The sequence below is a fragment of the Polyodon spathula genome, chromosome 2 (genome assembly GCF_017654505.1).
Source record: "Polyodon spathula isolate WHYD16114869_AA chromosome 2, ASM1765450v1, whole genome shotgun sequence".
Taxonomy (NCBI): Eukaryota; Metazoa; Chordata; class Actinopteri; order Acipenseriformes; family Polyodontidae; genus Polyodon; species Polyodon spathula.
Window position 1 is genome coordinate 63,371,171 of NC_054535.1, and position 121,238 is coordinate 63,492,408.

The 121,238-nt window shown below is 38.7% G+C and overlaps 1 protein-coding gene across 1 annotated transcript; it reads right to left on the reverse strand.

Moving 5' to 3' along the window:
• Window positions 1-28,152: 28,152 nt before the first annotated feature.
• LOC121299039 (polycomb group RING finger protein 3) lies at window positions 28,153-119,452 on the reverse strand. Its single transcript, XM_041226520.1, has 10 exons — window positions 119,359-119,452; window positions 93,232-93,336; window positions 71,025-71,142; window positions 62,280-62,376; window positions 49,409-49,464; window positions 48,436-48,546; window positions 43,000-43,088; window positions 35,378-35,515; window positions 31,781-31,861; window positions 28,153-28,653 (listed from the first exon to the last, which is right to left on the reverse strand). The coding sequence occupies exons 2-10, from the start codon at window positions 93,244-93,246 to the stop codon at window positions 28,606-28,608; spliced, it is 753 nt and encodes a 250-aa protein (XP_041082454.1). The 5' UTR covers window positions 93,247-93,336; window positions 119,359-119,452; the 3' UTR covers window positions 28,153-28,605.
• Between the last annotated feature and the right edge of the window lie 1,786 nt (window positions 119,453-121,238).

Here is a 121,238-nt window from a genome sequence, read left to right on the forward strand (position 1 = left end):
GAGGTTATCCAGTCACCAAAAGGTGTCCGGGAGGCAAGGCGCCCCCGCGGACTGGGTTTTTTTTCGGTCTGATAAATGCACGCATCGCCGGCCCCAAGGTCCCCTCCCTTCCTCCTCGTCCCCAGGAGAGGGATGGTGAGGGGTGGGGTAGCAGCGGGGGAAGGTTCAACGCTCGTCGGCATGTATCAACTCTAGGATTACCACAGTTATCCAAGTAACGGTTGGAGCAATCAAAGGAACCATAACTGATTTAATGAGCCTTTCGCAGTTTCACTGCACAAACCCGTTTGTACTTAGACATACATGGCTTAATCTTTGAGAAAAGCATATGCTACTGGCAGGATCAACCAGGGAGCCACGCGTCCTCGCCAAGCCCTCGGCCTCCCTCCCTCCTGAACCACTGTCACACCCAGGCCCTCCCGCCAAGGGGAGAGCTTAGGAGGTGACGGGGAGCGGAGTGGGTGGGGTGGGTGGGAAAAGAGCAGACGAAGGCGGCCGGAGCGCACATTCCGTGGCTCGGCCCTTGCCCGCCCGAGAGCCAACAGAGGGTGCGGACGGAGTAACGCGACGGAGCACGCCCGCCAAGGCGGGTGGGGGCTCGGGCACGGTGGTCAGGCACGTCGGTCCGGGCGCGTCGGTCCGAGCGCGTCAGGCGGGCAGGCACCTCTGCCGGAGCAGCGGGCGCCGCTTACAGACGGCTCGGGGACGGCGGTCCGGGCGCATCAGGGGGGGCTGACGCCGCTCGCAGATGGCTCGGAGACGGCTCGGCTGTCCGGGGGGACCGCCTTGAAGCCACCGAAAGCTTTCACGAGGCCCCGGGGAGGACGCGCCACAAATGGGGACCCAAACCCATCGGGTCATTCCCCGGGGGCTCGAGGTGGAACAACTGAGACTGCCTTGCGGACTTATCAACCTCACCGGGTAGGGACGCTGCGCTGAACAGACAGGTACACCTCATATCAAGCATGTCCGAGAGACCCGAGAGATTGGGACCTGGGGGGAGGAACCACTGTGCCTGAACACAGGCGCGAGGCCGGGCCGCAGGGGCCCTCCTTCGTCAGACTACGACAGCCAATCGTTATTAGACGGAGAAGCGGAGGGACGGGAGGTCCGATCCGAACCACAGGGGAACTAGCCCGGGCAGGAGAACTACAACGCGAGCAAGTGTGAGGCTAGCCAGGACTCCTGGAAATAGCCCCGGCTCCGGGGGAACCGTCAACCCCAGCCACGAACAACCGCAACTAACCGGGGTCCAGCCGCCTGCCTGGACCCTTCCCCTGGGCAGAGAACCACAGCCCGTGCGAGCCCGGGGCTGCCCGAGGCTCCTGGGAGCCATCCAAGGGGGAAGGGGGACGTCCGAACACAGCAGCGAACAAGCGCGCCAAACCCGGCTTCCTTCGGTGCACCCCCCGCTACGAAGTGAAAAAAAGATCCAACTTGAACCGGGGGAAGGTGGTGAGCAGCCATCTCCACCCCGCCAAAGAGGCTCCCAAGCCAGCCTGAGCCTCGGCCACAAGTCCATAGGTGACTTCCGTCTGACTTAGTCATTTCATTTTGATCAAAAAAACGCGTTGGCGAAAATCTCCGCAACCCCCCCCCATTGTCCTGGGTGGGTCGGGAGCCAAAGGGGGTGAGGTGCTGATTCTGGCCGGGAAACCCCCACCGCCGCCCTGCGGGCCACCTCGGCAGCAGCTCCCACGGCCCGGGGTTACCTTCCACGGCCGGGGCAGGACTCCAGGGCCGCGGCAGCAGCTCCCACCTCGGGTCGGTCACTTCCACCGCCCCTTGGAGGGCTCATCAAGCTGGGACAGGGCTCCAGGACCTCAGCAGCAGCTCCCACAGCCCAGGGTTACCTTCCACGGCCGGGGCAGGGCTCCAGGGCTGCGGCAGCAGCTCCCACGGCCCGGGGCTACCTTCCACAGCCGTGTCAGAGCTCCAGGACCTCGGCAGCAGCTCCCACCTCGGGTCGGTCACTTCCACCGCCCCTTGGAGGGCTCAGCAAGCCGGAACAGGGCTCCAGGACCTCGGTAGCAGCTCCCACGGCTCAGGGCTACCTTCCACGGCCGGGGCAGGGCTCCAGGGCCGCGGCAGCAGCTCCCACGGCCCGGGGCTACCTTCCACAGCCGTGTCAGGGCTCCAGGACCTCGGCAGCAGCTCTCACAGCCCAGGGCTACCTTACACGGCCAGGGCAGGGCTCCAGGGCCGCGGCAGCAGCTCCCACGGCCCGGGGCTACCTTCCACAGCCATGTCAGGGCTCCAGGAACTCGGCAGCAGCTCCCACCTCGGGTCGGTCGCTTCCACCGCCCCTTTCCCCCCCGGGAGAACTGTCAACCCCAGCTGCGAACAACCGCACCTAACCGGTGTCCAGCCGTCTGCCTGGACCCTTCTCCTCTGCAGCAGCTCCCACCTCAGGTCGCTCAGTAGCATTCCACGCCTTCTGCAACTAGGTGAACCAAAACCGGCATGGGGGGGGGGGGGGGGTTGAAAAAAAATGCAAAGTGCCGGCCAGGGTCATGGTGACATCACATCAGGGTCCAGACGGGACAGACCGGGCGGGCACCGAACACTGGGGAACGGCGTCCGTCCGGGCCTGATCCTGCCTGGCACAAGACCTCCACGGCCGACCGTCCCCTGACAGATCAGGGGCCGGACGCGGACGAGGAACGCACTCTGGAAGGGACAGACCAGGCGGGCGCCGAACACTTGGGGAACGGCATCCGTCCGGGCCTGAACCTGCCCGGAGCGAGACCTCCAAGGCCGGCCGTCCCCTGACGGATCAGGGGCCGGACACGGACGAGGAACCAGAGCCAATACCATGCACGAACGTAGCCGGAGACCTGGGAAGGTAGCCTGGGACCGGCGGTAACTGGACCTTCATTCTAACCATAACCCCAATCCTAACCCCACCTCCTTCATTCTAACCATAACCCCAACCCCACCTCCTTCATTCTAACCATAACCCCAACCCCACCTCCTTCATTCTAACCATAACCCCCCAACCCCCCCACCTCCTTCATTCTAGCCATAACCCATAACCCCAACCCCACCTCCTTCATTCTAACCATAACCTCGACCCTAACCCCACCTCCTTCATTCTAACCATAACCCTGACCCAAACCCCACCCCCTTCATTCTAGCCATAACCCATAACCCCAACCCCACCTCCTTCTTTCTAACCATAACCACAACCCTAACCTCACCTCCTTCATTCTGACCATAACCCAAACCCTAACCCCACCTCCTTCATTCTAACCATAAGCCCGACCCTAACCCCACCTCCTTCATTCTAACCACAACCTCGACCCTAACCCCACCTCCTTCATTCTAACCATAACCCATAACCCCAACCCCACCTCCTTCTTTCTAACCATAATCACAACCCTAACCCCACCTCCTTCATTCTAATCATAACCCCGACCCAAACCCCACCCCCTTCATTCTAGCCATAACCCATAACGCCAACCCCACCTCCTTCTTTCTAACCATAACCACAACCCTAACCTCACTTCCTTCATTCTAACCATAACCCCAACCCTACCTCCTTCATTCTAACCATAACCACAACCCTAACCTCACCTCCTTCATTCTAACCATAACCCTAACCCCAACCCCACTTCCTTCATTCCAACCATAACCCCGACCCTAGCCCCACCTCCTTCATTCCAACCATAACCCCGACCCTAACCCCACCTCCTTCATTCTAACATTAACCCCACCCCTAACCCCACCTTCTTCATTCTAATTATCAATATATATAATTAGATTATATATAATTATATATATAATTCAAATTAAAAATACCTAAAAACAGAGGAGCTTGTTTACAGACAGATATATAGTGAACTACAAAAGTATGTGGACAGTGACACATTTTTTGGTTGTTTTGGCTTTGTATTCCAGCACTTTGGATTTGAAATAATATAAATAATATAATATCAGATTTGAGGGTATTTTCATCCACATGGGATGAACCGTTTAGAAATTACAGCACGTTTTGTACATAGTTTCCCCATTTTAGGGTTCCAAAAGTATTTGGACAGATTAACATTATGTACAATAAAGTAGTCATGTTTAGTGCTTGGTCACATATCCTTTGCATGCAATGATTGCCTGAAGTCTGCGACTCATAGACATCACTAGACGTTGGGTATCTTCCCTGGTGATGCTCTGCCAGACCTGTACTGCAGCAGTCTTCAGTTCCTACTTGTTTCGGGGGCTTTTTGCTTTCAGTCTCATATTCAGCATGTGAAAAGCATGTTCAATTGGCTTCAGATCGGGTGATTGACTTGGCCTGTCAAGAATTTTACACTTTTTGGCCTTGAAAAACTCCTTGGTTGCTATGGCAATGTATTTGGGGTCATTAACCTGCTGCATGATGAAGCACCGTCCAATGAGTTTGGAGGCATTTGGTTGCATCTGAGCAGACAAAATGTTTCTGTGCACTTCAGAATTCAACCTGCTGCTGCTGCTGTCAAGAGTCATATAATCAAAGAAGACAAGTGAGCCAGTTCCAGTTGCAGCCATAAATGCCCAAGTCAAACACTACCTCTACCATGTTTCACAGATGAGGTGGTATATTTTGGATCATGGGCAGTTCCTTTTTTTTATCCACACCTTCCTCTTTCCATCACTCTGGTTCAGTTTCGGATATTTTTTTATAACCCAACCCTGATCTGTACTTCTCCACAACTTTGTCCTTGACCTGTTTGGAGAGCTCCTTGGTCTTCATGGTGCCGCTTGCTTGGTGGTGCCCCTTGCTTAGTGGTGTTGCAGACTCTGGGGCCTTTCAGAACAGGTGTATATATACTGAGATCATGTGACAGATCATGTGACACTTAGATTGCACACAGGTGGACTTTATTTAACTAATTATGTGACTTCTGAAGGTAATTGGTTGCACCAGATCTTATTTAGAGGCTTAATAGCAAAGGGGGTCAATACATATGCACGCACCACTTTTCCGTTATTTATTTTTTAGAATTTTTTTAAACAAGTTATTTTTTTCATTTCACTTCACCAATTTGGACTATTTTGTGTATGTCCATTACATGAAATCCAAATAAAAATCAATTTTAATCCCAGGTTGTAAGGCAACAAAATACTTTCGCAAGCCACTATATATATATATATATATATATATATATATATATATATATATATATATATATATATATATATATATATATATATATAACTTGTGCACTTATAGGTTTTCTTACCATATCAGCAATTAGTTATTCCAGATCTCTACTTCATTCCTTAACTTTAAAATTGTTTGTTACCTTTCCCTCTACTACTAGTGTGCTTTCCTTAAATTGTTTGTGATTCACTTGTATATAGTTTACTGGTGTGTGTGGTATTAAATTTGTTAATTGAGGTCCCTCGTTTCTTTTTTTGTTTTATTTGCTGTTGGTTGAAGCTGTTTGTTTCAATCCATTACAATATTTCTAATTAAGTCACTGCTAGCTTTGGTGAACACATAGTTGCTCATGGTTGAATTGTCGAGCAATTAACATTGTAATTTACATTTATATTACTACATGCAGTTTTCTTTATGCATGTTGCTGTTACTATGCAATATTGTTTACATTCTAGTTAAAAGGTGCTGTAGCTGTATCAAGGCTATATTTCTTGTGTAATTAATATAAGCAAGGAAATTGAACTTTTGGTGAAATGGCTGGGCAATGAGTCCGCTGACCATGTCGGATATATCAGAGCTGTTAATATAAATGAACCAGAGAAGGGACTAAACATGATATGGCAATGGCTTGAGGAGTGTTCCCCAGAGGTCATTGAGAATGCACTTTTCAAGAGAGTAGATGGCTTCCCAAAGGTTTCTAACAAAGATTATCAGAAGCTTAGAGAGTTGGGTGATCTACTCATGGAATTGCATTCTGCTAAAACCGAGGGAGACCTACCGAGCCCCGCCTTCCTGGACACAGCCCGCAGTGTCAGTCCCATAGTACAGAACTACCATACAGCTTACAAGAGAAGTGGATATCTCAGGGCTCCAGATTCAAGCAGCAAAAGGTCATTTTCCTTCCTTTCTCCTTCTTTGTGAACTTCGTCTGTTAGGAAGCAAAGACTAGAAATGACCCTAGCTTTGACCTCAACATGTTCAGCGCGGCTTCCCTCAGATCAGAACGGCCCATCTTGAAGCACACTAATCAAAGAACGTCCATCTTAGTTCACAAAACTGACATGTTCCCTACAGGTTCCTTTCACAAGCCTGTTCTACCCTCTAACACGGAGAAGAGAGAAGTCAGAAGAGCCTGGTAGGCAATGCTCTTTACACAAGAAGCCTCATCCCCTCCAAAAGTGTCGTGGCTTCAGAGAAAAGCCTTTGGATGTCAGAAAAGCCTTGCTTGAAGAAAACAGCATCTGCTTCAAATTCTGTGGTTCGACATCCCATCTTGCAAAACATTGCAAGGTAAACGTTAAATGTGTGATAGCGATGGCCACAACTCGGCCTTACACCCAGGACCAGCTCTGTGGACCCCAAAGACCACAGACCCTGTGGCACGCCCCTCTCTCTTTCCCCCATGTTCCAATCACTTCCTTGTGAAAGAGAAATACAGCCATGCACAGCCTAGCGATCTCATTGAAAGCTGCTATGCTGAGAAGCTCACCTGCAACGAGGAAGATTACATGGGATGTACAGTCTTCCAGAGGACTAAAGAAGACAACAAAGTGGCTCCCTCCATTTGAAGATAAGACATTCCTGAAAATCATAGATCAAGGGTTCTGTAAAGACGAAGCCAATAGCTGTGTAGCTCCAATCCCATTCAGAGAAGAGAGGCGTCGCCTTCCCAACAACAGAACTTGGGCATTTAATCGTCTCTCTGCACTCAAGCACAACTTTGAGAGAAAGCCAGAGATGAGAGATCACTTCCTGCCATTTGTGGGGAAAATATTCAAGAACGGACATGCAGAGGTCACAAATCCCCTGAAAGAAGAAGATGAATGTTGGTACCTACCAACCTTTGGTGTATACCATCTGAAGAAGCCAGGTCAAATTCGAGTGATATTCGATTCAAGCGCACAGCATGATGAATTTTCTTTGAACGACGTTCTCTTAACGGGACCAGACCTCAATAACACTGTAACAAACTTCTAGTATTCCTACTAGACACATTGATCATATGCATATACTGAATCCATAAACGAGCATTCAAATTTTTTGGAATCAGCAAGTAATAAGTTACAGCATAAAAGAGGATTTTTAAGGGGACCTGAGGAGTATGCTTAGCCCAAAAAACATTTATTGGAAGTAAGTCTAGACCATGAAAGTGACACAAGAAGCATATGAGCATAGAACACATTAAACAGTATAACAGAAAACACTATCAACACTTGCAAAGCAGCAGCACACAATGCATAAAGTGTAAATTGGTTTAACCAGCAATTGCCAATAAAAGGTAAGTAGATAAGGTTAATTAAAATATAATTTAACCATAGTTCAGCTTGTAGCAGAGAATGGTCAATTATAATCTAACCACAGTTCAGTCTCCTTCATGAAAAACAAAACAAATCCAAAAATAAAAGGTTCATGAAATACTCCAAAAATAAAGAATCCAGTGAAAAAACAAAATGGCCATTCAAGAAAAACTGCAAATACAAAAATGAAACAAAAGGTTTGATCTCACTCAGATGTTGTTTGCAATCCACTGTGTAGAGGTCTTTCCTTCAAATTCCTTTAAGCTATGACAAATGGTATTCCTCAGCAAAAAAACAAGGATCCAATGAATAGAAATGCCTTTAAAACACAGACTAACAAGATTAAACTCCTCATCTACCAAAAGTTCTAATAAAAATAAGAATGGCAAGAGTAAGTCGGAGAGAGAAAAAAGTTCTCTCTGTTATCTAGCTGGTTCTTTTTTTGAACTGGACGGCAGAGAGCAAAGGGTAATAAGCCCCGCCCCCAATTGACCCAAAAGGGTCAACAATGAAGACCATACCAGGGAAAAAATGCATAGCAGACCTAGAAAACTTCTACGAACCAGCACACTATAAAAAGAAACAGTTAAGGCACAGTTTCAAAATATTGAATATTTGAATTATTTTATGCATTTAAATCAATGCCTGGAGAGTTTCTTTAAAAAACTAGGCAATCTTAATAAAAATAGCACAGAACAAATTCAAAAACTTTAAATTTGAATATCAGAAATAGAGCTGACCTGGCCAGGCTTACTGCTATTAATTTAAGAATAAAGCAGAGGCTGCGCTTATTGCAGCACATATGGGGCGGTTGTCACAACACACTGCTTGGAGTGCTTATCCGCTTCCACAAGGAGTCCATTGCCATCACAGATATCCAACAAATGTCCCACTGTTTCCTGGCCAGAGAAGAAGACAGAAACTTCTTGATTCCTCTGGTTCAGGGATAATGATCTCACCAACGAAATCATTGAATACCACATGAAAGCCCATGTCTTTGGCAATAGCCCATTTCCAGCAGTTGCCATATACGGCCTCAGACGGTCTGCTCAAGAGGGTGAAGCAGACTTTGGGAAGAAGGTCAGACAGCTTATGGAGAGGGACTTTTATGTAGATGATGGCCTTAAATCGCTGCCCTCAGATAAAGCTGCCATCAGCCTGCTCAAAAGAGCCCAAGACATGCTCGTCTGCTCAAGCCTCAGGTTGCACAAAATAGCCTCGAACTTCAAACAGGTAATGAAGGCCTTCCCCTCCCAAGATTATGCCAATGACTTGAAGGATCTGGATCTAGGGACAGATAAACTGTCTATGCAACAAAGCCTCTGACTCAACTGGGACCTGAAGACGATACCTTTACCTTCCGGGTCACTGATGATGAAAAACCCTTCACAGGTCGATACATTCTATCCACAATGAACAGCCTATATGACCCCCTGGGGTTTGTAGCACCAGTTACCATCCAAGGCAAGACCCTACGCCGAGAACTCACATTAGAGACAAGTGACTGGGACTCTACAGTACCTCAAGAAAAGAAAGAGCTGTGGGCAGCATGGAGAGACTCCCTAAAAGATCTTTGTGATCTTCAAATCCCAAGACCGTATGCACACGTCTCTCCCTCAGAGACCCAAAGTAGAGAGCTCTGCATCTTCTGTGATTGTTCAACCAAAGCCATAGCTGCTGTCACCTATCTCAAAATCATAGACGACAAAAGGGACTTCCACACTGGTTTCATTCAGGGCAAGGCGAAACTGGCACCATGACCTGAACACACTATACCTAGGCTGGAGCTGTGCGCTGCCGTGCTAGCAGTGGAGTTAGCTGAACTCATCACATCAGAAATTGACATGAAGCTCGATGCCACAAACTTCTACACAGACAGCAAGGTGGTACTGGGCTACATTAATAACGAGACTAGAAGATTATATGTCTATGTTAATAATAGAGTTCTACAAATACGCAAGTTTTCACAGCTGGAACAGTGGCACTACGTCCCCACTGATCTCAACCCAGCAGACCATGCTACGAGAGCCATACCTGCAGCTCGTTTGAAATACACCTCTTGACTTACAGTGTCTACGTTTCTGTCCAAGCCTGAAAAGCATCCTTCTGAGTCTAATGTGTTTGAGCTGATGGATCTGGGATCAGATGGAGAAGTCCTCCCCAAGTGTCTGCACTTTTTACCTCAGCTTTGAGCAAGCAGCTTGCATCTCAGCACTTTGAAAGGTTTTCCACCTGGAAGTCACTGACTCGTGCCATCACCTGTTTGGCCCACGTGGCTCGACTCTTAAAGAAAGTGACACCCAAAGAAGCAACCAATTGCAAAGGCTGGCATTTCTGTCAGAAAACATATTCAGTTGAAGAGCTCTCATGGGCCAAGGATGTCATCATTCGCACCGTGCAGCAGGAAACTTATGCCAGAGAGCTTGAGTGCATCAGGAATGGTAAAGAGATTCCCAAAGACAGTTCTCTCAGAAAACTGCACTCATTCATTGACGAAAATGGCTTAATGAGAGTTGGAGGTCAGATCACAGAAGCTAAACTTGTACGTGATGAGAAGAACTCCCTGATTATTCCTGGGCATCATCATCTCGCATTTTTGCTTGTGCGCCACTATCATGAACAGACCAAACACCAAAGATGCCTCTTCACTGAAGGAGCTACTCATACAGCTGACCTATGGATAGTTGGGGTTAAGAGGCGTGTGAGCAGCATCATCTATAAATGTGTCACCTGTCGCAAACTCCGTGACACATTCCAAGCACAAAAAATGGCTGACCTGCCTTCAGACAGACTCAGCACTGAGCCTCCTTTCACCAGTGTTGGTCTTGACGTGTTTGGGCCCTGGTCTGTCATCTTGTGGTGCCCTAGAGGAGGTAATTCCAACAGCAAACGGTGGGCAGTCATATTTACCTGCATGAGTATCAGAGCCGTCCATATCGAAGTCATCGAGTCCTTGGACACCTCAAGCTTTGTAAATGCCCTCAGAGGGTTCATCTCTGTTCGACATCCAATTAAGCAAATCTGCTCTGACCCGGGCACAAACTTTATTGGGGCCTGCAAAGAGCTCAAAATCCCCTCAAACTTTGACAGCGCTTGTGTAGAGAGGTACCTGTCAGAACAAGGCTGCACTTATTATTCTCACATGGGTGGGGCCTGGAAGAAAATGATCGGCATAGCACGAAGAATCCTAGATGCCATGTTCCTGTAGTCAGGACAGTTCAGACTTACTCACGAGGTTCTCACTACTCTCATGGCTGAAGTGGCAGCTATCATAAATGCATGACATTTGGCTCCAGTGTCCACTGACCCGGACCCTCTCATACTTACCTCAGCTACTGTTCTCATTCAGGAAGTCGGCACCTTCTCAGCTCCTCCTGGCGAATTTGATGGCAAGTGACAGTGGTGGCAGGTGCAAACACATTCTGGGGGAAATGGAGAAAGCAGTATCTCTCTACATTGCAAACAAGAAATAAGTGGTTGTCTGAAAAGTCGAACATTGAGCCAGGAAGCATTGTACTCATGAAAGGCTATAAAACCAAGCGGAACCAATGGTCATTGGGGCTCATCACAACAGTATTTCCCAGCAAGGATGGAAAGGTCCACAAGGTGGAGGTCAAGGTCTCCAGGCAGAACGAGGTGAAGCTATTCCTCAGACCAGCAATAGAACTGGTTCTTCTGCTTGCTTAAGAGGAATCCAAGTTCAAATAGAGACTTTAAGTTGCTCTTTAGGAAAGAGTAAAGAAATAGTGATATTTATTGATACCAGATGGGGAGTGTTCTGTTATACATGTTGTTATACTTACCTTTCTGTTGTTTTTGTCTCCACCTGCCGACCATTCTAAATATGCTCATGTGATCTTAGTTGTCATGTGACAAATCTGGAAGTTCATTGAAGGTTACACACGTTTTTCATTGTCTGTACCGTTCAGTACTTCTACCTTCTATATTCTTTTAACGTTTATGCCTTTGGTAGCATCGTCGGTATGTATTCCTTACGTATTTAGCTTGCAGTATCAATGATTATTTTCTAAAAGTATGACTTAATTGATAAGTATTACAGTGTTAATATGTTAGCATTGCTGTAAATACAGTTAAACAATACATGCTAGTATGTTTACTTTGTTATATGTCTAATTAAGTCAGTGCTAGCTTTTGTGAACATTTAGTTGCTCATGGTTGCATTGTTGAGCAATTAGCTTTGTAATTTACATTTATATTACTACATGTGGTTCCCTTTCAATTCGAAAATAACCATCAACGTATGGGACATTGCCTTCAGGCAGCAGGGATTGGCTGAGCTTTATAGCAAAGCTGCCGATAGGCCTCTGCGCGAGCTGCCGTGTAAGCCCGCCCCACTGGGAGCTTACTATACGCAACACGCAGGGACTCTCTTCCTCTTTTGTCTTCAGCATCGGTAGCGGTAGGTGCTTGAGCTAGTGACTGTCTGTACTCACTAAGCTTAGGCTTGAGAAGCTGGTTTTGGCCCCTTCTCCGAGTTTATTTCAGTTATGTTTATTATTGGTGTTTGGGTTATATAATTGTGTATATATATTTTATATATTACTTTATATATCCTTTCACGCTTTTCTTCGGCATCGCGTTTTTGTTTAACCTCGTGGTCTCCGTCTTCTCTTTATTAGATAATTCTAATTTTATTGTGTGTTTTTGGGTTGTATATATATTTTTTCACAGATTATATAATTTCTTTTAACGAGCGCCGTTGGCATTTACCACGCGTGTATTGCAGCCTCGGTCTTGCCTGGCTAGATCGCGTGTGTGTGGAGTCTGCTCTGCAGCCCTCTAGAATCTTCCACTGCTGTGTGTTCCCCACTGTGTGGTAGCTGTACGGTTTACCCTACAGTATCTCTCCACAGTACACCAAGCACTTGCTGCAGCGTCCCAAAAAAAAAAGAAAAATCCCTTTTTCACCATAAGACGACGACCACCAAGCACATACTCCCTTAGCACCAAGGTAAGTATTAACACCAAATAAGACACCGTACCAGCACTAGCGTCTCTGCTCTGCGGGTCAGCTGACGCTTAGGCATCTTGTGCTAGCATCTCGACGCTCGATACTCACGCTGCGAGGTGTCAGCGCTTCCACTCTTGGTGCAGCGCTTCCGCTCTTGGGACTCGGTGCTCGACGCCAGGTGCATCGTTTCTTGACACTTGATGCTTTGACGCTCGCCGCTTCGACGCCATGTGCTTGGCGCTTCAACGCCATACGCTCGACGCCATGCTCTCGACGCTCGGCGCCTCGACACCACGCGCTCTACGCTCAGCACTTCAACGCTCGGCACCTCGGCCGATGTTTGCCGTGCCATGCTCGACTAAGATGTAGGGCTTTCACCACTGCACGTCCTGCCAGGCAATGCCTGCCAGTGACCCTTACGAGGAGTGCGTGGCATGTCTTGGGCCGGAACACGCCGCATCCGCGTTGGCGGATAGGGCTTTTTGCCACCTTTGTGCTGGATTTCAAGCATGCGCCCTTCGGCAAAGGGCTAAGAAGTCAGTACGTGGGCACTCCCCTTTGTCGGGATCCTCCCACACCATTTCAGCCCCATCGTCGTCTACTGCAACGCCGCCCAGCCTCCCAGATTACAGCCAGTCAGAGGTCCCCCACCAAATGCACTAGGGCTCGTAGTCCCTCCCCTCCTAGGGCATGCCCTCTTCGGGAGTCTAGCTTGCCCTCCAGATCGCCTCGACGTAGAGGACGCTCTTGTTCCCCTCATCGCGACAGGCGATACAGAGACAGGTCAGGGGTGGTGGAGTTAACCTCCAAGATGTCGCAGTTCATGGAGGTTATGATGGGACAGCAGTCCCTTCTCATGTCTCTAGCTACTGCAGTGCCTCGAGCCCCAGATCAACCCACTGGGCCCATCACCAGCCAACCAGTGCCCCCCCCCCAGTCTCCCTTGGCCATTTCCCTTCCAATGCAACTGCAGAAGGACTGGGATATCGATGCCGTCTCCAGAGATGCCTCTGACATCCTGGAAGGGGACAGTGTAGAGGCTGAGGTAGCCTCCCACCACTCGGATCAGGACGCTGAGTTCGAGGTGATGGACACTGACGACCCTATGTGGTCTGTGATGGACAGGGCAACCCGCCACTTGGGTATCAATTGGCCCAAGACAGAGCTTCCCTGGCAATCTCTGGTTGAATCGCCTTCAGCCCATTCCCATCAGTCCAGGATGCTTCCAGCATTCCCGGACTTTGTGAAGGAGGTGCAGTCTACCTGGGGGGCCCTGGCCTCTGCTCCTGCGACGTCTTGCAAGGCTTCGGCCTTTACTATGCAGGGAGCCAGTGAGGCTGGTCTAGCATCCTTTCTACCGGTGGACACTGCGTTCGCTTGGTTAAAACGCCGACACTATCTGGGCTTACAAAGGACCCAGCGTGTCCTAATAAGCAGTGCAGGACCACAGAGATACACCTCAAAAAAGGGTACTCTGTGGCCACGGAGGCAGTCAGGCTGTCTAATGTAGCCAGTTTACTGGCAGTTTACCAGGCGGCACTCATTAGAGACCTACCTGAGTGCCCTCCTGCAGCCCTCAGAAGTGAGCTAGGCACAGTCAGCCAGCTGCTGGTGAAGCTAGCCCAGCTCAACGCGCGGGCTCAGGGCAGGAGCATTGCTTTTATAGTTGTGGCTAGAAGACAGCTCTGGCTCTCGCAGGCGAGAGTGCGGGAGCCTGACAAGGCCCCCTTGCTGGACGCTCTAATTACACCCGGACACACATTTGGTCCAGCAGTGGAGGAGATGCTGCAATGCTCTGTCAAGGCACGGGAGGCGTCGCACCAAATGGCCAAGATGTGGCCAAATAAGCAGTTCCAGCCGAAGAGGCCTCAGGAACAGCCATGGCGTAAGACACCGCCACAGCAGCAGGCAAAACCACGGGGTAGTAGGACCTCCCCCGTAGGTCCATCAGCACGCGGCCAGCCTGGCTTTACAAAGCCGCGGCGCGTAGAATGGCACCCTAGAGGAGGTGGCAGGTCACGTCCTCGTGGCTCTGGCCAGGCCCCTCGTGAGCGAGCACAGCCAAAGCAGCCCAGAGACACCCAGGCAGCTATTAGCCCGCCCTTATACTGTTCCACAGCTCCAGTTCTGGCAACAGTGCGCCAACGACATCTGGGTGCACAAGACCATTTCCACCGGGTACACCCTTCAGTTCCAGTTAAAGCCCATAACTGCAGTGAAGGACTCGGTTCAGTTCTCAGCTCTGAATGTGGAGAAACAGGCACTACTCAGGAAGCGTGCCATTCAACAAGTAGACCCTGCTCTGATCGATCAGGGGTTCTATTCCAAATACTTCCTAGTGCCCAAAAAGGATGGCGGGTTCCGCCCTATTTTAGATCTGCGAGTACTGAACAGATACCTATGGCGGTTATCGTTCAGGATGCTTACGCACAGGCACATCATCCAGTCAGTCCGACACAGCGACTGGTTTACCACAGTGGACCTGACAGATGCGTACTTTCACGTTCCCATCTGCCCGGGTCACAGGAAGTATCTGCGTTTCACATTCCAGAGCAGGGTGTACGAGTTTTGTGTTCTCCCATTCGTCTGTCTCTAGCTACTCTAACCTTTTCCAAATGTATGGATGCCATTTTAGCTCCTTTGCGGGCTCAAGGTGTCCGACTGCTGAACTATCTGGATGACTGACTCTTCTGCGCGCAGTCGAAGGAGCAGCTGGCACAGCACACAGTGATGGTTATGAACCATCTTCAGCGGCTGGGTCTGAAGGTCAATTCAGAGAAGAGCCGCCTCATGCCGAGCCAACAGACCAAATTTGTGGGTCTGCATCTGTGACTCAATGTCCATGGAAGCGACCTTGTCGACACAAAGAGTTGCCTCGCTGGAACGGTGTCTCTCCCTGTTCAGGTTGAGCGAAACAATCAGCATGGAGCTGTGCCAGCGCATGCTGGGGCTGATGGCTGCTGCCTCACAAGCCCTTCCCTTGGGCTTATTACACCAGAGACCTCTACAGGCCTGGTTCAATGCCTTCGCGTTACATCCGTGGAGAGACAAACACCGCAGGTTGACTGTATCCCGAACCTGCTGTGAAGCACTACGCTGGTGGAAAGTTCCAAGGATCATTGGTAAGGCTGTGAATCTGAAGGAAAATGAAGACCAAAGAGCATTCTAAGGAACTTAGAGATAAAGTAATACAAATGCATAGATTAGGGAAAGGGTACAAAATTATATCCAAGTGTTTGGATATCCCAGTAAGCACAGCTGGATCAATAATCAAGAAGTGGAAGCTGCATCACACCACCCAGGCACTGCCAAGAAAAGGCCGTCCCTCAAAACTCAGCGCTCAGACAAGAAGGAGACTTGTGAGAGAAGCCACAGAGAGGCCAACAATCACTTTGAAGGAGCTACAGAGTTCAGTGGCTGGGAGTGGAGTAATGGTGCACTAATCAACCATATAAAGAGCTCTGCATAACACTGACCTGTATGTAGCAAGAAAGAAGCCGTTACTCAAAAAGTACCATCTGAAAGCACATCAGGAGTTTACCAGAAAGCATGAGAGTGACCCAGCTGCAATGCGGGAAAAGGTTTTGTGGTCAGATGAGACCAAGATAGAGCTTTTTGGCCAAAACTCAACCCTAACCCTGACCCTGATCTGAATCTCATTGAGAATCTGTGGCACTATTTGAAAATTGCAGTCCACAAGCGTCGTCCAACCAACCTGAACAACCTGGAGCAAATCTGCCAAGCTGGTACCTACTTACCCCAAAAGACTTAAAGCTGTTATTGCAGCGAAAGGTGGCTGTACCAAATATTAATGTGTGGGGGTTGAATACTTATGCAAACAGGATATTTCAGTTTTTTATTTTTCTTAAACATTTTTTTCTTAACATAAAACCAATGTCACCTTACAATAATTGATTTTGAGTTTAAGTGTTTTAAAATAAAATATCTAACAGAATGACATTTCAATGTACCATTTGTAATTCAGTAATATGAGAGAATTGGTAGGGGGTCTGAATACTTTTGCAAGGCACCGTATGTGTGTGTGTGTATGTATATATATATACACACACAGACATGTAAACAACACTAACATTCATCATAATTAAGTTAAAACAAAACAAAGCAGCAATACTCCCAGCACATGTCCTTTATTATTACCATTGTATGTTTTTGTATGTAACTACCTACTCCAAGTGTCTCTTCCCAGTCTAACCTCCCCTGTATAGAACTCTCAAGTTGTTTTTAAGTGGAACCCACTACCCCTTACGCTGGGATTCCAAATCCTGACAACCTGTGAAGAAGACCTGCTATACAACTGAGAAATGTATTAATGCACTAAACACCTTAAATACGACTTTTAAGATCATCATCTGCTGACAAAATTATTCTGGTTAAAGGTTAAGACCTCAGCCATAAAACAAAAAAAATTAATAAAATTTCAGACTTAATGTTGTATAAGCCTGAGTCACCTACTGGACATCAAGACAAATCTATCCCTTCAAACTGCTGAGCATGTGTTTAGAAGTATAATTGCTTGAATTTAGTTTTTCAGAATTTCACCATCTATACCATAGGCCTACAAGGCGATTCAGGTTTGACAACTTTATTACATAAATTATTTTAATTTATTTTAATTATGTCCACCTTAGGCCAGGCAGATGGTAATTTGTACAAAAATGACTTGGCTTTGGCCCATCTTGATATTTATCATGGGAGGCCTGTGGCTTCATGGATGAATTAAATACATTTGCGCATATTCATGAACATTGTACTGAATGTCTTCCCGTGTACTTGTAATCCTGCTGTGTGTGGTCTTGAAAGCCTGTAATATTATTTAAGAACAGTTAGTCAATATACCAGCTTGCACTACTGAATTGCTGTTGTAATGTTTTCCTCAATTTGTGTTATTCTGTCTGCTTTCACAGAGCACACATTTGTATGTTTTCCCCAGATGGACAAATATTTAATTACAGTTAAAATACAAATTCAATAAAGCGTTTTTACTTTTGTAATAAATGAACAAAACAAAAGCAAGGAAAATCAAGTCTCCAAGGTTACAATATATGTATATATCTATATATATAATATATATATATATATATATATATATATATATATATATATATATAGTAATATAGTATTTTAAGCAATACAAAAACATTCAAATTACATAATACAAGAGAGTCATATAAAACAGAAATGCAAGATTGAACAGTTTGCTGTACACTGATGGTTTCATGTTCTGGGCTGTGGTGAGGTGTATGTGCAGTTTGTTGTACACTGGTAGTTTCATGTGCTGGTTTGGGGTGAGGTGTATGTGCACAGTTGTCTCCAGAGTAAAACCTGAGTGGATGTTTGAAATGTTGTTCAGGCCATTAAAAAGCCACTTAGATGTAAACTAACCTCCTCTAGCAACGCTGTGAACTACACATTTGTCATACAAAATGTCTTTTATTGTCAAAAGGTGTAACTCATAATGCTAATTTGACTTTTGATGGGCAGAACATCCTGAAAATTAAATTTTTTATTATGTGATAGACTATCAAGACTGTTGCCGTTGCTATTGTAAGTGTGATCGAGGCAAAACAGAGTTTAGGCGAGAAAGAAATGGCTTTTTTTTTTTATCTAAGCAAAAACACATTCCATTTCCTATTCTGTACATCAATCATTTTAAATGTTTACAAATATGACTGCCTACAAAAACACAATGGCTCCTTTTGTTTTGCTTTTTATACAATTGTAAATACATTTAAAAATATCTTGAGATGCCCGCCTGCTCCCAATGCTTGAGACAAAGATGACCTAGGACCTCAAGTTGTATTGGCCAGTATGTTTTTTCCTACATTTCCCTATAAACAAAGACAATATTAGCATCTATTCTGGAATGTTTAATCCACATATTGTAAGGCTTATTTTCTTATATTAAATCAAGAATGCAAAAGGCTTGAAAAACACAATAAAGCACCATTTGAACAACACTACTCATTTGTCTGTGTGCTATAAATACAAAGCTCCACTTGGACACAACATATTGCAGACTTTGAGAATGCATCAAATGCTGAACTGTATGGTTGTTGGCAACCATTTTGTTAGAATCTGTTAACCAAGCAAGAGTCAACACATTTTTGAGTTCCAGTATATATGATTAGGTTTATATCTTTGTGAGCAATTATATTTCTTGCAGGATATCACAGGGTAACCTCTAGAAGGATAGTTAAGAACTCTTGTTGCATAAAATAATGACAAGAATAAAAATAACTTGTATGTTATGCTTGTACTTCCACCAGAGCTGAGTCAGACTTACTGGTGGAGGCCAATTTTTTTAACAGTTGCTGGTCAAAGTAACAGGCTACACTGAGGAGCTCCCATGTTGCTGTTTATATCTTAGCATAATTCTGTCAACCTGGAACCATAAAATATTCACAACAAGGGGAAATACCTAATTAGAGTATTAAGATCCTGGGATAATTGTCTTGATATAATGAAACAAATTATTTATTTGTCTGTGTTGGTAATGATCCAGTACAGTGTTCCTAGAGACATGGTTTGTATTGTTCATTTTTAATGCAGCCAATAACTAATAGACAAATCATAAGTTGTTTGAAAGTTGAAACTCTTTACGGCACAACTGTAAAGTTTATCATTAAAGTTTTCAAACAATGTACAGTATGTTGTTTCTATTAGTACATTAAGTCATTCTAGGTATTTACTGCTGCTTTCTTGCATTACAAGACCTTCAAAAACAGGGTTGATTATGCTGAAGTGGTAAGTCACAAGTAGATTTCAATACTGGATGGTCCTTCACAATCTTTTCCCATGTTCAGGTTTGTTGTGCAATCAGTTACATAAAATAATGACAGATTCTCATTACTGCAATGTTGTTGTTTTTTTTTTTCAGTTCTGCTTCAAAAATGCAGTAGTCAAATAGCTTGGAGTTCTGTGGTTGCTTTTTTTTTTGAGCTCACAATCACATTCCAGTTCTCTTCACTGTAATTTGCATTACTGTAAATCAACATATAAACATTGCAGTAATAACGTTTGAAACAAATTGCCGACTATACCAATGTTGCAGCAGTACTTACACAGTTATAGGTTTGTGTTACAAATGAGGTACAGTCGTATTCACGGTCTTTGCAATTCAATAGTCAATGATGGGAGATAAAATACAAAAACAGGTACATGAACACAAGTATAAGGTCGACACTGCATAAATGCTACACACAAACAGTATGACAATATTGCATAATGCAATGGTGGAAACAAGCATGAATGCAGCAGCTATTTGCTATTTACAAAAATGACTGGACTGAAGGTGATGTAATAAAACAGGTGTAGATGATCAGCTCATTTGTATTTATGCAGCACACACAAGTAGAAACGGCACCTTTTGCTAATGATAAAAATATACATCACCATAACACATGCCTGCTGCAAAAGAGCAGTTTGACCTGAAGTTGGATATTAAAAAACAATGTGTACAGTTTAACAAAATCGTTTGTTGCATCAAAGCCCCAAAATGTTACAGATGTTTCACTATAATGCTATATAAAACCGATGTGCTGTAAACAAACAGTTGTTGTAGTAATAATTAAAGCTAAAATTGTTCCACTAAAACCCCAAATGTGCCTGACTGAGGTGAGCTGATGCCTGGGGGAGTTCCTTAGAGCTCAAGCTATAGGCTTTGCCTGAGAGTATATTGTACAATGACCGTGCAGAAATAGATTCGTTAAGAGCAGTAAAGGTTGCTGAAACAACCTACCCCACGCTAGGTCCTCTGGACAACTGCAAAGACTGGCAGTTCATCCAGTTTTTATTTTTAATAATGTCCTTGTTCCTTACTCACCATAAAAACACAATAAGGGACAGAACTAAATGGTTCGTACAGCTGTCAGTCAACTCCAAACTCACTCAAACCAATACAATGTGTATGCCACATTTTCATTGTGTCAACAGCAAAAGTTCTATAATATGTTTAATTCTAGACACTTAGTCCAAATTGTAGCTAAAATGTAGTTTTTAAAGAAGTCAGAAAAGGACAGCAACCCCCCCCCCCCCCCCCCCTTTTTTAAGTCACCACTAATTGGGTATATGGCTAAATTCAACCTGCGTAAGTGTGTCTATGAAGCTCCAATTTAGAAATTCATATTTGAGCAACAGAATTAAAGGAGTAACTTTTCTTACCTCTTCTTTGACCATAAACATTATCACTTGCTGCCTTCTGTTGTGCTGACTGACAATTTTTTTGAACGACAGATTTGTATTTTAATACAGACCTTTAGAATCAAAGTTTAAGCTGCTGCTTCATGGTTCCCTAACTACTTCCTGTGTCGTAGGTCTATTGATTTAAGTAAGGAGCCGAGACTGAGGACAATAATGTGCTTGTCTAATGTGGGGCAATCTATTATAAACCATTGGTTATCACTCCTTTAATTGAATGAATTAAAGCGGCAAAAATTATTCATTTCAAAGGTCTTTTAGAGTATTTGTCATCACAAGACAGATAGAGGGAAAACATTACATTAGGAGTGACTTAAATGCATTTAATAATGAATATACTCTTAATTATTCAACACAATGATTCAACAAAGTAATAATGTGTGGCAAAAAATGCTCCAAGTTACTGAATTTAGATGAACTTCAGCTCCAAAACCTTTTTTTCAATATACTGAACAGAAATATTCTTCTTGCATGTGCAATAGATAAAACATACTAAAGAAACCACAAGCTAAGAGCCCATGTTCGAAATGAAATACCAACATATGTATTACAAAACATTGAGAACTGAAAAAAGTCCTCAACAATTCCATCACTGTTTGAGTCTCCATTAGTGATAGTTAACTATCTATGACTTGAGAAAAAGAAAACGTAATGTTGCTGCATTAAACCACCTGAGAAGCATATATTGCACATTTATTTAGTATTTCTCTCACCCTTTCAAAGAGTGTAATATATATATATATATATATATATAATATATATATATATATAATATATATATATATATACACACACACACACACATATATATATATCATTGCCACTAATATGCAGTCTTAAAGACGTTGTTCTCAGAATGGGCTCACAATTATGTTGCTGCTGCTGCACATTGGTTGGATAAACAGAACAGTAATGCAAACAATCACATTCCACAACACAAAAGAAAGAAAGTAGCACGTCGGTACAATTCTGGGGGCAAGTGTTAAAAGACATATACAAGAATAAAATGTTGTTTTAATGGTGCTTTTTAACAATTTAGGACAAACTGACTATAATGTAATTTCTGCTGTTTATACACGCACAATGTTTTCAGTCCTATTAGAGCCCCACACTTTCACATGGAAACAACTCAGATGCAAGAGCACAACAAAATTGTTACAGTAGCTCAACTGTCTTAAATTCTCTATGTATCATTCTATATTATTGTGGTTTACATTTTTTATCAAATTACTGAAATGACCACTAGAGTGTGTAACTAATTTCTGCCCCATCTGCAAGTTAGTAAATGTAAATTTTCTATATAAAATGGCAGAGGGGACAGAAGTTAAAGATGCACACCCTAGTGGTTGTTTAAATAATAATAATAAAAAAAAAATAAAAAAAAAATCAGAAATTCAACTTTTTCCGTGGTTGGAAAGTAGTTAGTAAGCCTGGCATAATGCCTTAAGTAAAAACAGCAGAATGGAATAATACAGAATGCATATCAGATAAGAAACGTAAATAACATTTGATATAAAGTCAATTAAGAACCTTGTTATTTGTTTGTATGATTTTGCATTCCTCTTCTGTACTTTCACTCTAAAAACAGATGAGGTTCTACTACAGACATGAAATCAACATCAACTGGAACATCCAGAATAAAAAAAGGATTTTTTTATGAATCCATATAAGGTGTCACAATCATAAGATTAAAAGAAAAATGAAAAGAACTACAGGCATTTATAATAGCCAGAGTTTTCTAAAGTTTGAAAAGCAAAGAGACATTAGGGCTGCAAATAAGATAAATGCTAACATTTTGGTTTCCTCTCTACTTACTGAACTACATAACCTAAAATAGTTGTTCCTCTTTTTCTCAAAGGCAGAGTTTATTTTAGATTGTGTGAACACACAATAAACCCTGCTAGATTCACTTAATTTACACACTTCCTTACATATGTATATACAGGGATTGGTCAAAATAGAAACAACTGCAACACGTAGCACCCACTTTTACATAAAACAGACCGTCCCTCACAGAGCGGATGCACTTGTTATTTTATTCAGATTCTCGCTGCAAGTCACTTCTGATCACAATGGGAAAGACTACAGATTCAAAGCTTTGATCGAGAGGTCACAGCAGGTGCTGATTTGCTGGCTATTGGCTATTCTATTCAAAACTGAATACATTTGTGTTTTACAAGTAACAGTGTTGTATGTAATAAATCTCTGGCAAATTTTGCCTAACAGCCTGCAGATGCTGAATTAGAGGTGGTAAACATTTAAGAATGATCAAATATCCTCCAGAACAATTTAAATACCTTGCAGACTTTAATCAGACCTAAACCATTAAACTAACACTATTAACCACGTTTTGGCAGATTTCTATTATAATTTTTTTTTTGTCCAAACCTTGTATGCACATAGCAACTATAAGCGTGCCCTGACCACAAGTTGATAGCTGGATATTTTAAAACTGGATTCGCACAGGACTAAATATCACCACATAAACAGGTGACTTTAGACTTTTTACTGACACTCTGAAATGTAGTCCTGTGTTAACTGTCCATTTCTTTTTTATCTCGGATAATTCTCAGGAGGTCCTCCCATTTGTTTTACAGGACATCGAGACCTTCTGTAAAATTTTAAACACATCCTGTGTCTTTGTAGTCCCGTGCAAACAATCCGTGTTAGTGTTACGTTTGAATTGATACAGCATTTCTGGGGTATTCACCTCAAAGCAATACCAGCCTTTACAATAAACCAAAATAAAATAATAAAATTGGTATGATCTGTCCTGAGACTTTACAGCTCAGTAAAATGCAAGAATTGGGCATAACTAGGCTTGCTACTATTCAATTTTAATTTTTTTGCCAAATTCACGATTAATATAGATGGGTTTTTTTGGAAGAATTTACCGCATTTTTTTCGATCTTTATTTTTCAGTTGAAGCAGAGAATGGGTGAAATCGACCTTTATGCTTAAAAAGAAAAAAAACAAAAAAAACACGAATTCTTATGCCATTGAGAAACATCTCATTTAGCAAAACCCCTTTATCATATTCAACATGAAACAAAACCAGTTATACAAATTAAAAAATGATCTCATATAAGCTGTAGAAAACATAATAGAACAGTGTATTATACAGACTTCTATAGCATAGATTTTTAAGTAAAAACAATATGCACAAAACATTAGATAGCTGAACAGAACTAATTTGTACTTATTATCCACAGTGAGCTCCACCCCTCTCCTGCTTCAGCACAACTGGAGTCACTGAAGGCAAGGCAGATGGCCCCGCTTCATCCTGACGTGGAGACTTCAGCCGTCGGCCAGAGTATTGTGCACAATACTCTCAAGTGTTTTCCTCTTAGACACCATTTTCAAATCAAACTAGTAACTGTCTTCGTATATACCTATAGCAAAAGCCTACCTATACAGCTTAACCCGCTCATTTCAAAGTAGATGCTTTGAATGACAGGCATTGTAGCTGGCAAATGAAAATGCAGTCAGTGCAGGTTTGATGATTGATAATCATTTAAACAAATGACAGCATTCTAGCACTGCTTCAATTAATGAGATCTGTCAGAAGAGGATGAAATGACTGACAGTGAAACTACAGCAGCCACTAAGTTGACTGACAGCTATCCCTAGCCATTCAGGGCCGAACGGAGGCAGGACAGACAGCAAGTAATAATACTAATTCTAATTTTGGTAAGAAAAAAGTGTAAGTGTGACGTTTATTTTATATACATTTATTTCAGTCAAACTCATATTTTTGGGGAATTCAACAATTAACGAGCTTTACCGATTAAAATAAAAAAGTAGCAAGCCTAGGCATAACCAATATCTGGTTGGCCAAAAATAGAAAACATAAAATTGGCAACTAACAAAAATGATGCTTTCAACAAAACATTTGGAGATGTGTATGGAAATACATCACACTCAAGGGAGCGGTAATTCGACATAGTCAAAGTGCCGGTAGCCTTTGGAAAAGAAGATACAATTAAACTAAAAGGAGCTCAATTGATGCACTTCGTTCTTCCTCCATCTTGCACAAGTTATTTACATCCTATTCATTGATTACAATTGCTGCACAAAAGCACCCTCTCTGGCCATAACATCACATTTGATTTTGAATTTAACCACTTTCCTTGCTGAAAACTAGTTCACATCTAGGAGGCTACTAGATGTCCTCTGCTTATGACCAACTCCGAAGACACCTGATTTTTAATCTTGTGTGAACCATGCTTAAGAATGCATATTAAAGTGACCAGCTTTTTCCATCAAAATCTGAAAGTATAACTTAAAACTAAGGTAAAAGTCTTTAATCCATAACTATACAAACTTAATGGTAGAATGTGCCAATACAAAATGTCTTCAATGGAAATAAAAAGTGGTAACTGGGTTTTATTTTATCTTATACCTTAATAGGGGGATTGAAAAGTGTTAAGGGTTACCCCTTTTCCCAAAAACAAGATTCAAAACTCCATATACTATTTAATAAACTAAAAATAAATGTGAAATGTTCCCAATAATTCTAATGATATACAACACACTAAAAAGTCACTTTAAAAATACAGCACAACTGAAAATAAATACTATTTAATAGTATTTTTTTTTTCTATTAATTTAACTCTGAACCCGAATATATAATTACAGCCTTTCAGTTTCTCAGATCGGTCAAAAAAAACAAAACACAAACTTTCATTGGTAACTTACTGTACCTTTCCAATAACATTTAAAATTGTGGCATGGTTACTAAAAACAGAATTTCATGTTTGAATGTTATTTAAATGCATTCCATAATAGCCTTGGTGTTTAACTGTAAGAGACAGGATGCTCTCCAAAAGCAAGAAAGAATAATTCAAATTTCCATTCCCAGCACTGGCAAAATCTACATTAAACAACATTACCTCTATGATCTGATTCTTGTAGATAAAAGTCGGAGCTGAGCTTACACTCTTGCATTACTGAACAGTTTTCTCACCACCATAAATCCATCAGTAAATTAAGGCTGTGCAGGAGATGGATATTGATGTTATAGCACCATCCAGTCATGTTGATGTGACCACCTGATCAAATGCTATTTAAAAGCATTTAAAAAATGTTGACTAGTTTATAGAAAACTGAAGGAACTGATCTGAGTCACTCTGTTGCTCTTTAAGAAAAGTAGAACAAAGGAGCCCCAAACTGTCTTGTTTCACATTAGCATTGTTCAAATGTGCACAGCTTGAAAAGAAAAACTGCACAACAGCACCAGGTTTTTAGAGTTGCCAACACTTTCCCAAAATATTGTAGTCTTGTCATTTCCAGGTAGCACATGAAGCAGGAGCCTTGGAAGCTTGATATTAATACATGTCAATTTGAACCACTGCAGCTCAAGAAAACAACCTACTGGTTTGATGTTTTTCTCTGCTATAGTTATTGTCTTAGCTTTACATGTCCCTCAAACAAATTAAGTTCAGAATGAAACGGTAAAATGATTAACCCAAATGAAACGTGGCAGTAAGTAAACAAAGAAAAGCAGATTTGATCACAAAGACATTTACCCTTTTAAGCAGAAAGTTTGTTTGGAGATTTCTAGGGCTGATCACACACCAGTTTTTAATAAAGGCCTATATGTGAATTGTTTAAAGTTAGGTTAGTAGGCCACAAACAGAATCGAAATGATGGCATCAAAAGAACTGTATCACCCTACATCGCACAACAAAATGGAACTCCCATGCAATAGCACTAGCCAGTCCTTAACCTTATACTGAATTAATGACTTGTGAATGGGTATGTTTCAGACTATATTAAATTGCAGTGAAAAGAAGTTTGTTGGGTTTTGGGTTTATTGGTGGTCAGTGGTCTTGCATCTCAAGAAAGATGTGTCAAAACATTGGTTTTGCTGCTGACAACAGCCACACCTAATAACTTAGATAACTGTTTTTAAATATTTTAAAAAGAAACATAATCCTTTACCAGAATTTTCACTCTCAATACTGGGTTTTCTAACTTTTGTTATCAAAAATTGCTCTGTTCAACTACTAGCATTTTAGGATAAACACCACATTACAGCAAATGGTCATCCTTTTTGAGCATGGATGTTTTACCCAGAATCTGTAGTAAAACTGCACTTTCATACAGAACTGACATCTGATAACACAAGTACTTACAATTTTTAAGTGGTAACATAGCATATTTAAACCTGCAAGTGCAGCTTGGATCAGTTATTAGCAACCTGGAATAGTCTCAGTGAACAAATATTAAATACAATGTAGTTGTGAACAGTTATCAAAATGGGGGTGTTTTGCTACTGCAGTCTTTAGGTGATATGCATGGCTGCAGAGTTTAACCAAATCGGTTCTCAATAATTTTGTGTGCTCTTAAGTTTGTTCCGGGTGTAAACAAAGCACACCAAAGACATACCAATTCACAGGATTTCACTATAGTATAATTGAACCCTTCAATACAATTGGAGAACTTTTTAATTATTGAATTGTATTTTTCATTTAAGGGCTGTACTGTTAAAATAGATACTGTTTTGTTAATATTAAATTGACAATATTATACATTTTCATTAGCAGGCAATCATATATTAGAAACTGTGATATATTGCTTGTTTGTTTATACTGGGTCGTAAAGGATTCATATCAAGAACCACCAAGTACATTTTTGATATCTTGATTCAAAGTCGTCTCAAAATGCAGAATTTCATCTGCCAAAAATGCAATTCATGGTATTAAAACTGGAGTCCACATCTTTAGAAATTCAACATATCAAGAACTGAGAGACAGATTCATTTGTTTACATCTCCCAGCTCCTTTCAATAATTTATTCCTTTATAATAAAGTTTTGAATATCAAAATATGTTTTGATAACACACGAGTTTGTTTTTATCATCACCATCAACATCATTAATTCAGTATTAAACATTCAAACAGCTTGCCTCATGAAATAAAGCAGACACCAAGCGGCAGTACAAATGTATAATTGGCAAAAAGAAAATAAAAATTAAAAAAATCCTTATTTAGCTATAGACACATCAGGGGCTTCCACCATTGGATTTGTCTTTAAATATCACACTGAAGAGGGATGGGGGGAGGGGGTACCCCCTCCCCCAAAAGTTAAAAAATCCCCTTTCTGGATGTATTTATTTACATGGGGTCATATCGTGAAAACCCTGGTACGATTTTTTAGAGTTTTGGGAGGATTACTGAAAATATAGTTCTAACCTAATATCTTGTATTTATTGATTGGTGGTATAGAACAAAATGAGTCATAAAGTGTTCAACTGAGTTTCATTCTTTTAATTGGGTTTTAACGGTCTTCTACTATGTGCCAGACTTTTTTACACAAAATCTTTATAAAACTGCTTATAATAATATTATATAATATATATATATATATATATATATATATATATATATATATATATATATATATACACACACACACACACACACACACACACACACACACACATATATATATATATATATATATATATATATATATATATATATATATATATATATATATATATATATATATACACACACACTTTCTGTGCTCCAAGACTTACAAAGTGAAACCTGAAAGAAAATGGATTGGTAAAAACTTTCCACCTCCTCCTTCTTCTTTTCTTCCCTGCATCCAATTTGTTTCACAATTGGTTTGGGTGTAAAAATATAAAGCCTGGTAGTTTTGCAGCAAAGGACGAAGTGATGTCCAAAAGTACAAAACTGTACAGTGTTTTGTTTTTGTAAACAAAGTACCAGTAGTGTCTTGGTGCCTTTTCCACGTTCTCTTCTGTACAAAAGTATAAATATATGCTTTCCTTGAATTTTTCACATATCTAGGACACAGAGGACAAAGTAAGGTTGTTTTTTCCCCACGGTTACAGCATCAGAAGTTCCTGTGTGTGGTTTGCTGGTTTGCGTCGCATGACGTGCTGGATGATAGTCTCTGCATAAGAATAACATTGCACTATCCTGGGCCAAAACAACCACCCTGTCCTACAGCAAGTCCATTTTAGGTCTGTAATGCAGCAGGAGGGGTGCCTTCTGTGAACACAATGGAATGAACAGTGTAAGGTCAAATGCAAAAGGACATCACAATCATCATTTTGATAGCACATATAGGTTACTCAAATACACACACACACAAACACACAATATTATTTCTTCTCACCCAAAGTAGGCTGTACTAATAACAGTCAAAGGTGTATAATAATGGAAAACACTAGTGGAGGCTTTGAGTAAGTTGGGGATGCTCCTAACATCGATATATATTGTAACTCCTGAATGTGTCTAAAACTTTTGCACGGCAGTGTATATATGGGTCATTCTACAGAAATGGGACAAATTGAGTCCCCATTGGAAAGTAAAGTGTATTTAAATATTTTAAAAAATTACAATAATTTTGTTGGATGCAATACATATTTATTTCTTTAGCTGTTTTCATTAACATTTAGCAATATGCATAATTATATTTATGCAATATTAACATTTAAGGGTGGTTTTTAATAAAAGTGCAGTGTCCCCACCTCTAGCTCTTGTTCTCGTCAAAACAAATGTATCCTATAGAATCATTTTAGAACATAACAATATTTTTTAAAAAGGAATGTTGTGTCATAGTATAATTTTGGACTAGTATTTAAAATATTTTTTTCACTTTTGAATAAAAAGCCATTGAAAACATGTCCCCAGTTTTCAATGTCATTACAGTAACAGACAGTGTATTGTAAAAACATGCCTTAGGCCACCACTTTGATGAACAGAGATCAGATAATTTCCAACATGGCCACATGTTGAGTAGATAATTTTCAAACATTTCTTTTGAAAAAAAAAAAAAACACTTCTAGTGTCTGAAAATTATTGATTAGGTTTAGTATATGTCATTACTGTACATGCTATTTTGCTAAGAATAAAAGTTTCACGAAACAAATGACAATAAGTTAGAGAATTATTTCATGACATATGTTTAAAGTTAGGCAAGGTCACAATGTTTAGACCTAAAATAGTCATCACCGTAACAACTTATTTTGTTTTGGTAATGACACTTTTAGAAATGATTTATACAAAATTATTTTTAAAATATAAATTAGTTCATCAGTATTTCACAAAACTATTTTCTTCGAATGCAGAATGACTAGGGGAGGGGCATTAATGCCCTTTAAATCCACTCCCATCTGGATTACTAGAAAATGGATTATATCGTAGCAACCCCGGCACCGTTCTGTGTCTGCCGCCAGTCCTGCGTTTGTGAAACTACTGCCACGTTCTTTTAACAAAACAACACTTGCCAAGCTGTTTGGGTATGCATTCTGGGAGCTGTAGTTCAAATGGGAGTGTGTGTCGATGTGAATGCTTTGTTTACAGGTACACAGTTTTGCTGACCCAATCAGCAAACGGCTCGTGTAACAGGCACACTCCTTCAGGGGCAGGATTCCTTGATTTTAAAAAGTCCCTCTTATCTTTTTATTATTAAACTAAGGAACCTGTTTATATTTTTCCACCGAACCTTCGAAGGGCCCTACCTCAACACAGACCATGTGCACACTACTCGGTTTGGTGCAGAAATTCAGCAGGACAACAAAAACGCAACAACAAAAACATTAAGTTTAGGGGAAAAGGGGAAAAAAAGTGTTTTAATGAAATGTACTGCAGCTTCCTTGATTGCAGTAGAAAAACTGCCATTCACTAAACTGCCTTCAGATTGTGGTAATAAATATCTACACTATCTATATTGGAAATATCTAAAATATGAGATGATATTTACTGTGGTGTATTTATCTAATTAACAGAACAAACTCACTGAAACTTGAATTTGTTTTTTACTGAAACAAATGGTTACACGTGCAGTAATAAAAAATAAGAGCTGGCTGAATTACATGCTCTCAGACCAGGACTCCACTAACACTGTGCATGTGTGTGAGTTGCATGTTATTTGGATGCAAACAATAATCAGCTCCATTTAGTGGTGGAGACTACTTCTCATATGTCTCTAGAACTGTGTAAAGTTTGAAGAGTTTCAATGCAACGGTGTTCTTGTTATGGAATACGCAAAATGTGGGCGAAACGTAAAAATGGCCGCCAACCATGTGATCAATCAGCTTTATTATTTTACTGACATTACTTCTCGTAGTCCTCTACTGTTATACAAAGTTTCATAAGTCTACTGCATTGTACCACTGACACACACTGCAATCTGTGCACAAAAGATCAATGCTGAAATCTCATTGGCCCACAGTAGCCATGTTTTTTTTTTTACTGTAGCAACTTCCCTTGAATAAGAGTAAAAGATAATCATACTAAGATCATGTATGCTCATTTTTGCTTCAATTGGATAAGTGGATTCTAAGAAGATGTTTGTTATTGATGTTACGCAACATTGCTAATTAAAAAAGATAATAATAAAAAAACTTTATTGCTGTAATAAATATTTTGCAGGCTCCCTCCTTTAAAATTCATTTTAAAGTCTTATTATTGACATATAAAGCACTGAATTACCCAAGAGAGATTCTGTCCCTGTGCAAACCTCTGCTAACACTGGCCTTTTATGCCTCCCAAAAGTAAAACTGACAAGGAGAGGAGAATACGCATTTAATTATAATGCCCCCAGACTGGAACTCATTGCCCTTTTCTATGATGCTTTGTCAATATTTTTAAATCACGAATCAACACTTACTTTTATAGTTTAGCCTTTTTAACCTGGCTATTTTATTTCCTCATTTTTGTAATTCTGTGTCATTCTTTTTCATTTCGAATTTTCTTAAATAGTTTTTCTATTGTTATTATTTATTGATTTTATTATTACTATTATTTTGTAATTTGTATTACTTCTTGATGTTGCACACTTCCTGTTTTAACTGACATGTAAAACTTTGAGATACTGTGGTACGAAAGGTGCTACATAAATTAAATAAAGTACAATTTACTTGAGACATGTTTAGTCTAGTTCTGCAGATGACCAGAAAACATACCTTTGAAACTTAGACCCAAAAACGTTGCTGCAATGCTTCAGATTTGTCATCACAGCACTTGATAGCTACAGCTCCTACTGTTGCCAATAACTTTGCCACTAAAAAAACATCCTGTTAATGTGGTTCGACAAAAAGCGGGTAGCATCCCCAATGCAAAACCATGACTGGTACTCCCTATATTCAACAAACAATACCTGATACCATACCTTAAATCTCCATCTCGTTACGACTACGAATTTCAAAGTGTGGTCCTTCCCCAAGATTTCTTCATTGCATAAAATATCCAACTAAGAAAGGAAGTAAATAAGTTTAATTATTTATTAAAGTCAAACATTTAGGATTAAAACAGATGACACCAATATTAAGTATTTTAACACTTCTAAGAAAGATTTAATAGCAAATTGTACCATGCCACGGCAATGTAGAAAAGAAAACTGCAGGCAGACTCATCTTGTGTATGCCCATATCTTGTTGTAGTTATTAATGCTGAAAGAGTTAAGACAGCACCCCGTGTACTTTCAACACAATATGTCAATCACCCTTTCATCAGACCATCAATAACAAGAAACTCCTGTATGAAGCTTTATTTTTTATTTTTTTTATTTTTTTAAAGTATAACTAGAAAAAAAAAACATGTACACTAATAATATCTCAAAAGTATCTTTTACAAATAAACAAATGAAACCGTGTTCTTCTCAGGTCTGACAGGTAACTGCTAATTCACTACTGTTTCACTACTTGCAAGGAAAAAATATATATTTGACATTGCATAGATCACCTCTTGTTAGAACAGGACTTCTCTGACTGAATCTTATCCACGCCTTAACAAAGGACATGCCAATGCACGCTGATCCAATCCCCTGGGCTTGTGGCAGATCAATGCCCTTTGCTTTTCTAGAACACTATCAGCAGATTCTTTCGATAGAGTAATATAGCCTATGGATGTTAATGACTGTTCTAATATGGTTTAATTTAGTTTAGTTTAATTAACCTCACTCTCTCATTCTGTCGACAATATAGACTGTGTTTATTCTGGACAGCTGAGTGTTTTTTTCACCATACTGTGCGTATTTCAGCTCCAGTATAAAGTACAGCATTTTAAAATCTGCTATGCTGCCTTCCAACACAGAACTCAGAATGTGACACTTGAGTCAGTGTTTATAAAAGTAAAATGTATTGTAGGATAAAAGTTATTATTGAAGTACATGAACATTTACAGAATTTGCTTAAAAGGCTAACCCTAAAGTGTAAAGGTAGGAGCAAACATACAAAAGATGAGACACAGAATACTGATTTCCGATAAACAACAGTTCGAGAGAACGGCTCCCTGAGAGTTTAAAAGGTCAGTAGTCACAGTGTAGCAACTCAGAAACTAGAATCATAATAAAAGTAATTTAACTTTTAACAATTAATGACGAAAGACTACATGTTGGTGTCTTATTTAGTGGGTTTGCTATCTAAATTAAGATGAATATCAATGATACATTGCCCACTTTGGTTGCATTACTCATAAGTAGAGCCCTGTGAATTTTTTCAATTTTTTTTAGAATTGTTCATTTATTTTTCACAAATTTCATTTTCTTTTGTTTTATTACAGATACACATTAATTAAAACAAATCAATACATGTATATCAATAATAGTATAGTATACGTCATGTTTTAACTACATACATAATTTTTATTAAATATTTTCAGCTTTAAAATATTATGACAAACTGACCTTGCACAGAAAAATTTAGATACTATAATTTTTCATTAGCAGCAGAAATGGTAAGGTACAGTTACCCCACTCTTTTAAATTGCCTATTTAAAGTAAATACTGCCCATGCCCTGTAAAAATACAAGATGATAAAAAAAAAAAAAAACATATATATATACATACACACATATATATATATATATATATATATATATATATATATATATATATATATATATATATATATATATATTTTTTTTTTTTTAAGGCTGTCAGTTAGGGTTTAAAATAGCAATAAGTTATATTTAGCAAATAATATCCCATCGTATAAATATTGACTGTTTTCTTTATCAATATATAGTAATATGTTAATAATTATCCCGATAGAACAAAATTGCCAAAAAAATAATTAACATAAAAAAGTCACGAATAAAAAATCAATAAACTTTCAAAAATTACAATGTAATTTTTTTAAATTTTTTTTTGGGGGGGTGTCTTTCATTTTTGTTTTACTGTATGAAATTTGTGTTTTCGGTTCATTTCCAAAATGCTTGAGCATTTTCTTTTCTGTCAAAATATATATAGTAGTAAATTGACAGTACTTGCACACTTAAGTTGTACCTTCTTTCCTTTGCTGTTTTCCACAAAGAAATCCTTATGGTCACGGGCACATTTTCTGCTCGGGTTTTTGTGTGTAGTCATTTTTACATTTCGCCACAATTCTGTTTTAAATCCTCCGTATCTTAACTGTAATACAGCTTTAAATCCCACTAACAAGCCTTCACTCCTGATAGTAATCTCGTTTTAAATCTCTGGACTGAAGATGCCGCGCGTTTTCTTTCTTTTTTTGTTTGTTTATACAGTCAATATACAGAGGGGCAAAGCATTTTCAAAACTGATTTGCTAGTAGGATGGGACCAGCAAATCAGATGCTAGTTAACACAAGCAGGAGAAGAACACCATGCATACTGCTTGTCTGTGGCAGAAATACCGTCAATAGCAAGGGTTCGGTGCAGTTTTTCTGATAAACTTAAATGATGTTATAAACTATGCAGGTTACAAAAATGTAATTATTGAATTGATTATCCGGCATTTATATTGATGTATATAATGAGTGGAATCAATCAAAAAATAGATTTTTGACTTAATTGTAGCAGCCCTAATACATTTACACTGTCCTACTATTGTGGGGTTGTCATAATAATTGCACATACAGCAACCTACCAATTAATCCTTAGATATGCCCTTTTTTTGGCTTCTTATTTCTTGTATAAACCTCCCAATTTAAACATTTTATTCTATTGTAGTGATCCGTGCAGCTGTGTTTGTGTACTTTAACTTCTGCTGTAATTGTGTTCACCCTCCCGCTCTGTATCTCCTGCCACTGATTTGTTGACCTCTGTCTGTGTCTGTGCATTGGCTTATGTCTGTCTGTCCTCATTGGTCCTAGTGTGCGGCTGAAGGCCAATAAGGTGGCAGGGTTAATAAAAAGAAGGCACTTCGATGCAGTTTTGTGCTGTTGGTCTTGTAACCTGAATAGCTGACAGAGAAGTGGTCTATGTGAGAGAAAGGTATGGTGAATAAAAGCCCTTTGGAAAGAAACAAGTGTCTCTCTTGTTTTCTGCCTCCTGCTAAAACACTACATTACATTTGCTTTATAATGAATTTGTTATTTTTTTTTCATTGTTTTACTTGTTTTACTTTCATACGTTTTATAGGTTGTATTTCGTTTTATTTCGTTTTTTTTTTTTTTTAAAAAAACAAAAAAAACATGTGCTCTGCTCAAGACAAAATAAAAACTAGATTTTGACAGTGTACAGATCAGCTCTTGCTAGAAAATGAGACACATGAAAGCAATCAGTGAGGTTATCTTGTGGGTAGGTTTCAACTGGGGGAAATCATTTATTCTTTGTATTTCAAAGCTTTAAAAAAAAATAGTATTCATGATTCTTTACATTTTTAAATACTCAATTAAAAACAACAACATGTTACACAAAACCTTTTAAAAAGGATATATATATCACTATCTTCCCAGGAACCGCAGCCTGCAAGACCTATTAAAACCCCAGGTGGTCTGCACCAGCCCTGGCAATGCTCAATTACCTCATTAAATGATGCCAAGTTGAGCTTTTTGGCTATGAACTTCTTCAAGTGTAGGACTGTGGCCTGTGCTGAGCAACGGATCCATTTTCGTTTCAATCCCCGCAGCTTGCTGCTATTGCATTCCAAGCAGATGCTTACCTTCAGGAGAAAACAAACACACAGGCAGGGAAAGTTAATCAGAATTCGCAGTCCTCACTGGTCATTCCACAGGCAGCCTTTATTAACACTAGTGTCGCCATAGCCGCTTTTTGAAAGGCTTTTGCAATTCAAATTCAAATATCTCAGTGTATGTGAATATCTTGTGCATGTCCATTCTTAAGTGCTACTAAATATTTGAATGAAATGCCCATATAGTGTTTCAGCTGCAGAATCGTAAACATGAATAAGTTATAAGCACTTGCTTCTGCAACCACCAGACCTGCAGTTTATGCGGCATATTGAAATCAATACAGTATAGCTGACAATTTAGTCTGGGCTTTGTAATAAAATCTAACTAATTGTGAAAGAACTTATTATAATACTGTTGAGTACTTGAAACACTGATGAAAGTCATTCTACACATCATATATATTATTATTATTATTATTATTATTATTATTATTATTATTATAAGCTCTCTGCACAGATCAGTGACCATCGGGACTGATGCTATACGAAAGCCAGAGACTTGCATTTTACAACACATCGAAGTATGGTGTAGATGTATTTGTGAAACGGCACAGCAGAATTCTGTCAAAGGCGGTACTCGCAGGTCGCCTTGGCTTTTTTTTTTTAACAATTTGGACCTGGCAGCCACCAACTCTTTGGTTTTGTACAAGGAGTGCACCAGCAACACAAATCACTCGGAGGGACTTCATTTTGCAGCTAGCCCTGGAGCTACGGCTGGCAAATGCCCCTCAGCCTTCAGCCAGTGCTGCGCCCATTGGCACACAGAATAAAAGACAATGCCAGGTTGCTAAATGCAATAAAAACAGAACTTTTGATGTCTGCGGCCATTCTGAAAAGACAATCTGTGGCAAATGCACTGGTACAGTTGAAAAGTGCGTTTTCTACATAGATTGTACTTACAAAGCTTTAATAGAACTTTGAATAGACAGAGCAAGCCTTTGAACTTCAAGAAAAGCGCTTTCACGTTGCATACGTTATGTTATATTTTTGTTTTATGCTATTTTTATAACTAGTTATTTATGTTTTATAATTCTATATGTGCACACAGCTTTCTACACCTGTTTACACAGAAGTGTATTGCATGAAGTTTATTTTATTACAGTTTTTCATGTTTATGTATATGTGCTCTATTTGGGAAAAAAAAAAAAAAAAATTTAATTTTCAATATAAAGTCAGAGTCTTTATGCTCTGAAAATGTTATGTATGATGTTCATAAATAAAAAATATTAAGTGGTGTCTGATTGATTATTTTTTATTTTCATATGGAAACCATTTTAAAATGCACATTTTGCATGTGCGGTGGTTGTATGTAGTCCAAAATCTCGGCAGTTCTAGTGTTAATCTTGCAAGATGAGGCAGCGTCATCAAAGCATCCTGGCATTACCTCTTTCCGTTTTCTCATTCTCGCACTTAATTCAAGCTGTTAGATGCACACTTACTCACAAACTCTCCCAAACATGCATTCATAACTTTCTGAAAATAGCCAGCCTCACACACATACTTTAAGCTGCAGTTTCCAACAATCACTTTTTAAATTCTATATAAAAATTATTTTGTATTGTCAGTTTACAACATTCTTCAATATTTAGCAGTCAGTGCAGACAACATTTGAAGAAGCCTGACCACAGATTGTACATAAATCAATGTTAACCTTTAAATATTGCTTGCCATAACACTGCAAAGGGTTATTAATGTCATCTTCAAGCTCTCTCTCTCTGTTTATTACACACAAAGCAAATTACTGCAAGATATAAGCCACGCCATGGAGCATCCTGCTAGCAGATAAGCTTGCCAGACACTACATAATGAGCTGTTGCAGAACAAGAGGAACAGATATACAGTGGCTTGCGAAAGTATTGACCCCCCCTTGGCATTTTTCCTATTTTGTTGCCTTACAACCTGGAATTAAAATGGATTTTTTGGGGGTTTGTATCATTTGATTTACACAATATGCCTACCACTTTAAAGATGCAAAATATTTTGTATTGTGAAACAAACAAGAAATAAGACAAAAAAACTGAAAACTTGAGCGTGCATAAGTATTCACCCCCCCCCCCCCCCCCCCCCAAAGTCAATACTTTGTAGAGCCACCTTTTGCAGCAATTACAGCTGCAAGTCTCTTGGGGTAGGTATCTATAAGTTTGGCACATCTAGCCACTGGGATTTTTGCCCATTCTTCAAGGCAAAACTGCTCCAGCTCCTTCAAGTTGGATGGGTTCCACTGGTGTACAGCAATCTTTAAGTCATACCACAGATTCTCAATTGGATTGAGGTCTGGGCTTTGACTAGGCCATTCCAAGACATTTAAATGTTTCCCCTTAAACCACCCGAGTGTTGCTTTAGCAGTATGCTTAGGGTCATTGTCCTGCTGGAAGGTGAACCTCCGTCCCAGTCTCAAATCTCTGGAAGACTGAAATAGGTTTCCCTCAAGAATTTCCCTGTATTTAGCACCATCCATCATTCCTTCAATTCTGACCAGTTTCCCAGTCCCTGTCGATGAAAAACATCCCCACAGCATGATGCTGCCACTACCATGCTTCACTGTGGGGATGGTGTTCTCGGGGTGATGACAGGTGTTGGGTTTGCGCCAGACACAGCATTTTCCTTGATGGCCAAAAAGCTCAATTTTAGTCTCATCTGACCAGAGTACCTTCTTCCATATGTTTGGGGAGTCTCCCACATGCCTTTTGGCGAACACCAAATGTGTTTGCTTATTTTTTTTCTTTAAGCAATGGCTTTTCTCTGGCCACTCTTCCATAAAGCCCAGCTCTGTGGAGTGTACAGCTTAAAGTGGTACTATGGACAGATCCTCCAATCTCCGCTGTGGAGCTTTGCAGCTCCTTCAGGGTTATCTTTGGTCTCTTTGTTGCCTCTCTGATTAATGCCCTCCTTGCCTGGTCTGTGAGTTTTGGTGGGCGGCCCTCTCTTGCCAGGTTTGTTGTGGTGCCATATTCTTTCCATTTTTTAATAATGGCTTTAAAGGTGCTCCGTGGGATGTTCAAAGTTTCGGATATTTTTTTATAACCAAACCCTGATCTGTACTTCTCCACAACTTTGTCCCTGACCTGTTTGGAGGGCTCCTTGGTCTTCATGGTGCCGCTTGCTTGGTGGTGCCCCTTGCTTAGTGGTGTTGAAGACTCTGGGGCCTTTCAGAACAGGTGTATATATACTGAGATCATGTGACAGATCATGTGACACTTAGATTGCACACAGGTGGACTTTATTTAACTAATTATGTGACTTCTGAAGGTAACTGGTTGCACCAGATCTTATTTAGAGGCTTAATAGCAAAGGGGGTGAATACATATGCACGCACCACTTTTCCGTTATTTATTTTTTAGAATTTTTTTAAACAAGTTATTTTTTTCATTTCACTTCACCAATTTGGACTATTTTGTGTATGTCCATTACATGAAATCCAAATAGAATTCCATTTTAATTCCAGGTTGTAAGGCAACAAAATAGGAAAAATGCCAAGGGGGGTCAATACTTTCGCAAGCCACTGTATATGACCCACAGTGAAACCGTGATGAGCCAGACCTCATCTTCTGGATAAAATTAATAAGCCTTTCAACTTGCCTATATGATTTTTCAATCTGATCTCTTTGTATACATGCCTGTCAGGAGGTGAGTGGTGTTGGTGACAAAGGGACTGTCCAAATCGTCTTAATTAACAAAATAATCATTTTTTTTAATTTCCAATAATCATTACTGTGTTAGTATTTTGTGAAACTGTTTTGCTTGGGACTGAAAACCCACCCTTTTACCCCTATACCAGCAACGGTATGGGGGTAAAACAGAGTTTTACCCCCAGAGTTCAATTGCATTCCATAGGGAGGTAGTGCTTCATCTTGACAAAATAATTTAAAAAGCAAATGCAAATGGCAGAATACATTTCTTCCAAATTAAAACATATACTGTAATGTACATGGGGTGTTAAAATAAATGTCTAACCCAATTTGCCTTATTATTTTTATTTACCAGTCTGCAATGGTGTTTAGCTGTAATCAGACTAGTCTCTACTCTCTGTCTGAGTGAATGACTGACAGTCTATAGTTTTCAATCAGCCTTCTGAAGGCTGGCGCCTGCTTGCCAGCTGCGTTGCTTTGGTCAGTTGATTAGCACCGGGACTAGTGAAAATAAATACCAGACAGTGGAGTTTTAATACTCAACAAAATATGGAGTTCACGTTTTGGATCCAGCATGGAAGTATTCCGTGAAAGCTGGCTCCAGACAGTGGTCTGTTCAGGTGTTTTACAATATATTGGACCTTGCAGCCATCAGCTCCTGTGTACTTCACACAGAATGCACGGAGAAGAATTTACCAAGGACAGAATATATTTTACAGTTAGCACAGGAACTTTGCAAGAAGCATTTGGAACAGAGGGAGGCTGCCAAGCGTGTACCCACAGCTGAAGCTGGCAACCCCGCTGAGAGCCGCAAGAGACGCCAATGCCAGGTTGGCAAGTGCAGTAAAAATAAAACTCTGGACAGCTGTGCCCTATGCAGAAAGGCAGCATGGAGAAGTGCATTATCTGTGTTGATTGTAAACAGCCTTAGACTCACTTCTTGTGCTGTACGCTTCTGTAAAATATATTTTCTAAGTTTATTTACGTTGTTTAGTTGCTTTTGCTCACCTGATAAACCGATTGCTGTTGAAAAGTAAAAGTAGTACTGCTATCGTTTGTTTTATAAATATGTACAGTATGTTGTAAACCGATGTCTGTTCAGATGTTTTTTTATTTATATATATATATATATATATATATATATATATATATATATATATATATATATATATATATATATATATATATGCATTTTGGTTGTTCAGATGTTTGTGGCATAATCAATAATAAATAAAAACCTATTGCTTCTCCTTTTGTTATACTATTTACAGCATTTTGAATACAGCCGTCAGAAAGACTGCTGCAGGGCTTCTAGGTAAGAGTATATCTCGGGTCCTTCTAGTGTTAAACAGGCACTGTAAAACAACATTAGGGTACAAAACAGGATACGATGCAACCAGTAGATTTTCACCGGCTAAGCTGATATTCAGCGAATCTGTTCATAGCAAATCTGTATTTCGTTGTAAACAGTACAACGTTTTTGGTAAACCTTTAGAGTCACCCAATTAACACCATGTGATACTTTGTCACAAAACCTCAATTTGAAGTTCGAGCAAACTCAAATATACAATATTTATATAAAAAAGAATTTCAAATGGTTTAGAAGGTAATTTAATTGGACAAGATGTCTTGTTAAATAAAAAAATACTCAACTGCAAAATGAAGAAAATAAAGCAGTTTCTTGTCAAGACTTAGAAGACAATCCAGGGCTTATTTGTTGGAAAGCTTCTATTTCAGGTGTGATCTGAGGAATGTTATACACTGTGACAGATATACATAAAATACATGTCAGAACCACAACAACTCAAACAGATATGAGGAGCAACAGTAACTAGCTTTCCTTACTATCTTTCAAATCTATGTTTTCACCTCTTGTAGGCATTATCAACATTATCACTACCCCAGTTTTATTGTGTTGAATGTTTTTATTTTTATTTTAGCACTTTAGTTTTATTTTAACTTTAATTTGGGATATACACTACAGATTCCTCTTGGAAAGTTATCAGCAAAGCGCAAGAACTGCCAGACTCTCTATACAGCAAGGATAGTTTGTGTTTTCAAGGTATTGGCGCAGCAAAAGTAAATCAGCCAAAAGCACCATTTCACTTTTAATTTGTAGTTCCCAGCACTCTTAGGTGAAATGTAGAAAAAAGTCAATACCTGTCATAAGGTAAGAAAAATAAGTTGCCAAAGTAAGGTAAAAATGTCCTTCCCTTCCTCCTCCTTTTTCTTCCAATGTATTTTTTTTTTTTTTTGCAGACCCCAGGCACTTTTATCTACTCATATGTATATTACAAGACATCCGAGTTTAATGATAATTAACTTATTTTGTCAACATGGAAATATATTAGGGAACGCACTTATTGTGACGTCTATATTAATAACATTTATATGAAATTATTTATTTCCGTTTTAAAATGGAACATTTGCCTGCAAAAAATATACATATTTTTTTATATAAAACAAAAGGTCTGGCACGCGTGAGATTTGATGACACTGTTACCTTCAGTTTGCAAGCATGTTGTGTTACTGACAGTGCTACATGATTAGTTGAGACAAGCAGTATTTTGAAAGATGAAGTCAGCCAGCTGAGCATTCTCAGGACTTCTAGGTATGACAACTTTTTAGATTGATTCTGATCTTGATCTCTGAAAAATGTTGGATTCCTGTCAGTGTAACGCTCATTGTGGTCCCTCTCGATACTGATTAATGAGAGTAATGCTATTTGTGGTCCCCACTGGACAAAAAGCATTGGCTATATGAGAAGGATATGCTAAAGGATAGCCTATACATTTGGTAAAAGTAAAACAAATAAATAAATACATTAATAAATATTGCATAAATAAATTAATACACAGACATGTATTTATCTTGATATCTAATTATTTACTTTTTAATATTGGATATAAATACGGTATGAATGTACTATATATCATTTTAACAACAGTTAAAAATGAACTAAGAGTAACATACAGTAGAATCCCGTTCATCCGAACAGCTGGGGCAGATAGCAATGGTTCACATTAATGAGCGTTCAGATGGCAAACTTGACCCCCACCGCTTTTACAGTTGCCAAAGTTGCCCCAACCTGGCTTGTGTGATTCTGAAATCTCCACTTTAAATGGCTGGGCACTTTTGATTGACGTTTTTTCACATTTCCAATGTATTTTTGTTTCAGATATATTATACAACAACAGGACACTGCTCTCCCATTGATTTCTATGGACATTAGTTGTTCTATTACTCAATAACAGAACCACATATAAAGCAAGGCTAACATGACACTAAATTAATGAAACAACTTGCTAAGAATGCTCAAGCCTTGCTCTGAAAATGTTCTCTCTTTCAGTAAGCTACAAACAAACTTAAATACATAAATAACAAAGTTAGTATCATAGTGATGTAGTTGTAGTTCCTCTGTAATAATGGAACATCATGATTGACTGGAAACTTGCATAAATTACCTGGTACCCATTTACATCACCTGTTTAAAAATAACTTACCTGAGGAAGCTCTCGGACTTCCCTTTTACTGTAAAGTACACACAAAATAGCCGCAATAAAATCGGCAACCTATTTGTGATTTAAATATTCCTGCTTTCGTCATATGTATCATGCTAGCTACAACACTGGAAGTATATACATATCTTTGGATACTTGTGTACATTTATCTTTGATTTATAACTGGTGTGTTCTGCTAACAGATCAATTAGGACATACCCTTAATAAAAGTAAATGTATCCAGAAACAGTTAGTGACACAAACAGTAAAGGCCCAAGAAATGTGTGTGTGTGTGTGTGTGTGTGTGTGTATGGGAGGGGGTTACCTGCTCGTCACTTCTGTGGTAATCATTATCTTCCTCCTGCTTCTCTTCTGTTGTCTCTTTGTTTGATGTGTCTTCTGGTTTTGTTTCACCTTTTGCATGGAAAAGAAAAACCATTTGGGTCACAAAACACAGATGATACACCACTATTTGGAAAACACTGAAGCCAAAATTCAATCAAGTTTTACAACATTTATTAGTCAAAAAATAAACAAAAATAAACTAGCAAGGAGCAGGAACACCTGTTGAGTTATTTGTTGGAAGCTCTGTAACTAACATCAACATAGCACAGGGGTAAATGCTTTGTGAATAGGGCAGTTAACATTCTTCCAAGTTATAATGAGGCTAATATGGTTGTCATTTACTTTATTTACACTAAAATGTTGGTAATTAGTGAGCATATTGCATATATTTTTTCAGTATATCTGTAAATGCGGATTTTCAAATTAAAATATTTCTATTCTAAAACCCCAGATAAGTGAAATATACTAATAAATTGAATAACAATGTATAACCATTCATAATACAATGGGATTCAGCTAAATAAATCCATTTGAATTCTAAAATAAATGCATAGATTACAAAGAACTGCAAAACAGAGCTTTATAAATGCATAAATTAGGATACATATCTTTTTGGTGCGAATGTAACTTTAAGGCACTGTCCGATTTTCATTTGTCAGGGACTGCTCATCCAGTTAATTTACATCCTTAATCAAACTCTAAATAGAAAACTCAATGTGAAGCCTTGACTAAACCACTAACAATTACCCTCTCCATCTTTCTGAAATGGTACTTACTTTTAAAATGGCTTAATTCAAAGTCAGGACACACCTAGCACAACCTCAATCTATTAACAACATGTGCTTTTCTCTTGACTATGGAGTGTATTTATCTCCTCCAGCAAAAGAAAAAAAAGCTGTGACTTAAAACTTAACACTTGTGATTAATGAAAGAGGATTTACTTTCCCATTTGCATTAGATATTAGATAGAAATGTGCCATTTACTAATTCATTTAAAAAATGTAATTTAGTCTGATGAGTTGAGCAAGAAATTTTTGCCATTTAAAGCCTAAGATCTGTTTTTTTATTATTGAAGGACAAGACTGTTTATCTTCTAATACTATATTTGATTTAAGACTGCAATCTACTGCAGTATGAAATAATGAACATTCAGCTATGGATTTGCGACACTGAAATTCTAATGCAGCGGGCGTTCTGAAAGACACAAATTTAATGGAATGTCTTTCAAAAAAAATAACCACCCCCTCCTGAAAGCTCACTGTAAAATATGTACAAGGACTGTCTCCAGCTGAGTTTGAATATTTATACAGAAAAGTAAATGCAGAAAGGTGTCCAAATAGATTATTTGTCTACATAGCTAATCTCAATGCATCCGGAGGTCCAAACGGGTGACTGGGTGTGTACAAATCATAATCCCAATGCAGTGAGCTCTTCAAATGCTGTGGGGGACATGAACAAGTTATTCCCACCAACATCTTATTTTTAACATAGATTAAGCTGTAGTATAAAAAGGTGGCATTTACAATCAAGCAAGCCTGATTTTTACTTTAGTGAAAAAGTTGGCTACAACAGTTTTTTTTTTTCGTTTTTTTTAATAAAAAACGTGTTAGTTGTTCTTTGCTGATATTAACTCTTTGAGGTCTACTCTGCACCTGTCAGGCACATCAGGTCCAATTTATTTTCACATGTGCTGTTTATTTTACATGTGCCGTTTAAAAGTAATTTTAATTAATAGTAACAGGTTTAAAAGGCACTGCATATCAACAGGACACTCAGTACTACATCTCTAACCCTGCCCAACTCCTTGTTCGCTGTATTTATCACATACAGTACCAGTCAAAAGTTTGAGTACACTTGCTGGAAACTAGGTTTTTTTTCATAATTGACAATGTTTTACGTCATATACGTTTCTGTAAATACTTAAAAATGAAAACACATGTTACAATATACAAAACAAAACATGAGTATCAAAGCAATGTTCAAGAAAATTGAAAAGTGTCTCTAAATCTTAGATTCCTCAAAATAGCCACCTTTTACCTTAATAACAGTCTCACAAACACGAGGCATTCGGTTAACAAGTTTCAGCAGGAAATCACCCGACATGTCTTCCAAGCTCTTCTGCTGCAATTCCCAGAGATGTAGGGCACTTGTAGGTAGCTTTGCTTTGACTCTTCTGTCCAGTTTGTCCCATACAAGTTCTATGGGATTGAGGTCTGGAGACTGGGAAGGCCAGGTCATTAGATTGAGTTTTCCTTCACTTTCGTTCTTCGCCAAATAGTTCTTGCACAACTTTGAGGTGTGTTTTGGGTCATTATCTTGCTGAAGAATGAAGGACTGCACAACTAGCCGTAATCCTGATGGAATGGCATGCCTCTGAAGTATGCTACGATAGCCATGCTGGTTGAGCTTGCCATGGATTTGGTAAAGATCACCAACTCTGTCACCAGCAAAGCAACCCCAGACCATGACACTACCTACTCTATGCTTAACAGTGGGAACCACACATGCAGAACTCATGCGCTCACCCTCTCTGCGTCTTACAAATACTGGGCGGTTGGACCCAAATATTTCAAATTTTGACACATCAGTCCATAAGACCGACTTCCACTCCTCAAACGTTCAGTTTCTGTGTTTTTTGGCAAGTCTCTTCCTCTTATTCTGCACTCTTAACAATGGTTTCTTTGCAGCAATTCTTCCAGTTAGGCCAGCTTCACACAATCTCCTCTGAACAGTTGATGTTGAAACATCTGTACTTATAGTAGTATTTAGCTGAGCTTGTATTTCAGGGGCAGTTAATCGCCGGTTTCGCAGACTTGTGACTCGAATTAACTTGTTCTCTGATTCTGAGGTCACCCTTGGCCTGCCTGACCTTTTTTTTTTTTTTTTTTTTTTTCCGGCTTCCAACTGTCTCACTCGGCCATTGAAAGGTTCCCTCAGCTTTTTCTGGAGAAAAAAAACTACAGACATGTGCTTGATGGACCAGAAAGGAAAAATTGTAATGTCGATCCTGGTCCGACATAGGACCGCAAAAGGGTTAATGTTCAGCTTTCATATCGAAATGTGTGTGCTTACTAATAATCAGTTAGATTTCAGAATATCATCGACTCCATTGGCCTGGGGCAGGTACACTTCACATAGTTCACAATTTTTTATTTATTTTGGTGCTTAAGAATGCGGGAAGTGGCAGTGCTGTCGGTGCGGCCGAACACAACTGTACTCTTCTTAAAGTATTCTGTATGGTTGATCTGCACTGCCCATTGTCACGAATCAGCTGTGTGAGGGCTGGCATTTAATGTTCCTAAAGTCAATGTCTGATGACAAAACATGAATGTCAATATATCTATCAATAAGCAAGCCATATTATAACATGTTGTACATGTTATTGTTTGGGTTTGTTTAGTGCTTCTCTTTGGTAAGCTGCATGTTCGTATTATAGGTTCTGTACAGCATTGTGCATAAATGCCACTGGAACTGGCCCTGCCATTTAGTGCTTAGTGCTTGTGTTTGTACTTAATAAATGCTCAGTTAGTAGATATTCTATATTTTATGCTGAAACACATGTCCAATTTTGTGGGTTTACTATTACAAAAACCATAACTTGAAAAAGATTGAACAGTAAAAATGAGATTTACCTGCTTAGCAAAAAAAAAAAAAAAAGTTTGCCTTTACAACCCCATTCCCCCCCAACCCCACCCCACTATTATTAAACAAAGTTAGGCACCCCTGATCCTACCATTATTTAAATGAGTTTCAACATGATAGACGCTTGCAAAAAATACTGGTAATGTACAGCTCCCTGTATTTAACAATGAAGATGGAGAGCAAGCTTCCCTAATTTAGACATATTACTATACAGGCCCAGAACCATTGGAGATTAATTTGCCTCCCACACACTCTTAATTTTGTGTCTGTGCTTAATGCTTAAATGGAAAATGTTGAGTGTGCTTTTAAGGTCTTTTAGAATATATATTGTTGTCCATTTTCATTTTAGTTATACTGCAGTATAACCAAAATGTATATTTAGTATATATATGCAGTAAATGGTATTTTGTTTTCAGAGCCTCTTCATAAGTGGTTTGCCTGATTCGTTAACAGGTACATAGACTTCATGGGGACCTGTATCAAGATCGATCGACGGAGCGCTAAACTGGCGGAGTGTGAAATAGCGCTCTGCCGAGGCATACATCTGACTCCATCACAAATGTAGTAACTGGCCTAAAATTAATGAGGCACGGCGCAAGCTGCCACATTTAAATGAGATTTCCGCTGCACCAGTATCCTGAAACCCTCAAAATGGGCTACAGTAGCACAGATTAACAGACTAATCTGAAAAACAGCACCTTCCCTCCAAATGGGCTACCTCAATTGAACAAAAGGTAATTTAGAGAGGCAATGACCCATGTTGACCAAGGGTCTTTATATTATATTATTGTTATTATACGACAGATAAAACCAAATATGCATAAGGAAAAGGATATAATGAACTAAGTTTATTATACAACCAATACAAACAATTGTACATAATAAAATAGCCGGTATTGAGTTATAACTTCATCCTCATGAAGATCAGAAAGGGTAATGCACACCCAAATACTCTCCCTTCTCAGTCTCTCCCTCTGTTCCTAGGTTCTTCAGGAAAGTTAGAAACCTGCAGTCTCCATTGTAAGAAATGCCCCTACAAATTCACAATGACGAATTTCACGGAAATCGTGTATTTGATGCCTACCGTGAAAAACATTAATTTTATTTTCCTCACAGTATTTTACATTAGTGTACTCCACCTCCCTTGTTGATTTCACACTTTTATCAAGTAGAAGTAGCGCTACAGTAGCTGTACAGAGTCCAGCTCAATGCCATGCATCTGGTTACTACGGCAGCAAAATAGGCTATGGGAATTGTGTAACATAAGTTTTAAAGGTTTACAAAACTTGAAAATTGCTGAATTTGTCATTCAATGTTGTTTTTAAAAAAATATTTTGTCTGCTTGTTACTTTTTTTTTGCAGCCAAGAAAGAGCAATTGGTCAATGCATATAATTAAGGCTTGACATGCTTTGAAAAGCATGGCTAATGAGCAGCAGAGCGCATTGCACGGCAGAGCCCATTTTAGCGAAGCTAACACGGCCTTAACTAGCCCAAAGTGTCATGATACATACGGGCCAATTTTAAGGCCGACGTAAACTCAGCACTATGGTCTTAATGCCGTTGCAAACACTTGATACATGACCCCCCATAACTTTAAATAAACAACTATTACACTTCAAGCCTGCAATTGTTGATAGTATAGCTTAATTGTGATTGAATGGTAACCTGGAATAAGTCAACTAATATCTCAGTTCTTAGCATGCATGACTTATCGGTCTATGTGATTTGTTTTCTTTTTTATAAGTGGAATTAGCAAACAAAAAATAGACTAACCATTTCGTTGTGGGTCTAAGTGTGGCTTTGTCGAGCACATTTCACCTTTGACATCTCCAGGCACTTCCATACCAAGTTTCTGATAAAAGTCTCTCTGTTTTTTCAACTCCGCTTTAGAATTGGAAAAAAAAATAAATACATAAAATATAATATAATAATAAAAAAAAAAACACATTGCAAGGTTTTAAGCATAAGGGTTAAAAATATACCAAATAATGATGAATTTATGATGTTGGCCCGAATAAGATCCTAAAATTAGTCTCACTCCCTCTCCCAGAGTGATAAATGCCAGAGGCAGAAATACCCTGCCAACATTCTGGCATGGTTTCTTTTATTGTTGGTACTCTTGATGATATGTTATGAATAGCAATGCCTGGGGATAAGAAACAACTTTGTAGGTTAAACCCTGACCATGGCTCACTTGGAGTAAACATAAGTCTAAAATTAGAACAAAGCTTGCTTGTCCATGGTAGGTAAACCAACCTGGTTCAAGCATTAGCAAAATCATTGTTATTTTTATATTCACCTGCCCTAGGTTAATAACACTGGGAGCAAAGGGGTGTTGCTTCTATCACTGGCCTCACTTAAATTGTCCCTGTAGAACACCTCCATTTTGTCTTCTGAATGTCACTGATATGCAGTTCTGTGTAACAAAGTCCCTCTCAACAACATTGCTTTTTTATGTCAGTGTTTCAATAAGAGACTTTAATTTACACAGAAGCAGGGGACAATGTGACATTCAGAAGACAAAATTGATGTGCACTCTGCAGACAGCTTAAGTGGTGTGCTTTGGAATTGCTTTGGGAGGAACATGGCAGTTGATTAATGACTCAGTGTGGATAAAAATATCAAAACAATTGTGATTGGGTTTAAAAGTACACCCTACCAAAATTTAGTACACAGGCAGCAGTAGTTTGTGGGTGTTCAACAATGATTTCAATAGGTTTATAAGTTTTCCTATGTAGAGACCTACCATCTTGAAGTCCAGGCACCAGTTTGTAGACGATATCTTGCATTGTTCGGTCATGGCTACCACAAAAAAGAAATAATAAATACAGTTAGGAAAAGGACAACAATAAGACATAGTTTTACTTCAACTGCAAACCACCTGCAAGGACCATACATTTCAGACTAATTACACTATGTAACACAATTTTTGTTCCTGGGTAGTAAGTGTTATTTCCTAATTGTTTATGCCTCAAAAGTATAGAAAATGGCTATTATTCAGAACAAACTTTGCTTTTGAGACCAGAACAGTGATATTTCAAAATATAAATATAGTATAATTGTAAATCTCGAAAAACTACTCACTTCTAAATCTTTTGTAGTCATCTTTGTATTACGTTAGTATAAATACATGTTAATTTGGATTCATATGTTGTTTTTTTCTGACTTTATATGAACGAAAAGACACACATTTGCCCATTTTCCCATTGGAAATACTGATATTTTGAAATATCACTGTCCTGGTCACAAAAGCAAAGTTTGTTCTGGATAATAGCCATTTTCTATACTTCTGAGGCATAAGCAATTAGGAAATAACACTTACTACCCAGGAACAAAAAAAAAAAAAAAAATTATGTTACACAGTGTTATGAAGTCTAGATGACCTTCATACAGTCAGCTTCAATAGTTAAAATACATACTTTTTTGGTTAAGGACTAGGTGCAGCCCAAGCGTCACTCCCAATCCCATATCATTACTGCATAATTTAATTGACTCTGCTTACAAAGCACACTACTGGGCATATACATATTTATTTCTAACACCAATGTTTCCAGTTGAGTGGTTTTGAGTCTGGAGCTTGATTTTTTGATGGAGCAAAAATGTGTTTAAAATTTGAAATAAGGAGCCTGTCCACTTTCTTTTGAGAACTTATTACAGTCAGCACAGTATACGGAAAGGCTTTGTTTCAAACAACAAAACCTTGGCCGATTTGCGTCACTGACTTAATCTCTATATAAAATGCAACACTTAACACTGGAACTACCAGGCACACATATATACCTAGAACTACTGAAGCTGTCTTTTTAACCACTATATTGAAATGTGTATACAACTATTGTTGCATCGCACACTACAAAACTGTTCTGTGTAATTGTTTGTTTCCCTTCAGGATGATGCTTGTGACACTGGTTTTGCAGCCTGTTGGTACACGAGGGACACTCGTTACAGCACGAGCCAGGTACACAAGACTTGGGGCTGGTGTTGGAAGAGGAGTTATGATTGGTTGCATTGTTTAAAATGTTGCAAGTTTATACAAATGCTGGGCTACAAAATAAGAGACAACTTTTGGGATGCAGTGGGAGTTTATGACACTGTGGAGCAGTAGAGAATTACAGTGCTCCAGATTTGTTTGTTTGACTGTTTTATTTTATATGTTTTCTGTTTACCTGTCTTATTTTGTGCCTCAGTTCGACTCTGTTAGCTATTCAACAGTAATTTCCATCTCCAGTCTTGCAATAGCTGGTTTGTTACGTTGTTATTCTATAACTTTATTTTTGTTTTTCAATATAATCATGCACAACAGGACTACATTAAAATGGTTTATTAACCGTTCAAAAGCTCAAAGGATGGAACTGGATTGTTCAACTGTTCAAAAGATGGAATGTAGCTGTTAAAAATGCAGATTATTCAAATATTCAAAAGATGGAATGTACAACTGTCCAAAAGATGGAAAAGTATAACTATTCAAACTGTGGAATGTAAAACAAAAACCTTGCGGGGTCTAGTCTGTGCAATCAACATGCCTCTTCTGCACATGTGCAGCGCACCTGCCACAGCTGTGGTTGTGTTTGTCTCTGTCCCAGAATACCTGCAACTTCATTATCACTTTCACTATTAGCACTAACCTCACTTTGATTAGAGTAAGTTTCATCACTGTCTTGGTCTGGCTCATTTTCGTGTGCAGATTTGCTGTGCAGTCCTACGTTGTGTTGGTCTATTCATTTTCACTAGACAATCAATATTTGTACAGTTGTTGATAAATACATCCCATCTGAAAAAGTCTTCTGTTGTAGCTATTCAAAATAAACGTGAAGTTCAGCAGCTCAATCGTGTGATCGATCTCATGTGCACTAAGCCAGTGTTTCCCAAACTTTTTGATCGGTGACCCAAATGAACTAATGAACCCATTACCCAAAATTATTCACAATTTGGTATTTTAACTTAAATACTTAACCAATCAAAAAACAATGTTTCATTTATTCGTTTTTACTTGCTTTTATAAAATTATTAGTACAAAATTGTATAAAACTAACATATCAACTTGAAATTGTGTTGCAACACACAGAATACCAATTTAAATTTTCAATTCAACATGAAGCATTGCAAACATACTGACAGCCTGTCAAAGATTAGGCCAGTCAGCCACTACTGACACTTACACGTTGCCTACATGCAGCCTGCTTCTGTATTCATTCATACACATATATATATATATATATATATATATATATATATATATATATATATATATATATATATATATATATATATATATACACATACACACACACACACACACACACACACACACACACAGTGCCTTGCAAAAGTATTCAGACCCCTGACCAATTCTCTCATATTACCGAATTACAAATGGTATATTGAAATTTTGTTCTGTTTGATATTTTATTTTTAAACACTGAAACTCAGAATCAATTATTGTAAGGTGACATTGGTTTTATGTTGGGGAAATATTTTTAAGAAAAATAAAAAACTGAAATATCTTGCTTGCTTTTTATTGAGAGGTCACATTGATGCGCTATGACTCCAGTTGGATGGCAAAGAGAGATTTGCTACATCCATGGCAAAAGGATCAGCAACCCAGCAATACTCATCATGTGGATTTCTAGGAAAGTAATCCTCAAACTTATCGTGAAGGGCTTTTAAAAGCTCAATTTACCTGTCTGGTAATGGAGAAATCAAACTCCTTGTTCTTTTCTATAAATTCAGACAGAAGTGGGAACATTTCAGAACAGCATTCTGTCATTCGTTTCTGCCAAAGTTGCAGCTTTACTTTGAACGCATCAATTGGGCAGTGCTGCTCAAAAATATTACCACTTTTTCCCTGCACTGCTAAATGTAATTTGTTTAGGTAAGTGAACAAATCTGCAAGGTATGCCAGTGAAAGAAGCAAATTATCATCAATAAAATCAGCAAAGGGGTGCTTTTTTCAGTGAGGAAGGAGCGTACCTCTTCTTGATGCTCAAATAGGCGCTGCAGCATCTTCCCACAGGAAAGCCAATGTATCTGTGTGCATTAACAGCTGTTCATGATCAGCTCCTAATTCACAGTACAAAGCCTAAAAGCAACGTGCATTTAAAGCACCGGTCTCATATAGTTCACAACCTAAACTGCTGCATTTAAAACATCAAAGTTCAGACATGTTCTTACAGGCCAGAGCTCCATGGTGTAGATCAGTGGTTCTCAACCCTGGTCCTGGGGGAACACTGCCCTGCTGGTTTTTGTTCTAACTAAGTGCTCAATTACTTAATTGAATCCTTAATTGAACTAGTAATTAGATTCATCAGACTTTTTAAATAATGTAGCTTAAAAAAAGTTGGATAATTTAAGTTCCTTATACAATTTTATACCTAAAGTGAAATCTCCATATGTTTAAAATAATTAAAAAGCTCAGATTAAGCAAATTATTAGTTCAATTATGTAATTGAGTACATGGTTGGAACAAAAACCAGCAAGGCAGTGTTCCCCCAGGACCAGGGTTGAGAACAACTGGTGTAGAAAGCAGTGGAATTACTTTTAACTTTTCTGCAGCACGGACGTCCAGGATGTCAATTCCAGCTGGTAATATTAGTTCCTCAGCAATTGTTTTAAGAACGTCTTGCTGTTTTGCTAATTGATCCGCTTTCTTCTAGAAAAAACTTGTATCCTTTCCCAACGCAATCTGGATGCAGTGTCTCAAAAGCCACTTCAATTTGGATGGCTTAAGGCTTTCGTGAGCCAATACTACACAACAAATGACAAACTGAGTACGCACATCATAATTGTTTACAATGTAAGAAAAACCAAAGCTAATATAAGGAGGTAGGTATTTGCCAGATCTTTTTGTTTCTTTCAGCTGCAAGTAGGATTAAACATTTTTGTTTTCAAAGTAACCACAAATAAAGTGTCTTCATATGCTTTATTTTCTGGTTCATATTTAAAGCATAAGATACATTGTTTACATAATTACTGCTAATGATCTGTAAGCAAGTCACACTTATATTTGGTAAAATACCAGTAAAATAAAATCTTAATAGTGTGCACTGAACGTCATATTCTGTAGATTGTTTGGTGATCCATATTTGTGTCGCGACCACCACTTTGGGAAAAGTTGCACTAAGCCAAACCTACTGTTTTTACTATCATGGTCAAAATGACAGCGCAGGTAGTTCTAGGTATAACTTATTATCTCCATAAGTTTCTGCAACCCTGGGTTTAATAATGCTTTGAGGTGTTTATTTATATATATATATATATATATATATATATATATATATATATATATATATATATATATATATATATATAAAAAAGTCAAAAAAAATCACAGGCCACTTCAGCTCGGTGTTTCTTCCAATGCATTTGACAAGACAGGTTCACGGCCAGTGGGACCTTTAAACACCCCCTGAATTCTTCACTAGGGCTAAAAGCTGATCTGTCAATACAAGTGGTTGGTATCACAGTGTTTCAAACTGTTATCACTTAAAGATGCAGTGTGACACAATTCCATTCAAAAAAATTAAAAACCAAATGTATTTCATTGGTCTGTTGACTAAATTATTCTATGCAATCTAAATTTATCAGAACTGTGAATGGGAAAGAATGAATTTGAACTGTAAATTTACCTCCCGACCTGGAAGGGCCCAAGTAAGGTTGGTGGTACATCTTCACAGGGATGGGCCGACGAGATGGTAAGACGTAACTGGAAGTTGGCCATCTTGGTGAAATGGTGTAGCTGTAAGACTGATGAACAGCTCTATTGTGATCTGCTGTGTTGCGTGTCGTGATTGGATAGAGCGTGGCGCCGCACTGATCATGGTGAGGAGTTTAGCCATACAAAGGAGATGCATCTACCTGAGTGCAGGCCCCTACTACGCTGACATGCTAACAAGCCAGAGCGCTGCTGTTTGTTATTGTTGTTGTATTGACATACCGATACTGATTTGGGAGCTGAAGCCAAAGAGCCAGCACTACCACCTGACATGATAGTGGCGATGCTGGAAGCCCTGGACCAGTGAGGGGCATGGAGGAGAGAAGCTAGGAAAGTGCAGCGGCAGGAGGAGACGGCACAGCGGTATACCACCCTCAACGAGAGGATGGGGGTGCTGTGCGTGCCTGGCCCACTGGGGGACTGTGACAAAGTGCCCTCCCCTGTGTATATTAAATGTTATGTGTTGCGTGTGGTCTGTTTAAATGTTATATATAAACGGGTCTGTGTAACACGAGTGTTTAAAATGTATATGTGTATTTAGGCACGAGGATTGCACAGCACTTCACGTGCAAGTAAAATGTAATAATATGTGAGCACGGGGAATTGCACTTTATTAAGTCACGTGCTGGGATTCAAGTGAATAATTAATTAGTAATTGAATCCCAGCACAACAGTATATATAGATGCACGTTTTCACATACTGGCGGGTGGGTGTTCGGTGAGTGGAGAACGGGATAGGAGACGGAGGTAAAAGTAATCATAGGAATAATAATAATAGTAGTTAAAGTATCTGCTCACCGTGTTTGTCTGTCTAGTCCGTTTTGTTTGTCTTTTTGTTTTGGCGACGTGTGCCGTGTCCTGTGTTTGTTTGTACAACCTTTTTATTTTCTGTTCTGTTTATTAAATGCTGAGCGAAACATTTGTTCAGCTCCACCAAACCACACCTCTCTGTCATTCATTCCTTTTCCTGGTTCTGATGCCGCCCACTTCGGCTGTCTTTGTGACAGGGACCCAATGACGCTGGAGGATGATCTCGAAGCCTATCTCATCACGTTTAGTGGCAAGATGGCTTCAGGAATGGTAGGCCACCCAACTTGCCCCTGCTTGATCTGGGAGGCACATGCAGCCTACCGAGCCATGGTGGATGAGGCTGCCTTGGACTACGACCTGGTCAAGCAGGCGATTCTCCAACGTCTGAACATCACAGGAGAGACATTTCGCTGCTGGTTCAGGAAGTACCAGCGCCCAACGGGAGTCAGGCCCTGCGTAGAGGGGCAACATCTCCAGAACCAGCTGACTCGGTCGCTCTGCCCCACCCAACAAACTGTCAATGAGGTGGCTGAACTGGTGGCCATTCAACAGTTCAGCCACGTGGTGGGAGCAGAGATGCAAGCCTGGGTCAGCCATCACAACCCCACCATGCTGGAACAAGCCATCCATCTGCCATTTCAGTTACTGCCATGTATATTTACACTATTCTTTATGAAATGGGAATTTTCACAAGGAACTATATATTACACAGCAATGGGTACATTTCACAAAAACTGGGAAATAAATGATAATCACATTGCAGTTCTCCGACAGCACAGAGACATTTGTAAAAGCTGTCCCATTATTTTGATTTCCCTGTATGGGCTGTAGGGCTACAGACCCCTCAACACTCCCTTCAACCATTGTTGTCAACCTACTATCTATAGTTGGAACAACAAATCAATTTACTTATTGGTTTTTAGATTCATTACAGTTGGCAAAAGCCATCTCTTCCGAACTGCATTTGGAATGATAGTAACATGAATGGCTGTGCGCAATTCTATGGAAACAAGGGGGTTGGTTCCACCAGTTCAAAATGATTGGCTTTGCAAGATCAAAAAGGAGTGTTGCAGATTCTGCCAGTTTTGAAGCAGAAAGCATTTTAGTTCTGGTGTATGTACAGTAAATGCTGAGGGTCGCCAAACCGGAGGTGCACTAGTACTTAATGGATTCTGAACTATGAGTTTTACTTTTATACCAGTTCGCAAGATATTCTACTTTTGATGATCATGAAATTGTTAAAGGTGAACCAAACTGACCTGGATAATACATTGAGAGCTATATCCAAAACCCTTCTGTCAAATATCCTTTTAAATTAAAACTTACATTTTTAAGCAAGAACTCACAGCAAGCTGTGCAAAGTAATAGGATAAAAATAGAGTTTTAATATATTAATATTTCTCTATGGGAACGATTTAATTAACTCAGAAATCAATGCAATTAGCATACGCAATAACCCAGCATGTTTTGGTGCAGGATAGAACCGAGAAGAAGAACATGCTCTGTGCTTTGAAAAGGCAACACAGAGTTGAACTTTAAAAATTACAGGAGGAACTATTTCTCTTTACTGGTATCCAATTCCTAAAAAAATGAATTGGTTTTACCTTTGAATGAGAAAATACTCAGATGCATTTTGAATTTCTTTTTTTAACATTACACGTTAACATTTTACAATGCTTACTTACATTCTGAGTGGTTCACATTTCTGTTGTTCCAATATAGTCAGTCATTTTTATCTAAATTTCCTTTGCTTTGAACCATCTGGAGAATCTGATGTGCCTGGACTGAGCAGACTTCAAAGTGACTCCAGAATGCTTCTGTGTACCAGATTTTGGCAATAGGACCTGTTCCATTAGTTATTAAGTGCTGGTTTAATTAAATTAACAGTGCCAATTAACCAGCACAATGGTTATTTTTTAAATTGCATGATTTCAATTAAAAAACCAAGATGACTGTAGTAGAATACTGCTTTTGATTGAATTTCAAATCAATATTTTCAATCTGTCGTGTTTACCTGGAAATGGCGAAAAATGACAGAACAGCAAATATGGCAGCTACATTATAGAAGACGACTAGTTTAAAGTAACTTGCATATTTTGCTTTATGTAGTTATTTCAATGTAAACAAATAATGAAATCTGAATCAAATTGTTTCTGAGATAAGGCAGAATCACAGAATAGCACCATGTACCAAACATCAAGACACACCCCAAAGTGTCGCTGATATGCCACTGAGGCAGTTAAATTTATAAGTTATTTATAAGATATTTAAAAGAATAATAACTGCAAAACAGCATCCATCTACCTGTAATTTTAGGCAACTTAAAAACTGAAGAGAAATCGTTTTGCACGTACCTTATAAATTGTTCATGTTGTGCTCCTTTTTACACAACAGTCCTTTTAGTAGTCTCCTTAGCTTAACTGTTTAGCTGTCACTCACTCAAGCTGATTTTACAGGAAATCTACGCACTCTAGTTACTGACAAATTATGATACTCTTATACCAAATAGGTCATATACGTAAAAAAGTAGGAGAGTCTGTAAAATCTGAAATGTCTCTAACTGTCCCAGCTGTAACTCTCTCGACAAAACCACATTGGTGTAACTACTACAACAGCCTAACTAACTAATATATATATATATATATATATATATATATATATATATATATATATATATATATATATATATATATACACACACAAAAAAATGGAAACACCAATGTAAGGTCACTTAATAGGGCGTTGGGCCATTACAGCCTGTATGCGCCGTGGCGTAGTCTCTACCAGCCTCAGGAATTCTGCAGGAGGGATGCGGTTCCATTTTTCCACGAGAAAGTCTATCAACTCACTCTGGTTCACGGAGGTGGAAAACTGTGTCTCAGGCGTCGTTCCAGAAAATCCCATAAATTCTCGATTGGGTTCAGATCTGGTCACTGAGAAGGCCATGACAAATGGATAACATCAGTGTCATGCTCATCAAACCACTGGGTGACCACACATGCTCTGTGGATGGGGGCATTGTCATCCTGGAAGACACCCCCCCACCCCGGCAGGAAAGAAATGCTGCAATATGGGGTGAAGATGATCTTTCCGCACCATGAAGTAGTAATTAGCATTTACCTTGCCTTCTAAAGGAATGAGTGCACCCAAATCATACAAGAAAATGTGCCTCACAACATTACGGAACCACCAGAACCCTTCACTGTTGGAACCAAACTCAGGGATATAGGGTTTTTTAGGTTGGCGCCACACGTGCACTCGTCCATTTGTCGAGAACATGGTGAAGGAGGATTCACCTGACCATATCACATTTCTCCACAGCTCGGTAGTCCATTGCCTGTGCTATTTGCACAACTGGACTCTCAAACGTGTATTGCCAGGTGTGATGAGTGGTTTGTCACTGAGGTCTCCTCTTGCAGCTATGTTAGCCATAATTATAGGCAACCAGGCCTCTCTAGCATTTTTGTACATGACCCTAAGCGTGCTGGGATGTTATTTGCTTAACGCATGAGCCACACCTGTGTGGAAGCCCTTGCTTTCAATATACTTGGTGCCCCTCACTTACCTAGGTGTTTCCATTTATTTGTCCACTAACTCTCTCTCTATCTGTCTGTCTATATATATATATATATATATATATATATATATATATATATATATATATATATAACTTTGCTGTGCTTATGAAAAGAGGGGATTGGTAAACACTAGTAGACAGATAGAAACACAAAACCCAACATCAATGTTTCTCAAACTTTTTCTAGCTAGGACCCCCCTATTTATAAACTGTAGCTGTATCGAAATCAATTTTTATTTAATTTGACTGAAATATGTATGAGTCTAAAACCAAAAGCTACGCTGTAAATCATAAAAAAAAAAAACTTGAGTAAAAAAAGGAATTATTCTTCATTTTTACGTTATGTATCACTTGAATTCGTGCGCAGGCGTTATTGCTAGGGTGACCAGGCCTCACGGTTTAGCACGTCACACTCAAAATACCTTTTGCAAAAATAACAGAAGCAACCGCTTCCTATATAATTTAGTTTATGGCATCTGCAGTGAAATACAAAATAAATGAATATAAGGTACAGTAAATCAATAATATTATTTTTATAAAGTGATTAATACAGACACACATTCGTATACCTCAGTGCACCATGTGTTTTCATTTAGTTTAGATTCAATATGAATCTACAGTTGTGTAATTCTGTCATTTTGTAGCTGTTCATTTCTGCCAGGATTTAGTTCAGACACTAGGCAAAGCAGAGAGGCTGCAAGCATCTGAATCCACCAGGTTAAACCACGTCAACACCATTCATATATAGAGCCAGCCTGATGCAGTGAGTAAAAATAAAAAAAAAAAAGAAATGCCAAAATATAAATGTGTAGACAATCTACAGAATGAATTATTTTTATTAGTAGTAGTAGTAAATAAAGTAGCAATACGTATATAACACAATATTGCAAGTTAAACTAATTAGCCACAAATTATACACCCAGGAGTGTACTGAAATTAGCTAGCTGCTTAAAAAAATATAATACTATTACTCTCTTCAGCAAAAGCATTACTTAACTACTTGATATACTGCAGGCTTCTGCATATTTGAGATGTTACCGCAATCATACAGTACAGTAAGCACTTGGATATACGACATTTGTATTAAGAAACAAATCGATTCCCATTATGTAAGTGTGAAAAGTAATGCACCCATCACACACGATTTCCGACTCACCAGTTTTCTGATATAAAGCCCATCTCTTCAATGTTATAATTTATTTGATTATCCGTCACAGCTTGCATTTTTTTCTCACATGCCAAATCAGTCTGTTTTTATTGTGCAGTTACACAGCGCTTCCTCCAATTTCCCTGACGAAAATGCAACAAAAACAAAGCGAACGAGACGAGATATGGTAATGTAAAACAGTTCATCATTAAAACAGACTTAAATACTGTCATGTCTTTTGTTTAAATATGTGATCTTTAGTGAATTTTAATTTGCAAGGTGAACTGTGACATTAGAGCCTTACCAAGCACTATATACTGCAATTTTGAAAACTGACTTTGGATACTCTTAAGTCTAGAAACTTTTTTTTTTTTTTTTTTTTTTTTTTTTTTAAATCTTTTGCTAAATTGCATTGGGGAGGGATACGTGACCATCCCTCAACAAATGTCAAATCTACAATCGGGGGGGGAATAAAAAGTCTCCTTAATGGCTGACAGACTTATTAGTTTGGTACCTGTTCCATTTGTAATTTAATTTGGTTAGGCCTGCTGCATATTGTGACAAACAGACTTGCAAAGAGAGATGCAGCTTATATATGTTACAGAGTAAAAAACAGATGACTAGGGCTGTATGAAGGGTATATTTTGACCTTCGAAGGTTCCAAACACATTACTGGACGAAGGTTTTTACCTTCAATAGTACTAAATTTACTGGTGATCGTCACCATAGCTACTAGTTTATATTTCACTGAAAATCCTTCATAAATAGTGCTTGCTCTTTTTTTTTTTTAACCCAAAAAATAGGATTGCAACAAAATAATGATTAATTAATACTTACACTTATTTACTTGCAAATTTTTTGCACAATGCAGGGTACCGCAATGTGTCTTTATAACATTTATTCCCCTGGTCCCACCCTAGTCTGCTGAAAACAAATGCTCATTTTTTACAAAACAAAACACAGCTCAACGACTTCAGGCTGAATGAACATCTTTTTGCAAACTATAGATAAATGTTTGTCTTTTTCTCCTATCTTTCTGAACCCCACTTATTGGACACAGTAGAGGTGCCTGCCTCCATGCTGTGACATTTCAACTCTGGTTTGCTTATTTTTTTTGAAAGGTGGAGTGCTTTAGTATACTCAGTGCTCAGTTTTAGGTTTCACACTTATTCTACCATAACACCTATCTTGCGTCTTGTACGCTAGGTATTCAGTAGATATTTTTTTTAAACAATACTGCCACTAAAGGTACTCCCCCAGTGCTTTTGCATAATGCCCTGCTCCAATCCACGGCACTGATAAAGTCACTGATAAAGTGGTGCTACGTATAACGATTTGGTACTGGATTTTAACTCTTTGCGATCCTATGTCGGATAAGGTCCAACATTACAATTTTCCCTTTCCAGTCCGATGTCGGACCCTGTCCAACATCATCAAAAAGACGTAAAGCACAGGTCTCTAGTCGTTTTTTCTCCGGAAAATGATGAGAAAACATTTCAATGGCCGAGTGAGACGGATAGGAGCTTAATGAAACCGAAAGAAAGGGCCTATCTCATAGCCCCATGCACTACAGACATAACACGGACATAACAAAGCTTTTTGAGATGTTATAGTAATAAAATAATGACTTGGATCGCATTATTGAGGAGTTTGGTGATAAAACCAGTGATCAGGAGAGGATTTATCAGTATGCACGTCTATAAAAAGGTATGTGAAAAATACAGCGAATGAGGGGTGGGGCTTGGCTGGAGATACAGTACTGAGTGCCCTTTTGTGATTCAGTGCCTTTTAAACCTGTTTTACACTGAAAAAAATATTTTAAAACAGCACATGTAAAATAAACAGTGTGTGTGAAAATAAATTGGACCTGACAAGCGCTTAATAAATGGACTGCAAAGGGTTAATACAACAACTTTTGTCTAAGTAATAGGAATTATACAAATTGAAAGATCGAATTTTGCATGAGTGACATTTAATGTGTCATTCATAGTATTCACACATTGTCAAATAGTTTTTGTTAACAGAAAAATAAGAAAAAACTTCTGGACTATGTGAATGCCACCTGAAGAACCTTTTAACATTCGAACACATCCCTTGAGATGACATTTGCATAACCACATTTTAGGTTTTTTTACAAAAAATTGTGTGTGCTACACATACAAGGTATCCCTAATTTCATACTCAATCCCACTACATTGTATAGCCTTAACAAAAAAATCAACCTACTACCACAACTGCATGCCTCTTTCAAATAAAGATGTTAACATTTTGGAAGTGTGCGTTTGTAATAAGCATTTTGTATTTATTTGGTTGTGTGGGACAACCCAGGATGGGTACGTTTCAGTTACACTGAAATTTGCAGTGTTACTTACCCAATATACTGTAGAGGATGGCTCTGATGAATCACAATTCTGCATGTTGGACAAGTGTTGTTCTCTTCCAGGTACTTCACCAGGCAGCTCCTGCAGACTACAAAACACATCACAAGTAAAATCATCCCATCACCTTTAGGCTGAAGAGATGGAAGTTGAAAAATAAAAATAGAAACCTGCCTTTCAACTGCACAGGGTGACCCAGAAAAAGAGAGACAATAAATATACCCTACAACATTTAGATTTTGGTACAGTTCTTGAACCATTACAAGCATTCACATTAAATTGACTTATTGGGGTATCCTGTCATGTATTGATTTAACAATGTACCAGATTACAGTTACTGAATAACAACGTTGTGTAAAAGGACAGAGGTTGGGACCAACCCGGCATATTAAACACTGTGATAATAAAAACAGCCAGTTTATTAATTTAATACATACCATACTGTACATTAAGTATCCAATAACTCTGTTTCAGGAAGATTTTAGTATCCTACAACTTAGCATACAAGCCTCCAAAAAACGTACAGGTTATTCCAGGAGCCAGCGACACCAGCACAATAACGGAGGGTATTTCACTCTAATTAGACAGTACTCTGGAAGATGAGGCCATATCGTGTTAGCATAATATGTCCCACACGTACAATTATACATTCTTTACCATTTTTGGCAGCAATATCACATAACTAGTGCTCTCTTTACAAACTGTTCCATATTTATTTTCAGCTAAAGTGTGCCCTCTAGCGCCACTCTGGAACATAACTTTGGAAAAACATTCTCATTATACTGTAATGTATATGAATAGGGTGCTCAAACACTGGCAGCAACAGTGTTTATTGTAAATTTGAAATGCAATATTAAGGTATACGGTACACTGAAAATAAAAACAAATCTATGGGGGTAATAAAAAGACGGTCTATGTTAAAAACAAAACAAAAACAAACAGAGAAAATGGGCAGTCAAGGATGGGATAGAAATCTAAGCTGGTCAGAACAGATCAGAAATGGGTGCAATTTATGTTGAAATGACAGATGTTAATTTCCATCTGCCACTGGGATCAAGCTGAAAGCAATTTAAAATAATACCATTCGTTTCGATTGGTAACAAGCTACATAACAAACACTCATGTGCAAATAACACACAGTGTGGTTAAATTTTGAACCAAACTGACCATTTGGAACACAAACAATTGTGACACAGTACCTTTCTGCGATTTGGCACTCAGAGCTCAAATTAGAGTGCGAAAACTTAACAGATTGAATTAGTCCCTGCTGATGGAAACAGGGAGTTCAACTGGCAGATTCAAACAAGCAGAGGCATTGTCAGAAAAAAAAAAAAAAATGTAATACTGTCAAATCAAGCTATGATTCTGTCGGCATTGAAATCATACCGTAAACTTAAATAAATAAATTAAATTAAAAAATTGGTTCTAGCTGAACGGTGATACAGGTTGTGCCAAACAGGTTTACTGCAGCGTGCGCGCTTGTGACAGACCTCATGTATGGTTGTGACGTGCTAGCAATACTGTTAACAGCTTTTTAAAAGAGATATCATCTTAAATCTGGCTCCCCAAAGCAGAAAGAGAACAAAAAGGGAATCAGGACTGAGAAACAAGCAGCCTATTCAATTATTTCTTTACTGCTGCAAATTAGGCCTAAAACAACATCCTTCCACAAGAAGAATTTAGCAGCAGGCCTAACAGAGTGGACGAAGACGCAGTTTTAAAATCGGACAATTATATGAAAAACTTCCAGAGCATGAGAGGAGTAGACAGCATCAACACTGTTACTGGCAGAGGAGAAACCTAAAGCAGTCTTTACTGCTTTACGAGACAAAGTAAAGGGATCGATAGCAAACTCAGAAACAAATCCAATCAGAAGCAGAAAAGACTAACGCATTAAATCGAGAGATGGTTCTAGCATCAAGAAATTTGGCATTTCAAGGTAACAGTTCTAAAATTTGAGATGCTCACAATTAGGGGTGTTGCGATATGACAATAAAAACATAAATAATTGCAAAATTGTCAACAGTTTTAATTAATTATCGCTGTAATTTATTTATTTATATTTATGATTTTGTCCACTCAGAGACACATCAATCGGACAGAATGCAGAAAATCAGACACAATCAGTTATCTGGGCTCATCTTGGTTTTAAAACAAAATGATGATGGTCAGGTTATTGAAGAGACAGGGCCAATCTATAAATTGTCGCGCTGTTCTTTTAAAGAGCAACAACACGACAAATATGTTCACGCATTTACAGCACCAGCAAGCACTTTATAAAGAAGCAACATCGATAAGGAAGTCCTGATAGTAAAACCAATTGCGTGTATAATAATAATCCCAATCCGTTTAAGTATTACCGTTTAATGATTAAGAACCAAAATTAATGTATTTTTTTAGCTACACAGGTTAAGGAGGACAAACATTTTAACACTGCAATGGAAATTTTAGCACTACAGTTCTGTGCATGGATAATATTTAGATTTCATTTTGCTATTTGCTTAGTGTTTTACTCTTTTTTTGGGGCAATGTGTTTATATGATGGAGCGCACGCTTGTAGATATTGGCATTGTGTTGTTGTAGCTTTTAAATGCATTTGAATTAAACAAAGCAAGCTTCAAAAATGCAATGTTTACTGGCCGGTTGTTTAAAATATCCAAAGCAATTTTCAAACCGAGCTGCTTATTGGCTATTGGCAATATCAAGAATGAGTGCGAAGTGCCGTGACAGAGATATTAAGAAAGCTGAACCAGGGAGGCAGGGACTTCTAGAGTTAAGACAGAAGCCACAGTTGCAGGTTACTGTATATGTAAAGGTTTTTTTTTTTTTTTTGCTTTTTTATTTTTCAAGCTTTGCATGGAAATGGCTTAAGGTAAACCGCATAGCAACTCTGTCTATCTGTAGCCTAATTACGTTTACATTTGCTTATTTTTAAAGCAGAACATTTCCCCATGTTTAAAGCAGTTTACGTGTTGTTTTTGCTCATTAATCTATTTATGACTGTGTAAATGCTATTTCTATAGATGTTCGCAAATTTTTCACATATCCGCCTATATCCCTGTCCACAGGGGGTTGGATATGCGACGTTGTACTGTGTTTAAATCAAACACATAGACATAGTGAGTATGGTGTGTACTGGAACAGAAACGTCAATATATTTGACTACTCTCTAAATGCTCAGCACACACTATATCCTTGCAGCTGCTTTCTAATTATTTATTTTCAACAATATATTAGCATTTTCAAACATTAATTTAATTAACGTATTCAAGTTTTGATGATGTACAAGTCAGCAGTAAACAGTTTGCATTTTAAAAACCCCTGGGTTCTGACTCCTAGTGTCGTTAACGTGGTCCTAAAATCTGTTGTCTTAAAGTTATTTAGCCTATTATTAGGCTTCCAAGCAGAATGACTGGAAGCTCACTGTTCGTCAAAAGATTATTATTATTATTATTTATTATTATTATTATTATTATTATTTTCTTTCCTTCCGCCGCAATGGTAAATCTTTAACGGTCCATAAAATGAAAACCGTTGAGGGTAGAGACTCGCCATTTGGAATGTTGGTAGATACCTACGGGAAGCTGACCCTGATGCAAAATGGAGCGAACAGGTCACATGGTTTGGCAGCCATATTGTATTTGTAGTAACTCATTTTGAAGACACTAAAACAACAAAAACCATTGCTGCTATTGCCCTCAAACTTCTCACATATGTTGAGGAGGGGTGTGCAATTACACATATCACGTGACGTGACGTAGCCACCATTTTTGGATTCTACATTTTAGCTTTAAAATGCAACTCCTCCAGAACTACTGGACCGGTTGAGCAGAAACCTTTCCAGGGATCTTGTTAAACATGACAGCATCAAAAGTTATTCAGTTATCTGTTCTATTATATTTTTTCTATTTGGTTTATAATGTTGTAAAACATGTTTAGTTAAGTTAATATTTTAAATCTGTAAAAAAAAATTGTAGTTTTATAAAATATCGTGTTGTACGGCAATTATCGTGATAATACCCCACAGAATAATTGTATGAGAGAATTTTTATATCATGACACCCCGTACTTGAAATTGTCTCGCACTACCACCCCCTTCTCCGTGATCAAGCTATCCTTAAAAAAGGTAAAACAAAGTCTCAAAAAGGGAGCGCAATTACAAGCTCATTCTCTATCCCTGGAAAGCCAAAACTAATTCACTGAGTTAAGAACATAAGAACATAAGAAAGTTTACAAACGAGAGGAGGCCATTCGGCCCATCTTGCTCGTTTGGTTGTTAGTAGCTTATTGATCCCAAAATCTCATCAAGCAGCTTCTTGAAGGATCCCAGGGTGTCAGCTTCAACAACATTACTGGGGAGTTGATTCCAGACCCTCACAATTCTCTGTGTAAAAAAGTGTCTCCTATTTTCTGTTCTGAATGCCCCTTTTTCTAAACTCCATTTGTGACCCCTGGTCCTTGTTTCTTTTTTCAGGCTGAAAAAGTCCCTTGGGTCGACACTGTCAATACCTTTTAGAATTTTGAATGCTTGAATTAGGTCGCCACGTAGTCTTCTTTGTTCAAGACTGAACAGATTCAATTCTTTTAGCCTGTCTGCATATGACATGCCTTTTAAGCCCGGAATAATTCTGGTCGCTCTTCTTTGCACTCTTTCTAGAGCAGCAATATCTTTTTTATAGCGAGGTGACCAGAACTGCACACAATATTCAAGATGAGGTCTTACAAGTGCATTGTATAGTTTTAACATTACTTTAACATTTAACATTACTTCCCTTGATGTGGTCAACGTGTTTTTAGTAATTTATTGTTTTGCCATTTGTGACGCTACTCCAGACATCTCTCACACAGAACAAAATGTACTTATTCTGATGTATGTACATATGGATAAAGACACCAGAGACTGGAAAAATTGTGGAAGGTTTATTAAGTTCTTTGATTTTGCAGGACATTCCAGAAACGTTGTTACAAAAATTGCAAAATCATAGTATTGGCATCGACAATTGCCGAAGGTTTTGATAGTGGAGCCAATGCCTGGAAAATTCAAGGGTGTACAAGCTTGTATACGTGAAAAAAAAATCCACTTCCCACATATTGTAGACAGCATTATCAAGTACAATAAACTCTCTTAAAGAACCAATGTCTGAAGAAAATCTACAGCACCACTTTTCAGAATAAATTTAATGCCTTTGGACCTACTGAACGCAGATCTACAAAACTGGAGCAATTTGCATTGTCATTAGGATCCTTTGCACACTATAGACTTACAGTACGAGTCCGGGACTTGGATCAGACTCGAACTTGTGTGACTCTGACTCTGACTTTAACATTCGGGCTCCGTGACTGAGATATTAACGACAAGTCCTTCTTTATTTTATATTGCACAAGTAATAACCAGTTGCTAGGAAACTGTGCACAACAAAAACCCACCCAACAAAACATTTTCGAATCATTGGTTGGCCCTGTTGTCTTTGCAGCCAATCATAGTAAGAATAAGAAATTGAAAGCAAGTTAGGTTGTAGCGTAAACACACCCCCGTACACAAACCCAATTGTATCCATCGCATCGCAAGTTCTATAAGGATAAAATAATGTCAGCATGGTAAAAATTATTTGGCCTCGAACAAGCCTTTCTCTTTACTACTTTAAACCGTGTTCTTAGTTTTTTTAAGCACTGTAACAAGGTTTTCACAAATAGCCGGCAACCGGCGCTATCCACCATCTAAAATGACATCTGCTCCGGCTACTTTTATTTAAAAATATTAAGATTATTTTCGGGTATTATCATTCAGTATGCTGTTTGTCCTATTCTCACACTCTAAGATATAACACATAACAGCTATACACATGCAACAAAAAAAATATTATCATATCGTAAAATAATGTACCCATAGGTGCTTGTCATTTTGGGAGTTCATGTACAGAGTTTTTTACAAGTTGTGACGGTGATCAAATGTGCAAGTAGTACTGTTGGGTAAAATAGTTTCAAATGAACAGTTGCATTCAAGAAATTTATAACAAGAAAAGCGAAAAAACAAAACAAAAAAACTACACAATTAACGTTAGGGTGTTGCACACGTCCATTAACAAAATGCAGAGAAAATAAATGAAGTGCTGTAATGCAGCAAAAACCTCTACACATAAACAAAAAAGGAAGTGAAATGGTTACCCTATTAAGCTGAAAAAAAAGTTCTTTGTGAACTCCAACAAACCAATGTTAGCAGACACAACTATTCCAGGTAAGAGAGATTTGGTTACATTGTTTACCGTGCTGTGTATCATTTAGAGTAAAAAACAGATATATGTATTACTTGCAAAAGAAAAATAAAAGGAAGAAAAACAAACAAAAAAGAGTCTTCAGAAAGTACAAGGCAATGGAAAGTTATGCAGAGTCTCTCTGGATAATTTTAGGCTGGCTTTAAAAAAAAAAGTTTATCATTGTTAGTTATTACAGTTTTTCTTGAGGTTGATGTTTTTATGGCACACAATCATGCAGAGATGGGAATTAAATAGTAACGTGACAAACATTTAAAGTGCAAACTATTTTGGATTATTTATAATAAATTTGCAAAATAGAAAGCAAATATTTATGTTTCAGAAGAGATTCCATAATATTCTGTGCATCCTAACATGTAATTATTACCGTTTGATATTCTGTCCTAAACCAGCAGTTTGTCAGTCCCAAACTGTTGTGACATAAATCATATATGAAATAAATGTGGAAAAATCTGATTATTCTCTGATTATTCTTGCATCTGTGGTACCGCTCAGTAGAGTGATAACTGTAAAGAGTACTTGAGCTGAAACCTCCAGACAGTTGTACATTTGTACAGGGTACAGTTGTAACAGAAAGGTTGAAAAACCCTGGTGTACAGTAACTAGTTGAATGGAGGTGAGCATCCAAGTGCCCGTTGTGCATCATGGCCACTAGTTCAGATGGCCCTGGTGAAATGGGCCTCGCACTTGTGGTAGCAAAGCCCTAGGGCTGTTAATTTGGCGGGAGCAGCGACCCTTTTTTCCTTTTTGTGCGCAGAACAGCTTGAGCCACACATTGAGGGGCTGGGAAACAGTTCAAAGACGGTTGTGAAGCAAGTCAACGATTGCATGTCACAGTTTTTACTATGAAAGTCATCAAAAATACACTGTCAGCACTTGCACTCACATTTGCGCTTAGACTTTTAGTTTATAGACAGTAAGAGTTCAAGATATTTGCGTTAATAAAAGGTTTTTAAAACATACTTTGCATGTATTTTCGTTGAGAAACTACATAAAATAGGTATTAAATGAAAAAAATGATCTAAAATCAGCGATTTAAAATCAGCTTGATTTAAATCAGCCAACCCTGTCTTATACTGGAACTTTGCACACTGTTTCAAGCTCTTAATTTGATAAGGAATTAATCTCAAAAGTTCTGAGTGCACTACATATGTTTCTTCATGTGAATGCTTCAATTGTTTTGAAGGACGAAGTCCATATTTAAAGAAATCTCAATTATTTTACAATGTTGGTAAGGGCAAATAAATACATGCGATAAATGTCAGTGCATACTTTGTTAACCTCTTCTCATATTTTCTTAGAGGACACTTCTGCAAAGGCTCTTTTAGAAGAGAAAGTGATATGCACCTATTTTTTTCCACATTAAATAGAAGATTAAAATAATAAATACATCAATCAATAATAGCTCTAGCAGATTTTAATTCAAGAGGAATCTGTTACAGGAATAGAGTAAGGAATAGTAAGTGGTCTGCAAGTTGCTCCAAGACTATAGATTAACAAGTAGGGCCAAAGTAGCTATTAATAAATAAACAAACAAATAAATAAATAAATCATACTCCACTATATTCCTCTCACTGAGGACATATACTCAGCAGGAAAAAAAATGTAAGATATTTATTTTAAAAATAGGTCAAGTGTTTTATAAAAGCACACACTACAGGTCACAAGAAAATCATATTCGTGAAGTTGTAAGCATCAGCCACAAGAGAGCACCAAATTGCAAAATAAGCAAATTACCTTAATTGAACTTGAATTTTATTAGACAAGCAACTTAAAATTTGCAACTGGAGAACTCTGTATTCACATGTGAGGCAAACTAAAAACAAAATACACAGCAAGACTGCAGGTGTAAAACACAGGAGATATGTACAATGCAGATTTCCTCCGCATATGCTACATTTGAAGGCATCTCAAGAGAGAAAGAAAGCACAAATCAAACCCTAAACTTGTGATTGGATACTTTCCACCCAGTGTGATTATTTAAGCAATGTTTAGTTAAAATATAATTACAATATAAAACATACAGGCGGTAATAGTGATTTTGGCAATTTAATTAACTTTATGATTTATCCAACCATTCTTGCCCCACCAGCTATTAAAAAGTAATATTTTGTCTTGACTTGCTGTCTTGCTTTCTTATATTCCTTTTTTGCTTACCTAGTGCTACAGTGGCAAGTAGGTTTCAAAGAAGGTAGAAATGTGTGTCCCCACAACCAAAACTGTAAACCAACTGTCCAGTCCAGAGGGCAATGCACTGATCAGAGTATACTACGGAATCACAGCCAGAGCCTTCTTTTTAGAGACAAAGTGAAAGATAAGTCTTCTACAGTTCTTTCCTTCCGCCCATCTTCTATTTTAAAATTTTGGTTTAGAAGTTAACATGGTAGACAGTCATTTAGTGTGTTGTACTGTTTATCTATACTTGTTTTCACAATAATAGTAAAACGGTCAATTTTGTTTTACTTACACGTATGTAAACATTCTGTTACTGTGGTAGCATCAATTAGGTAACCCTCACACAGACGACAGGTAATGTGGGCATTGATGTCCCACAACTTGATCTTCCTGGTCAGCATCTCGGGGTTCTACAAAATACAACAAAAATCAGAACATTTAGTAGCAATCCACATACACTTTAAAAAGTATCACATACAAGGTCAATCAATCAATCTTTACTTGATATAGGGCCTTTCACAATAAATTGTCAATAAAGAGGAATATTCATAAATTCTAACATACTGAAACCTATTTGAAAGTTAAGATTTAAACAATGACAAGACACTACCCAACATTCCAACAAGATTCTGAAGACATCCAATCAGAATTGAATGGTCCATGATATCAAAAGATGAACATAAATCCAAAAAGAATAAGAACTAAGGGTGAACCCTTGTCGGAAGACATCAGCACATCATTTACCACTCTGGTAACGGCAGCTTCAATAAAATGAGCGGAATGGAAGCCTGACTGAAATTTCATATAAATTATGTATTGCAAGGAATGTGTTCAGTTGTTTAGTCTCTAGAAGTTTGGATAAAAAGGGGAGGTTTGAGAGACCTAAAATTAAGAACATTTGGATCTACGGTTGTTTTTTTTAAAAGGGTATATAAGGACCTTTTTATTTCATATGTGTTACATGTTCCCATGTGTTGCTACAACTGTTGAGGTAAGGTGTGCATTGTTTTAATTATTTATTTATTATTTTTTACCACTTTTTTTTTTTTTTTTTTTTTTTACTTTTAAATTGCATTCCACTGCCTCCAAGATGGCTTCATATGGACCTGCATGGACCACTCAAACTACATTTCCCCATCATCCTTCTGCTCACATATGTAACTGAGGTGGATTTACCAGTGAGCAGGAGGATGATGGAAAATGTTGTTCTGAGAAATACATGCCAAGTCATCTTGGAGGTATAACAGAAACAACCAGAGAGTACTCCAATTTAAAAGTGAAGAAAAGTGGTCAAGATGTAAAAAAAAATATGCCATTAAAACAATATACACACTCCTTACTTAAACAGTTGTAGAAACACCTGGTAACATATAACACAATAAGGTCCTTATATACCCTTTAAGTTATATTTTTATCTATGTTAGAAAATACTTATTTACACAATTTAGTGGGAATAGGATCTAAAGCACATGTAGCTGATTTTTGTCCCATCAACTAAGTCATCAAGCTGGTTAATAGAAGCAAAGGATGCAAAGATTTGATCTGCTTTAGTTTTACCAGTTTTGCAGAATTTGTCATCTAGGTTGAGTGTGCTATATGAAATCTGATTTCTTATATTAATGTTACTGTTAAAGAAAGAATATGCCAGGGGATGTCAATTTTAGACAAGAAAGGAAATTAGATGTCCAATTTAATGTAATAGTTTTAGTAACATTAAGATTATAAACATATTTGCTTTCCAAATATTCACATCATTACCCCCCTGTGGCTCCCCAAGACTTGGACATTGCCTTATCCAGCCCTCCAAGGAATATAATTGAACACCCCTGTAGTATTAATTTCCACTGTTCATTGCGCTGCTAGGAACTGTAACTGAACCAATCTAATAGTGTGTGGGTGCAATAAGTCAGACTAAATATGATACAGTATATTTCAGTGTGGACACTTGAGCTGGATTAGTTAGAACGGCATGGTTCTCAAGATCAGTTATGTAGTGTGGACAGGGCCAAACAAAACAAAAATACATCCTAGCCCAATTAAACAGGATTCCTAACTTCCAGTCAGATGTTAATCTGGTTTACTATATTATTCACAAATCACAGATTTAATATACATTGTTTAACCCCTTGAGTAGTACGAACATACCGGTACGTTTGCTGCTCTGTGGTCCCCAGGGAGTACGAACGCACAGGTACGTTCTGCAAATTTAAACTTGAATTACTGAACCTACAAAACCTCTAATCACATGATATTTTAACACTAGGTTTCTGGAACACCTTTTATTGGTCTCTTGTTCCCTCTGCCACATATTTACTGAGTTACATATAATAAACCCATTCACAAAAATGTCAACAGTGTTTTTAAACCGACAAAAATTGCTCAGTGAGAAAGAAGTATTAGTAATAATACTGAATTCAGATTCCAATTTAAATTCAAATAAATACAATTCTTACACTGAGTCGGATGTCAGCGAGTGAGTGTGTCAGTGAAGACATAAACGAAGAATATTTACCATCAACATCAAGTGACAGTGAAAAGGCGGTGCCAAGCTCTGTGCGTTGCTCCATGCTTCAAGGAGAATCATACGCTGAAGCATTAGACACTCTCACTCCCTCCGCCCCCACAACCTGTTTACCTGGATGTGATTTATTCATCTCTCTCTCTCTCTTTCTTTCTTTTTCTTTTTTTTGTTAGGGCACGTTGTTATGGTTGTTCCACCCCGTTGTTTATTGTTTATTGCCTACATGTTATTTTTTAGTCAAAACCTTTCGCAATGACTAAAAAAAAAATACACTTGTTTTATTTATTTATGGTACAAATGAATTGTCTACATTTCATCAATATTCATTACATACACACCAGTATAAACATATAGCTTTCAGCTTGTTTTTAAGCTGTACTCGTAATAGTCAAGTGCATGCAGAAGACAGAAAAAAAAAACTCACTCCCATAGGACCAGCAGTGTTTTAGAATGCTCTACTCAAAGGGTTAATGTACACCACATTCAGCTCTATAAGCAGTTCCTTACCTTCCAACAGACAGCTTCTGTCTTTGAAACCTGTCCTTTTATACCTGTCTGGCTTGTTAAATTATGAACAGGTGTATTACTGACTGGCAGTGCTCTTGGACAGCATTTCTGGAATGATGTCATTTTTCAGGAAAAGCAATTTCATCATCACTTTGTAAACCTCCATCTATTACATGAATGATCTACTTAAATTCTGCTTTTGCATTTCTTTCCAGGCTTTAACCACTGTCCAAAACAAGCTTACAGCCCACTTGCATACTTCTTGAAAGCTGATCGCTGGCAATGACATTTGGGTCTTCATCTGTTTACTCTCCGTTCCTTTGTTTTTTACATTTTTCTTTCTAATGCCACTTTCACGTTCTACATCTAAAACATAGTCCTCGCTACTATTTACAATTACATTTTTGTATGTGTAAGTGGGATTTCAGACTCAAATTTTAGGAGATGTGCCGAGTTTGTACATCATACAAGAGGTTTAAAAAATAATAAGAATAATTACATTGTTGGTACATCCGTTCTCTCAGCCAACATAATCCGAAATGGAACATTTCATACATTAAATTAGAGAGATGCAGGTAAGAAATCTTTTAAAATGACAAGTGAAAGGTTTGATGATCTGTTAAACGGGTTGGGACCATTGCTTCGACGCAAAAATCTTAAGGTTATTATCATAACCCTGGTTCCCTGAAATAGAAAACCTTTACCCAATGGGATATATCTCTTATAGCTCTTAGTCAGTACAGCCAGGATGTGGATGTGACAGTGGCTTCTGTTCCTCTTCCTTGGTGAAGGAGAGAGGGATTTAGAAGAGCACGCTCTTAGTCCTGCCCTACAGGATCGCTTTCTAGCTCCCGGTGCTATTGGTGTCAAACAAGACCAAACCAGATCATTGGTACCGACTCTGGTATGAATCAGGTGACTGGTACCTACTTTGATACTGACCTGGTCATTGGTACTAGCTCTGGTTGATTTTTAATTTACCATTATGTTTACACTGGAAATGTGTCTGATTTTACACAAAACAAGGCAAGCCTAGTGACTGCAGGAATATGAAAACTGGAGTGTGCTACATTTAAATGCCAATGGATTTATCAAACGTGTCTTAATCTCTGAACTAGTCTTCTCTGTTCAATAATAAACTAACGTTGCTGAAGAGACTGATTATGGTGGCTAAACGGTTAGGGTGGATACGGGACAGATTACTATATAAAGAGAATCCAGAACTAGGAAACAGGGTTTTTATGCAGGGTTGTTTTTTGGATGATGATGATGATGATGATGATGATGATGATAATAGCGTCAGTAATACATATGTGATTAAAACCAAAGTTAACTGAAATAAAAAAAAATTAATCTCAAGATTAATCCCAATTAATTTTTTTTTTTTTTTTTTTTTTTTTTTTTTTTAATTTCACTCTGCAAATCTGTTGAGCCTAAATCTGACGGACAGTTCGGTCAAGGATCTTTCTGCTTCTCTGTGCACGACTGTCCCATCTGCAAATTACACAACCTCCTACTCTTTGGCCTTGACTTATATTAAGTTTAGTGGTTATATTATATTATATTAAGTTACTTGGTACTCTCTACAAATTTATTAAACTGAAGGCCATTTTGTCCTTGCCCTTTTACCAGTTTAGAGTACTGTATAGTTTGTCACAAGAGTTTAGGACTGACATACTGCTGGTTTAGAACAGAATACCAAACACTAATTCTTCAAACTTCGGAAGCGCACGTATTCACCTTCTATTCTGCAAAGTTATAAATAATCCAAAAGAGTCTGCACTGTAAATATTGATCACATTACCATTTAAGGTTGGTTAAATGTTTCTGGTCGGAGTCGAGGGTCTCCAACACTCTTGCAATGTGCGTCTTTTTTGGAAAGTCCAGCCTTGTCTCATGTGTCTGTGACCTGAAATCGCATGGGGTTGGATGATGTTGAAACATTTCAACATTTGCTGCATGGTCGTACACTGGTAACTATCATGCATACTTGCCAACATTTGGAAACTCACTGTCCAAAAGGAGAAAATAAAAACAAGGTTTGAAAACTACATTAACATTATGGCCTGTTCACATGGAAATAATTTGATCTCTCTCTATTTATTTATTTATTTATTTATTTTTATTTGCTGCTGGTTACAATTTACGAATTGTGTGGCCCCGCTTCTACTTTAATCAAAACTTTACATGACTTTGCATAGCCACTTAGATATACACTATATACAACTATACCGCCATTTTTCCAAACAGTACATTAGAGGTATCCTACCCTTTCCTGCAACGGAGCTTTCCACAGCGACAACTTGGGTAAATAATTGTATTTTGCATCTCCATACTTGAATATGTATAATATCTCTAATACATGCATGTAGATTTATTAATAATCGACTTACTGCACACATCTCAAACAAGATATGTAGAATATCTCTTTCATACATGTATAGGCCTCATCAATGTACATACCACTTCGCAACCAAAAATGCGCCTCACACTGGCGTGCTCAGAAGTGTTTCGCCCACGTGGATTCACTTACACTTACACAGTACATTAATAAGGCCCTACCTATTTCACAGCCGTGAAAAATGTGACACTGACTGTGAAATTAATTCTTCACCATGAAAACTGTCAATTTTGTGTACTTTTACCCTGAACTTAAATCCAATTAAGTTATGTGTATCGGTCCAGGTTCCTGATGTGATTATAAGCTTGTTTCAATTTCAAAAAGAAAACTGGACAGAATTTATTGATTGACACTTTACAGCAGCCAAGAACCACTCTGGGCTCTCCTCACTGATTTGTAGATATGAGCATCAGGGTCAGGTTTATTATCCTAGGAGATCTCAACTGATATTGTTAAGCAAGCGAACATTTTGCGAATGTCCAAAATGAATTAAAGAAAATGTAAAAGTAATTACTGCAGCGATAATTTTGCATTCCACTACGGTGACAAACTATTTTGTAAAACCCATAATGTTTCATTGGATCACATACGTCGAGCTACGATCCAGCGGCACTTAGACTCACAGTATTCAAAAACGAAAAAGGCTGCGGATAGTGCATTGCTTCAAAACGAAAAAGGTAAAAAATATATATATATATTCTTAAACAGCTGCATATGACAATGATAACTATTATTAGTTTCACTCAAGACAGACTGCTACAGTTAGGACTGATTTAAAACAGATTAATATGTATAAAATACATTAACAAAGCAGGTTACTCTTGATCTCTGTATCATCATCCTGTATTTGTTCACAAGACACAGTCTCAGTAACTTTTAGGAGCAACAACAAATTAATGGAATATTCGATTTCATTAAAATATTATCAATTTGTTATTGTGGGGTCTCAATCGATAAATAACACTGTGTAACAATCTTTTATTTATTTTTTTGTTCCTGGGTAGTAAGTGTTATTTCCTAATTGCTTATGCCTCAAAAGTATAGAAAATGGCTATTATTCCCCACAAACTTTGCTTTGTGACCAGGACAGGTAAATTTCAAAATATCACTATTTCCAATGAGAAAACGGGTGAATGTTTGTCTTTTCGTTCACATAAAGTCAGAAACAAACAACATATGAATCCAACTTAACACGTATTTATACTAAAGTAATACAAAAATGACTACAAAAGATTTAGAAGTGGGTAGTTTTTCGAGATTTACGATTATACTGTAAATTTACAGTATAATCGTAAATCTCAAAAAACTACTCGCATACATGTTAAATACATGTTAATTTTTTTGAAAAGAGACTGAGCTGGCTAGAATGACAGCCTGAGGCAGACCCAGCACAACTAATGCTTGTCCAATCATTGGTTAAAATGGCTACAAAAAACATTAAGGTCTTCTTTAAGAGTTAAGAAGCCATGATATATACAGTGCCTATAGTAAGTTTGTTGTGTTACAACCTGAAATCTTGATTCATTTAAATAGGATTTTTTTTCCTTTGATTTACAAAACCAACACTTTGAAAAGGCAAGAGAATTTTTATTGTGAAGCAACAGTTAATGAAAAATAAAAAAACTGAAATGTCTTGGTTAGATAAGTATTCACCTCCCTGAGTCAATACTTGGTAGAACCACCTTTGGCAGCAATTACAGCTGTGAGTCTTTTGGCACAAGTCTCTACCAGCGTTCCACATCTGGATCGTGCAATATTAGCCCATTCTTCTTGGAAAAATTGTTCAAGCTTTGGCAAGTTGAATGAGGATTGTTGGTGGACAACAATCTTCAAGTCTTGCCACAGATTCTCAATCAGATTCAAGTCTGGGCTTTGACTGGGCCACTATACAACATTCACTTTCTTGATTTTAAGCCACTCCAGTGTCGCTTTGGCTGTGTGCTTGGGGTGCCTGCTGAAAGGTGAATCTCCATCCCAGTCTTTTTTCAGCAGGTTTTCCTCAAGGATTTGCCTGTATTTAGCTCCATTCATTTTGCCCTCTACCTTGACAAGCTTCCCAGTCCCTGCAGATGAAAAGCATCCCCATAGCATGATGCTGCCGCCACCATGCTTCACAGTAGGGATGGTGTTACCTGGGTGATGAGTTGTGTTGGGTTTGCGCCAGACATAACGCTTTGTATTTAGGCCAAACAGTTCAATTTTTGTTTCATCAGGACCACAGAAGTCTCCCACATGCCTTTTTGAAAATTCCAAGCAGGATATTACGTGGGCTTTTTTCAGAAATGGCTTCCTTCTTGCCACTCTTCCATATAGGCCAGATTTGTGGAGTACCTCAGCTATTGTTGACACATGGACAGTTTCTTCCATCTTAGCCATGGAATGCTGTAGGTCTTTCAGAGTTGGCATTGGCCTCTTGGTGACTTCTCTGACCAATGCCCTTCTTATCCGGCTGCTCAGTATGGGAGGACAGCCTGCTCTAAGCAGATTCTGGGTGTTGCCATATACCTTCCACTTCTTAATGATCGACTTGACTGTGCTCCAAGGGATATTCAACGCCTTTGAAATCTTTTTATACCCCTCCCCTGATCTGTGCATTTCCACAACTTTATCCAGGAGTTGTTTTGAAAGCTCCTTAGTCTTCATGGTAGTATCTTTGCTTTGAATGCACTACCCAACTGTAGGACCTTACAGAGACAGGTGTATTTAATCTGAAATCATGTGAACCACTTTTATTGCACACAGATGGACTCCATTTAAGTTATCGTGTGAATTCTGAACGCAACTGGTTGCACCTGAGCTTATTTAGGAGTGGCATAGCAAAGAGGTGAATGCTTATCTAATGAAGACTGTTCAGGTTTTTAATTGATTTGTTTTTTTCACCCCCTAATTCTTTCATTGTTAATTTGCCAGCATGGATATAAAACTTAAATGTGTTAAACATGCATTATAAAAATACTCTATTTGGACATACAGTGTGTGTTTCCTATCAGAATTCAAAACAGAATATCTATTTCCTATGATTTAAAATTGAAATCCACCTTCACAGTAGGATCAAAATGATCCTGATTTTGGATAAAAGTAACACTGATCAACTCTTTAAATTCTGAAAGACCCAATGCAACATTTAAATCGTGATTAGACAAAATCCAGATCACAGTAATCCCGATGGCATGCAGACGTTTTGAAAAACCCAATTTCACAATATAAAGCCGATTTCCAATAATTGAAACTACAATGTAATATCCCTCTGAGATACAGTATTTTTATATATCCGTCGGATCCCTGCAATCAAATAAACTGGATGTGACAGGTTCTACTGTACAATGAGGAATTTAGCAGACTTTCAGGTAGGTATGTCCACTTAAACATTTCAGATGCTCATGTGCTATAAGTCATATGGTCTGATGTTATCTACCATTATTAACCAACTAGTAATATATAGATGATGAGAGACAGATGTTTCAATTTTTTGTAAATTTTATTTTTTTTATTTTTTGGTGCAGGGATAGAATAGAAAACAAATGTACTATGTCTTATTGTAAGATAGTTCTTTACTGTTTCTGAATCTCAAGCCACTGTCTTAAAAGTTGTGATATTCATCAAGGTTTAAAGTTAGTATCCTAGATGTAACAGGGTGTGTACTTTTCATATGCACTTCTCTGATTGTAAAACTAGTTTATAATGAGGGCTTGAACTTTCATTTTCCAAATCTCTACCTCCCTTTAAATGTTAATTAGTACTTGTTAAACTGTCTCTACATTCTAATAAAGAGAAAACGATAAATTATAAACTGGGTTTAAGATCTTAATAAAAAAAATTGCTACAAAATCAAGGAGATTTAAAATGCTGGACTTGCTGTCAATGTACTCTGCGTACTGGACATTTTATGCTGAAAAGAAAATCTGTCAGGATAACTCAGTTAAACAAGTGACAATAACAGAAGCACAACAATAAACTAGGCGGCAAGAATGAAATTAGGAACAGCAATGACCAAATAATGTAATTTGTCACGTCTGTTTGAAATAAAAATAAAGCAAAACATAATCAGGCTCAGTCAAGACATGAAGGTAAAAACGAGTGACAGTGTATTTCCCAGTTTAATTAGGAAACAGAATTGGCTCAAAATAAGTTTAAAAGGGATGTCATGTGATCAAAAATAAAACCTGAAAACGTCAAGCCCTATTTATAATGTTTGTAGCCCAAGGCATTCTCAGCATGCATGACAGCTGAAATCGGCTTCAAAGAAAATATTTAACTCCAAGATGGCAGTTGACTATAGTTAAGAAAAGTCAAAAAAAAAAAAAACACCACATATACTTGAAATAAAAATGTGCATGAGATTTGGGAAATAATACACATAAATATAGGTAAAAAAGCCAATAAAATTGAAACCAGTCTCCTGGACAAAGTGATACATAGCACAGCATATTTCATGGAACTATGCTATCATAAACATTTATATTTTCATTTGCCAAGTTAAACACTGATGTTTAAAAAATCATATTTAATCATTTATATGCTCTAACCAACACTAATCATGACAGAAACTTACCTTAGATGCTGTAAAATACAGATTGAGAGAAAAAAAGATGCCAACAGCAAATAATAATGAAGACCAGTTACATGCATTACATGAGCCTGAAGGGAACTAAAATAAACTGTCTGCAGCTAAGAAAATACAAAAGTACTTAAAATAAATCTATTAGGCTACTAATACAATTGCTGATGTGTTGTTTTCTTTCTTTTTTTACAGTACTTTAAAGCGTTACTGTAAATGAAGATTTTTTGTTAATTTAGTTAACGATCATGTTTTTTGCTATCTCACCACATTACTTGGTAAACTCTCAGTAGATGCTACTGACAAAGGGTGCTTATCTACATTTCTACCAGTGGAGGCTTTTCAGAGGAGACAAGGTAGAATGTGCCTCCCTAATTTCAAAGTGAGTTTGTTTTTGTTTTTGTTTTTTTTACTATAAAACAACACAAATTACTGTCTAACATTTAAGGGGGAAAAAAATGCCATTGTGACCTAAACCTCAGAGTCAGCATTCCTATATTAACAAGGCTGGCTGGGAGCCTAGAGAGGTTTTTTCCCCCTCAGAGGAGACAAGCCTCTGTTATAAACTCCTATCTGCTAGTAAACACAGTCCTAGCAGTAACAGATGACATAATCTGAGCACATAAACTCCTATCTGCTCTTAAACACAGTACAATGGCAGTGATGTATTCAAGCATAGTTCAGATCTATTGGACAGTAAACGCTAAGACACAATTGGTCCAAATTTATTTTAGTATCCACCAATACAACCCAATACTTTGCACTGATAAAAGCAATCAATCCTGTAGCTGCAACTGCCAAATTGTACCTGTCGTGAGTTCTTCAGTGCTTGAGTTTGAAAACCCACTAACACAGACAAAAGCGTCTGTTGTAAGAGAAGACAGTAACAAGCACTATGTTTTCACTATGCAGAACATAGTGGCATTAGAAAAATAAAACAAAAAAAAAAACAAAAGGAATGTAGGCCAGGCACAGAGAGTTAAAAGTTATTGATCGCTTTGCCGAAGCTAACAGATGAAGACCTGAATGTCACTGGCAGTGTAGCATCAGAGTGGGGCACAATATCATTGTGTGTGTGTGAAATGAACAGAACTGAAATATACAGAGGGGGATCTTAGGCTATTCTCTGTGTCTACTCACAAACTTCCCCACTGACAAAGAATGCTTTTTAGAAAGAGTTGTGAACTAGCTGCTACTTGAATGAGTCATTTAGGTGCCAGCAGTATTTTGCAGTGACAATTTGAAGAGAGAACAGTACCCCTCATAAATAGCCGACAGGGATCGAAACCAATTGACCAATTGAGAACAACGGGCTGTCTCTGAATGAGAACAACCAATGAGAAACACCCCACGTGGACATGGGGACAGCCCAAAATAACCAATCACAGGGTGGAAGGCAGGACAACAAAACCAGCCGCGCGACTTTCAGAAACGGGAGTTTGTCCCATCAGAGAGCTTCCCCTAGAAGTGGCTTGGAATTCGGAGGAACGAAATGGAAGCTTATCTGCTCTGAAGAAAGTTCCTGAAGTCATGATAGCACAAGTGCTCGAATTTACGGAAGGCAAGGAAGAACCAATGATCTGAAGAGTGGCTAAAATCAGCTTAGAAGAGAGTCATAACCCTTTGTCCTACGAGAGACCGAAACAGTAAATGGAAGCACAGCCAGCAGCTGGACCTAAGGTCATGTACTAGCTATACAGAAGAACTGGAACAAGAACACTTCTACGAACTACATAACTTTTCAATTGCAACGCATTATCTGAACTGAGTTACGTCTGATCAACGGAACTATTTCCAGGATGAAAACTGCCAACAACTATCTATAATGCTGCAAGACTTGGAGATCAACAAGCTGATCTCCATTTGAAAAGAACTACTTGTTAATTGTGAGCCTACGCAATACAATGCGTACTTCAAGCAAGAAGTACCATCTTCTTTCATTGGGACTTCGGATCCAAAGAGCTATAGTGTTCATCAACACAGACTGACTTCTTTACATGGAAATCGATAAGTATTCAGCAAATCTAATATTAAATACTTTATGGCTCGAGAAAGTAACTAAAGAAAATGCTGTCAGTTAAGTGGATAAACTGTTCTAGGAATCGAATATAACTTCCTGTTTTACAGTGTGTAAGAAATGTATGTTGAAATCCGCAACTCAAAGGAGTTGCCTCGTAAATGCAGAGGATTTAATTGCCCTATTTCTGGAGTTAATTTGAATATATAATCAACTGAGGTTGATAACATATTAGTTTGGTAAATCACGTCTAAACTAAATTAACAAGGTAGAACTAACTTGCTAAATCAGGTACTGGAATGTTGGATTCCATTCTGAATGGGAAGTTAATTAATTCTCGGCATACTGACATGATCGATTACAACGAGAAACAGGTATTGAAAATACTAATGCAAAGTAGACACTGTGTGATAAGCCATATTTAATATTAGTATATTAACCATGTATGCTAATGATGTTATGGTAGTTGCAACTGTTTGACTATTAGGTCAGTGAACTGTATAGTATTCATGCATTCTAACCAATAGCCTTTCCTTTCTGTAAAATTAGATTAGTTGTTCTTAAATAAACTATTGTTTTATATTTCTGACACATTGTGTGAATGTCGGTTATTGTCAAGGGAATCAGAGTTCTACATGATTCCACTGAACTATTATGGTATGTCCCAGTTATTAACACTTGGACGTTCTTAAACAGGGCGTCTAGAGACTAATTTATATTTAAATAAATTGTATACCTAATTCACTACACCAGCAACAGGTTTTCGTGAAGGCAAAATTGAAGTGTACTGTATGCTTGTTTGAACAAAGGTTAAATTAAAGAAATGCAGACACTGAATTTACAACTAACACCCGTGTAATTGATGGAGATTTACTAAGTGATCTAAGTGATGAAGCAAATTTGGTGGGATTTTTTATATGGAAGTAAATTTGTAATTAAAAAAAAAAAAAAAGTATTGTGTTACTTTAACAGTATGAAATGCTAAACTGAAATTGTGGAAATGATTGTTGCGTAATAAAGTGGTAATCACTTTTCTGTTGAAATGTTACGACTGTGGTTTTGTTGATGAATCAACAGTTTTGTGTGGATTCGTAGCACAAACTGTGGATTTATTAAATCGACAACATATCTGCCCCACCCTCCCCTGCTCTTCACAGCCACACGGACACTTTCAGTTAGAAGATTAGTACAATTAATAAATCAAAATATCACAGGGTGACATGATACAAATGTGTTTAACAAGCTAAATCTTTGTTATTTATTTAAATGTACGTTAAAAGAAAACCCCAACATCCACATAAATTCATACAGGGTGGGACTAAGGATGCTTGGAAGGTCATGCTTGGAAATCGTTTAGGATACATATACAGTAGTTCACAAGGACAGTGACATCCATTTAAGAGAAACATAAGTAGCTTCCTTGTGTGATGAATGGAGCCTGAGGCACTCCAAAGATGCAGGTGCCTGCCTATACTGCTATGAACCACAGTACGAGTGAGAGACAGACTACACAGACGTATAGGATTTAGAAGATATAACAAAAGACATAACAAGAAAATAGGAAGCTAACATGCTGTTATCAAAAGCAGTTTAACCCTTTGCGGTCCTATGTCTGATCAGGTCCGACATTACTATTTTCCCTTTACAGGCCGATGTTGGACCCTGTCCGACATCATCAAAAAGACGTAAAGCACAGGTCGCTAGTCGTTTTTTCTCTGGAAAAAGCCGAGAAAACCTTTTAATGGCCTAATGAAACTGAAAAAAAAGAAAAAAGGCATATCTCATAGCCCCATGCACTTCAGAGATAACACTGCCATAACATAGGAGAGAGCTGCTTCTGCATCCAGGGCTCAAAGAATATCACCGACATTTACAGAGCCTTTTGAGATGTTATAGTAATAATATAATGACTTGGATCACATTAATGAGGAGTTTGGTGATAAAACAAATGATCAGGAGAGGATTTATCAGTATGTACGTCTACAAAGAGGTATGTGAAAAATACAACAAATAAGGGGTGGGGCTTGGCTGGAGATACAGTACTGAGTGTCCTTTTGTGATTCAATGCCTTTTAAACCTGTTTTACTCTGAAAAAAAGAATTTAAATAGCGCGTGTGAAAATAAATTGGACCTGACACACCTGGTAAGTGCTGAATAAATGGACTGCAAAGAGTTAATAATCATCCTTTAACTCACCGAGAAAGAGAGCAAAAATTTACAGATAATTGGGAATTCTGTCTCTGTGTCCTGTTTTCGCTACACATTACCAGTCACATCAACTGGTGGTAATTGTCCTGCTGTCAGAGGTTTTTTTTTAGCTAATGCAGGAAGTGTGATTTTTTTCTTTGTACTTTTAAATGGGTCCATCTGCACTGTTAAATTAAACAGAGACTTGAGAATGCAACCAATTCAGCTTAATGCTGGCATTTCTCATTACCTTCAGTTGATAAGGTGCAGTCTACAGGTTGAAAAGCATCCCATGTGGTTCTGTAGAGTGAGATTTTCAGACTTGTACTAGCTTGTGGGAAAGAATACAATCAAGTACTTGGATTTAAAACATGAATTCAACTTGTTTTAAAATATAAAATAAATAATATTACTCAAACAGCTAAATCTGTGTTGCTAAGTGTTTTATGAGCATGACTGAAGGAAGCATCATTGTATCATGTCCAAAGCAATAGCTGCCAGATAGACCTTTAATGGAGAGGGAGATTTCCCCTCGTCAAACAGCTCATGCAAAAATTGCAGTATAACTGCCAAGGAACAGGATGTGGAGTCGAACCCACAAGGCCCACTCGTACCCGTACTGGGAATGTGTGGACACTGCTCTGTTATTATGCAAGGTGTCAATAACCCTATTGGACAGACCCAGATGGCTCAATGCAGAAGTCCAGGGGCCAGACCCAGAGATGCAGGCTCTATGGATCAGCATGCCACAAGGTCCCCCATGCCTGACTGAGATGGTTGTGGCGCTTGGGCAGTCACCACCGAGTCTCCTGGGCCAAAAAGGGGCTACTAGGAGCACCTTGGCCTGGTGCTGTCTGATTTTCTCCACACACAGTGGGAGCATGGTGAGTGGTGGGAAGGCCTATAACAGTTGCCTCGGCCACCGGTGTGCCAAGGCATCTATCGCCAGCAGGGCCACGCCACCTTTTATGGAGAACCAAAGGGGGGCAAAGAGATCTCTCCCTGCTTTCCCAAACCTCTCCCAAATGAGGCTCACCACCTTGGAGAGGAGGTCTACCGGCCATTTTGTCACCCCGGCAGGGGTCTCGTGCGTCCAGAGCAAAAGCTCTTGGGCCACACAATGGAGTCTTGGTGACCTAAAGCCACCCTGGTGATTGATGTAAGCCACCGCTGTTGTGTTGTCTGTACGGACAAGCACATGTTTCCCTAGAACCGCCTGCAAGGCCAGATAAACTGCCTGCAGCTCTAAAACATTGATGTGGAGACCCTGCCAAGACGGGTTCCACACACCTTGCGCAACGCTGCCATTCCACACATGCCCCAGCCAAGACTGGACACGTCCATGGTGACAACCTCTCTTCTGGTGACACTACCCAGCACTACGCCAAGGCGTAGATAAGCAGACTGTTTGTATCAAGAGAGTGCCTTTAGGCAGTGACAATGAGCAGTTCTGAACACCACCTCTGGCAGCAGGTGCTGCAGGCTGTGCTGGTCTTCATGGATTTTTCCACTGCAGCATCTTGTCCACCACGTGACCAAACGTATGCCCTGGTGTAATAAGCACATCCAGCAGCGGTGCTTTGTCCTCGTCAGGCACATAGGCAGCTTTGGCTTTCCCAGACACATGTGCAACTGTAAGCACAACCAGATTCTTGCCTACAGACTGACCATTGAGTTTTGATACACAGAACAAGTTCTTATTAACCAGGCACAGCTCATCCAGCTGTTGTCGTGAGAGCCTGCGACTCTCTGAGAGGGACAGCAAATAGGACTGACAGGCTACCAGAGTACTATTATAGTTGGCCAGCCGTGCGGCGAATACACAGGCTGTATAAGTACGCTTGAGAATCACCTCTGAGACCCAGCACTGCTTGTTGAGGCAAATAACATCCTTGAACAGGAGTGCTAAATTAGGCACCTGTACCAAAACTGCCAGGCCCAGCTTCTCCCCGTCAGGCACCTTATACAGGGTGTCCTTCAACCGGGAAACAGCAGGAGCTGTAGCCAGATGATCCCAGGATGATGTGTAGATCAGGGCACTTGCAAGACTGAGGTGGCCCTCTTGATCAGCAGTAGAAGTGCTGCCGAGAGGGAGAGTTGTCCGACTCCACGTCTCTCAGATGGGAATGCCAGCTCCTGTTCGTCCACTTCAGAGACAGCAATGGACAGCCATCTTATTGCCAATCTGCGCTTGTAGCGCCTTGGGGCTCCAAGGGGGCAGGAGGTGCCGAACATTCACACAGCAACTCCTTGGTGGGAAGCAGCTGCCCTGAGCTTTTCCATCTGATCCGACTCCAGCAATCGCTTGGGACAATGACTCTTCGGAGGAGGAGGAGGAGGAGGAGAGGGAGAGAAGGATGAGGAAGACGGCTTCCTGTGTGGGCCGGTAGGTAGCGGGTCGGTGACTTTAACACCGGGTTGATACAGTAAGGTACCAGTTCGGTGACTGTAGCACCAGGCTGGTTCGGTGGTGAAGTAACTTACAAAAACTAGATGGTGAGTAAGTAGATTCAAGAAAATGCACAGAGTCCTTTTCTTCAATCAGCTGCCAGGTTTATTGAAATATGCAGGGAGTCTGGTCCCAGGTACAGGACAAACAATACTCAACATTACAATGTTTGCATGACATTAAATACCCTTCTGTATAGATGGTCCACCTCCCCTTTCTCTGACACTTAACCAACTGCAAAGGTAATTTAATTTATTGTGTGAGTGTTAATGTGTGTGTGTCTGTGTGTGTAGTCTAGTGTGACAACCTCTGAACTCAGTGCATTCTTCACACTCCTGGAGACAAAAGGTCCATACATCTGCCTTTTGTTATCTCCTTGCGACCCCTTTTGATCCTAGTGGCATTATCTCTTTCGGTCTCTCTGAAGCCTTTAGAACCTGTTCCCTTCTAGTCCACAGCATTGTTATCTCATTAGCTTGCAGTCATTGTTGGGCAGTTTGTAGACGCATCGTCTCTATCAGTGGTTAGCAGTACATGCAATTTGAACCAAACAGTCTGCTATCTGCAATATTAGTCTCTTTTCAGAAAAGAACACCAGTATAGCTCTGCCAGTCCACATGTGTAGCAAACTGCTAATCAATTCTCAATCCATGTTTTCCCAGTCCACATGCGTAGCAAACTGCTAATCAATTCTCAATCCATGTTTTCCAACAGGTGGCTGTAGCACCGGGTCAGTAGAGTACCGGGATGGTTCATTAGCCGTGCAGTGACTTTTGCACTGGTCACTGGTTCGGTGACCTTGGTACCAGTCCACTAGTTTGCAGTTACCGTGGGATAGCAATATACAGGTATGCTCACCAGTATAAACCACTGGCAAAATCCCTCAGTAAGTACCACACACAAGGTACTAACAGCCTTAGTAATGGGGATGCAAAATCAATCACCAGAACGGCAGCAAGGTGCTGTGGATAAGACTGCAAGCAATCTCAACTGAAGCACATATTGTCCAGCGCAGTGCTGCGGAGCCCAACAGCTGTGTGTGTACTTCTTTAAAAAAAAAAAAAAAAAAGGGAAAATTATTTCTCCACAGAAAACAGTAACAATTACAGTTCACAAAATAAAACGTCTCAATTAAAAACAAGAATTTAATTTAACTCCAGCTGGAGCTATGCAGCCTGGGGGGAGAGCAAAGTCAGCCAACTTTGCTTGATCCCTGGGAAAGAGCGACTCAAGCCGCTGGTTTCACGTGAGGCACAGGTCGCTGCAGGATGTAACAAGCAACAGGCTGTAGTGCATAATATACACAGAATTAGAAAAATGATTACAGCAATAACATAATATTTAATAAATTAAGTGTAAAACACAATTACTTGTGAAAAATGATAAGCAGCAAGTACTTCTCTGATACTAGGCTCTCCTGTCAGTTCAGTCTTGAAAGAAAAAAGCAGCTTTGATATATCGTATTCAGGTTTCTTGGTCTTTGGGAGCTAAACACCCATTTGGTAATGGTTATATCTTGTACTTGAAAGGGAATAATAATAATAATAATAATAATAATAATAATAATAATAATAATAATAATAAGCTGCACTGTACATTATACCTCATACCTGAAAAACACTAAACGACCAGATCTGTACATAACAGTAGATATACAGCACAGTTGGTTGCACTATTTTTAATATTATTCAAAACTGGAATAATAGTCTATTTACTTTATGTAACATTGTCAAAGCTGCCTTGCACATTTGTCTATTTTTGTTAATTAATAAAAACAAAACACACAACTGGTAAGAAGAAATAATTAAATAAATAAATAAATAAATAAATAAATAAAACACTGTCCACAGCTGTTGAATTCTAATGAAACTCAGAATGGGTATAATTTGTTTTCCCATCATGAATAGCAGTTTGTGTCAGGATTTTTTTCCTGATAATCCCTGTCCCTCAAACAACTGACACAAAACAGCCACTCAGTGGCAGATTTCAGAGCTGTAAATCAAAATGACAGACAGCTCTCATTGTCAGAGGAAAGCAACAGTTTATATTAAAAAGCATGAAGGTAAAGCTTTTCAGGATTGCAGCTAATTGGAGTTATTTACTATTGAGCACAATGCCATAGAGGAAAATAGCTCAGGGATGAGGAAGTCAGGATTTACACTAATGAACCCTTCTGCTTTACAACTGCAGCGAATTAACACAAAACTCAGCCAAACTGGGAAAAGTAGTAGTCAGTCCACAAAGGGACTGCCTTTGCACTACAGTGTGTCTACAAAGCTAACTGAAAGGCTCACATTGTTACAGCACGACGATCCAAATACCAAGAACAGTTTAGCCAAATCAAATAACATCCACACAAATGGTAAACATTTTGTTGTTACATACATATACCACCAGGGGGCAAACCGTATCAGTTCATATTATACAGCTCTGATAAAGCTGTTGAGCTTCTTTGAATTTGAATGATGTCATTCAATCAAATCAAACGGATAAGCTATTCTGTTGGAGTTCATTTGAAACCTGACACTTTACAGGCAGGAAACGGCATGGCCCCCCATACAGATTTCAGCCTTTACAAAGACACACTGTAGATCATCTGAACCTTGTAGTGAATACTCACTTGTATTAAATGTGATGTCCCTTTAACAAATGTGTCGATAGAAAACTTGCTACAGGCTAGAATACACAGCAATGGACAAATGTTTTGCATCACCTAGAATTTTAGGACTGAGACAGCTTAAAAATAAATTTAAAAAAACCTATAGAACATAACTTAATTAGATCTTTTATTTTAATCAAATGAACTACAAAATGATATCGCAAAGGTCTGCCGGAAGCCATAACAGTAGTATAGTATTTAATGTTCGATTTCAAAATGCAGGCAAAACCATGGTTCAAGGATGATCAACATATTGTAGCTAATTCGCAATCTATACTGCGGTGGTAAAAATAATAATAGATGGAGGACTCCGCTAGGTAGCATGTGTTCCTTTGGGACACTTTCCACAAATATACAGCTAATCAGTTCTGGACACTATTTTTAGATGATTTTCTAAATAAATATGATTCACTGGGGACAATGATATAAGGCACATGGCTGCTGTATCTGTTATGTACACAAATAACAAATCATTGTTTTATTTATTTTTTATACTGCTACATTTTAATGAAATAGCTCATGCTAAATGTGCCATGAATAACCACAACCAATAGCCAACACTGCAATGTACTGGACGTACAATACATTCAGGACAGGACCACTGCAAAGTACTCCAGTACTAGAATTACCTTGCTGAGGCAATCACTTTGGGATTAATGGTCACATGTTCGAATCCTGCCTAAGAAAAACCTACATTCCAGCGTGCAAGAACACCGTGCTGTACGAGGTACGGCAAACTCCTTAAAAAGGTGCTTAAGATGACAGCCCATATTCCTCACTAAAGTGGGTAAATATAGAGAACTTAGATTTCAGGAATGGAAGAAACTCCCATTGCTTAGCAATTTGATCCACTCCTGGTTTCACTATGACTAAGACGACACACCTGAACTTGTTACCTATACACTGTTGCTAATTTAGCTTATATTAAAACCTGGAATAGGTGAAACTGCTCTGCCATAGGAGTCTTATTTCCATCCCTGCATTTTTATTTATAAACCTCAATGATCGCCTCGGTCAGTCCCCGGGTATAGTGTCATTATCCCACAGGCACACCTATAAATCTAACGTCAAAATAAATTAAGAGCAGTCTCTGCAATCCAGGCCAAAACGTAACCTAAAAACACATTTAAAGTCTTCATAAAACAAAACAGTGTTTTCGAAGAGCAATAATATCCTCTGCTGTGGCTATTATCTACAACTAATGGACCTTACCTTTATCCAGCATGTAAAGACTACTAATTCAGGTAGAACAGTAATGCATAAAAATTGGACCAAGATTTCCACATTTGTAAATGTACTTTGTCCCACAACGAGGTAACACACTTACACTAATCTACCAAATGTCACAGTGTTTACCCTTCTGTGCCCTCCACTTCATTCAAAATTAGACCTTGGTGGCTGTACAGTGTGTTTACATTACATGACGGTAGTTTCAGCTGCATGCACACAAGCAGTCTCCCTCATTGCAGACTTCAAACTGAACAAGCTTGTTCCTCCACTATCTACTGCAGTCTTCATTTATTATTGTTATGTGCTATAATTAGTCATGATAATTATTTGAGTAGGCCAAATCATGACACAACAGCTGTAAAAACTAAACTAATACAGCCTAATATTAAAGAATACTATGGCTCTGACTATTTCTTACGCCTCAAATTGAAAGGGCTTCTAGACTTATGTAGCCATTTTACATTACAAATACATACAATAATTTCAAATCCAGAAACTCTACTAACCTTTTTCTTTTTTGGTTTGATCCAGTAAATAAATACATACAAACATTTGAAATTAGAAATGGAAACTATAAGCATTTCAAAAAAAGACCTACAAATTCTGTACCATCCTATCCTCAGCTCCCCCTTCACCACAGAGCACACCACCCCCTCTAGTCCCTACACCTCCTGGAACACTTCAATATGATGGTGTATTTACAATAAGCTCCATCTTGAATCTGGATGCCATGATCACTTTGAAGACAGCAATCACATTCCCTGACAGAACATCACTCACTCAATTTTTTCTGCTTTTAATGATCTTGTGATAGATTTTAATATCTAACTTGTGGCAATGTACAAGTTAAAGGTCAAATTGATAACATCAGTAATATATACGGTGTGTAAAAATGTGAATCAAAACTTTATGTTGAACAAAAAATGCAGCGTTAGTGTTACAAAATCCCCTGCAGTGTTTACAGGAAAAACATTACTTTACCTTTGCTGTATCCTGTGTAGGCCCAGCATCTCTATCTATCTTTATCGCTCTCACTCTCTCATTTTTATTTAATTGCAGTGTAACCTGTACACACGCCCTCTTGCAACAATGTTGGAATAAAAATACACATATCTTTTTTTACTGGCAAACATTTAGAAATGTATTACCTAGGTGATTCATAAAATTTCAAGAGGAGTCGCCAATATGCTTAATTTATTCAAGTCCTTTTTTTGCCTACCCACAGCAGACTATTATTTTATCAATACAAATTACCTGCTCAGTTTTTAAAATCAAAATTTGCATTACAGTGGATCCTCTGCACCTCCTTTTAGCTCAGAGATAGTCCTTTAGTTGTGAAAACATAACTGCTGGCTGAAGTACATTACAAAGCTGTAAATCAATATTGGCAAAGTTCTAATTTGTATTTACAGATAAAATGCTCTAATATTATATACTATAATACAGATAAAGGCAGGTGGGTTTAACTGTAGATTTGTTTCTCCTTTTGTGATGGGTTAGCAGTTGTCAAGTGCAACTGAAAGTGGGACAAATCTACAGTATTTGCGATTCACTATAGAAATGTCCAACCCCCTCAGAGGTCTATTAAAGGGTTCCAGAGCACCCTGTAGTTCCAAAAAGTTGCATTTCTTATAAGACACAAAACACAATTATTCTCTGTAGTTGCAGTATGAAGAACTGACATGGATATACAAACAGGACTCAGTGAGGAGTATTCCATTTTTGTATCGACATGTTTTTTCCCTTACTTGAAATGATGCCTCTCTGCTGCAACCCACCACCAGGTCACTAAATTGTTGTTACTGCTGCAGCCAAACCATGTGACCTTTGTTCTGTAGGACTGTACATCAAATTAAAGTAAGAAATAAAGCGATAAGGTTGCTAATGTTTATAGATCGTAAACAGTCTGACTTAAAAGCTTACTATGTAATAATAATAATCATCAAATAAAACAAAACACACAATCCTACCCCTAATGCCGCCATCTCTTTGCTGTCCTCTATCTGGCTGCCACCTTTGTTTTGACACGAGGTATTGCGACGTTAGCTCTGCATTATTGATTCTGCATCACGTCGCTAGAGGAGAGGCAATATAAGGATTACAAAGACATCTAATACAACACAAAGTAAAGTTTTAAAATGAAGTTTTTTAGTTTTAGAAGAATACATACTGTATTACATTAGATAGTAGCATTAACTATTTGTTTGGTCATTCCAATAAATATGACTTCCTATGGGTTTATCACATTGAAGCACTATTCAAATGAAGTCATGCTAATTAATACACCTTAATTTAAAGCATAACCCAACATAACAAAACAAGTCATTCACAATCTATCACCCCATACAGATATGTATCTTCCTCTTGTCAAACAATCGGTAAAACTCACCTTATGGTTTTCCAGTAACACAGGGCAGACAGCACATCTAACTTAAGTGGACATTAACAAGATACAGTGGATAAACACTTCTTTGCATAAACAAAATGTTTATACTTGGATTTAATTTTTTAATTTTTTTAATAAGTTGGCAGGTCACGCATTTCAACCAACAAGCACGTATACAATACGGCACACACGTAAACATACAGCATGTACACAATATAGCACACACGTACACACACAAACGTAGAGCACGTACACAATACAGTACACACACAAACGTATAGCACGTACACAATACGGCACAGGCGTACACAATACAGCACACACGTACACACACAAACGTATAGCACGTACACAATACAGTACACACACAAACGTATACCACGTACACAACAGCACAAACAAACGTACTGCACATGCACAGTACAGCACACCCAAATGTATAGCACGTACACAATACAGCACACACACACAATACAGTACACACAAACGTATAGCACATACACAGTACAGCACACGCAAACACACACAAACGTACAGCACGTACACAATACAGCACACCCAAACGTATAACATGTACACAATAAAGCACACACAAAAACGTATAACACATACACAATACAGCACACATGTACACACAAACGTATAGCACGTACACAATACAGCACACATGTATGCACACACAAAACGGCACACACGTACACAAACGTACAGCACGTACACGATACGGCACACACACAAACGTATAGCGCGTACACAATACAGCACACACGTACACACACAAATGTATAGCACATACACAATACAGCACACCCAAACGTATAGCACGTACACAATACAGCACATACACAATACAGCACACATGCAAACACACACAATACGGCACACACGTACGCACACACAAACGTATAGCACATACACAATACAGCACACACAAACGTACAGCATGTACACAATACAGCACACACACACACACAAACATATTAATATAACGTTTACATTAAAGAAATTGGTAGTTTCAAATGTGTCACTGTAACACAGAAATCCAAGTCCCATACGCAAGTTCATAACCTCTCAGCTAAAAGCTAGCGCCAATGGAAGCCTGTTACTTTTTATTCTAGATCTAACCCCAGACAATGCAAAATTGAAGAATAACTCCAGTTCAGTTAAGACTGTGTCAGTTGCACGGCTCAGGATCTGCAGCGGAAAAATCAAGCAGGCTCCTGCAAAGTCACACTGGCCTGGCTTGGCCTGGCTTGGCACGGCTCAGTTGTACAGTGGTAAACAGGAGAGAGATCAATCCAACCTGAGCTCTTACCTCAATTCATATGACTAATTCATTCATACATGCTATAATTTTCAGTATATTTTAAGTGCCGTAGTTTCTTTTTCACATTTTTGGGTTTATAATGTACAAAGTGCAGTTCTGTGCAGAATGCTCTGGACAAAGAGTAAATCCTGTCACACATGGGAGATGCTTCAAAAAGCACTTGATGACCATGCACAGTTGGGGCACTGCACTTTTGGAAGTGTCTAATACAAGACTGCATAAAAAGCTCTGAATAGCATGAGATACTGCATGCCCAGGCACTGCCAAGCATAAAAAAAACAGCCTGGGTGGTCTTGGGCACATCCATGCAAATGCTAGCTCTGTTTTACAAGACTGCAGAAATTCTCTGCATTAAAAGTACCCTTGTGGTTCTGAAACTGTGGTCAACAGAGGTTGCCCACAGGGTCCCCAGAAAATTATCTTGTAAAAACAAATTTAATGCTGTTGGTCAATGACAGCCGTTGCGGGACAATATAAATAACCATTTCCTATCACTGCAGAGGTTTTTTTTTTTTTTGTCTTTCCTTTATTTTTCAGTTGGGGGCCCTTTTCAAAAGAATTTTTAAGTGTTTCAGAACCTCTTCTCTAGTGAACAAGTGGCAAAATTATTTTGACAAGTGAAATAATGTTGTGTTCTTAAATACATCCCCCAGCCACAGCTGTGAATTTACAATTAGAGCTGAAAGTAGGACAAAAAAAAGTTAAATGACCATAACCTATATAAAAGCATCATGTAAAAATAATGTGAAATGGCCAAGTTTCAAAATAGGTAGATGCACAGACATTAGGGCTGTCAGTTAAGCCTCAAAATAGCAATTGATTAATTGGGCACACAAAACATAATCGTTAAGAGGAATCGATGAATATACTATACATTTTCAGTGCATTCCTCTTCCTGCAACGTTATTATTTGAATATCACTGCAGTTAGGTAAAAGCTTGTGCACATCAATTTAACGTGAGGGGTAATTACACCTTTTTGTTTTTTGATTTTGGATTTTTTTTCTTCATACAGTCAATACACAGAGGGGTGCACTTACAAAGCATGTTCAAAACGGATTCGCTGGTAGGATGGGACCAGCAAATCAGATGCTAGTTAACACAAGCAGGAAAAGAACACGCCCACTGCTTGTCTGTGGTAGAAATACCACCAATAGCAAGGGTTCGGTGAAGTTTTGTTGATAAACTTAAATAAAGTTATAAACTATGCAGGTTACAAAAATGTAATTATTGAATTGATTATCCACCATTTATATTGATGTATATAATGAGGAATGGAATCGATCGAAAAATCAATTTTTGATTTAATCGTATGCTAAAAGTCTTAATACCATATCTGGATTTGCAGTTTCAAGATATGTAAAAAAATAAAGTGTGATATACATACAAACGTTCAATCACCTCCCCTATCTCTGTTGCCAGAAAATTAATTCCTTTGGGGCGATAATTAGACCCAGATATAGTCAAGCCAACCCTTTTGACAGGTAGTCCTCGCTATGTAAGGCAGGTGACCAATAATATGTCAAGGCAAGGTACTGCTGTAAACTACAGACTGCAACAGCACACGTGACGCTATTTAGCATTGTAAAACATTGTATTATTGTAAAATTAAATAAACTGCCGCCTACAGTTGAACAAAATAAGCTTCATTACTAAAAAGTTGTTACTTACAGTAAAATAATTAAATCAGAGAAAGTACCCATAAGGTTCATTGGATGTTGTAAACACCATTATCACAGATTGCAAGCATTTGAATCATATTACATGTTATGGGCAGTTTTGTTACATGTGCAGGGCTTGAATTTCAGTGCGGGATCGCGGGAATCACGCATTTTTCAAGTTGCTCCCGCATACTGCAACTTTCAGTGAGGGAAAATTCCAGAGAGATATTTTAAGACACCAAGCTACTGTATTTTTCACCCAATTTAGAATGCCTGAAACGCTGCAACAATCTTTAAGGAAGTGGGTGTCAGTGACGAAAGCACTATGAGCCGCATTCTGAGCAGATCAGGTTAAAATAAATAAATAAATAAATAAATAAATAAACAAACAAACAAACAAACAAAAGTAGCGATGGATATTTTGAGTGCCGCAAGACTTTATTCTCTTCTACGTGATTCTAGACCGCTATCTTTAAGCATTATAGAAACTCAGTACACTGCAGTAAGTAAACAGTTTTGGGGAAACAAAAAAGAAGTCGATATTAAAGTCTATCTAGGTGTTGTTTTGCAAGCAGCAACTTTCGCTTTAACTATTAAGACTCAGCCCCATTCATTTTGGGGTGCCAGTACACCAAGGTTACGCACACCTACCTAAGCCACCTACCTATTCAGCGTATGCGGTACTCCTAGCCAGAACTATGATCACCTGAAGTTAAGCCTTTCATCGTGTGACAGAGTTTACAGCTTAGGTTTCATTTTGAGTCTATTGCTCTGTCATTGTAGCAGCTAGACTGAAAGGGTTGGTATTGTTGGAAAGCTCAGAAGCTCAGCTGCCCCCATGTTCATTTCATATTACTGTATATATAGCAGTGACCAAACATGATTTTTTTTTTTTTTTCTACACATATTCTCATCTCTGCAACATACAGTATGTCTGATTCTGTTGCAATCACATAGTATTGGCCTTTCATTTGATATGTTACATGCATGCAGTACAAACTATCCAGTAGATAAACATAAATGAAAACAGTGAAAAACAGGCGGAAATAGGGGTAAGTGTAAAGAGTTAAAAAGAAGTAATGGAGCGTGGTTTTAAAAGAAAAGCACATTTTTCTTCTGCTGCATGCAAAAACTTCATGTTACGCAATGGCAAAAGCAATGGAGAGTGCTCTGTCTCACAGTGATGAACAGCTGGTAGGTCTCCTGAAAGCAGCTTATTTTAAAGCAACACCAGTGTGAATGATGACGCAGTAAAAAATATAGTTTATATGTAAAAGTGCCTTTTTTTTTTTTTTTTGCCATTCCCCCCCTAAAATTTTTTAATCCTCCCAATTGGCTGCACCACAGGGGGGAAATCCCCCCTCCCCCCAGCACACAAATTAAATTCAAGCCCTGATATGTAATAAAATAAAATGATCATTAATGTGGACCTTTTTTGCTAAAAGGCAACAAGATAGGGGCCTGTATTAATACCAACAATAAATCAGACTGCATCATTCAAGAAACTATTGGCGAGACCTACCTAGCAGCACTGTTAGTCGTGAATAATGATGCATACCTCACAATGTCTCAGATAAGAAAGTACTGTAGCAAGAATCACTGATACATAATAAATATTTTCACCCTTCTATTTCTAATTATAGATTATTCCGTTTAAAAGAGTGATATACACAGTAACACAAAATACATTTGGACAGATCAAGCATGCAAAGCAAGAAGCCTATCAGTCACACTGATCCCAAGCCGTGACCAATGTGAGCCATCACCAGTGTGAAAAAGTAACCCACCGTGAACTATATCCACTATATGTACATGTAAAAATCTCTTTGACGGATAACACGGAAAGAAGTTTGAATGCAATACAGGATACACATGTTTATAGGTTTGTAAACTCTTAGTTTTGATGGTAACTGTCTAACTGCTGGAATAAACACAATCACACACTGCTGGAGGAACCGATGTGCTCAAGAGATAACATAGGGTTAAACACAAAAGAACAAAGGGCCACACCAAGATAACACCATCTTAGGCAGTGTGAGCTAGAACCAGTTTTCTTTATGACATGCACAGAAAACCCTCCACAGGGTGCCAAGGTGACTGAACCCACAAAAATAGAAAGAAGGGGGGCTGAGGTCAGTGGCTGCTTAATCAAGGTGCACTCAGCTCACTTTCTCTTTCATTCAGACCAGCATTGGAGACTTGTCGATTGAGGAGTACAACATTGCATTATATTATTTTGTTCCGTTATGTTTTGTTTTGAACCGTTTTGCTTTGAGCATTGTTTTTGTTTCCGGAATTAAACCTGTATATACTGAATAAAGCAAACTAACATCTCAAGAAAAGGGCAGTTCATTTCTTTCATCAAACAACTCACTGCTTTAAAAAAAAAAACTACTTCACTCATTTTTAATAAACAATATACCCCCCAAATGCATATATTTACGCCTTTTGGCTAAAGAAGGCTTTTAACAAGTTTCATCATAATTATACAAACTGTTTCAGGGCTCCAGACTGTGCGAAAAAAAAGGAAACTGTTTTATGCTGCCTCTCCCTTTAAAAGCATGTATCAATATTTATGAAGGCACTATGATGTCGATCTGTATAAAAAATTTAAAAAACACGCATATCACATGTTTTAATAAACTGAAGTGCAAGGACGCTAACAATTTGATCGAATACAAATGCAGGGCATAAATGTAACACAGATTTCCATTACATGAGAGTAGATGTTGAACTTCAGGCTGATTTGAACTTGGCTCTCGCCAAGATAAGCACCAACTAAGACGTAGCTTGCAGTAAGCTAATGTGATCCATCTGCATCTCCATCCATTTGCACTGTTTTCCATCTGATGATGTAGCCGCCTGTCTGGTGTTGATTGCTGAAGTGTAATGCTGGCTCCAGGGATCAGCACACACAACGGCTGCGATGCTGGCTCCAGGGATCAACGCAGTGCAGTCTCTCCAGCGCATCAGCATGACAACAGATTGAGCTAAGTAGGGTACATCTCTGGGGTCTTCAAGTGGGCACCTTCCATTCTCTGCGTTTCGTCGACTAGCCCATGACACCTCAACAGGGCTTAACAGTGATTCAGGCGTCCCAGCATCACCCCCCTCCATCCCCCAATCATCTCAGCCCAGCTTATTTACCTGTACATCAGCATTGCTTTCTTTCTATTGTGCTTGAGATCCCCATCCAGAATCTTTCCGTCTCAACCACAGCCAGTTGCTGCTCCTTTCTGCTGCTTCAGATAAGTTCTTCACTGTGTGACACAACTCTTGACCACTGAACCCGACGTCTCTGTGAAACCGGGTTGTAGAGTGTGCCACAAATCCTTGACAACCCACCTCCACTGGGTAAACTCTGACTCTCCATCCTCGCTGTTCCGCTTCAGCAGCTAGTTGAGCATACTGAAGTTTCTTCCTCTCATACGCCTCATTCACAGCATCTTCCCATGGCACTGTTAACACTACCAGATGAACAAGGCGTGCTGATCGAGACCACAAGACAATGTCTGGTCATAGGTTAGTGGTGGCAATCTCAGGTGGAAAAATAAGCTGTTGGCCAACATCTGCCAGCATCTTTCAGTCTCTAGCAGCTTCCAGTTGTTCTGGGCGACACTTGGTTTTAACACCTTTTCTTGGTGGTTGTTCTCCTGGACGGAGGAATATTGTCTTTTGTGTGTAATGCTTTGATGGAACTGGTGGCAACTTATTGATCAGGTTACACTTATCTTTCAACGCTAAGGCCAAACATCGCAGCACCTGGTCATGGCACCAAGTAAACCGTCCTTGGCTAAGACCCACCTTACATCCTGTCAAATGATGAACACAAAGGACATGAGGGATCTTCACCCACCCAGAGGTTTAGGTTCTGTGGTGATGGGAGAACACACATGGCATTTTGTATGTTACACGTGGGAAAGAGATTTCTCAGTTTAGTTTATGTTAATCTGAGGAGAATATATGCTATTAAATAATCCATCGTGATCGTGGGAAAAACACACAGAATTACCTCCTACCTCCTAGTATAGTAAAAAAAAAAAAAAAAAAAACTCCCTAGTAATAGTAAAAAAAAAAAAAAAAAAAAAAAAAGATTAGTTGTGAATTTGTTTTCAGTGCTACTACTGCTGCTAAGTGTCACTAGAGCAGCGCAAAAATACTACATAGTGCACAGAGAAGTGTGGTGGGATTCAATGCAAGCATCAGCATGAAGCAGGTCATTATATATGCAAATAAGTACAATTATGAAAAAGGCTTGGATAAATTAATCGCCGTTATTGGCTAAACAAGATCACATGAGATCAGAATTTCTTCTGCAAGGCTAGTAGCGAATCACCGCTGCAGATCAGTCAATTTCGCTGATTTTTTTTTCTTAAAAATCTCAAAATCCTGTTCTCTTTGGCCAATAGTGATCATTCCTATAAAGCCCTGGACTGCAGTCTAACATCAGGGTGGAGACTGCGTTGGATCTTAACAACCAAGGGACAGTGCATGACAAAAAAACTCCATTAGGTTAATAAGAATATGGTATAAAAAGTTAAATACATTACAGTAATTGCAGACACCAGTGTTGTATTATAATTAGGGCTTCTGATTTTCACTTTTAACCAATAACACCCACCATACAAAAATAAAAGAAAATCTGTGTATATCCAATAAACACCAGAAAAACACTAGAAATGGTTACTCAATTCATGATGACTTGACCCCTTTCCTCGTGACTTGTGTGTATCACTGATTTGTTTTGAATACTTTAAACTTACCCCAACTACTGAGTGGCAGTCAATTCCTATATTTCTATATTGGAGGATTGTAATACGCTTGCGAGATTTAAAATAACACAATCTTGCTCGCAAGATTTAAAGCTATATTGCAGTACTAGGTAGTATTTACACACTAGTGGAATTTAAAACAGAATTGCAAATTGTGGCAATTTAAAAAAAAATGCCTAAACACACACAAAAAAAACAGAAGAACATGACTGTGACCATAAGGATTTTGTTGTGGAAGACAGCAAAGGAAAGGTGGTACAATTTAAGTATGCAAGTACTGTCGAGTTACTATATATGTTGTGACAGAAAAAAATGAAAGTAAGCGAAAGCAATAGTATCATACAGCAGGGGTGTATAATTCATATTGCCATATGCCCAGGACAACAAGATTTGTGCAAGTGACAACAATTTTTACCGTTATACCTTGCCTGCCTGAAGTACTTTTTGTTGACGTTCTATAGCTAGAAAAACTGCCACAGATTTCTAGGGAGTCGCACAAGACCCTGAAAACTTTAAACTTTAAGTCTCACACATACAAATGGGGGGGGGGGGGGAGTGCAAGTCTAAACCTGAAAGCAAAAATATACACCGAGCCTCACATTGATTAGTACCCCTTACAAAGTCAGTCAAATGAAATCTAGCGAGAGGAAGCGCCCCTGTCATATACTTAAGGAGAACTTGCATGGATACTACTAGTGAACCTACTGATCCTTGCGAATCCGGTCAGACGAACCAGTGTAAGAGAGAAAAGAACCTCAATGGGCACAAGCCTGGAGTTAAATGGAAAAGAGCCTCTGAGAAAATTGTGTGGGTTTCCCAAGATGCTTAGAACACAGCGTGGTCTGGCAACAAATTCAATCAGCTAAAAAGGAGAGAAAGGAGTTCCATGTGACATTCCTGGATTTGGCTAATGCATATGGTTCAGTGCCACATTAACTTATTTGGGCAGAATTTAATTTTCATTGTAGCAATGATAACAAATTTATGAATGCCTACTTTGGAGATTTGCTATTTTGTTTTTCAACTTCAGAATTCATCACTACATGGCAATGCCTGGAAGTTGGAATAATGGCAAGGTGTTTCTTTTACCATGGCAATAGAGTAATTATTACAGCATTAAAATGGGTATCAGGAGGAAAGCGCTCTCCTGCTTGCAACTACCACCAAATCGAGCATACATGGATGACTTGACAACCACGACTACCACAGTAGCCTGCACTAATCGGTTATTGGGCAAATTAATCAGTAACATTGAATGGGCATGAATACCACTCAAGCCCGCTAAATCAAGGAGTATCTCTATAATTAAAAGGTAAAGTAGTAGATAAAAGGTAGTACATTAATGATGAGGCAATGCCAACAGTGTCCGAGAAGCCAGTGAAAAGTCGTGGGAGATGGTACGATGGGGATCTAAAGGACACGGTTAGTGTGGAAGAAGTTAAACAACAAGCAGTGGAAAGGTTGAACAGAATAGACAGCAGCGCTTTACAGGGCAAACTGAAACTCTGGTGCTTTGTTTGGTCTAACGCAGAGGCTGCTGTGGCCACTGACTGTGTACAAGGCTTCTTTGACAACTGCAGAGAAGCTGGAAGCTTTAACCAGTTCATGCGTCAGGAAATGGTTAGGAGATCCGCGCTGCCTCAACAGAGTGGGACGTTATGGTAAAGGAATACTGCAGCTACCAGTCTCCACTCTAATCAAGGAGTTTAAGTGCGCCATGGTCCAACTGGAAATTATATTAGAAGAGTCGCACAACAAATGCATATGGCAGGCAGCAACTGTGTTGAAAATTGTAAGAAAGTGGGCAGCAAGGCAGCCCCAGCTCAAGGGAAGAAGCTGGTAGTCAATGAGGTGCAAAAGCAGAAGGAGAGGATGAGGTGTATAGGGCCAAGCAGGGAGAATGGATGAAATGGGAGCATGTGGAATAATCGGCTGGCAAGACCTATGGACAATGGAACAGAGCAGGATCAGTTTCCTTATCAGGTCAACATATGATGTTCTCCCATCACCACAGAACCTAAACATCTAGGAGAGGTTCCCTCATATCCTTTGTGTTCATCACCTGCAACATCAAAGCACATTTTGACAGGCTGTAAAGTGTTAAGAAAAGGTGTTAAAAATAAGCCAGGACAAAGGGAAGCTGCTAGAGACTGAAAATGCTGGCAGATGTTGGTCAATGGCTTACTTTTTTCACCTGAGTTTGCCACCAGTAACCTTCGACCAGACATTGTCTTGTGGTCTGGATCAGCACGCCTTGTTCACCTAGTAGTTAACAGTGCCATGGGAGGATGCTGTAGATGAGGTGTGTAAGAGGAAGAAACTGAGGTATGCTCAACTAGCTGCTGAAGCAGAACAGCGAGGATGCTGAGGATTTGTGGCACACTCTACAACCTGGTTTCTCAGAGACGTCGGGTTCAGTGGCCAAGAGTTGCATAGCACAGTGAAGAACTTATCTGAAGCAGCAGAGAGCAGCAATTGGCTGTAGTTGAGACTGAAAGATTCTGGTTGGGGATCTCAAGCACAACAGAAAGAAAGAAACGCTTATGTACGGGTAAGTAAGCTGGGTTGAGTTGAGTGGAGGGGCGGAGAGAAGTGATGTTGGGATGCCAGAATCACCATCGAGCCCTCTTGAGGTGTCATGGGCTAGTCGACGAAACACTGAGGACGGAAGATGCCCACTTGAAGATTCCAGAGATGTACCTTCCTTAGCTCAATCCAGACGGCTGTTACGCTGGGGAGCCAGCATTACACTTTAGCAATCAACATCAGGCAGAAGGATATCTGCATCATCAGATGGAAGGAAACACAAATGGATGGAGACACAGATGGATCACATTAGTTTACTGTAAAGCTACGACTCAGTATGCTTATCTTGGCAAGAGCAGAGTTCAAATCAGCATGAAGTTTTAAAATCTACTCTCATGTAATGGAAATCATGAGTACAGAAACACACATATCCTTTCAGAAACCCTCAGTCACACAGCAATAAACATATTAAAATTAATGCAACAATACTATTATATCGTCTGTCAACAGTAGGAGCCCAGTAATGTTTGACCACCAGCTCTACGAAGAATATTTAACATAATTATTACAAAAACCTTATTTTTGTGCTGTAAGATCGACTGTAAGACCCCTTTAGTCGGGCCAGGTGCCCGTGGGCTTGCCCGTTAGATGCCCAGGAGCTGCCTGGGTGGCTGCTTCGTGAATTCAGTAAAATTCAGTGTAAAGAAGCGGTCGGCTGACGGTTCACACTTGGGAGGACAGTGTGTGTCCATCTTCGCCACTCCTGAGTAATAATTGGGCATTTCAAATTGGGAGAAAATAACAAAAATAATTGGCAACGACTATATTTATATATTTAAAAAAAAATGTCCCCTTCGACCTGTGACCTTGCAAAGGTCAACCTAAAGTGAGAAAGGAACCTTGAACAGAAAAAAAAATAAATAAATCACCCTGGGATTTTGCAGTAAATTTACAGTATAATCGTAAATCTCGAAAAACTACTCGCTTCTAAATCTTTTGTAGTCATTTTTGTATTACTTTAGTATAAATACATGTTAATTTGGATTCATATGTTGTTTTTTTCTGACTTTATGTGAACGAAAAGACACACATTTGCCCGTTTTCCCACTGGAAATAGTGATATTTTGAAATATCACTGTCCTGGTCACAAAAGCAAAGTTTGTGGGGAATAATAGCCATTTTCTATACTTTTGAGGCATAAGCAATTAGGAAATAACACTTACTACTCAGGAACAAAAATTGTGTTACATAGTGTAATCAGCAGCAGAATACCAAGTGTCCCTTCATGTTATGCATGGCTCAGGTAGCAACTTTATGGGTAAAGTACAGCCTTCTTGTTGGATTGCTTCTGTCAAGTGGTCTTTAAAACATTTTCTGCTTGGGCAATGTTAAAGCAATTTTTTTTTTTAACAGTTGCAACCAGCTTGTCTGCTTTCGGAAAATTATTTGCCCAAATATTGCTGGCAAGGGCTATTATGTGGGCTGTCAAATGTACTGAATTTGGCAGTAAATCTCAAAGAATGTCATTATGTGCCTTGATCATGTAACTGAAATTATCAGAGACAAATCCAGTCACATTATTAAAATGTACTTCAAATGCATTTAAACATTTCTCAACGCCCTGTGCCACTGATGAGTAATTCACAGAGCGCAGATTAACTGTATCAGCTGATATTACTTTTAGGTATTCGACAGTCCTTGGAGAACAAACAAAATTTTCAAAACATACTGATCTTTTGCATTTGTAGACTTGTCAGTAACTACAGATACACTGTCAGACATCTTTACCAGTTGTACAATTTTCATCTTGTGCAGTTCAGCAATTTGGGATAGATATTCCCTTCTCAGTGGACCCGCTGTAGGAATTGCTCCAGCATTTGTTACATGTTTGTTCAGAAATGCACTTAGTTTGGGATTATCAATTTTTCCAGGGGGATATTATCACAAACAAAAATAACATCTCATTGGCATTCATAATTTTCTTTCCCCTTGCGTATTTTACTGGAGGACACCGTCTCATTGCTGTCAATTTCAGCCTTTCATTTTCTGATGATAAATGTTGGTCTACTGTTGACTGTGATCCATAGATAAATTGCAAGTTGTGCAAAATAAATTATACCCATTGGTGTACAGAACACCAGGTGGATATTGTTGCATGCGTTCGCTCAATTAAATGCTTTTTGATTGCAATGTCTTTGACTCCATGTTTAGGTCTCTCAATTTCTTTTTTTTTTTTTTTTTTTAGTCGTTGCTAATTATTTGTTTGTTGTTTTCTACCAATTTGAAATGCCCAATTATTATTTAGGCTCAGCTCACCGTTTCCACTCCTGCGCTGACTCGGGAGCGGCGAAGACAAACACATGCTGTCCTCTGAAGCATGTGCCGTCAGCCGACCGCTTCTTTACACACTGCGGATTCACCAAGCAGCCACCCAGGAGCTACACCATCGGAGGACAACGCAGCTCCCGGGCAGCTAACAGGCAAGCCCGGAGGCGCACGGCCAGACTACAGGGGTCACTGGTCACTCGAACCAGCGATGTCCAGGCTACAGGGCGCATCCTGCACTCGTGCAGATATGCCACTCGGGAGCCCATCAATTTTTCTTTTAACACATCAATTTATTCAATTACCATTTATAAACATCATAATTAGCTTTTATTTTTCTAATTAGTCAAAGCGTAATGTGTTGATTTCTTAATTGTGAATTTGATTACTATAACTGGAGTGGCTGCAGGGACATCTAGGGAATAGCAGTTGAATTGCAATTGAGAAAAACTGGTCGTGTAAAACGCAGGACCCTAATTATCTGCATGTACTACATGTGCTCTGTAGCGATTTTCAGGCTCCTAGTGTGCATGTTTTTAATTAAGTAATTTAGGGTACAGTTGGAACAAAAACCAGGAGGGATTGGAGACCCCTGCTAGCAGATTCATTGCTCCATTTCACCAGATTTACATTGCGCCCTTTTTAACTCAAACACTTAATGAAGCCCTCTATTGTTTCTTGCTAATTCTGCATTTGTTATGTGCTTCCCCAGGCAGAATGTATGTATTTTATGAAACAAGCGGTGTGTAGTGTAGTGACTACGTCTTCCTTACAATGAGTGTAAAGCGATCAGTTTTGTTCAAGGAATGCATAGCTAGAAACGTGTTTCAGCTCATTTCATCATTGTCAGATATCTATGATGTATGAAGAAACTGAGTTGATTTAACAATGTTAATTACAGTTTAAAGGCAGGTAGAGAGTAGCAAGCCCAGTTATAAACAATTAAATGCATTTTGTATTTACGCACAGCTGAGTTTGAGATAAGAATGTGCTAAATAAAAATAAATTCAATAAATAAAAAAAAAAAACAAGAAACTTGCGGTGCCCTCTACCAGCATCCCAAAGTGTGCACTGAAATAATGAAATGTCCATTTTTTTTTTTTTTTTTTTTTTTTTTTAACAAATGGAGGGTTCTGAAACTCCAGGAGCTATTCGAGAGCTGCTTATGCTGCCAGGGTACCACATTTGAAAGACCCTGGGTAGTCTAGAACCCCCTTTACCATATAAGACAGATTGCCCTTTCTCACCCTTTTGAGGGTGATTGACCCAGGGTCTTCAAACACTTAACTCCCCAAATTACCGTACCCCTGGTTTAAAAACCTATATTTAAATGAATACCAATAACTTGGATTTTTATATAACACCTTTCACCCCACAGGATGCCAAAGCTCTTCACACACAGCAGCAACTTACTTTGCCAGCACACTGACACAGCAGTTAATTTGGGAAGAGTGACAAATTGCTTTGCCAATTGAACTACAGTAGGAAATTTAGGTAGGCCAAATTGTCAGTGCCTGAACTGGAATTTAGGCGTTATATTTGCATAGTCTAACTGTTTAAACATTATCTGTAGCCTACAGTTTAAACTATCGGGAATAGATAAGGATTATTTTACCAATACAACAGTATTTATGTTAAGTTGTTGAAGGGCACTGATCTCGTAAAACCCATAAGTGAAAGTGCTGATATAGGCTTTTATTGTATTTTTATTTTTACGTGCGATAGATGAATAAAATATATTAAACTTTGCCATTGTATTAATTTTGAAGTCTGATAAACCTCTAGGCCTAACTATATTGTAGCAATCCTGGGGGGAGGCGAGAGAATCAGGATAGTGTAGAGGGTGTGTGCATGTGCAGGGGTTGCATGGTGGCGGTGCGCATGTGCATGGGTTGCATGGTGGCAGTGCGCATGTGCAGGGGTTGCATTTTGGCGGTGTACATGTGCAGGGGTTGCATGGTGGCGGTGTGCATGGTGGCATGTGCAGGGGGTGCATGGTGGCGGTGTGTCCCCAGGGGTTGCATGGTGGCGGTGTGCGTATACAGGGGTTGCATGGTGGCGGTGTCCGCATGCAGGGATTGCATGGTGGCGGTTTACGCATTTGCAGGGGTTGCATGGTGGCGGTGTGCGCATGTGCAGGGGTTGCATAGTGGCGGTGTGCGCATGTGCAGGGGTTGCATAGTGGCGGTGTGCGCATGTGCAGGGGTTGCGTGGTGGCGGTGTGTCTGCAGGGGCTGCATGGTGGCGGTGTGCGCATGCAGGGGTTGCATGGTGGCAGTGTGCGCATGCAGGGGTTGCATGGTGGCGGTGTACGCATGTGCAGGGGTTGCATGGTGGCGGTGTGTCTGCAGGGATGGCATGGTGGTGTGCGCATGCAGGGGTTGCATGGTAGTGGTGTGTCCTCAGGGGTGGCATGCGCACGCAGGGGTTGCATGGTGGCGGTGCGTCCGCAGGGGTTGCAGTCAATGTATTCTACACATCACAGAGGGGCGGGAAGGAAGTTTGTAGTCAGGTTCAATATAAGACAGAATTTCTTGTCCTTCCACAACTCAGACTGGTAAACAGTCTATCGTAATCATCTGTGCTACTAGATCAGATATTTTATCTGCCCTTAAAAGGATCACAAAAGCAATGGCGGGCAAATTGTGTTATCCTGGGCAGGCACGCTTGGGCCAAGTCTTCATCTAGCTCAGCATTTCTCAAACTGGGGGTCCCGACCAAAAAGGGGGTCTAGGTTATTGTAGGGGGGATCACATGACCACAAAAAATACTGGCATAACCTTAAGATTACGGCTTCCGATTTTCGATTTTAACCGATAAAACACCCAATACAAAAATGCAAACACTGGCAATGGTTAATCAATTCACATGAATTTCACCCCCTTCCCATGTACTACAGTCCAAAAAAAAACTAAAACAAAACCACTTTTCCCTGTGCAGCTGGGCAATGTTCCTCCTTCCTAACTTAACTATTATTGATTCGTTCTAAATATTTTAAACCCACTCAACTATCGAGTGGCAGCAAATTCTTCATTTCTATTGGATACTCCTCGTTTTAAATCTCACAAGAGATTACAAATACAGAAGAATGCTTGTGACAGCCTGAAACCTTTCCAAAGGTGGGCCCGCAAAATAAGTTTGAGAACACCCGCTTCTAGCTGGTAGCGAGGATGTTTCAACTGGAGATCACTGAGCATTACACCCGTGGAACCTCCGTGATAACTTAGCAAGACTGAACAAACTGGGCACTTTACACTACTGTCCTCAACTTTTTCAGAATAGGTCCAGACAGGACTTTTTCATTTTTTTAATTTATATTTTGTACTGGCTTCTAATTCTATCTCTACCGACTTGAACGACATTTATATGTATTACGCTTGACTGGCTAAAGATAAATTACGCGATAGACTGGAGGAGGGGTTGTGCCTAAGTTGCATAGGAAGTAAAAATAACAATGGAAATGTTTAGATTTTTATTTATTGAGGATGGGAAAGAGCAGGTATACGCATTATTAAAATGTAAAAAAGAAAATATGTTTTTAGCTAGTTTACCGTTTAAACTCTTCCACCTTTACTCTCAAATGAATGCTGTCTAAGAGTTTAGCATTTCCAATCAGCCAAAATTAAGGCTATGGGTTTGTCAGAGGTAACGGAAATCATGAATTTGAAAAATGGATGTAAAACATTTTTGATTAGGTGATTCCTATACAAAATGCAGTATGTCTTGCGCTGAAAACACAAACCTGTGAGTATTTGTAAATTGTTTGGTTTTGTATGCACACAGCATTTACGTGTAGCTATGTAGTTCAGAGAATGAGATAGAAGCAAGCATGTAAATCGACAACAGCTAAAATGCTAAAAGAAATGTGAGAGCTGTTTTCTGTAAAGACAGAAGAACAAATGCATTGGAGAACAGCTGTCTACCAACTTAGAGACTTTCTGTACAGCATGCTGTTTGCTTCTGAATCGTAGAAAACTATTAAAGCCTGGTTCATACAGTAGTCGGTTGCAGATGAATGCGTTACATCAGATGCAGATAGCTAAAAGCTGTTATTTGCTGTAAGAGACGCATCGTGTCGCAGCTCTTTTACTGCGCAAAATTGGATACATTTATTGATATTGTACAAGATAAAAAAAAAAATTAAGAAACCTCTCTTACATCTGTCCTCTCAACCAACAGAGAAGGCAAAAGGGAGAATTTCAAACATTATTCAGATATGTGGGTACGTGACAGTGAAAGATATTTTAGGAATTTTAGTATGACAAATGAAAGGCTTGCTCTGTTAAGACTGTACGCCTTTCCAAAAAAGATGCACAAGCTTGTACATTATGTACTTCCAACTTTTCGCACAGGGTCAGACCCTCGACTCCAACCAGAAATTATGATGGAGTCTGAAGTACGGACTCTAAGTTTTGTACATAAGTGACATTTAAACTGGTCAAAAGCAATAGTCTTTATATTACTGGTTTTGGTGTACTATTTAAAAGCTAAAACTACATTTGGTGAACTTTCCGTGAATTGTTGTGTTTTTGCTGCACCTTGCCCATGAAATGTACTAAAAATGAGCATGCCAACATCGTAGCCTTAGGAATAATATAATGCACCAACGTTATCCATTTTGCAAGTTCTTGCATGCACTAAGAGCGAGACAGTCGACTGCCAGGGACATCTGTCATTCCCGATCGTTTTTGATACAAACCAGCTGTTTGATGTGTTGCTCTCTGGCTGCTAGTGCTGCAGACTGTAACAATATGAGATGCATCTCGACACAGGCAAAGACGAACCAGCAAGTCCAGGCTAAGGTGGATTGGTCTGTAGCTGGAGAGTATATCCAGAGGCTGATAAATAAATGTTAAGTCTCTGAAATTACTGGCTTATTTTTCTTCCTGCTGTTGCTTTCAATTTCAATTAATTTTTCTCCACTTACCACTACTTTGTATATGATGTGAAATATCTGACTGTAAACTTGGATATCTAGTACAATAATGTTCAAATAAATACTGTGCAGCAGAATACCCCAGTTTCATGCAACAAATGTGATGGTGACCAAACTTGAGTGAGTACTGTTGTGTAGAAATGTAGCTTAAAATGAACCCTTACATTCAAGAAATTTAGTACATGAACAGCGAAAAACAAAAAAATAACTTAAGGCATGCATGTTGTACGCATGCCATTAACAAAACGCGGTGGAAACTTAAAAGAAAAAAATAATTTTAATGAAGAGCTGCAATGCAGAAAAAAAGCTCCAATTAAACAAAAAAAGGAAGTGAATAGGTTACCGAACCAAGCTGAAAAAAGTTATCTTTGTGAACTCCAATAAACCAACGTTATCTTTCGCTAGACAAGTTGTAGAATGCCTAAATAAAGTTCTTAGTCAACACAAACAGATTTTTTCCATCTGTTGCTTATTCTTTAACAGTCGCAACCATCTCAGATATAATAGATTCAGTTACATTGTTTACTGTCAGGAGTTTACGGACGATTTAATTGTGCAACAGATTCCCTAGTTAGATGATGAGCTGACAGTATCTCTTCAGCCAAAGAAGTAGGCATGGTAATTTAAGACATTATTATAATGCAAAACAGTAGCACGAGTTTTGTACTAAAGCAGAGTCAGCTGTTGCAGGAATACAAAGTCTGTTTCTCAAATTGACCATTTTAAGAAAGGTGAAATGAGAACGCATTAAGTACTTGGGAGGTAATTAGGAAATGTGCTGCTGAGAAGAAAAAATAAATAAAACATTTTAGAGAATTGTACTGCAGCTTACTTGATTGCAGTAAAAAAGAAAACTGCCATTCACTAAATTTAGCACTTAGATTGTTTTAATGAGAATATGAAGAATGTTGCTGTGGTGATATCGTAAATAGCAGAACAAACTCACTGCAATTTAAACTTGTTTTTACTGAAAAATAAGATCTGTCTGTGCTACACGTTGTCAGATCAGGACATTAAGTCAATGTTTCCGTATCACTTTAGTGTTTTAGCAAGTGTTTAGTGTTTTGTATTTTAAGCAGTGGTATATGATATCAACCAACTTGCTCCTGAAGTGGGAAGTGAAGTTCACGATCGAGCTGTAAAATGGCAGATCAGGCTGACATGCAGCAAATAAAAAAGAAAAAAGTTCTCCTACATATTTTTAGTTTGTGGATATCTGTGACGTTGCACAACTAGGGCTGTAACAAACGGTACATTTTGACCTTCGAAGGTTCGAAAAACATTACCAAAGGCAGGTTCCAACATTCAATGGTACTCATTTAGATAATTTATTGGTGACGTCACCATAGCTATAAATATTTGAGTTAAGCCATATAATGGAATAAAACATTCACATATAGTTTAAAAATATGTTACATCACATTGTTTATTTAAACATAATTAAGCCTAGCTTGTGATCTATACGGTAAGCTTGCATTGCACCAGCTGCAGCGGACAAAGCTTTATTTAACAGTCACTGTTCCAAGCAGGTTATCAGTCACATTTTACTAATACTAAAAATACTAATAATAATATGAACTTACGCTTGTCAAGTGACTCCAGAGATTGGTTATACCTCCATGATACGAGTCGCTTGCACAGTTTGCATTCAACTTTTTTTTTTTGGTTGTCTGGGCATTTAACAAAAAAATCCCAAACAGCAGAGGGGTTTCAAGACATTTCTTTAAATACAGCTTACGCTATACAGCTCTTTGTTGTCAGGATGGCAAATGAAGAAATTAAAGGTTTGTCTTTCGATAACACAAACTGGAGCAGGGGGGCGGACAGTGATCAGGTTTTCAAAATTTAAATTATTTGAGTTGTACATTTTGTATGTTTCAAACATATTCTACCATAGCACTTCTCTTTCACTGTCTTGTACACTAGGTATTCAGTAAATATTTTATTACTACAACCACAGGGGGACGAGCCCACTGCTTTGGATACTATACCCTGCTCCAATTGTGCGTAATGAATAACAATGTTGTTGCGGATATATTAACAACTTTTGTTTACATAATATGCATTATACGAATCAAAAGATCGAATTTTCAATGTGTGGTTTATAGCACTCACACATATGCAAACCGTTTTTTTTTAATGGGAAGAAAATAAAAAAAAACACAGAAGCTGATGCAGTTAGAGAAGCTTGTTTCAGTGTGTAGTGACGGTGCACCCAGCATGACGGGGAAATAGGGATTTGTTGCTCTTTTGTCAGAAAAATAGAATTGTCCCATTTTAAGCTTTCACTGTATGTAATTTTCACAAAATTCGCCCCTTCCTCACCTACTCCACACAGCTCCTAGTTTAGGCCCTGGTACTGTCCCGTCTTGACTACTGCAACTCACTCCTGGCCGGCCTTCCTGCCTCTGCTACCTGTCCACTCTAGCTCATCCAAAACTCTGCTGCTTGCCTTGTCTCTTCCCTTCCTCGTTTCTCCAACAATACGCTGCTGGTCCGCTTTCTGCACTGGCTACCTATCGCATCCAATTCAAAACTGTTGTACTCGCCTATCGCTGCTCCCTCCTATGTCCAGATTATCATTTCTACACCCCCTCTGCTCCCCCGCCTCCAGAGCCTGCTCTTTCTCCACCCTTGCCCCTCAGTGGTGAAATGACCACTGAAGAATATCAGGACTGCTCAGTCCATGACCACCTTCAGACGCCTCCTCAAGACATATCTGTTCAGACAGCATCTGTAAACATCACAACTCTCAACCATACTGGACTATATGGCACCCAACTGTACCAGTACTTGCATCAGCTTGTACTTGCACTGAACTGCTCCTTACCTTGCCGTATTCAACTACTGCTACTAATTATAACTACTTACTGTATATTGTATTTGATTTTACTCTTATATGTAACCATACTCACATTTTTGTAATTGTTCATGTTTTCATTCCCATCCATTTATCATACTAACTACATGTACTTACTGGACTTTACTCATATAACCAAATATTTACTTGAGTTTTAACTGCACTTAGTCTTCTCGCTCTTACTTATAATTGACTATATTCTTTATTTTGCTCTTATCTGAATCTGATCTTGTACTTTCATAACTGCTCTTATTTGCATTATGATATTCTGCTGTGATATTTTATACTATGATAACTTGTAATGTGATATTTTATAATGCGATACATTGTACTGTGATATACAGTAACAATTGTAAGTCGACCTGGCTAAGGATACCTGCTAATAAATAAATAAATAAATAATTACACACCAGGAAGCACTTTGTGCCCTGTCCTGTGTAGTAGAACTCTGTGATGTAATGGCATTGGTAGTGCGTATTGTCAATTGGATTCTTGCCCGAGCCCTCAATCATCGCCAATGCCAGTCCCTGCTGGAAGAAGTGGAGTTCTAGAGTATCCAGGACTTTTGATGCACAGCAATGTAAGTTGGATGTCCTATGGCAAAGTTTTAAGTTGCTTTGCTGCCTGCTTAAAAGAACTAAAGACATTCCTAGAAATGAAAGGTGTTACACATCTTGAACTTTCAGACTGTGACTGATTTCTCAAGTTATTATCTTGTGGGCATTACAGGCAATTTGAATGTTAAACTTCAAGGGCAAGGAAACACTGTTTTTGCATTTAAATCCAAACTGAATCTGTTCAGATATTGTGACTGGCAGACTTACTCACTTTGAGAAGTTACGAAAGTTTTGAGATTCACGCATGGTAGAGGATCCTCGCAACAATTTAGATCTGCAGCAGCTTGTGGAGTTTACATCTGATCTGCTAATGTCACTTTGTGGGCTTTCACATAAACTGTTCAAGTTTATGATTTGTTCCCATGAATGTTGTGTGGAAGCCCTAGACTGGATGGTGATTCCGGGCATCTCAATCTGAGATTTGGAGCTGGAAGTTGCTGACTTCAAGGAGTCAGACATTTGGATTGAAAAGTTTTGCACTCTAAATTCAAATCTGGAAACCCTTGCTCAGCAACGTGCAGAACTAGCAAAACTGCACAAATGGACTGTTCTGAAGAAACTGGGAGTGCAAAGATAACCTCATTCAGCAAACTTGGAATGAACTTACAGTTACACACGGCACAATGCAGAATGTCACTTTTGCTCTCTTAACCATGTTTGGCTCCACCTATATGTGTTAACAGGCATTCTCCCACTTGAATCACATCAAAAACTATTTGTGCTCAAGCTTAACAGAAGAAAGCCTGAATGCTTGCATGAAGCTAAACTTGACCACCTATGAACCGGAGAAATGAGCAAAATGATGCAGCAGCAGGTCAGAAAGTACATAAATTGTGTTTATGATTGGCTCTTTGCAGACCACTTGCTCTAAATTTCAGTTTGGCTCTCTTTCACAAATAGGTTGCCTACCCCTGTCCTAAGAGAACACTCCGCCTAAAGGAACCGGAACTTCGCCTAAAATAACACATCGATACAGTACTGTTTTGTAACCTGATAACTCACTCACAAGATTAAGTTTGATGATGATGAGTTATCAGGTAACAAAAAAGTACTGTATCAATGTGTTCTTTTAGGCAAGTGTCTTGAGGCACACAGATTGGTTTATTAAATCTTTCCAGAACCACCGTCATATCATTTAATTGTTTTGTATTCCGATTTCCATGAGTGCACCTCCTTGCTACAAAATGGTATGTAAACCGCTGTTTCTCTTGCTACAAAATGATGCAAAAATTGCTCAAGGTCCTGAAAAAAACTAAATCAGACAAAAGTCGCCAAGCAATCTGGCGTTTCCCGTTCTGGTGACTAGCTTCACCAATCTGTTAAATAATGTTGTGCAGGTCTTGAATATTGCTCCTGTACAAGTATTCATAATTAATCCAGAGCAGCTGCTGCATTTAACAAATGCTGTGATAATTTAGTTTAACAGTTAGTTTATCTGTTACTTTATTATTATAGTTTTAACATACACTTGCCTATTCCTTTTCTCTTATTCTATTCATTCACTCATCTGTTGATGCATGTGCATCATGACAAGTAATACATATTTGGATTTGCATTGTGTCTGGTGGTCAGCTGTGTCTTAAAGAACACTTCGGCTAAGATAACACTCCAGTACAGACGGCTGTACTGGCACAACATTCGAAGAGTAAAGCTGAAGAGACTTTGGAAGCTGTATCAAATATAATCGGTTACATGCTTTTTTCTTTTTACACAGGTTTTCAAGAATAAACTAACCACACACCTTATGGATGTGAATGACTATTTCAATGACCTGTTTACTTTGTACCACGTAGCCCTAACTGTTAGGCTACTTAATTGTTATCACTGTATCAAACCATTTTGATTTAAAACAACAGAAACACCAAATTACATTTATTTAAATGGGGGAAAAAAATTAAATCTGAAAAAAAATAAATAAATAAATAAATAAAAAGGATTTCTTAGGGCCCTGGGTTTTATATATGATCACCTGTATACACGTTTAAGTTTAACATAAACAGAAGTCTCCACATATCCCGGATTCTGAGAGCAAGTTTCATCAAAATTACTCAAGCTTCCTGTAAGTGTGACACATAGACAGCTAAGCAGCCTAATATGAGACATTATATAACATGGACTAAAGAAGTTTTTAACAAGTTTCGTGACAATGGGACAAGCAGTTCTCTATGTAAAATTATAAAGTCTGAAACTGCAACTAAGTATGTATGTCCCCCTCCACAATAAACTGAGCTTCATGGTCTTCTATCACAGTGGTGGGTTTGTATTGGCTTTTTCTAGATACAATTCAGATGAAAAGATTAGGATTGCACTAGAAGCAAACATGGCCAGTGCAGGAGCCATACCGTTATGCTGGATTAGGCTATATTGAGAAATGCAGCCTGGGTACAGGGAAGTGTCGAAGAGACATTAGACATTTATCGTCTGAGACTACAGCACTTTGCAACACTGATGAACACAAATAAATCTGACAAAAAGAGATTGTTTGTGAGCCAAACTGAATGGAAATTTAGAGCAAGTTGTCAGAAAATTTTACAAAAATAAAGGCTAGCACAAATACACCATTCCTTTTATAAAAAAAAGCACCAAAGTAAATAAAAGTGAGGTCTCAAGTCTAAAAGTGCCTCTGTAAAAAATGCACTTGTTTTCCTTAAACTTATCACATCAGATCTCCACTGTCTTATCTTAAACCTACAGAAATGTACTATTTTGACAAGAGGCTGGGTCAGTATTGTGTTTTTCTTCATTAGCTAAACATCATATCTCCTAAGAAACAGGCATTTAAACCACAAATAAAGACATTTCTTAACATAGACTACCATAGCTGTAAATAAAAAAATTAGCTATTTGTATCCTGAAAAGTAGATAGTTGATCACCATGGCCTCCACCATGCACAAATAAAAAGAAGAGTGCGATATGTACAGGAATTCATATCCCAATATTATGACATTGAACAACTTGTGGTACTGAATATCCTAACCAGGCTTCATCACAACCGGATCAGCCTTTACGATATGAAAGCGCTCTGGGACATACACAGTACGTATTATATAAACAGGCTTGTATGTGTACACTTTACACCCACAGAACTGGTATTTCCCCTAGATAATTACTGAAGCAACAATTATGGTGTCCCAAATCAAAAAGGTGAGCTTTAAAAAATCAGCTGAAATGAAATGACTCTGTCATTGCATTCAAGAGATGGCAGTTATGACCTGCATAACAGTAACGTTGTACTGGACATCTCAATTATAATGAGAAAAAGCAGCATGGGTATAGGGAATAGCGAAATGTCATGGAACATCACACATACAGTAAGTGCTGAATAGGGCCAAAAATGAGGCAGGAATTCAGAACAGTAAAAATAAACACTGCAAACCAATCAACCACAAATGCTGGTTAACAGTATGATATTATATAGGCCCTTAAAACTGTACACTGCTCCCAATACAGTAGTAAGCAAATATATATGAAGTTTGAGAGTAAGAACATCCTTATAAAATGGTGTTACTTCTCCAAGCTTAAACATGTTCACTTTTTGTCTATGTTTAGTGACAGTGACTGCATAGCGGTGTCACATGTTATTTTGATATAATTTCTCCTTCGGACATAAAGCTACAGGCATTTATTTGAACCTTGACAGGTGAAATTTCAATTACTGCATATTCAGACACTTGATAAGCATTTAACAATATTTAGAATATTTAACAGGAAACCAGAGGGCTACTCACAGTCACACTCACTATGAAAGCACACATTTTAATACATGGTAGTCCAGCTGGTGGTTACACAGAAGTAGAAGAAAAAAACAATAATACCTGAAACGCGGTCGAAGAGACTCAAGATGATTGATAGATATATTGTAATATGATTACACGGATTTGTTTTGAACGTTTTATCTAAAGTCTCGACGCCAACACACAGCAACATTGTCCTAGTCTTAACCACACACACACACAGCTTTTAAATATTCTCGATTTGTCCTTAGAGATCAGTTTAATTTCCATTTCACGGCGTTTCTGATAAACTATACTTGGGGTAAAAAGTTAACCAGTTTGTTCTGCTAAAGCAAATAACTTGCTTCCTCCTTTCTTAAAACTTAGCAGAAAATATAAGTAAACTGTTTTGCGTCTTATTCTCAATACATCTTTCTATCCCTATCACGTCGTTAAGCTTGAACTCCCCCATCATGTGTGGCGTTAACTACTCATTAAACTCCCCTCCCCACAAACTTTCTAAGCCTGAAGGGTTAAATGGTAGTGGGCTCAATAGGGTTCAGTAAGTATCCCAGCCTAAATAAAAAATCTGTTTGCCGACTAGTGCAGCACCTATGGGGGTTCCCGAAACATTTTGGGTTCTGTAAGCGCAGATCCTTACTGCACGACCCCTCAAAGGATAGTAACGACGTCTGCACCAGTCCCTCGGATCCCTACAATTTGCACTTTTGAGTAAAAAAAAATGACCCCATAACTGCAGGGCCCGGCGTCGCCATACATACACACACACATACACACACAAATACACACACACACACAAACACACAGCACCACTATACAGACACATACAACAGCATGCACATACCACCAGAAAACAAGCCACAAAAAAACAATGTGATCCGAACATAACCCGGACAACCACTAACCTCTGCAAAATGCTCAAGTCAATTTCTATTACAGTTTGTACAACTAACCTGTATGGGAGCATAACAGTCTGCTTGATCTGAGGCTGAATCCGAGTTAAATCCACTTTCGGTAAAACAAAGAGGCGAAAATGTCCGGACAATCCCGAGACAAAACCGAGCAAAGGATCCGCGTCAACTGAGCATGCGCCAGAAAGGGGGCCGGGGGACGGGGATTGGAGACGGGTTATTCTGTAGCACTTGGCAAGTTTCATGATATTGTGATCTGTCACATTAACACCCGAGAGTTTACCAGTACCGTAGTAACTGGCTACACCAATGTACGTGTTTTATAACACAGTATTTATTTGAAACAAGGGGTGGTTACCCTGCCGTTTGAGTGTAGCAATAGTTCCAATTGCAATATACTTAAAAATAAAAGTGTGAAGAAACCCATATGGGGGAAAAAAACATATTTTTAATGTAGAAAAGTATGATCCTTATATATATATACATATATATATATATTTTATATAGAAATTGGCCCCTTTTTATATATTTAAGTCTGTAATCCATATATTTATTTCATATGTTAAAAATATATGATGCACTATATATTTTCAGTGGATCTGTAATCCATATAAAATAAATACTTTTCTGCCATTATATATTACATACACACACACACACACACACACACACACAGTACTGTGCATAAGTTTTAGGCAGGTGTGAAAAAATGTTGTAAAGTAAGAATGCTTTAAAAAATAGACATGTTAATAGATTATATTGATCAACTAACTAAATGCAAAGTGAGGGAACAGAAGAAAAATCTAAATCATATCTAAATACGTGCGTTTGTTCCATAAGGGAAACATGATTCCTGACGATTTCATTATTTGGGTGAGGACCAAGAGAGCGGTTAACTGGGGAGGGGTATCATAATAAAGTTTCTTAGTATTACATCTATAGTTTGAACCAAAGTGAAAATTGGGGTCTGTGAAGGTAAATGCTGTCAAGCCCCAGAAAGTTGCATTTTTTAGACATTATCCATAGATTGGACAAGTGCAGAGGCTGTGTAACTAATGCCACCCCCTCCCAAAAATGGGGCTAACAACTTTTTTCTTCTTCTTAATTAAGTGCTATTGTGATTAGAGAAATAGATTAGTCCTGTATTTAAAGTCTTGCTTTCTTGAAACCAGGATGTATGGGATACATAGTTAAAAATGTACTGATAATAAAGATGATAGAAAAAAACACTACAATTACACACCATACATCCAAACCATTAACCAGTTTGATGGAAAACAAGCCCAGTATTGTCAAATTACATTCTAGATGGGATTTATCAAAAATGTACATTTACTGTACAATACCATTTTGCTGTTTTAATTTAAAAAAAAAAAAAAAAGACATGTTAGTTTGTACACTTTAAAGTGGCTTGGTGGTCCAGTGGTTGGAGAAAGAGGCTTGTTATATGAAGGTTCCTGGTTCAATCTCAGCTCAGCCACTGACTCACTATGTGTGACCTTGAGCAAGTCACTTAACCTCTTTGTGCTCTGTCCTTCAGATGAGATGTAAAACAAACAAGGTCCTATTGTAAGTGACTCTGCAGCAGTAGCAGCAGTTGATGCATTGTTCACCCCTTATCTCTGTAAAATGCTTTGGATAAAACCGTCTGCTAAATGACAATAATAATTACTGGTCCAATGCTTTAGTCATCTTTGGGAAAATTCCAACACTACCTCATTTTGGATAAGATTGGTAATCATAATAAACAAGACAATTGTTTAAACACACACACACACACACACACACACACACACACACACACACACCACTTACTTAGAGGAACATCCACAGAATTTGCCACTTTGCTTTTTTTATTCATTTTTCATACATTCTGCTGAAAAGCAGGGCAGGGTGCTCAGATTTTTCAGAACACATTAAGC

Bases quoted from the DNA above. Each gene is read 5' to 3' on its own strand.
- LOC121299039 (XM_041226520.1), bottom strand. The intron at 35,516-42,999 runs GTAACCCCCTCC...TTTCTCCTGAAG, and splicing joins ACCACAGAAGTGACGAGCAG to GTAAGCATCTGCTTGGAATG. The intron at 28,654-31,780 runs GTATGGTATCAG...TTGTGTTCACAG, and splicing joins TAACGAGATGGAGATTTAAG to AAGGCACCCCTCCTGCTGCA.